Source organism: Canis lupus, chromosome 6 (genome assembly GCF_011100685.1).
Source record: "Canis lupus familiaris isolate Mischka breed German Shepherd chromosome 6, alternate assembly UU_Cfam_GSD_1.0, whole genome shotgun sequence".
Taxonomy (NCBI): Eukaryota; Metazoa; Chordata; class Mammalia; order Carnivora; family Canidae; genus Canis; species Canis lupus.
The window spans coordinates 39,966,761-40,101,097 of NC_049227.1; the positions used below are offsets into that span (position 1 = coordinate 39,966,761).

At 67.8% G+C, this 134,337-nt stretch overlaps 5 protein-coding genes, 3 long non-coding RNA genes and 2 other non-coding genes across 13 annotated transcripts; 5 read left to right on the forward strand and 5 right to left on the reverse strand.

Moving 5' to 3' along the window:
- Nucleotides 1–547: 547 nt before the first annotated feature.
- On the forward strand, nucleotides 548–2,983 carry LOC119876333. Its single transcript, XR_005360388.1, has 3 exons — nucleotides 548–786; nucleotides 1,369–2,036; nucleotides 2,240–2,983. It is a non-coding gene; the product is annotated as an uncharacterized LOC119876333 (long non-coding RNA).
- A 166-nt stretch (nucleotides 2,984–3,149) lies between these two features.
- LOC119872223 lies at nucleotides 3,150–7,477 on the reverse strand. Its single transcript, XR_005360985.1, has 3 exons — nucleotides 6,947–7,477; nucleotides 3,475–5,895; nucleotides 3,150–3,213 (listed from the first exon to the last, which is right to left on the reverse strand). It is a non-coding gene; the product is annotated as an uncharacterized LOC119872223 (long non-coding RNA).
- LOC119872343 lies at nucleotides 4,361–7,150 on the forward strand. Of its 2 annotated transcripts, XR_005360987.1 has the most exons (4): nucleotides 4,361–4,554; nucleotides 4,850–5,125; nucleotides 5,399–5,544; nucleotides 6,518–7,150. It is a non-coding gene; the product is annotated as a transmembrane protease serine 9-like (transcript). The 2 variants fall into 2 exon arrangements; XR_005360986.1 differs by having other exon boundaries at nucleotides 4,361–5,125.
- Nucleotides 7,478–11,728: 4,251 nt separating the features above from the next.
- Nucleotides 11,729–13,156, forward strand: LOC100049001 (tryptase). Its single transcript, NM_001097555.2, has 5 exons — nucleotides 11,729–11,791; nucleotides 11,936–12,107; nucleotides 12,223–12,488; nucleotides 12,601–12,764; nucleotides 12,834–13,156. Exons 1-5 carry the CDS (start codon nucleotides 11,731–11,733, stop codon nucleotides 12,996–12,998), a joined length of 828 nt encoding a protein of 275 aa, NP_001091024.1. The 5' UTR covers nucleotides 11,729–11,730; the 3' UTR covers nucleotides 12,999–13,156.
- Nucleotides 13,157–16,371: 3,215 nt separating this feature from the next.
- CACNA1H (calcium voltage-gated channel subunit alpha1 H) lies at nucleotides 16,372–65,788 on the reverse strand. Its single transcript, XM_038540857.1, is given in 35 exon segments — nucleotides 16,372–18,171; nucleotides 18,364–18,527; nucleotides 18,629–19,046; nucleotides 19,191–19,312; nucleotides 20,261–20,339; nucleotides 21,198–21,268; nucleotides 21,401–21,534; nucleotides 21,698–21,807; nucleotides 22,466–22,617; nucleotides 23,906–23,923; nucleotides 24,470–24,662; nucleotides 24,891–24,980; nucleotides 25,178–25,303; nucleotides 25,460–25,586; nucleotides 25,750–25,934; nucleotides 26,041–26,109; nucleotides 26,189–26,312; nucleotides 26,456–26,556; nucleotides 26,973–27,383; nucleotides 28,377–28,585; nucleotides 28,724–28,814; nucleotides 29,023–29,178; nucleotides 29,399–29,516; nucleotides 30,018–30,203; nucleotides 30,857–31,008; nucleotides 32,477–32,539; nucleotides 32,541–32,920; nucleotides 33,735–34,527; nucleotides 35,523–35,615; nucleotides 35,735–36,050; nucleotides 36,686–36,845; nucleotides 38,531–38,628; nucleotides 38,941–39,074; nucleotides 39,161–39,272; nucleotides 65,508–65,788. Coding segments are annotated over 35 exon segments (7,044 nt in total). The 3' UTR covers nucleotides 16,372–17,163.
- Nucleotides 65,789–75,952: 10,164 nt separating this feature from the next.
- On the forward strand, nucleotides 75,953–83,263 carry LOC106558921. 2 transcript variants are annotated; one of them, XM_038540859.1, is made up of 4 exons: nucleotides 75,953–78,046; nucleotides 78,206–81,103; nucleotides 81,742–82,236; nucleotides 82,673–83,263. In XM_038540859.1, exons 2-4 carry the CDS (start codon nucleotides 81,020–81,022, stop codon nucleotides 83,108–83,110), a joined length of 1,017 nt encoding a protein of 338 aa, XP_038396787.1. In that variant the 5' UTR covers nucleotides 75,953–78,046; nucleotides 78,206–81,019; the 3' UTR covers nucleotides 83,111–83,263. The 2 variants fall into 2 exon arrangements, with proteins under 2 accessions (XP_038396787.1, XP_038396786.1); XM_038540858.1 differs by having other exon boundaries at nucleotides 75,953–81,103.
- Nucleotides 83,264–87,523: 4,260 nt separating this feature from the next.
- Nucleotides 87,524–97,199, reverse strand: LOC111096332. Of its 2 annotated transcripts, XR_005360989.1 has the most exons (5): nucleotides 96,202–97,199; nucleotides 95,844–95,941; nucleotides 93,259–95,239; nucleotides 91,231–92,890; nucleotides 87,524–89,438 (listed from the first exon to the last, which is right to left on the reverse strand). It is a non-coding gene; the product is annotated as a zinc finger protein ZIC 5-like (transcript). The 2 variants fall into 2 exon arrangements; XR_005360988.1 differs by having other exon boundaries at nucleotides 87,525–89,438; nucleotides 95,844–97,199.
- Nucleotides 96,570–102,328, forward strand: TEKT4 (tektin 4). Its single transcript, XM_038540860.1, has 6 exons — nucleotides 96,570–97,223; nucleotides 98,931–99,001; nucleotides 99,378–99,521; nucleotides 99,959–100,181; nucleotides 101,023–101,177; nucleotides 102,014–102,328. The coding sequence occupies exons 1-6, from the start codon at nucleotides 96,690–96,692 to the stop codon at nucleotides 102,228–102,230; spliced, it is 1,344 nt and encodes a 447-aa protein (XP_038396788.1). The 5' UTR covers nucleotides 96,570–96,689; the 3' UTR covers nucleotides 102,231–102,328.
- Nucleotides 102,329–109,878: 7,550 nt separating this feature from the next.
- On the reverse strand, nucleotides 109,879–113,404 carry LOC119872344. The gene is made up of 2 exons (XR_005360389.1): nucleotides 113,359–113,404; nucleotides 109,879–110,624 (listed from the first exon to the last, which is right to left on the reverse strand). It is a non-coding gene; the product is annotated as an uncharacterized LOC119872344 (long non-coding RNA).
- Nucleotides 113,405–114,471: 1,067 nt separating this feature from the next.
- On the reverse strand, nucleotides 114,472–115,797 carry SSTR5 (somatostatin receptor 5). The gene has a single exon (NM_001286852.1). The coding sequence runs from the start codon at nucleotides 115,789–115,791 to the stop codon at nucleotides 114,694–114,696; it is 1,098 nt and encodes a 365-aa protein (NP_001273781.1). The 5' UTR covers nucleotides 115,792–115,797; the 3' UTR covers nucleotides 114,472–114,693.
- Nucleotides 115,798–134,337: the final 18,540 nt, after the last annotated feature.

Below are 134,337 nucleotides of genomic sequence, written 5' to 3' on the forward strand. Positions count from 1 at the left end.
CTCTTCCTCCCTACAGGGGGGTGTCTGCTTGTCTGGGTACCACTCAGGTGACAGCCTTCGCTGACCCTCCCAGGTACCTTCCCTGGCTGGGCTGAGTTCCAGATGCCAGGCACGGCCAGGCAGAAACGCCCATAGGCAGCTGAGTGTGGGGCTGGAGGCAGAGCAAGGGGTCAGGAATCAGGCTCAGTAGAGCTGCGGCACGGGGCCCCGAGAGCGGAGGGGCAAGAGGAGGCCAAAATGTGGGTGTGCTTTCCCGGACTGCCCCACAGCGGGCACCACAGCCACGATGGGGGAGCCTCGGGGCACCCACCCTCCCTGGCCTGCGCCCCCTGGGGCCTCTGTCCTGGGCATCTGTTCATGGTTCTTGGATCCAGCAGAGCTAGAAAGATTGCCCACACGGATGAGGGAACAAGTGAACTATGATAAAGTCCCCGGGTGGAAATGGAACAGCTGGATTGCTCCCTCGGTGGGCGGGGGGGGGGGGGGGGGCGGGGCGTGGGGGCAGATGTGCTCCGGGGACCCCGAGAGAGATGGCACTGGGGTCTGGGTGGCGAGAGGAGGCGGAGAGCCACAGCCCCAGGCGGGAACAGCTGTCAGCGTGTGGGGCTCCCGGGGGACCCGAGCCCCTGGACGTGGGTCCTGTGGATCTGCCAGGATGCAGATGCAGGGGCTCAGCACAGCCCATGACATCAGAGTCCACGGCCCTGGCGGGCAGCCCTGGGGCGCTTTTACTGCTTCCCCGGGACTTTCCAAACGTCTGCACCTTCTGTTGTGGAGCACATGTGGGTAAGCAGAAAGGAAAAAGTTACTATTTTTATCATGAAGACAAGGGGACATTTCCTGGTTGGGTTTTTAAACCATGGAAGAGGGAACTTGTGCCACCTCAGGAAGCCCCCGCCCCCCGCCATCACCCTGTGCCAAGGCCCCGGGCTGGGGACGGGACGGCTGCGTGGCCGCGGTGGGCCCGTGGGGCCCGCTTCCTGGGGGACAGAACCTGGGGCTCAAAGGCCAGCAGGTGGATGGGACCGTGAAGGGATCAAGGGCTCTGAACTGTTTCAGGGGTGGAATTTGTGTCATGGGTGTGTTACCATGGTAACACCAAGTCCCAGCATCGTTCCCTGCATGTCAGGGGTGGTACAGCGAGGCCAGGCCGGCGGAGGGCCCCCCACCCTGCAGGGCTGCCCCCGCGGCCCCTGCCTCAGCCAGGCCCTGCCGTCCCCATGCCTGCCGAGGCCCACCCGGCCTCTCCTCCTCTGTGGCCCCTGCGGGAGGGATGGTGGTCACGGGAAGCCAAGGCCCATGGGGCTGGGGTGGGCCTGGGAGGGAGTACCCGAGATAAGAGGGCTCCGGTGTCCCCGGCCCCCCCAGGATCAACAGGGTCGGCTCCACGGGGAGGCGGCTCCCGTAACCTGCCAGGCCTTCCTGCTCCGTGTTTGTTCTGCACCTGGTCCAGGCAGATGCTTCGGGTCACCACGCCCCAGGCTCTCCCCTCAGCGCCCGCCCGGTCCCTGAAGCCTGCTCCCCAACCCACCCGCGACCGCAGGCTGGCCTCCCTGGGGCGGCTGCAACCGAGCTGCGTGCTCAGCACACGGGTGCACCGCGGGGAGGGAGCCGCTCTCGTCGGCAGGAGACCCCTGCCCGGCCCAGGCCACACAGGGCACTCAGCCCACGGTGGTGCCCACACGGCAGGGGATGCTGGCCCTTCCTACCTGCAGCCTGGCCGGGCAGCAAGGGAGCCAAGAGCTCTCCCAGCACATCCGGAGTGAACTGGTCACCTCGTCCGGCTGCCAGCCCTGGGGGGACCCCGGATCCCTGTGCCCCTGTGCAGCCCCCACCCCAGGGCTTCCTTCCCTGCTCCGTGCTTCTGGGACCTCGGAGGGACAGGGAAGAGGGTGGGAGGCCAAGGGGAAGGGGTTGGGTGTCGTTCCCAGCCAAAGTGACACAATGCCAGAGGCAGGTGCCATCGGAGTCAGGTGCCACCGAGGTGCAGGGAGAACCACGAGTCCCCACCAGGCCCTGGGTGGACGCCTCTCCAGGTAAGGAGGGGGTCCCTGGAGAGCAGGAGGGGCAGGCTCGCCCTGTGGTCCTTCCTGGGCTGGGGTGGTGCGGACCCCACGAGGCCAGGGTCACAGGGGCCCCTGTGTGTTTGCGGCGGGGAGTCCTGTGGGAGGCTCTGAGGGCTGCGGCGGGTGGGGGGGGGGGTCAGGCGGCAACACCCCCACCCTGCCGGTGCCCGCAGATGCTGCTCTTGCTGGTGCTCCTGTTGTTCGTCCTGGGAGACGGGGGTGAGTCCCCAGATCACAGTGTCCGGCTGCCAGCGACCCCGACCTCCAACCCTGGGGGCCCAGGCCACGACTCCTGGTGGGCTCCTTGCCTCGCGGCTCTGCCCCGGGGACGGGGCAGGTGGGGTGGGTGTGGGGGTCACACTCCACCCAAGCTGTCCTCGGAGCTCCACAGCCCGGGCCCCCTGGTCTGTGTGAGAACTGTTGCGCTCACGTGCCCTTCTGTGACCTTCAACGCTCTGAGGGCTCTCCTGGCAGCAGCTCCCCCGCGGGACAGAGGAGGATGTTGGGAGGCACAGGATGGAAACTGAGGCTTCTTGGTGCCCCCTCGTGCCCCAACCTGCCAGAACCACATGCAGGGCCTCCCCTGCTTCCAAATAACAGCCGTGGGAACGTCCACCTCCTTCTCCACCCGGGCCCCCAGCCACTCTCGGGGCCCCTGACGTCCAGATGCCCTGAAATTAAGGGGAAAACTCAGCTCCCATGGCCAGGGCACACTTCACGTGGCCAGGCCCCGATCCCACTGGACGGCAGAGAGGGTGCACGCCGACCACTGTGGGGCGTCCCGGGCAGTGCCGTGGGCTGTGCCGTCTGAGCGGGGGTGGGAGGGGACCCCACCTCTGCAGCCCGACCTGGGCCCCGATCGCCCAGGGGGAGGCCGGCCCGGTGACCCCCTTTCCCTCCGGCAGCGAGAGGCTTCACCCCGGAGGCCCGCATCGTGGGGGGCGCGGCGGCGGTGCCCCGGCAGTGGCCCTGGCAGGTCAGCCTCTGAGTCGGGGGCCAGCACGTGTGCAGAGGCAGCCTGGGCGCTGGGTGCTGACCGCCGCGCACTGCGTCTCTGGGTGAGTCCCGCCCGCCCGCCCACGGCTCCTGGTCAGCCGCAGGCTCCCCGCTTCGCACCTATGCCTCGATGCCGGCCATTTCCTTCAAACTAGGAAAGAAAACATATTTTGATGATCTGATGCTCCTTGGAAGTAGGAACTTTTTTTCCACTTTTGGAATCACGGTTAAATGCACAACATGCAATTGGCCGTCTCGATCCTCTCTCAGCGCGCGGTTCCGGGCAGTAGCTCCGTCCACACTGTCCAGGGACCACCCCACTGCCCAGCCAGGACCCCCCACTTCCCAAACCGAAGCTCAGTCCCCGTGAGCCCTCACCCTTACCCCCACTTCCCGGCTCCACAGTTCTCACCTCGTGGAAGTGGATCCTATGACGCCGGCTTCCCAGTTTGGCTTGTTTCACCGAACGGGAGGTCTTTGAGGGTCATCCATGCTATCACGGCAGGTGTCAGAAGTTCCCTCTGTTTTAAGGCTGGAGACTATCCCCCTGCGGGGACGGGACGGGCTTTGTGGGTTCAGCTGCCGCAGGACACTTGGCGGCTCCGCGCCCCAGCCACCGTGCACGAGGCCGCGGGGAGCACGGGCGGACGAGAAAGTAGCAAATTTTTCAAGAGCAAGACCCCTCCTGACAATACTTGCCAACCAAACGCAAAACAAAACAGTCACGAAGCAACCCACAGTCAAGGCTGGCCCCTCCTGAAGCCCAACTATGCTGTCGCGCGACCTTCCCAGAGGGGATGATTAAAATATAAGCAGCTGTCCCAAGTGTTATTTTGGGGGTATATAAGCCTTTTGCAATTCTTTTTTTTTTCTTTTAAGATTTTATTTATTCATGAGAGACACAGAGAGAGAGGCAGAGACACAGGCAGGGGGAGAAGCAGGCTCCCTGCAGGGAGCCCGATGCGGGACTCGATCCCAGGACCCTGGGGTCACACCCGGGGCGAAGACCCTCCACCACTGAGCCCCCACCGGAGCCCCGCCTTCTGTAATCCTGCGGGTACAGGGCCCTTTCCGGAACATCCTGGGCAGACGTTAAGTCCTGATACGTGCCCAGCGGTTACTGGGGGCTTCCTGCCCCCATGTGCTGACACCGGCGCACCATGCAGCATATTTTCCGCTCATGACAGCCTCCCCAAGAAGCTCCCCCGTGCTTTCCAATGGGTCCTCTCCGCGGGAGACACCCTTCCTGCGGCCCCTCCCAGGCCACTGCCCCCCCCCCCCCCCGCTGCCCTCGGAGGCCTCAGCAGCCCCAGGGTGCACCCCTGCCTTCGCTTATGGGGCCCTGGCCCCAGCCTCCGCCGAGACCGTCATCTCCCATACCCTGCTCCAGCGCAGCCCCGACCTAGTCCCCTGGCCCCCGGGTGTCTTGGTGCCGCCTCCCCGATGGCTGTCCATCTGGCCCCAGGCAGAACGGGGCCACTTTGTCCTCCCAGTACGGGCCCTGCTGCATGGGGGGCTCTGCACTCGAAGCCTGCACCACCCGCTCTCGCGGAGCTGGATTCCTCCCTAGAGCCTCTCCTGGCCCGACGGGTTTCTCGGGGACAAGGATGTCCCCGGCGTTCCTTATGCCTCGCTCCGACCTGTGGGCCAGGGTGGAGCAGAGGGTCCTTCGGGGAGGAAGGAGGTCCCGGGCGCAATGCCCTCTCCCCGGCAGAGCTGGGTGGGCGGAGTGGGGGCCGCCATGCCGCCATCCTCAGAGCCCACCGTGTCCTCTGCCCCTTGCCCAGCGTCGTGACTCTGCAGGACCTGAGCGTCCAGCTGGGAGAGTCTGTCCTGTACACGCATCCCCGGGACTCCGTCTCCGCGGCGGTCATCAGAGTCATCCAGCACCCCTCCTTCAACGGGGATGCACTCCAGGGTGGCAACGTGGCCCTGGTGAAGCTGGCGCGCCCCGTGGCCTTCTCCCGCACCACCAGACCCATCCCTCTGGCTCCACCGGGCTCCTACTTCCCCGCAGGCACCCTCTGCTGGGTGACCGGCTGGGGGGGACTTCAGGCAGAATGGTGGGTGAGGGACAGGGGTCTGGGGCAGAGGGAGGCACCGCAAAGGGGACTCCCCTCGGCCCCTCACCTCACCTTAGGGGCCGGCCTGGGCCACATCCTGCACCTGCTCAGCCGGCTTTGCTCAGGCATCTGCCCCCCGTGACACGTGCGCCGGCCACGGGGGAGGACCCGCGGAGCTGCTGCCCTTGGCTCCTCCAGAGCGCAGGCTGGGGGCCTGGCGGGTCACCGCCAGGTGGGCCCTGAGGCCCCCAGCCACAGTCCCGTGTCCCGCAGAGGCCCTGCTGGAGCCCCACAGGCTGCAGGAGGTGGATGTGCGCACCGTGGGTCTGGAGAGCTGCCGCAGGCTCTACTACCCAGAGCCCATCGCCGCCGACATGCTCTACGCCGGCTCCTCCCGGGGCCAGAAGGGATTCTGCGAGGTCAGTCCCCCGCCACTGGTGCTCCTGCCCCTGACCCCCTGCAGCATCTGGGAGAGCTGGGGACACCTGTAGGCCTCAGTTCACCCTTAGGTGCGGTGGGAGCGAGGCAGCGGCCCCCTTCACAGGGAATCTGATGCACCTGCTCTGTGCTTAGCAAATAGCTGTCCCGGGTCACCTCCCTCGTCCTCAGTGACCCCGTGAAGCAGGCCGGATCCTGGGCCTGGGGCAGGGGAGGCATCCAGAGATCCAGCTCCGGGAGGCCGGGGGCTTTTCTCACCCAACGCAGCACAGTGTCTGGCTTGGAGCTGGAACCTGACAAATAATTCTCGTAAGAATGAGATCAGATCCATCCTGACAATAAAAAGCAGAGAGTGTCGGCTCCGGCTGTCACAGGGCTGTGAGCAGGTGCCACAGGGCGCAGAGGGATGGGGTCCAGGCCCAGAGACACCACATGACTGGTAAGGGGGGCAGTACGCATTGGAAGAAGCAGGCAGGCTTGGCAATAATAATAAGTATTAATGCAATTATTAAATAATTATATCATTATATTATATGTAAATTATAAATATGTAAATTAATTAAAATATAAATTAATTAAATTAATTATATTACTACAATAATTATATTAAATAATAATAATAATAATAATAATAATAGATTGCATCTTAGCTCTGCTTTTACTAGCTAGGTGACCTAGAACAAGTTGCTTGACCTCTCTGAATCTTAGAGTCCTCAACTGTCCAAAAGAAAAAAGAGGCAGCTAGAGCCGGTTTGCAGGCTGCAGGGAGGCACAGCCCAAAGATGGAAACCGAACCCTACCAGGCCTGTGCCTGCAGCCCCAGGGGCTTTCCCTTGGGCGCCCTCCCGGCCTCTAGCACCGGGCCCCTGGGATGGCAGCCTCGCCCGAGAGCGCCCACCCTGCTGCATAGACCTGAGTCCCATGGGACCCATTTGTTATTCCTGCTTCTTCCAGGGCGACTCTGGGGGCCCGCTGGTCTGCCAGCTGTGGGGCAGGCGCTGGGTGCAGGCAGCGGTGGTGAGCTTCAGCCGCGGGTGTGCCGAGCCCGGATTCCCGGGGGTCTACGTCAGGGTCTCTGCCTACTGGACCTGGATCCAGCGCCACCTGCTCCCGCGGGGGAGCCAGAATCGGGGGAATCGCAGGGGCTGACCCCTGCCCTCGCCCTCTGCCCTGCTGACCTCGCTCCTCCACTCCCCCACCGCCCACCCCACTCTGTGCCTCCTGCCCCCACCCCCATGGGGCCAGAGGCACCCTGGAGCCCAAGTCCCGGCTTCTGTGGAGAGAACAGGAAGGAAGGCTGGCACTCGGCCTTGTGCCGCTTAAAGAGCTGGGGCAGGGTGGAAGCACACGTGGGGGGGGAAGCCAGGGGCTGCCAGCACCCACCTGCAAGGAATAAATGCTCCGTAAGCTGCTCTTCTGGCAGGTTCTTTCCAACCGTTGCTGGGGGGTTGGGGGGAGGAGCAGGACCCACATCTACCCCAGGCACAGGCCCCAGGAGTGCACTGCGTGTTGGCGGTCCTCTGGGGGTAGGTGTGTTGGCGGTCCTCTGGGGGTAGGTGTGTGCAGGAGTGTGCAAGTGTGGGCAGGTGAGGGCAGGTGGGTGCAGGTGGGGGCAGATGGGGACAGGTGAGGGCAGGTGGAGGCAGGTGGAGGCAGGTGTGGGCAGGTGGGGGCAGGTGGGGGCAGATGTAGGAGAGGCCTAGGGCTCTGCTAGATTGTCCCCGCTGCCAATATCTAAGCACTTTTTGAAACATAGAAAACAATTTTTTTCCCGCTCTTCTGGAGACTCTCTTCGAGTTTTCTGTTTGCTGTTTAACGTCTGACTCTCGGGCTCGGGGACCCCCACAGAGTGAGCACAGACCCCAGGGGCGCGGGGCGGGTGGCCTCGGCCTGGGAGGGCGGGGGCCAGGTCTCCTCTCGCGGCGCCGCCCGCCCCGCCCCCTCCGTGACCCCGCCCCTCACCACAGCCCCGCCCCATTGGCCCCGCCCCTCAGCGATCCCGCCCCTCCCCGCAGTCCCCCCGCGGCCCCGCCCCTAACAACAGCCCCGCCCCCTCCGCAGCCCCTCCCCTCGATGGCCCCGCCCCCCGCCCGCGGCCCCGCCCCTCGATGTGCCCCGTGCCCCCAGCCCTGGGATCCCTCAGCCCGGGGCACAGGCCGCTCCGGCTGGCCTGCAGGGTGCATATCCCGCCCTCCCATGGGCAGCTGGAGGGGAGGGCGGCCTCTATTGGCTGCCGCCTTGCTTTCCTTCTCTCTCAAATGAATAAATAAAACCTTAAAAATGTTTTTCAAGTGTCCAAATCCATTTGAGTTGGACAAATATATGCAATCAAGTAACCGCCACCATAATCGGTTTAGACCACGTCCCCTGTCTCCTGAGCGTCCCCTCCTGTCCAGGGGCAGCCAGCACCCTCCACACCCCTGGGGGGGAAGGGGCAGGAAAGGCCCCCAAGGGAGGGGGGAGGAGGGGCTGAGGACCGGCTCCGCGGGCGTGGCCTCCCCCTGCACCCCCGTGAATGCTGCCACCTGGCAGTACAGACCCAAGGTGACCTGTGGACAAACCCACGTTGTTTTCGCCTCCCTCAGGCAGGGGGGTGGGGATCCGTGCCCCCTCTTCCAGGAAGCCCTCCCCGGGTTCCTGCCCTCACCACACATCAGATGGGCGCAGCTCCCAGCTGCCCCGCTCAGGGCCGCCCCTTCCTAACGGTCCTCCGCGTGGCCAGGGCCTCATGACCCAGATGATTAGGGGTCCTGGGAGGGGCTGACCTTGCCTGCACCCGCCTCACCACCCCCACCCCGCAGAAACTCCAAACTTCACCGGCTCTGCGGGCTCTGTGACACCGAGCTGCTCTGTCCCCTTTGATGGAGAGCAAACTGCAGCATGGGGAGTGCTGTTCTGGCCCGCATGCTGCCTCCCCTGCCCTGGGGATGCCCTGCTGGCCGGGTGGCATCTCCTGGCACCCAGTGCATGTGGGTCAGGTGGGCCTAAGTGGTGGCCCCCTGGGGGAGCCCTCCCCCGCGCCCCCATCCTCACACTAGCTGCTCCTTTGGCCCTGACCGCTCCTGGTCCGAGCTGGGCTCACCTGCATCTGGGAACAGGAGCAGGGCAGGGTGGGTGTGGTTGTCAGGGACTTGGGGCCACCTCTGCTCACCCCCGCCCTGCTGCCCTCCCTGGCCCCAGGCCTCTGGAGTCTGCAGCTCTGCGCTGGACCCTCCCCAGCCCCGTCCCCGCTGAGCCTTTCTTCCTGAAATGCCCCTCCCCCACTTCATCCAGCCCTAGGCCCATACAGGCTGAGGAAAGTTCTGCAGGTCATCACCCCAACAAGGGACCGTGATTACCCTGGGTGGGAGGGAAAAGGAGGAAGGAAGATGGATTTCTTGTGTTTTTGCCTTAAGGTGTCTGTATCCGTCTAGAGCGGGAACGTGCTCCCCTTGTAATTGGAAATAACTTCCGGGGCCGCCAGGGCTCAGCGGTGGAGCGTCTGCCTTCAGCTCAGGGCGTGACCCCGGTCCGGGGATGGAGTCCCCGCATGGAGCCTGCTTCTCCCTCTGCCTGTGTCTCTGCCTCTCTCTGTGTGTCTCTCAGGAATAAATAAATAAAATCTTTAAAAAAAAAAAAGAACTGGGATCCCTGGGTGGCGCAGCGGTTTGGCGCCTGCCTTTGGCCTAGGGCGCGATCCTGGAGATCCGAGATCGAATCCCACGTCGGGCTCCTGGTGCATGGAGCCTGCTTCTCCCTCTGCCTATGTCTCTGCCTCTCTCTCTCTCTCTCCCTGTGTGACTATCATAAATAAATAAAAATTAAAAAAAAAAAAAAGAACTTCTGGATTAAGAGGGAAAAGGAGCAGCCTGTTCAGTGGGCAGGCTCGGAGCGCGGGATGGTACAGAGCCGGGGCAGGTCTCCCTCACTGGGCTGCGGAGGCTGAGGAACAGCCTGGAGGGGCAAAGGAGGAGCTCCCACCTCAGGGGCCTAGAGCCTCACCCAACATGGAGCTGGGTTCTAGAAGGATTCGAGTTGAGGCCTATGTGTCCACATGGATGAATAATCATTAAATCTCTGTCCAGAAACACAAAGACCTCCAACTTTAAAAAGAGGACAAAACAGCTTTCAGCCACTGTGAAAAAAAATAAAGTGTACGTGCATTTATTTAGATGAAAATCTCCAAATGATGAAGGGAAGCCAGGAACTCTAGTCGACAGAGGAGGCCGGCACTGCCCGAGGAGACAAGCCGCTGACTGCGGGCGCCTCCCCCAAGGCCACCCACCAGGAATCTTTGCTCCACCAAAACTCCGCCCGGGCCCAGTGTGGCAGGAGTCACTGCTCTGAGGACACTGAGGACAATTCTTCACTCCCCTGCCCCCCGGTGCTGAAGGTCATGCAAGAGCCCCCAAGGGAGGTCCACCCAGAAGCCCCCACGTGTCTCCTCTGAGTGGGTTCCCATTCAGAGCCCCCCCCCCCCCACCGCGTTGGCTACAAGTCCCTCCTTGTCTCTGCTTCATCAGAAAGGAGCCCCGTCCCACACCGGCCTCTCCGCTCCCCTGTCGCCCCCGTCCTGAGGCAAGGCGCTCTCAGCTCTTGACCTCTGAATCCCACAATGGATGCAGACGTGGGAGGCGATGTGTCACAAGCCAAGTGTAGTCGTGATGCGGGATACATAGCATAGAATACGTGAGGGGGATGTGGTGCAAGAGATGTATTATTCGATACATTATGGGGGGAAAAGCACAAAAGAGACTCAATGTTCAATGTATTTTTTAATTTTAAATTTTTAAAAAATTTTAAGTACGCTTCACACCCAATGACATGGGGCTTGAACTCACAACCCTGAAATTAAGAGCGGCACACTCCGCCCACGGCGCCAGCCAGGTGCCCCCAGACGCTCCACTGTTGAAGTCCTTGTAACAGCATCCTTCTGCTGCTCCAGTTTGAAGGTTGGGCTCATCTCATTTCTGGGGGAGCTGAAAGCGTTGTGGTGTTGGTCAGTGGTGTGAGGGGGGGGTGCAAGGCCCCAGGGGGCGTCCGTCAAGGTGAGCGTGAGGCCAAACGCCCCACCTTCCACGTGGGTGCGCGGTGTCAGCGGGGAGGAGGGCAAGGGGAAGAGCGGCGGTGCCCCATCTCAGCCCCATCACCGTGCCTGGGCCACCCTACAAACACCTTCTCAATGATAAGAGAACTGACGTCCCGGGACAGACAACTAACCCCAGATCTGGAGAGGATGAGGACTGAACGTGGACCACCTGGGACAGATGCTGCAGGGGCCACCCAGAGCCAGGCTGGTGTCCAGGCAGGGTGGGGCACAGCAAGGCTCCCTAGAGGAAGGGGCAACTCCATGGCAGGGGGAGTGCAGGGGGCCCAGGGTCCGTGAGGGAGGACGTGGGCTGGAGGCCCGGTGACCAGGAGGCCCAGGGGAGAGGGAGGAGGTGGGTGGAGGCACGGGTGGGGTGGGGGGCCCAGCCCTGGCCACGGAGCCCAGTGGGGGCAGCGTCCAGGGGGCCAGCACCGGCCTTTCGTGTTATCTCATTGTCACGTGCATCCGCCCCTCCCTCTGCTGAGAGCCCTCAGACTGCGCGTCCCTCACAAGGCGCAGATGCAATCGGGGGCACTGCTCAGTAGCACCCAGGGGTGGGCATTGTGGGGTCCCCAAGGAATCGGGCCTGCCATGTTGACCCCCTGGGAGGAGGGTGCGGAGAAGTGGGCAGTGTGAGCATTGGCAGGGGGTGCTGTCCCTGAGGGCCCCCCTGCCCTCGCAGTGTGCCCCCCCCCGCCCCCATAAACTTCTCCGAGGGAGACAGCGCAGGGAGGCATCTTAGCCATCCAGAGCCCGAGGCCATGCCCGCCCTCCTCGGGGGTGGCGGGTCCTCTGCTTGGCCAGAAGCCCACCCTTGGGGTCCGGGTGGTGGGGACGCAGGTCACGGGAGCGCCTTCATGTGAATCATCCTGTTCCTCCAGTCTGGATTGGAGACCGGCAGGCTCCTCCCCGCCCCCTCCAGCGGCCTGGCAGGATAAGTGGGCGGGGGAGAGCAGCTGGGCTCAGACAGCAGTGGTCTCGGCCAAGGTGAGCCCTCTGCCCAGAGCCCCGATCCAGGGCACTGACCCCTGACCTCAGGGGACCCACTCCATCTGCAGACCCCAGCCTGGCCCCGCTGCTCCCCCACTGCTCCTTTCAGATGCCCAGTCCGCTGGTGCTGGCGCTGGCCCTCCTGGGGAGCCTGGTCCCCGTGTCCCCTGGTGAGTCCTGGCCATGGGCTGCCCTGCCCCTGCCCCCTCTTCCCACACGCCCAGCGATGATTGGGGGGGTTGGGTTTGGGGAAGCACAGGGGGCGGCCGAGCCCGGGCCAGGCTGTGTCCGTCCTAATGGCGCTTCACCCTCAGCTCCCGGCCAGGCGCTGCAGCGAGTGGGCATCGTAGGGGGGCGGGAGGCCCCTGGGAGCAAGTGGCCCTGGCAGGTGAGCCTGAGACTCAAAGGCCAGTACTGGAGGCACATCTGCGGGGGCTCCCTCATCCACCCGCAGTGGGTGCTGACTGCTGCCCACTGTGTGGGACCGTGAGTGGCCGGGCGGGGGCTGGGTGAGGGTGCTGTGGGGCGGGCGGGGGCTCCAGCCCTTCCCCCGGGGTCCAGTGGCCTGCTCAGCCCCCTGAGTGGGCGCCTCTCTCTCCAGGAACGTCGTGTGTCCTGAAGAAATCAGGGTTCAGCTCAGGGAGCAGCACCTCTACTACCAGGACCACCTGCTGCCCGTCAACCGGATCGTCATGCACCCCAACTACTACACACCCGAGAATGGGGCGGACATTGCCCTGCTGGAGCTCGAGGACCCTGTGAACGTCTCTGCCCATGTCCAGCCGGTCACCCTGCCACCCGCCTTGCAGACCTTCCCCACGGGGACGCCGTGCTGGGTGACGGGCTGGGGTGACGTGCACAGTGGAAGTGAGTGCGAGAGGCGGCCGGAGGGCGGGGTGAGCCGACCCCCTCCGGGAGCCCCTGGACAGCCAGGCCAGGCCGGCTCCCCTCCTGATGCGCCACCCGCCTCTCCCCGCAGCGCCCCTGCCGCCGCCCTTCCCCCTGAAGCAGGTCAAGGTCCCCATCGTGGAGAACAGCATGTGTGACGTGCAATACCACCTGGGCCTCAGCACGGGGGACGGCGTACGGATCGTCCGCGAGGACATGCTGTGCGCTGGCAACAGCAAGAGCGACTCCTGCCAGGTGGGCACCCCCGCCCTGCCCTGGCCCCCGCCGCCCGGCCCCGGCCGCCCTGACCCTCCCGCTCCCCAGGGCGACTCTGGAGGGCCGCTGGTCTGCAGGGTGAGGGGCGTCTGGCTGCAGGCGGGTGTGGTCAGCTGGGGAGAAGGCTGCGCTCAGCCCAACAGGCCTGGCATCTACACCCGCGTCGCCTACTACCTGGACTGGATCCACCAGTACGTCCCCAAGGAGCCCTGAGCCCAGCCCCCGGGCCGCCCGGGTTGGTGGGGAAGCCGGCCTCCACGGCGCCTCACCCCTGCCCCCCGGCCCGGGGGCCGCCCTTTTCCCCCTGTCCCCGTGGCCTGTCCCCGGAGCCCGCCGTGGGCGCCCACCCTCATTAAAGTGCATGGAAGCAGACGTGGTTGTCGCCTGGCTCTGGCTGTGCGGGTCACGGGGCAGAGGGGAGGGGTCCAGGCACCGTCACGGGGGCCCCAGGCCCCGAGCACGGGGTGGGTGGTGTTGCTTAGGCGCCCCCTGCCCAGCCCCTGGGACTGGGGCCAGTTCTCGGCTCATGGCTTGTGTCTCTTGAGTGACAAGCGTTTGGGACAGAGGCAGCAACGGTGATGGTGATGGGGTTCAGATGGGGCATGACCCCTATGCCCCCACCCCCTCCACGCTGACACTGTGCACCCATGCGGGTGCGTTTGGCCTCAGGCTCACCCTGGCTGAGTGTAATCAGGTGTGGTCCCCCTGGAGCCTTGCTCCCCCCACCCCCGCCCATGGCAGTGTGTGTCACGGTCACGCTGCTCCTGCCTGAGCCTGTCGTCCTGCGGCCACGGGGCCCCCCCGGGCTGCCTGCCTTCAGGGCCTCAGGACCAGGTGGCCGCGGCCGTTCCTGTGTCCGCGGCGTGTGCTGGGGGCACTGCTGAGGTCCGGGGTGCACACGTCCTCCACTGTGCAGGCGAGGCCGTGCACAGGGCTGCCCGCAGCTGCCCGCGGTGGGGAGAGCGCCCCTTCTACCCCGCCCCGCAGTCCTCGTGCTGACAGGCAATGGGCGGTGGCGCCTCAGCAAGTGTTCGGTTTCTGAGGTTTGAGGAGAGGAGCCCCCTGCGGAGCTGTTGCACTTCGGGGCCCTTGTCCACACGAGCTCAGGCTCCTGGCGGCCAGGCGGCCCTTCTCTTGGAGCCGGGGCTTCTGCCCCACGTGGACCCCCCCCCCCCGGGCCACCCTGCCCTCCAGGCCCCGGGGGTGAGGGTCTCTGGGTGCAAAGCGTCCCCAGCAGCAGAGTCTCCGTTCATCCGCGGGTCCTTCTGTAAAGCAGGGTGCTAACCTTGGTCACTGGAAGGGCGTCCTGCTGGGCCCCCTGCTCTGTGCACATGGTCGCTTGCATGAACCTACCGACAACCAGAGCAACACCGTCTTAGGGGGAGTTTCTGGGCTCTTCAGGCCAGGAAGAGCTTTCTAGATCCATCTTCCCCTCTCCCCTCCCAGTCGTCAGACGCGAAGATCCACATTTAATCTACCGAGGCTCTGGGAACCATCTCTGTCCTTAGCAGGGAAGCCCCTGGAATGATCCATCAGGGTCCTCCTCCAGCGCTGACTGTTCCCGCAGCAGCTCGGGGGGTGTGGGGGGGCGGGGACGGAGGGGGGCCAGGAGCCATCCCGGTCACAAGCAGGCCGTGGGGCCCGGGCCGCTTGGTCTGATGCCCGCAGAGCCCTCACTCCGGTGGAGCAGCAGGGACAGAAGTGCCCACCCTCCTCTTTTTCCCATTTCAGCTTCCATTTATTGAACTACAGCCGTGATACCTGCGCAACCTAAGCCCGTGAAGGAAACCGGGCACCTCCCTCCTTCCTCCCATCTCGCCCCCTTGGGGTCAGGCCGCCGCCCACGGGGCCACCTCCCTCTATCCCCAGCCTCACGGACGTACACTTACAGGATTTTTAAAAAACATTTATTTATGTATTTGAGAGAGAGCGAGCGAGCATGAGCGGGGGGGGGGGGGGGGGAGGGAGAGAGACTCCCCACTGAGCGCAGAGCCCGACGCGGGACTCGATCTCACTCCATCTCACGACCCTGAGATCACCATCGGAGCCAGAACCAAGAGGGGGCGCCCAGCTGAACGCGCCCCCAGGCACCCTGACACTTAGGCCTTCTTACCAGCTGGTTGTGTGGGGACCGGCCAAGGGAGGAGATCCCGAAGGGAAGCCCCAGGTTCCCCGAGGGGGGAGGCAGACCCCCCGCTGCCCCTTGATGCCCCAGGAGCCAAGGAACGCAGCCCAGCTTGGCCAGCGGCAGGTGAGGACAGTGGGCACAGCCTCCTATCGGGGAGCTCAGGCCCCTCTGGGGGGAACGGGCTGACCAGAGGGGCCCTGGGGTCAAGGCCTCCAGCAGGCTGGCCGGGTCCTCTGGAGAGGCCACCACGTTGTCCGGGTGACGGGTCAGCCCCCGGGAGCTGAGTGCGGGTGCCCGGGCGGGGAGAAGGGTCCCCACAGGTGGAGTATGGAGCCAGGTGGGCGAGGGCCTGAAGTCCCGGCTGTGGGGACACGGGGCGGCACGGGACTCCTCCCTTGCCCTGCCCCCCGGGGTGGGCAACATCAGGCACCCGGGCTCCAGGAGAGGCGGCCTGGGCGGAACTCTGCTGCCCCCCAAGCCGTGCGGCCAGCGTGGGCTCAGCGCAGGCCCAGAGCCGGTGCCGCTTCCACCGTCCTCCAGCAGGACAGTTACCGGCCACGCTCCACACAGGTCCTGGGGTGGGGGTGTCTGAGCCCCGAGAAGCCACATCCTGCTGGATTGCCAGGCAGCCACCCGGGCCTTGGTTTCCCCACATCTAAGGGGGGGACCCCTCCCACATGGCCTGTGATTTGGAGCCGGACAGGGAGCCACGGGGTCAAGTGCAGGCAAGGCCGGCCCCTCCCAGGGCCCCTAATCAGCTGGGTCACGAGGCCCTGGTCACACGGAGGACGGTTAGGAAGGGGCAGCCCTGAGCCGGGCAGCTGGGAGCGGCGCCCATCTGATGTGTGGTGAGGGCTACGGGAACCTGGGGAGGGCTTCCTGGAAGAGGGGGCACCGTCCCTGCCCCCCACCGGAGAACCACAGGTTTCCTTGGGTCTGCAGTGTCAGTTGGCAGCAAGCATGGGGGGCAGGGGGAGGTGACACCCGCACAGCCTGACCCTCAGCCCCTCCTCCCCGCCCCTCCTGCACAGCAGCGTATGGGCCACCTCAGGCCGTGGCCTCGCAGGGCGCAGGGCAGCCCCCCAGCTCCGCAGGGCACACGTCACGTACCCAGTGAGGGGCTGGGGTCACTTTCCCTGCCATTCGTGCAGCCAGAGCCCCTCATGGACAGCCCGGCCCGGTCCCAAGGGCGCTGTGGGCCCAGAGGGAGTAGGGGGAGGCTGGGGCTGAGATGAGGGGCTCCGAGGCCCCTGCCAGGGTCAGAGCAGAGGCACGGGGACGGGGGGCACCCCCCAGAGCCCCAGGTGGACGGTCCCGCCTTAGCAGCTGTCCCCGTGGGCCCCCGCTCTGCTCCCCTGCACCACCCCTCCGGGAGTCCCGGCGAACACTGGCCCAGCCCCGCTCTCGGGCCACCACGCGGGGTCCCACCGCCCTGCCGCCACTCATCCAATGCATTTCTTAAATAAGTTAACATTTATTCCATTTTGCTTTGCCCCCCACCCCTGCTTCCCCCTCCCTTAAGAAGCCGGATTTCCCGTTATCAGATTATTGCAACGTTTAACCTGAATTAATAAAAGAAACATACATGGAACACAGGAGCGTCAGCAGACACTGCTCACCCGGCCCGCGAGGGGCCGCCGGCAGCGGCGGCGGCTTATTGCATGGACCCCACTCCCCCGCGGCGCGGTTGTTTCTGGAATACCGAGGGCAGAACAGTGGGGTTGGGCCCGCAGGGGGCCAAGACAGTGACGAAGAGTGTGGGGGGGGCAGACAGGTGAGGAGTGAGTGACATGAGCGTGGCGGTGGCAGCCTTGGGGTGAAGCCGCCACCCGGGAGGGCACAGGTGGCCCCAAGCACGTGTTCCTTAGAAAAGCGGGTGTGAGAATGGGGCTCTGCTGGGCAGCCTTGGACTTCCTCCTTCTGGTCTTCCTGGTCTTTGTGGCAGGGACGCAGCTGCTGTCGGGGGACCGCTGACCAGATGTGGGCATGGCTGCAGACCATGGTGGCGAAACTTGGAAAAACCCAAACCTGAATCCACCGGACGTAGGCTAGACATAGGCTCGCAGGCCGAGGGGCGTGTCCCCACTCTGCTTCGCCCAGACCCCATGTCTGCCTCCCTCCCCGGGCGGCTCCCCGCTTCTCCTCCGCGCCGGGCCCAGAGCTGGGGTCCATGCGCAGCCCTGCCCGGGCCGTCACCCCGCTGGGTGCACCCCAGCTCCGCTGCTGAAACCTGCGGCACTGCGCCCTGAGCTACACTGGCCTGTCCACGCGGTCACCTGAGGCGGGGCTGGCTGGGGGAGACCCTGCTTTCTTTGGGGGGCTCTGGAGGACTCTGAGGTGCAGCCCCCGTCCTTTCTCTGTGGGGTCACTGGAGAGCACGAGAGGCTCCATTTTATGGGGTTCAGGAGGCGCCGTGGCCCCCGAAAAGGAAGCTCTGGGTTCTGGGGCCACACCATGGCCACTGTCCAAAAACAGGTCTCCGCCAGGGCCCCCCTTGTCCGGCGGCTCAAAGGCGAAGTTGGGGACGGTCAGGTGTTCCGCGCGGCAAGGGGCCTGGGCCCGCCGGTCGCCCTTGGTGGCAGGGTCCACCCCGGCCCCCTCCATGGGCTCGAGGGAGTCCCTGTGCGGCAGGGCCTCGCAGGACGGGGTTCGCCGCCGCAGAGTGGTGGTGCTGCCCTCTGCCGCCGGGGGCCGGGCCGCACCCTCGTCCTCCCCGGGGGGCTCAATGGAGATGCAGGGGGGGCTCATCTTCTTCTTCCTGCGTGCCCCCAAGGCTGGCTCGGCCTCTAGGGCGCGGCCCTTTACCTCCCTGGTCTCCGCGTGGCCGTCCCCTCCCCCCGGTTCCCCGGAGGGCCGCCTCTGCTCCTCGGCCTGGCCTGGCGGGTCCAGGAAGCCCTGAGCATCCACGCCGTAGAACCTGCACAGGTCGGGGTCGCCGGCCCCCAGGCCTCGGGAGGCGGGCGAGGCGGAGGGGCTTCGGGCCGAGCTGGTGATGTGGCTGACCTCCTCGTCGGCAGGATCCGGGGTCTCGGCCTCCTCCCCGCCGGGGGCTGGGGCCCTGCTGGAGACGCAGCGCTGCCCGCAGGTGTGCTTGCGGGTGCGGACGCTGGCGGGCCGCGGGGAGTGGGGCGGGGACCGTAGGGAGGCCCTCAGGGATGCCTGCCTCATCGGGGTCTTCCCGCCAGGCTCCCCCCAGCCTGGGCCGCCGTCCCTGGGGCCGTCCGTGTGCCCTTCCAGCGAGTCGGCAAGCGTGGGCTCCTGCAGGGATGACCCGGGATCCGATGAGGAAGACGGCCGGGAAGCCCCTCCCCAGGTAGGCCGCGGAGCAGGCTGAGACGTGGCTGGGAGCCACTGGTGGGGACTCTGCCCCAGCCCCATCCGGGGGGCAGGTGCTCAGGAAGCCCCAGGGGGCCCCCAGGCCTGGGCTGCAGGGCGGGGCGCTTCTCCTACCTGTCTGCAGAGCAGCCGGCCGAGGATGGGGGAGCGGGCTGCGCCCCGAGGGGACAGGGCGCGGAGGCTGTCGCTGTCCCTGGTTGGGGAGAGCGTGGCCGCCGAGGGGACCTGGAGAGACGTGCAGGACTCCACGGGCGGGGAATGCGCAGAGGTCACCGGGCCTGGGCAGGAAAGCAAGCGCCCTGCAGCTCCCATCCCCCCACCCGAGGCCTGCCTGCCCCCCGCCCCCCCCCAACAGCCCCAGCCCCCTCAGGACCTGTACCGGAGGCGGCTGTGCCTGAGCACGTCTCTGCGTCCACTTCCCGCAGTGGGCAGGGGTGTGGGGCCGAGGCGGGCGCCACGGGCCGGAACATGTAGCTGTCGTTGGGCAGGGACAGCATCCTGGACACGGACACCTTGCGTACAACCAGGAGGCCAGGGGTGTCTGGGCTCGGCGGGGCCTCAGGCCTGGGGCAGGCGGGGGGGCCCTGCGCCACCTCCAGTTCCAGCTCGGCGTCCAGCTCGGCGTCCTCGCGGGCCTCCTTGTTGCTCTCCTCCAGGTGCTTCATGAGCACGGCCACCACCACGTTGACCAGGACGAACTGGGCCACCAGCACGAAGGTGACGAAGTAGATGGGGGAGATGGCAGGCAGGTAGCTGAGGCAGTGCTTGTCCTCCCGGGCACATTCCCGCAGCGTGTCCTGGGGGGGGGGGGGCGGCTAGAGCGCGGTGCTGGGGCGCCTCTCCCCCCTCACTCCCCCCATACAGGGCACCCTGCCCCCTCCCTCCACCCTATACTAGGTGCCCCCCTCCGCCCGGGTGGTGCCCCCTCCCGGGGCCGCTACCTTCATGATCCCGTTCCAGTTGTCCCCCGTGGACACGCGGAACAGCGTGAGGAAGGCCATGCCAAAGTTGGAGAAGGTGGCGTGCCGGCTGAGGCCCTCGCAGGGGTTGTCCTCACTGCACTCTGCCGGGGAGACCCTCGCCCCGTCAGCCCGCACGTGGGGACCCTGCTGACCCACACGGGCGCTGCACTCCCGGGGAGGAGATGGTGTTGTGTTGGGTAGTTTGGGGGCCTGGCTGCTACGGGGACGTGTCCTTTCAGGATGGGGTGGGGGCGGGGGCAGGACTGCTCCTCTCCGGCTGTGGAGGCTGCCTCTGGGCACAGCCCAGAGCCCGGACCTCAGCCCTGGGACTGAGGTGGACACGGCTCCATGGGCGTACCGGCCAAGCCCCATCAGATGGCTCCCACGTGGCCCAGGCCTGCCTGTGGGTCCACACGCCCTCGGGCTCAGCGGCAGGTCAGGGCTGCCCTGGAGCGGGAGGCACCCTGCACCCTGGCCCTGGGGCCAGGACTCGTCAGGCCTGGGGTCACGGGCACCTGCTGCTGAGTCCCAGGAGGCCCTCGGGGTGGACCTGAGCTGGGACGCCCCCTCCCGGACAGGCCCACACTGGGGACTCCTGAAGCCACCCCAGTTCTCTCCAGTGCTCAGGGGAGCCCACCGGGACTGGGCTGTCACAGGAAGTCCCCACCTGCTCCTGCGCACGTGGGTCAGAGCCTCGGGCCTGAGGGACGAGGGAGACGGTGACAAGAAGGGATGTGTGGCAGTTAGGGTGCCCGGGGGCCTCACGAGCTCAGGGACACACGTGTGCTTGTGTGTGTTCTTCCCGTGCTCACGTGTGGCTGTCCCCCCAGCTGGCCTGAGCCCGTGTGTGTGTGCCCGCGTGTCCGTCAGGCATCGTGCTTCTGGCCGCCGTGCGTGTCCACGCTATGTGCTGGGCAGGGCTGTCGGGGCCGGGTGATGCCGAGGCCCGAGGTGTGCAGCCCGTCTGCCTGGCCAGGGCCCAGTGTCCCCCAGGGACCCAAGAGCCTCATGCGTGTGGGCGAGGCGTGGGCGAGGCTGTGCACACTCACCGAGCCTCCCGAACAGCTCCACCCCCAAGGCAGCATAGATAAAAAACAGGAGCATGAAAAGTAGGCCGAGGTTCCCTACCTACACGGGAGAAGAAGCAGAGCGAGGTCAGGGGCCGCCACTTCCCCCCCTCACCCCCCGCCGGCCAGGCTCCCGGAGGCTGCCCTCGGGCCTGTCCCTGACCCACCGCTCCCGGCCCTGGAGCTCTGGGTCCTCCAGGGGCTCCCGTCCCACTGGACAGATGCCCAAGCCCCTCATCAGCCTCTGACCCCCGCCCCGCCCCCTGGACCCAGGTCCCCAGCCTCAGGGACCCCCGCCCACCCCCCGCTCGTGGGCAGCACATCCTGCCAGCACTGCCCAGGCCACCCTGGCTTCTCAGGCTTCCCAGCACCTGTCTACTCACCCCCGTCACCCCAACACGAGCTACAGGGGCTGCTGGGGCGGGGATGAGCGAGCCCCTGGACAGGAATGTGCTGGGCTAGGAGCGCTGGGTGTACAGACAGGTGGACACGGGATTGGGGGGATGGACGGATGGCAAGGGGGGTGTTGGCAGAGGGACCGGGCACAGCACAGGGGGACCGTGAGTCTCCTTTAGCTGAAGAGGACACAGAGGGTTGGGGTCGGGGCCATAAGCACGGGGAGGCAGACACGGGGCCTGCGGCCACATGGGATGCCCGGCGGTGGGCCCCTGAACTCACACAACCCCTGTGGGCGGCCTCCTCTGCCCACTGCCTCCGGAACTGGACTGGGGGCGGGGCACTGGTTCCAGCCCTCCCCGGGCACCCGGCCCTACTCTCCGTGGCACAGCCGAGGGACTCCCCGCACGCGCAGACCGATTACCGTGGTTTTGGCAAGACGGTGGGGTACGTGAGCAAGTGGGTGACCAAGTGCTCCGGGGGCATCTGCGGCGGCCCCCTTGGCCCTGGGGTGCTGACCTACCTGCGGCAGGGCTTGAACCACCGTGTCCAGCAGGGCCCGCATGCCTGTGGCCATCTTGAGCAGCTTCAGAACTAAGGCCAGAAGCTGAGCGTCAGCAGGGGCCGCCTGACCCTCTCGCTCCCGTCCCCGCACGGTCCCCCGGTGGACGCCGCGGGGGGAGCCGAGGAAGGACGGGGCCCGGGGAAGCACAGGCGGGCGCCTACCTCGGGCGATGCGGAGCACGCGCATGATGCGGATGATGGTGGGATTGATGGGCAGAGCCGCGTTCATCTCGATCTCCTCCAGTGTGATGCCCATGATGGACAGCAGCACGATGGCCAGGTCCAGCTGGTTCCACCTGCGGCGGGCGGGCGGTGGGCTCAGCGCCTCCTCACACCCCCGGCACATCCCACACGGCGACCCAGCGGCGACCCCCCATCTCAGGCCTCAGGCGGGGCCGGAGGCTGGCGGGGGAGACCCCGCCTGAGGGTCCTCCAGGCTCCGGGGCCCGCCCCACACACCTGTCCTTGAAGAACCTCCGGAACCCAAAAGCCACGAGCTTCAGCACAGCCTCAAACACGAAGACGATGGTGAACACGTAGTTGCAGTACTTGAGAGCCTCATCCAGCGACTGCGAGCAGAGCATCAGGCTGCGGACGCTCCCAGCCCGCCCGCCTCTCCCCTATGCGCCCCGGTTCGGCGGGACAGGACTCCTGCTAGACGCAGGGCTGTGCCAGGTCGCCAGACGGGGCCCGGAGGCACCCTCGGGTGGGGGGCGTCTGCCCCGCCCAGACCCCCGGCCCGGCTGAGCAGCTCAGGTCTGAAGGCTGTTACCCTGAGACACTCCCTTCCACTGCGGGAGAGAAGGGGCGCCCCTTCGTCAAAAACTGACGGAGACACAGGCATAACGGGACAAATAAAAAGCTGACCACCTTCCCCCTGGCCGTCTCCTGCCCTGCGCGCTCCTGGGCAGCCAGACCCACGGACGTTCCCACAGCCTGTGTTTCCATGCTGAACCGCTGTGTGTGTGTATGGGGGGGGCCCTCCGGGGCGGGCGGCCCTGGGAGTTTCAACCAGTTTTAAAAAAAGGACTCGCTGCTCAAACCACATCTCCACACCCTGCAAACCCCAGCGAGGGCTCGGATAGGCTGCAGACCCGGGAGCCCCCAGCTCTGATCCAGGCCACCCGGCTGAGTGCCAGACCCCACCTATGGCCCTCCTGAGGCTTGTGTCCCCGCCACCCGTCCTGGAGGCAGGGAGGGCGGGCATCTACAGGCACCGAGCCCCACCTTGGGTTGGTTGTAGTGTTCCATGGACATGGTGATGACGTTGACGCCGATGATAAAGGTGATGAAGAGATCAAGGTAGTGGCTGGTGCACAGCGAGTGGATGGAGCGGCGGGTGGGTGAGTAGTCGGCGTAGTAGGGCCGGCGCTGGGCCTCTGCAGGGAGAGGGTGACCGTGAGCTGGTGCGGGGCGCTGCCAGCACCCTTGTGGCACTGGGACGTCCCTGGTGGTCTGCCAAGGGGCTGCAGCGTAGGGACCGTGGGGGGAGGGCCCTGGGCTCAGGCACAGGGCGTTTGCATGAGCCTGAAGGAAAGAATTTCTCCCAGGAAGGAAGGGAGGTAAGAAGTGGCTCCCTGGGTCTCTGGCCCCTGCGGGAGTCCGGGGCAGGAGGGGGTCTCAGGAGCAGGTCTCCATCGGGTCTTCTGGGGACCCTGAGCCCGGGGCAGGCCCTAGGAGTATGCCTGGTGGCTGAGACCCCCCCTCACTCCGGGCCCTGCTTGGTCCCCACCCTGCAGGGAGCTCCTAGGCTGGCCCCTGTGGTCTGCTCTCCTGAGCTCATGTCAAGGTGTTAGGTGAAGACTAAGCAGATGGAGGCCTTCCTGGTGGCAGGGCCAGTCCTGTCCCCCGCTCAGCTGTCGCAGGGCAGAGTGGCCCGCCCCCTGCTCCATCTCGGTCTACACACGAGCTGCCCCCGGTCACCAGGCCTGGAGTATCTCCCCTCCTTGTCCGCCGAGGGGCCAGTGGCCACCGCCTGTTGTCTGGGCCCTGCTGGGCCTCTGGCCCATCTGAGGTTGATGACCGTGTCCTGGGAGGTCCTGCATCCCCCAGGACCTCTGCCTGCACTACATGTTCTATCTGCAGTAACCCTTTATGGCTCGTCAACGTCCAGCAGGTGAGGGCACGACCGCCATCACAAACATGGGAACGCACCCGGGCCCCAGAGCCCCATGTAGGCAGTGGCTGTCCCGGCTGGCTGCCTGAGGCCTGGGAGAGCAGGGGCTGATGGGAACCGAGCCCTCCCTGGGGCCCTCATGCCCCCTGGGCCGGCGTGCAGTCACTAAACAGCCTGGCTCAGCTCGCAAAGCCCAAGGCTGGCAGCCAGTCAGCTCAGGCCAGTGCCGAGGATGCGGAGCAGCTACAAACCGGCAGGCGTCCCAGGATGCAGCAGAGCAGCAGCCATGCATGCAGCCCTGACAGGGGGACGTCCCCAAGCTTGACAGCAGCGGCGCACACACCTGGCAGGTGAGCCAACAAGTCCTCTCCCCTCCCACCGACGCCTGGCGCCCACCCCATGCCCACCCGCAGGCCTGGCAGCGGCCTGCCATGTCCACCCCTCCCTTCGGCAGCCATGGAGGAACTGAGGCCGGGCCAGCCCACAGCCCCATGCACTGGCTGGCGGAAGCAGGGGCGCTAAGGCATGCAGGGCAGGGGGTGGGCAGATACCTGGGCTGGGGAAAGTGCCTGGAAAGACAAGGAGATGGTCTGAGCTGGCCTCGGTGGGGTGGGGCGAGAACACTCCACACGGGGCGGGGTGGGTGGGGATACTGAGCAGGCCCCCTGCTCGCCCCCAAGCTGGCTGGGACATCCCTAAGACCCTGTCTGACTCTGACGGCTCTGCTTGCTCTTCCCATGGTCTGAGAACTCACAGGCTGAAGCTGTCCTACAGCGACGGGTGGTGAAAATCAGGGGTCTCATTGACGGCCTGTGGCGCTTGGAAGGGGACCCCCACCTCCTGCCACGCTGCCTCCCCCGCTCCGGCCCCTCCTCGGGAGGCCCCCAGCCCCTGGGCAGGCCCGGGCACAACGGGCAGCACGCAGGGCCACCTGGGAGGGGCCGGGAGGCAGAGGTCCTGCCCGGGCGCCCGCCACCCTGGCGTGGGAGGGAGACCAGGGCCGGGAGGCCGCCTCTCGGCTGGACCCGACCCCACAGGCACGGGGCTCGCGCGGGTGAAGCAGCCGCTCACGCGCTGGTACCGACCGGCCACCGCCGCCACTGGGAGCGCCTTACTCCTGCGTTTTCTCTCCAGGCGCCGCTGCCGCTTCTCCTCCCGCCGCCGCGCCTCCTCCGCCTCCTGGTGCTGCCGGCACTTGTGGAAGTTCTCCACCACGACGCCCACAAACATGTTGAGGACAAAGAAGCTGACGATGAGCAGGAAGGAGATGAAGTAGAGCAGCATCCAGGGGTTGTGGTTGGGCACAGGCTGCGGCACACAAGGGGCACATGGGTCCTCGTCCTCCTGACGGCTCCTCCTCCCAAGGACAGCACATGCGCTCCAGGCTCAGCGGAGGGGCCAGACGCTGCCCAGCGCATCATCCCCCAAGATGCCTGGAAACGCTGAGGCCAAAAACAGCCCCTGGGGAGAGGCTCCGAGACCACCCAGAGGGCAGTGGGCTCCACCTGGGAGGCCGGGGCTGCCCGCGCCCCATACCTGCTGGTCTATGCCCACGGCGTCCAGCCCGTCGTACATGATGTTCACCCAGCCGTCCTTGGATGACAGCACGAACAGTGACATCAGAGCCTACAGGGCCAGATCCAGGACAGTCACCGCAGCCCTGCCCCAGCCCAGGCACCCAGGGGTCCCCACACCCCACCACCCATGCACTCCAGCTCCAGGTCTGACCAGCGCAGCCATGCTGGGCCAGGAGGAACCGAGGCTAGGGGGGCACCTGCCACCCCCTCCCCGCTCCTGCCTCCCTGATCGCCCACCCCGCCCACCTGGCCCAGGTTGTCGAAGTTGTACTTGCGCCGCACCCAGCGGTAGTGCGCCGCCCGGCACTCGGCCTTGGTGGAGATGTTCCTGGTGTCGGCGCCTTCGCAGTAATAAAACTTCCCCTTGAAGAGCTGACCAGGGCGCGGAGGTCACCCTGCGGGGCCGGTTCTGTGCCCCCCGTCCCCAGACCCGTCCCTGCACGACCCTCTCCAGGCTGCAGCGGCACCGACTGCTGACTACAGACCACTGGCCACAGCCCGGCCCCCGCGGGCAAGCAGGGCGCGCACCTGTACCCCCAGGATGCCGAAGATGATGAAGAAGGCGCAGCAGATGAGGACGATGTTCCCGATGGGCCTCAGCGACGATATCAGAGTCTCCACCACCAGCTTGAGGCCCGGAGCGCGGCTGATGACCCTGCACGTGGGGCCCGACCCTGATCCGGCCGCCAGGCCCCCTGCCCTCCCTTCTGTCTCCTGACTGCAGCCCGCATCCGGCCCCGCCCTGCCGCCCATCGGCCCCGCCCACACCAGCGTAGCCCCGCCCACCTGGCCCCACCCTAACCGATGGCCCCGCCCACCTTAGGGGCCGGAGCGTCCGCAGCAAGCGCAGCACACGCAGGATGCCCAGGATCTTGGCGCCCCCGGCCGAAGCCATGGCCACGATAATGTCGACCAGGGACACCAGCACCAGCAGCCCGTCCAGCACGTTCCAGCTGCTCTGCAGGTAGGCGTGGTCGCCAGAGACCAGGCCCAGGGCCACCACCTGGGAGCGCAGAGGAGGAGCCCAGGTGGGGGGGCAGCACAGCCCGGTATGGGGGTGGGTGGGGAAGCTGCTGGGCGGGATGGCGTCCTCCCAGGCCTGCAGGTACCTTCACCATCATCTCTGCCACGAAGATCGCCGTGAAGATGTAGTTGGACACGCTGAGGAAGACGCGCTCCTGCAAGCACAGGCGGTGGGCGGCTGGCTGCGCCCCTCAACCCCGCACCCCCACCCCCTGGCTGGGAAGGGCGCCTCACGGTGCTGCCCGGGTCGATGTCCGGCCTCTCGAGGGCGATGGTGATGCAGTTGAGGAAGATGAAGACCAGGACCACGTGATCGAACATCTTGTGAGCGATGATCTTCTGGCAGGAGACCCGGAACCTGGACGGTGTGGGGGGAGGCACTGTGAGATGGGGGGCGGCCCCCTGGGGATGCTCACCACGTGGTAGGGGGCACAAGGATCGGGGTGGGGGCGCTGAGGTCCGGGTCGGCTCCAAGGCCCCCCTACCTGGTGAGCCCCTCACCTGTTCTGCGGAGAGAAGAGGTACAGGGCCCAGGGCTCGCGGCTGCGGCACCACGCGGGCTTGTAGGGCTCCAGGACCTTGTGCAGACGCAGGCAGCAACTCTAGGGAGGGAGGGGGCAGGTCCACAGGGCCCCTCCTGGCCAGGCCAGCCCCTGGGCTCCCAGGCCTCATCCTCCGCACCCCAGCACCGAGAGCCCCTCACTGGGAGCCCACGCCCCTGCAGCTGACCCCCACCCTTCAGAACTGCTCTGGTCTCAGTGGGTGCCTCTGCCTCACCCTCCTGCTCCTGAGGGTCTCCCTGCTGGCGGCTCAGAACCACCCCTCAGCTGGAGGCCAGGTGGCCCCTGGGGAGAATCTGCTCCCGGGCTCCCTGTGCACAAGTGAAGGCCAGGCTACTGTGTCAGGTGCTGCTCAGCCTCCCCTCCCCCGTGGGGCGCAGAGCCCCCCACCAGTCAGGTGCCCCGAGTCCCTGCCTCAGGGTCGGCTTTGGGGAGGCATGGGTTGGGCCCCCACTCACGTCCTCCACGTCATCGTCAAAGTCAGCCGGATCCTCCTTGTGGCTGTCGATGCGCAGGAAGAACTCCGTGGGCAGGGCCAGGACCTGCCCGTTGCACTCCTGAAACTTGGCGGGTGCCAGCGCGGCCGGGCGGGGAGGCCGCAGGTCCAGCGTGCTGCGGGGGTCCAGGGACTCGGCGCGCCGCAGCGGGACGGGGCGTGTCCCGGGGGAGGCCCCCGCTCCGGGCCTGCTGTCCTCGGCCTCCTCGTCCGTGCTACCCTTGCCCTCCCCGGACAGCAGAGACTCACGCTCCCCGCACTGGCTCCGGCGCTTGAGGCTGGGGGCGCGGCCCAGGCTGTTCCAGCTTGAGCGCCGGCTGCTCCAGGCACTGCTGGGGCCCCACTGGGCACAGGGTGAGCTTCGGAGGCTGGACTGTGGGAGGGGGAGGAGTGAGCAGGGCCAGCCCCCCAAGTCCCCCCAAACATCCGGGCCCTGGGCACCCGGCCATGGGCCCTTCCTGACCGGTGGCATTACTATTAGCGCCGTGGGTGGCGTCTGCACGTGAGCCTCCTCCTTTACCAGGCAGTGACCCCACTGGGCAGCGGCCAGCGACACCGCATTTCCGCCGCATGCCTGTGGCACAGAGCCCACCCACAAGGAGCGAGCGTGTCTGGAGGGCAGGTGCAGGTGCTTGTGCACCGGCCAGGGGCCAGCAGGCCAGGTGCCCTCACACCCCTGCCCAGAGCAGCTCCTTGGTGGCAGCCTCTGGGACACACGCAGCTGTGTCTCAGGAGGGACAGAGGGACGGGGATTCACCTCCAGGCGCCCCCTTCCCTGCTCACTCTCACTCCCCCTCCCGGGGCCAGAGGGCTGCATGCATCTGGGTGCTACGCTGCCCAGCTGTGCAGCTTCTCTGGTACGGATGCGCGTCTGTCCCCACGCTCCGCCTGGACTCTGCTGTGTCCGTACCCGCCCCCCCCCCAGCTCCCCCCGCCTGCCGCAGTCCAGAAGCAGCACTGGGCTGGCAGCTAGGGCGGTGTTTCCTGGGCGTGCACGGAAAGCCCCGTGGCTCCGGCTCCGGGGGACATCCGCCTGGCTTCTGTCGTGTGTCCCCTTTCTGCTGTCCCTTTTGTTTCTCCTTTGATGTACGCTCTGCTCTGCCAGCTTTTATCTTTTATTTCAATTCGGAAGATAAACTCCCTGCCTGACGCTCTACTGGAGAGGAGAGGGGTGCCCCGCATTCCCATGTCTGGTCAACTCATACTCCTTCCACGAGAGCAGCCGCTCCTAGCTCCGTTTATAGGAAGACAGAGCGCTTACCTCCGCTCGGGGACAGGGATTTGTGGGCTATGACTGGGGGGGTGTGCGGGACCCACGCTCGTCCTTGGGACAGGCCACAGGACCCGGGCAGGGAAGGGTGCCTACCAGCGACTTCTGGTCGCCCAGCTGGGGGTCCACAGAGCTGCTGCTGCCACGCCGCGAGTCCAGGAGGCCGGGGGCCGCATCCAGGTGTGGGGAGCTCTTTGGGGTGGGCATGGGCGTGGCCGCCGTGTGCATGATGAGGGGAGGGGGCAGGCTGCCTCGGCCCTCCAAGTGCCCGTTGGGGGTCACCGCCAGTGAGTACATCTTCATCTCTGGATGGACAAGCTGGTGGTGACCTGCGGGGCTTCCAGGAAGGGAATGTGCCCACCCAAGAGCCTGCCCACGGAGTCCCAGCTGTGCCAGGGCAGGGTGGGCAGTACCACCGCTGGCCCCACCGCCCAGATACTCACCTGTGGCCCGGAGATCTCGGAACTTGTCAAAATCTTCCTCCAAGTGGGTGGATGTCTTGTCTTCGTCTGTGTCGGATCTGTTGGCGTCACCCTGCACCCCGCAGAGCAGAAGGCACGTCTGAGACTCCCCTCAGGTGGGAGCCATCTGCGCCGGGCACCCGCACGTGGACTCCCCAGGGAGGGCTGGGCCGGCGCAGAGGCAGGTGTGACCACGAAGTCACGACCAGGGGCACAGGTGCAGCGGCTGGAGGATGGAGGAGGGGGACCGTGATGGTCTGGGCAGGAACCCCATCCCTCACCTCCGCCTGGAAGCCCTCCACCAGGATGGCCACCAGCAGGTTGAAGAGTACGTAGTTGCCAAAGGTCATCAGCGCCACGAAGTAGAGGGCGGCCCAGGAGGAGGTAGAGGCCATGCCATTGTAGAGGACGACATTCCAGTCCTCCTGGGTGAGGATCTGCGGAGGGGCCATGAGGCAGAGCATGCCCAGACCAGGAGAGAGGGGTGCCGGCCAGCCCGGGGTGGCAGGGGCTCTGCACAGCCTCCCCACCACCCTTCACAGCCCCTCCACTGCTCTGGCCTCACACAGGCCAGGGCCTGCTCCAGAGCTGCCTTGAGCAGGACGGCTGTTCTCCTGGGGACCATGACTCCCCCTGGGACGCTCACCCAGGCGTTACCTGGAACACGGTGACGATGGCCCACAGCAGGGAGTCGAAGTTCTTCCTGTCGGGGACCGTGTCTCCGGTGTCTGTCGTCAGACTGAACTTGCAGCCAAACAGGTGCATGCCCAGGATGCTGAAGGCAGGGCAGGAGTGAGTGAGTTTAGGGAGGGGTGCAGGGAGGCGGGCAGCAGGTGAAGCCCTGCGTGGTCACCCCTGCACCCAGGGACTGCTCTCCATCCTTCCCCACTGGCCCGGCCACCAGCCTTCCGGCGTACTGGGGCCTCCCTCCTGGTGCCCACGGCCCAGCGGTTTCCAAATCACAGGTGGGTAGACCGAGGCTGGGTGGGAGGTGCCTGGGGCGTCTGTCTCACTCAGCTGCTTGGGCTGCCCTCCCCGCCCCAGCCCATCCTTGAGGCTTGACCCCAGGCCAGGCCACCCGATGGCGGGCGCTGTGCACGTACCAGGCGAAGGCTATGGACCTGGGCCTGGCTGTCCCACCCCTTCTCTGCTCTCCTCTGGGCACAGTCCCTGATCCCCCCACCTGGAGGCTCCTGCCCCCCCCCCCAAGCCCCCAAGCCCAGAAGCATGGGGTGGCACCGCAGGGAGGCTGGTGTGCAGCAAGGCAGGCGGCCACCTGAAGATGAAGATGAAGAGCATGAGCAGCATGCAGAAGGTGGCCACGTTGTCCATGGTCTTCATGAGCACCACCAGCTGCCGCCGCAGCGCCGGCATGAAGCGCACCAGCTTCAGCACCCGCAGCAGCCGGAAGGTCCGCAGCACCGACAGGCCGCCGTCCGCCTGCCCGATGATCTCCCAGACGCTGTGGGCCGGGGCGGGGGTCAGCGGGGCCCATTCTCCGACCATGGGTCCCGCGGCCTTCCTTCACCCCGTGGCCGAGCAGAGGTGTGGCTGCATCCAGGCGCCCAGGGGGCTGGAGGGCCGTGGCGGTGTTGTCCAAGCCACCCACCTAACTGCCGTCCCCCAGAAGCTGCCGGAACTCGGGCTCTGGCCTGGTCAGCTTCTCTGCCCAGGGCCGGCCCTGTCCTGTGCCTTTCACACAGTGCCTCCCCACTCCCCGGGGGACCCCCGGACTCCTGAGGGCCCTGCCTCCTGGGGGAGGGTTACCCCAGACCCTCCCACTCCTTTCTGCATGGACTTGGCTGCAGCAGACGCCCCACAGGTGAGCTGGCCTTCCTCGCAGGGGTGAGGCCTAAGTGACCTCCAGCTGGGTGGCCAAGTGCCCACTCTGCTCCTGCAGGGCACAGCTGCACTACGTTCTAGAAACATCTGTGAGGTGCAGCAGACTGCATGGAGCTGACAGCGCCGGCGGGGAGGGACTTGGTCCCAGGGAGGGGACGCTGCCCATGACATCCTGTCAGAGCCTTCCTCTGACGGGGGCTCAGCTCTCGGGGGGTGGGGGGTGAGAGATGAGCTCCCAGGCCCCTGCGGCCCAGGCGGGGGACGGGGCACCACCTGATGACCACGATGATGCCATCGAAGATATTGTAGGGGTTGCGGATGTAGCCCAGTGGGCCGCAGGCCAGCAGCTTCAGCAGCATCTCCAGGGCGAACATGCTGGTGAACACGATGTTGCTAATCTCCAGGGCACTGGTCAGCTCGTCAGGCTGCAGGCGGCAGGGAGGCCGTCAGGGCGCCCCCGCGGCTCCCCCACCACCATGCCCCCCCAGAGTTCAAGAGCAGCTGAGTCCACCTCGAGGGAGCAGCTCAAAAATCCCCTAACTGGCCGCTGTCTGCAGGAGGACAAGGACCACAGCCTGCCTGGCCCATCCACCTGGCTGTCCCCAGCTCCCGGGGCCTGCTGGACGTTGCCACCAGTGCGACCGCTCACCAGAGCCAGGGCTGGCCACGGGAACAGGGCACAGAGCACCTGCCCCAGGGTTCTAGGGCAGGCATGGGGGAGCACGGGGTGCAGATCTGATGCACTTCCCTGGACCCTGGCAGCCTCACCCACCCCTTCTTGCTGGCGGAAGGCTCCAGAAGCCTTCTTCCTGGAGACGTGCTGACTCACCTGTGTGTGTGTATGCCTGCACATCTATGTCTGAGAGTACACCTGGGCTAGTGTAAACACTCCCACGTGTGCATGCCTGCACGTTTACCAACATGTGACCTTGTGTGCACACACGTGTGTGCCTGTCCATGTGTCCATGTGCACACCTGCACTAGTGTAAATACCCCGCACACACACACGTGCCTGTCCATGTGCATGCATGTCCACGTGCACACCTGCGCTAGTGTAAATAACCCTACGTGTGCACACACAAGTGCACGTCCATGCGCACACACCAGAGCATGTGCGCCTACATACAAGCTGTATGTGTAGTACGTGTGCTCCCACTTGCGTCGGTAAGCCTTGAATATGTGCACACGCATACTTGTGTGTATGTGCGCAGGGGCTCTTCTCTACGAGGGAATCCCTGCCCTGATGCCTAGATGCCCCTGCCTGAGCTGCCCTCCCTACCCCCAGTGCCTGCTGAAGGCCACCACTGCTTGGATTTTTCCCAAATTGTTCCACAATCAAATTCCTTACGTGGCCGGAAAAGCCCCAACAGTGGGGCACGAGGAACTCCCATTTGGTCACCATGGGTGACCCAGCCTGGTTCCTGGAGAGACCCCCTCTCCTGGCCTAACCTAGCTGCTGCCCTTTCCGCTCCAGGGCAGGGGCCAAGGACAGCCAGCGTGCACAGGCGACCACTTCTGCGGCGGCTGGGGGGCCAGACACGGCCCCACTGCTTCCTCCTGGGGGCCACCCCACACTCTGGCCCTTGGCGGCCACCAAGGAGCATCCCAGCAGGCACAGCCAGTGGTCCTGGCTCACGTCAGGGGAGCCCCCCCGCCCCGCGAGAGCTGAGCCCGGGGCGTCCCATCCTCAGCACAGCCACCGGCTGGCTGGCGGATGCCCTTGACCCTGCTGCCCCCGGGCCTGTGGTGGCCTCCTGGGACCCCAGAACCTCCACACGGGAACCACTTGGTACCCGACAGGGACCCAGCCCCGGCAGGAGACGGGAGCGTCTGAGCTCCAATGGCGTCCCTGGCCCCTCCGCGGCCCCACGGGAGGACCAGCCCCACACCCACCTGCTCGTGGTACTCCACACCCATGCTCAGCGTGTTGGTGAGGATGGCCACCATGATGCCGCGGATTGAAGTACTTGCTGTCCACGATGCAGCACAGCTTGGCGCTGAAGGTGGCCCACACGTGGCCCAGCCCGCCCTGCTGGCCCGGGGCCGCCCGCCGCTGTGCCCGCTGCCGCGTGCTGCCCTGGCCGGCCGTGTCCGTCACCGGGGCGGGCTGCATGGGGTCGCGGCGGTCCCCGTGCCGCACGTCCTGCGTGAACTCATAGACCGCGTTGCCTTCTGAGCCTCCGCTCTCGGAGTCGCTGAGCTCGAAGTCGGCGTCCTCCAGCGCGCTGGCACAATACGGGCAGTTCTTCAGCTCGCACGTCAGCGTGCCTGCCTGGGGGCTGGGCAGGGGGCAGGGCACGCTCAGGCCCGACAGGCGGCTGGGAGCCCGGCCCAGTCCTGCAGGGACAGGGGCACAGGCAGGGTCAGGCCGCGAGCGCGGGGCCCCGCCGGGGGCAGCGCAGCGCACACGCCCACCCGGGAGCCACCCTACGCGGCTTCCTCGCGCGAGACTCCAGAGCCCAAGCTGTGTCTCACACCAACGGCAACGCCGTGGCTCCGGGGCCACACAGAGCAGGCCGCGCCACGGCCCGCTGCCCACCCGCTCCTGGGGGTGGCGTGGGACGGTGCACGTGCAGGCCCTGCATGCTCCAATGCGCCCTGGCCGCACACCCGCACACACCCACCCCCCCGGAGGCCTCCTGTCTGCAAGAGACCCAGTGTCCCTCCGAGGTGGGGAGAGCTGGGCCCCAGGTGGGAGAGGCGGAGTGTCTCGGGTGACCCCCGGCCCCTCTCCCCGGCCCCTCTCCCTGACCCTCAGGGGCTCTGTGACCTGTTTCACCTTCCCCACCCCCACCTCCTCTAAAGCGGCCAGAGGCAGGGCTGTGGGTTCCCTGGGGACCAGGTGGGGCGAGGCAAAGGCGTGTGGCCTTGATGGACTTTGTCAGCCTTTGTTGGCAAATGCTCGGGCCTCACTTGCCCTGGGGCCGCTTGGGCTTGGTCTGGGGCAGAGTGAGGCCAGGCGCCCTCCCCCCAGGCCCTTGCCCCCTTCTTCCAGGGCTCAATAGGAAAAAGGGGAACGCGGGGCTCGCCAAGGTACCCAGGGCCTCCCCGGAGAGCGCACAGGCAGAGGACGTCCCAAGAGGCCTGTCTCCTTGAGGCTCACCCAACCCCGGTCCCACCTCCTCCCCACAGCGTGGGGCTGGGTCCTTACCTTGTTCCCCGACCAGATGCTGGATCTTCTCATAGGGGTCGGGGCCCCTCAGGCTCAGGGGGCTCTGCTCGCTGGTGCCCAGAGGCCCTCCGGCCCGCTTGCCCTTGGGCCCCGGGCTGGCGCCCCCTTTGCTGCCCCCGGCAGGCGAGGGCAGGATGGTGGGGTAGTTCATGGCACCCAGCCCTGTGGCCAGCTTGAGGCTGGCAGCAGCAGCGGCCGCGGCGTGGGCCACTCGGGCCCTCTCCTGCGGCCCCTCCACGTGGCAGTCTGCGTGGTACACGCTGTGCACGGACTCGGCGTCCGGTGGCCCACGGCCTGGCGAGGGCGGGGAGGGCAACGTTCCAGCCTGCACCAGCCTGGTGTCCCCGGGGCCGGGCTCGGGGCCGGGCCGGCGTGGGCTGCTGTGGCTGAAGTGGTAGTGGTGGTGGTGGTGGTGGTGGTGGTGGTAGACCAGGTGGTGGACGGAGGCCATGTGCCTCCCCGCCCGCCTCGGCCGGTGCCCGGGGCCCTGGCCGTGCAGGGCGCTGCTGGGGTCCACCTTCTTGCGCCAGCGGCTCTGCCAGCGAGCATAGAGACGCAGGCTGCGCCTCTTCACCTTGCGGCAGATGTGGCCCACGTACTTGAGCAGCTCCTCATAGCAGCTGCCCGGTTCTGAGAAGCTGGCTAGCGTGCTGTCATTGGACAGGTAGCGCGCACGCTGCTCTCGCATGAGCTGGTTCTCCCGCTGCTTGGTCTCCGAGAACTGCGTGGCGATCACCACCAGGCACAGGTTGATCATGAAGAAGGAGCCCACCTGCAGCAGGCGGGCAGCGGTGAGCCCCCGTGGCCAGCCCAGGGAGCTGGGGAAGAGTCCTGCGGGCTGTCAGGGGCGGGCGGGGCAGGCAGCGGGGACAGGAGCCGCTTCCACACAGCAGGAACCGAGTCCCAGGGGAAACGGTGAGCCCTGCTGCTCACTGCCTGTCCTCGGGGCCGGGGACACAGCCGTGAGCATGGCCGGCATGGGCGCCGAGAGGGGTGGGGTCCCCAATGATGTGGTGCCAAAACTCAGCACCTGCCATGGGCAGCTGAGTAAGGGCTCCTGGCCCATGTGTGCAGCCCACGTTTGGATGGGTGGGGCACAAGTGAGGGGTGGCGGGGAGACCTTTCCTTCCCATCATCTGTACGGCTTGTCCTCCCCCAGGAAGTCCCCCCCCAAAACCCTGGGCTTTATGTCCCCCACAGCAGGGTCACACTGCCACACTGTCCTCAGCTCCTGCTTGTGATCAAACACAAAAACATCTCCCCATCTCTATAGTGGGGTCCTTACAGACCCTGCCCCGGACACCCCTATGTCTGGAGACCCACATATACTATGGAGGACTGTGCCTGGCGGGGGCACCTACACCGGGGAGAGTCCTGCCTTTGGGGTACCTGTTCTTTGCAGGGCTGTGACCCCAAAATGTAGCCGGGCCTCTTCTGCAATCTCTGCATGGGACCCGACCATGAGAGGCCTGCTGGGGGTGGGCTTCCCCACAACCACCTCCCCCTGGGGGCTGAGTAGAAGCCCCCTGGTGCCCCACGGGCCGCCCCGGGCCTCTGTTGCCCACCCTGCAGCTCAGCTCATGCAAGGACGCCGAGAGTCAGCAGAGGCTGGGATTGCGCGACATTGGGGTCACGACGGCGCCCACTGACAGGACTTCAGGGATCTGAGGCCAGCTGTCACACCATGAGGGCATCTCCACCCACCAACACTGGTGGCCCCAAACAACCCGCCCGGCCCCCGGGACTCGCCCCGTCGCCCACACTCACGATGATGAGCAAAATGAAGTAGATGAAGTTGTAGAAGGAATGGGCATCCATGACGTAGTACATGATGTCCACCCAGCCCTCCAGCGTGATGACCTGCGGGGACAGGCAGCTGCACACACGGACGGCCCTGGGAGGGCCGCAGGGGCCCCTCGCCCCCGCCCCCGCTGATGGGGAAACAGGCCCAGGCCCTCAGCCGAGGAGCCGGGCCCCACCTGGAAGATGGCGATCCAGGCATAGCCGATGTTGTCGAAATTGATGGCGCCGTTGTGGGGGTTGGAGCCGCCCGAGCGGCACACGTTGTAGTACTGGTTCCAGTTGATGCAGGCGTTGCGGGCGGCTCCGGGAGCATCGGCCTGCGGCTGCCCGTACGCCTCCCAGCCCAGCGTGCACTCCACGCGCAGCTCCCGGCGGCTGGGGATGTGCGAGCACTTCTGCATGCCGTTGTCCCGGCGCGAGGAGCAGATGAAGGGGTTCTCCTCGCCCTCCTCCGTCTGGTAGTACGGCCGCAGGAAGGTGAGGTTGTTGTTTCTGCGGCCGGCGGGAGGTGCGGACCCGGACACGTGTAGAGGCAGAGACGCAGAGACGCACAGGTGCACGCAGAGATGCACAGGTGCACGCAGAGATGCGGACAGACGCAGAGAAACAAAGCGTGAGACACAAATGGGAGTCAGTGATAGCGACGGACAAGAGAACAGAAACAGCGAAACAGGTTCATAAAGAAAAAACACAAGAGAACACGTGAGATAGATTAGGAAACAAACACCCAAAAGACGGAACCGCAACTCCCGAGTAATGCAGGAAGACCGAGTCCATGGATTCAGGGCTGGAGGGGAGAAGCCTGCAGGGGCGGGGCGTGTGGGGGCGGGGCCGGAGGGGAGGAGCCTGCAGGGTGGGGCACAAGGGGACGGGGCTGGAGGGGAGGGGCCTGCAGGGGCGGGGCTGGAGAGTAGGAGCTTGTAGGGGTGGAGCTGGAGGGGGGAGGAGCCTGTGGGGCGGGTCTGGAGGGGAGGGGCCTGTGAGGCGGGGCACAAGGAGGTGTGGCTGGAGGGGAGGAGCCTGTAGGGGCGGGGCTAAAGAGGAGGAGCCTACAGGGGCAGGGCTGGAGGGGAGGAGCCTGAGGCCACCCCGCCCCCCCACCCCCCACGGGCCCTCAGGGGCCCCACCGGGCAAAGCCGCTGTCCAGGAAGCAGCGGTTGCGGAGCAGTCCGGCCCACAGCTGGACGCCCACGATGCCGAAGATGAAGAAGACGAAGAAGCAGAGCAGGAGGACGTTCCCGAGCATGGGCAGAGTGTCCAGCAGCAGCGTGACCAGGATCCGCATGCCTGTGGGGCGGGGAAACAAGTGAGCACAGTGGAGTCCTCCAAGGGCTCCCGCCAGCCCCCCACCCCTTCTGCCGTCCACACACGGGAACTCTGGGGGGACTCGCGCCAGGTCCCCACACACTCGGCCCTGAGAGCCAGTGACGCCCTACGCGGGGCAGAGAGAGGCTGTGGGCCTGGGTGATCTCGGGTCTGAATGACCCACCGCCAGGACCAGGCACATCTGGGGCCCCCGGGCACCTCAGGGACCCCAGTGGCTCCGTGCTGCCTCCAGGACTCAGGAGCCAGGGGTCTTGCCGTGGGTACGGGGTTCAGGAAGCACCTGTTCCCACGCCCTGCGTCAATCACACAGGAGCAGGGCCCGGCACTGGCGAGGGGACCCCAGGGCAGGAGCTGGGGCTGTACGAATGCAAATCAATCCAGCAGTGGGTTGGCCAAGCCCCCTGTGTCCCCCACTTACCTGGGCCTATCCCCTCCCAGACCTCAGAAGGGTGACTCCTTTCCCAAAACGAACAAGGGCAAGGCTGAGGCAGCAAACCATGGCCTGGGCCAGGGGGGCACCTGCCCTGGGCCCCCAGGGTCACTGACACGATCCAGGGCTCAGAGCGAACCCCAGGCAGCTATGGGACACAACCCTGAGCGTGACACCTGGGACTCATGATGAGGAACACCTGGGCTTGTCTAGGGCAGGCACTGTTTGGAACGGGGCAATGTCCCCAGAGGGAGACCAGGCTGCCAGTGGCCACAGGGGGGCCTCTCACAGGGGGGCCCAGGTGAGCAGACCGAGGGCGTGGGGGGTGTGGGGGGGCGCCAGGCACAGCCCAGAGCCTCACATGTCACCTCATCTCGCACAGCCTCTCCAGGGGACCCCTAGTGCCCTCCTGTTACAGGTGGGACAAGGGGAGGCTCAGAGAGGCTCAGGGACTTTCCCAGGCTCCCAGGGCATCTGAGCCCCATCTGAACCCTGAGGATATGGTCGGGTGGGCAGGTGGAAAAGAGACCCAGGGGATTGCACCACACGGCACAACTCCAGGATGCCTGCCCTCTGGTGGAGCTGACCGGCCCCGGGGAGGGAGTGCCTGTCCCCGAGGGTGTGTGATGTCCAGGGGGAGCTGTAGGACCAGCCCTGATGGCCTAGCCTGGGTGCTGAGGACACCAGGACTCAGGCCCAGCAGCTGGAGAGGCCGCGTGCACACCTACGTGGGCTCAACACCTGGAAGGTGCAGACCCACGCACATGCACCCCCCTTACACGGAGCCCTCCTGCCCAGGAGAAGTAACTGCTGGATTCAGACACAGCAGCGAATCCTCAGAGATGGAAAAATCCCAGACCACCCCCGCCCCCCGCCCGTGCGGGCAGATGACCAGCGTGAGGACAGGCGGCTTTCCAAACAAGCAGCCACGTGACTTCCCGGAAGCTTCTGGACGCTTCCCTCCAGCAGCCCCCAGCATGACCCCAGATGTTGTACAGACGAGGCCTCAGCTGGCATTACTGTGGGGAGACGGGACCCCACGCAGCCTGCCTGCCACCCCCAACCCGGTCCAGCCTCGGGGGGTGAGCGGCAGGCAGCTCGCCCCTGCTCTCCCACGGCCGGGGGTCCAGAGGCAAGCAACGTGCGCTTCCGGTCCCACGGCCCGGGGACCTTCGAGAGCCCTGGGGAGGGCTGTCCCAGGGGAGGGGCCACTCACTGGGCACACGGTTGATGGCGCGGAGGGGCCGCAACACACGCACTGTCCGGATGGCCGAGAGGCTCACGTTGTGTCCGTCCAGCGAATACTCCATCATGCTGGGGGGCAGAGGGACGGACTCTCGGGCAGGGCCTCAGAGCCTCCTGGGGCACCGCCGGGCGCCGTCCCACTCACAGCCATCTGTGTCTGTCCCGCCACCCTACTGCTGGCACCGGGAGCTCAGGATGCGTGTCGGGTCCCCTGGCAGAGGCCGCGCCGGCTCCCCACCCCTAGCCACCTCCCCTGGGCCCCTGCAGAGTGCACCCCCACCCCCGGGGCCTGAGCGGGGGACAGGCTGGGCCAGGTGCGGGTGCGACTGTGGGCGCGAGGGTCTCCCGGGCCCGCCCCGGCTCTGTGGGCGGGGTTTGTACCCCGCCATGACGATAAAGAAATCCAGCCTGTTCCACGTGTCCCCCAGATAGCACTTCTGCCCGAAGAGCCCCAGGGCAATCATCTTGATGATCATCTCCACCGCGAAGAAGGCAAAGATGAAGTCATCGAAGGCCTGGCGGGAGACAGGGCCTGAGAGCCAGTCCCCCCAGCCCGTCCCCAGGGGCTGGCTGTGGCCCGCGGGCCGCGCACGCTGCCCACCTCCAGGATGCTGCAGCGCTCCGACTGGCACTCGACGTCCTCGCAGGGCCGGAACATGCCCAGGGTCACGCAATTGAGCATGATGACCAGCATGCTGACGTGCTCGAACCATGTGGGGCGGGCGGCCGAGTTAAGGGTCAACGCTGAGGCTGGGACGCGGCCGAAGGGGAGCAGGGCCCCGGGACCCGCCCCCCCGCCCCCCGCCCCCTACCAGCCGGGCTTTGCGAGGTAGAGCCCTGCCCCCGGCCGTGTGCGCAGCACCAGCAACCCCCGTGGGACTGGGGACACTGCTGCCAAGCCCTCGGGTACAGAGGGCAAACCAAGGCACAGAGCGGGCCCCTGGGCAGGTGCCCCAAGCTGAGGTGGAGCCCTCGGTGAGCCATCTCGTCTCACGGGCTCAGCCAGCCCGGGTCCTGACGTGTGCTTCAGGTGCACATAGACTGCGAGGTGACCTGAGGGTGGCCCCCTGCTGACCACAGCTGCTGCAATGGGACAAGAGCTGCGGCTCAGCTCGGCAGCTGGGCCTGGGGGAGGTGCACCCTCCTGAGCCCCTGGACGGATGGGGACCAAGGAGAACACCCCCCCACCCCTCCCCAGCCACCCAGCCCCAGAGTGTGACCGGCCATGGCCAGGGGTCCTCTGCAAGGGGGGGTCCAGACAGGGCGGGGGCCTCGGGACCTGGGCCAGCAGGCAGTGCTGCGTCCCCACACGCTGGCACCAAGGCCACCCCGCAGGCTCCCAGGTTTGGGGCCCAGAGCCCAACTGTGACCTCCTAGACATTCCGCGGGCAGCCAGCCGCCAGGGGGCGCCGGGGCTCCACACAGACTGCACGGCCAGTGCGCAGGGTGGTGGGCTCCAGGGCTCTGGGAAGGGGTGCGTCCCACGCCCACATGCCGCCAGTTCTGGGGGGACTCCAGGGGGCCCTGTGGCAGGCCGCCTGTGCACCCCACACGCCGTCCCTGCGGCAAGAAGCCCGGCACCCGCACCCACCTCCACAGTGGGCTTTCTGTGGGGCCGCTGGGGCAGGAGGGTGGGGGCCCCAGAGCCTGGGGCTGTGGTCAGGGCAGGGACGAGGCCTGGGAGGGGAACGGGCTCAGGGACATGGGGCGTGAGGAAGCCGGGGCCCGGGCACCCACCCTTTGCCGGAGCTGGAGGCGGCGCGCCCCCTCCCGTCTCCCCAGCCTCCCCCCAGCCTCCCGGGGAGGGCGGGGGCGGCAGTGCAAGTGCAGTGCGGGGTGCGGTGTGGGGCGGGCCACCGCTGTCATTTCTGTCATTTGGGTCCTGCCGAGAACGCGGTAATTACTGCTAATGGCTTCGGCGGTAGCAAGTGCCTGTGCGGCCGTCTGGCTGCGGGGACGGAGAGATCAGCTTCCGGCTACAGCCGCACAGCCTCTGGGCCCACACAGGTGCCCAGGTACTGGGCTGGAAGGACGGGCGGGGGCGCGGCGTCCCGTCGGGCCAGGGGTGGGGGTCAGGCTGGGTTGTGGGGCGCTCAGGCTGTAGCGCTCTCCTGGCTCCTGACCCCTCTCTGTCCCTAACCTGCTGCAATAATCCCCCTCAGGAGGGGGGTCGTGCACGGGTGGGACACTGTGTGTCACCGCGAGAGCTGAAACACCCCCTAGGGCCCCAGCAGGCACAGCGGCGGAGCAGGTGGCTCTGGGGGGGCCAATGGTCGGACGATGGGGGGTGCATCCCACCCCCTGCAGGAAGGTAGTGCACACCCGCCTGCCCCTCCCCGGTGTGTGCGCCCACCTGCGGGGGGGTGCTGTGCACCCTGAGGAGCCGGGCACCCTCCCTGCCCAGCACTCCGAGCTCTCCCTGGACCCTAAATGTTTTGGGGCTGGGCTGGCTCCCCCCTCCCGCTGCCGCACACGCCCTGCCCCCTAGGCCTCCCTGTCCACCAGCATCATTCACCCCCACCTGGGACCCTCGTCTTCAGCCCGTGCCCGACCTCTCCGCACGCTCACTGCGATGGCCCTGGAGACCCTCCTGCAGGAACGCCCACACCAGGGAGAGGGTCCTGACTCGGTGTCCTCTACCCTCCCTGCACCTGCCCGCAGGAAGCCCACCAGCTGCCCTCGCGGCCCTGACCATCGCCGCCACCCCCACCCCGCATCCTGCTTCAAGACGTAGCCAAGCTGGGGTGCGGCCCCTGTTCTGGACCCGGAGCAAAGGGAAGGGGCAGGTCAGCGCGGACGACCTCCACCCTCAAGCCTGAGTCCAGGGCTGGCTCCTTGTGGCCCGGATCCATGAGACTCCAGGTCAGGGGCTGGGAGGGGCCCTCTCTCCCCCGGACCAGCTGTAGGCACGCCCTCAGCTACATGAAAAGAGCCCTGCTTGAGGTCCCCGAGCTGGGATCCCACCTCTACATCTTCCCAAACCACAAGCAAAGCCCCCACCAGCCCCCCAACCTTGATGTGTCCTGACCGTGCTGGCCCTACTGGCCTGTCCCACCCATGAGGCACACCTGCAGGCCCAGGACCCCCTGGGGCAGAGATCTGGGTGCCCAGCCGCGAGGGCACTGGTGCAGGCTCATCCAAGAGGCGGGGACAGTACTGGGGTGGCCGGGATAACCAAACTGGTCAGCGTGACCCCGGCCCCTAGAGAGTTCTCCATCTGCCCCCGAGAGCCCTTGCCCTTCTGGGGTGACTACCCTAAGATACAGCCGCCCTGCCTCCCCCATACCCCACCCGCACACACCAGGAGAAGAATCCTCGGGTCCTGCACCCAGGCCCCAGACCTCACCCCGGTCTGTGTAAATGGGCGCACGTACGTGGTTCTCACCCAGGGCTGCAGACAGGGTCCTGCAGAAGCCGGGAGGCTCCCCAGGGATGCGGGCAGCCAGCCTGGGGGTCAGGGGCTGGGTCGGGCCCTGCAGGAGCAAGGCCACCCCCGCCACCATCACAGCCGTCCCCTGGCCACACCTTAGCGGGCAGCTGAGGACAGGCAGTGCCAACCGGCGCCTCGTCCTGAGCCCGGTGACTTTCAGAGACTTAATTACACAGATGGATTTTCTGGGTTTTAATTAAAAATCCTTTAGGTTTTTGGACCAACTTCTACAAATTGGAGTCAATTTCCACTACAGGTCCAAGGAAGCCCGGCTCGTTTGCAGCTGGGAGGCGGTGGCCGCAGCAGCACGGGGGGGTGGGGGGGTGGCGAGTGCAGAGCTGAGAGACATGCTCTATGCCGCAGGACCCAGGCCTGAGAGGCTTTCTGGCCGCGGCCGCCTGACCCACCTTCTCTGACCCCCCGGCTGGGCTGACCGCACCCCCAGGCAGGCTGGCAGGGGGCCGGGGGGCTCACAAACGAGACCCAGGGTCCCAGAGCCTCTGTCGGCACTGGGGCAACAGGGGGGCCTCTGTATGCTGGGGGGACGTCTCAGGCCCCGCGCCCACCCTGTGAGCCCTGCACTTCCAGTGTGTTCCACCCGCCTGGCCTGTCGCCAGCCCTTCCCACAGCCCTTCCCCCCCCCCCCTTCCCGGGCTGGGGGGCCGGCAGGTACCAAGACGTCACGGCACCGCCTTCCCACCATGGCAGCGGTGCCCCCGGCCGGGCCTCCCCCAGCAGTGGCGCAGGGGGCCGGTCCCGAGGCTCTGGCATCAGCGTCACGGATGCGCAGACGGGGCTCTGAGGGGCCGCGTGGACGCCCTACCGCCAGGCCCCGGGGACACGGAGTCCAGGGGCTGCTGTCCGTGGTGCTGAAGCGGTCCTGTGGGTGCTGGGGGGCGGGGGGCTCGGGGCAGGGGCACCGCTGAGCGGCCTGGGGTCTGCCGGCCGCGGCCGAGGCGCTACTGGAGGTCGCCATTGACCTGCCCTCCCTCGTTCCCGGGCTCCCCGCGGGCCCAGCCAGGCTTCCAGGACGGACGGGGCGGGGACGGCCTGGCAGTGGGGGTGACCCGGGGGGCCGCTGGGCAGCCCCGGCCACCGCCGCACGGAGATGCCATCAGTCCTAGAAGCCAGAAGGGCTCAGGCCCCTCGGTCCACGTCTTGGGGCTGTCGCCCCTCACAGCAGCTGTGCCAACAGGGGACCCTGACGCCATGGGACACTGGTTCGAGAAGCCTGGAAGGCGGTGGGGGTCCCCACAGAGGCCAGCGTGGCACAGGACAGTGTGACCCAATGGTGGGCCTGGACTCCTGAGCCAGATCTTCAAGGTCACACGCAGGCCCCCAAGGCCACCCAGGGCTGCTGGTTCGGGGCCCCCAGAGCCGTGCCGACCATTTCTCCCCTTTGCGCCCAGCTCTGAGCCCGGGGACGAGCACCTACCCCTCACACTGAGCCTCAGTTTCTCCACTCGTGGGATGGGAGCAACGCAGTTAGCCCTCAGGTGCTGAGGATGCATCCCGCAGGCTCCACGTGCCCCATCCCCCTTGTGCTCCCCTGGCTGGTCGCCAACACTGGGGGGGGGGGTGCATCGTGTCTTCTCTAGGGGAGCCGCAGGCCAGCAGGGAACAAGGGGGCTGGAAGGCTGCAAGGATGGGGCCCTGACCCCACAGGCTGGGCCCCCTGGGGGGTGGCAGTGAGATCACACACATAGAGCTGCAGAGCCCTGTCTCTGGAGGCCGAGTGCCCTGCCTGCCACCCCCCAGAGCAATCTGCTCGCCGGCTAAGCTCCATTAGGCCAAATCCACAACAGCTTGGCGCGAGCATCCCTGTGCCCAGGAAGGCGGCGGGCACGGGCAGCAGGGAGGACAGAGTGCAGGGTGGGGTGGCCCAGAGACTCCAAACTCAGGCCTCCCAGGCCGACCCCACCACCAGGATGTCCCACTTGGGACACCGCCCCTTGGGGACTCATTCCGATCTGCTGTGCATCGGGAACGCCAAGTGCAGACCCCACTCCAGGCCCTCAGGGACCAGCCCACATGCGCACGCACCTGCCGCGCCCCCCAGTCCCCTGTTCTCTTGTGTGTTTGTTCAGTCTTCCAACTTGCAGAAGAAAGGCATATGTTTACTCCTGGGGCAGAAAGCCCACCCTGCAGGACAAAAATCCCCGGCTGCTGAAGGGGGGACATCCCCTGTGCCCCAGCAGCTCTGCCACAGACCAGACCCGGGGCCCAGAACCAGGCCGCCTCTCAGCGCACAGGTGGCCTCCCCAGCCCCGGCCCCTCCCAGCCCCTCCATCGGCACGACCGTGGAGAACCGGGGCAGGTCCAGGGAGCCAGGGAGGCCGCCAGAGGTCCACGCGGCCAGGAAGCACGGCTTGTGACCGCCGAGGGCTGAACGCCACCACGTCTGCACGGACGGGGGGGAGGCCGCGATGGTGGCACCGAGATCAGAGCAGAAACCCCTCCCGGGTGGACGGAGGAGAACAAGGCAGCGGCGGGACACCGTGCACAAGCAAAGCCACAGTGCAGAGGCTGGCTTCGCTAGGACACGTTGTGTGGAAGTGTCCAAAGGGGCACGGGAAAGTCCCGGGAGAAGCCCTCATGGGGGAGCCATGGCTCAGCATGGGGCACGGGGTGGGGCCCGGGCTGGAGGCCGCCTCTGTGGCCCCCCTGGCTGGGCCCTCGGGGCCTCCGCACGGCGTGTGCGCCTGCGCCACGGCGTCTCCAGGCCTGGGGGTCCACTGTCCGCGCGGGGGAGGCCCGGGGAAGGGCCCACCCACCTGGACACATACCTGGCCCCTCACCCCCGGTGGTGGGTGGTGGGAGCCCCCAGGCCTCCTGCCCCGCACCCAGCTGGCCAGCCCCTCCCGGGAGATGCTGCAGCCACACGCCGGGGCAGCCTCCTCCCTGCCCGGCACCTGAACAGGAAGCCACGTGCTTTTGTGCACGGCTGCTGGTGGGGGGACCCGCCCGGGCGCAGCACCTGCTCCCCGTGCCATGCGGACCCCTCCAGGGAGCCCTCGAGGGGGCGGGAGGCACCAAGACGGAGCACGGCAGGCCGGGCACAGCGGGGCTCCACGCACGCCCAGCTCCCAGGGGAGCACAGGCCCCAGCCCGCTCCGGAAGCCCCTCAGACGGCCGCCTGGCCATTCCCCATGGATCACGGGGCCGCCCCGACCCCAGAACGGGTCCTCCGACCTGCGTGTCCAGCAGCGGGGCCCTGAGAGCCAGAGCGCAGCAAACACGGCGCGTCCACTAACGCACAAGCAGAATGTGGCCCATCCATGCGGTGTTGCTCGGCTGTAACGGGGTGGTGCACGGACACCCGCTACCACACGGGTGATCCCTGGGGACGGGCTGCTGGGGGGAGGCGGCAGGCGGGCGAGCGAGGGTATGTGGGACTCTGTCTACGAGGCGTGCAGGCCACGGACCCATGAGCGGCGGGGGTGGAGGACACAGCTTCCCAGGAGGGACGGAAGGTTCTGGAACGTGGCGAGCTGGAGCACGCACCAGTCACTGCACTACACTCCCCAGAACGGCTACACCTCAAGACGGCGAACCTTCCGGGAAGGGGGTGCAACCTCAGCGTCCGTCACAAGCTGCGTCTTTGGGGCTTTTGTCTGCAATGGCTCCATGTTGCCAGGGTCCCAAACCATCACAGCTGTCGCTCCGCCCCGCAGGGCGGAGACTGGGCGCAGTGTCCACGTGGACGTGGCGGGCCTCCTCCCGGCCCCCTGGGGCACAGCCACCCCACCGTGACACCAGGCACACGGGACCCCTGCTGTAGTACCCTCATCGGCCGCAGTTGCCCAGAGCCCCCGGGGGCCGGGTGACGGGGTCGAGGTTTAAGCGGCAGCCCAGGCCCCATGGCACAGCCTTCAAAGGCCCCTGGGCTGTGAGTGGGCTAACCGCCACGACCCCCAAGGCAGGCGGGGCCCCATGGGGCAGCCCCCCGTCCTGGCAGGGTCAGGGCTCCAGCCCCACAGCACAGGCCGCGGCAGGTCCACACCGGCGCGTCTGCCAACGATGCCCCATGCCTACGGGAGCCAGGGCCCCGCTGGAGCCTCAGGCAGGGGTCTCTGCACCCCGGCAGGGACCCCGTCCTTGAGCTCCGGACCAAGTGAGCTCCCTGGGACGGCCACCGTGCCAGAGAGCCTCCTGACGGCCGTGGGGAGACGGTGCCCATGGAGCTCCTGCAGCAGGGCCTTGGCACCAGCATCCCGGTGCAAGGAGGGGGAGGCGGCCACCCCGGGGCGTGAGGGAGGGTGGTTCCCCTCCTTCCCGAGGTCGCTGCCAGGATGACAAGCTGCTGAAATGGCGAGGAGGGGACTGTGGGAGGGGATCCCCACCTCACCCCCTCCAGGAGCCCCAGAGCTCAGCCGCGACCCCGGGGGCTCTAACTGGGGAAGGGGTGCAGCCCAGATCCTGCTGGTGTCTGGGAAGACGGGGAGGAGGGGGCTGAGGGCCGGGCCGTGGGCGGCTGCAGGCACACCACGCGACGTTAGCAGCAGAGCGGCCCCTGCACGGGGCAGGGCCTCGGCCTCCTGCGGCCAGCTCCCACTCACGCCCACCTGTGGGGACCCAGGGCCACGGCCCCCGGCGGCCACCGGAGCCCCGGGACCCCCAGGCCCGCCCGCCCGCAGGAGGCCGCAGCCACCGGGGTGCAGGACCGTGTCCACTCTGTCCTGCCGCCTCTTCTACACCGTGCCCTCTGCTCCGAGCCTCCACAATGCTGTCCCCGTCCCTGTCCCCCCACCCACAGTCTAGGCCTGCGTGACTCATGCTCACTCGCTCCGGCCGGGATTGCTGGCCAAACATGGAGCTGTTTGTTCTCGGCCAGCGGCTCAGGGTCACACGGGGGGGGCCGGGCCGTTCCTGGGAGAGCACCTCCCCCGGGAGGCTGGGGCACCGCGAAGCCCACTCCCCACTGGAGCCGCCGCCCCAGTGGACGCCCCCCGCTGCCCCAGGAGTCTCCCTTCGTCCTGAGAGCTGCTCCGGGTGCCGGCGGCCGTGGGGACCCCCAGAGCTGTGCCCGGGGGATCCCCGGAAGCCAGCCCGAGCCCCCTCCCCAAGCCCCGGCCCCCAGGGTCGCGGCCTCCCTCCAGCCAGCAGAGCCCGGCGCCCGGAGACCCTGCCACCCGCAGCTCTGGCGCACATGCCCCCCAGCCTGCGTCATTTCCCAGCTACTCCGGGGGCCGCCTTGTCCTTGGCCCGGTGGCATCCACGCCTATCTGCCCCGGGGGGGCGTGGGCATGGAGGGTGGGCAGCCCCCCGCCCCCACCCAGACCCCGGCAACAGCGCGAGCCTGTGGCACGTCCACAGCGAGTGCGACGTCTGGGCGCCCGTGCCCACGCGTGAGTACTACTCCACTCCGCGCACGCCCCACGCACGCCCGTGAGCAGAGCTGGCGCCCACGCTCACGCCCACGGTCACACGCACACTTGCGCGCACTCAGACGTCAGGGCCGAGCGCGGCCCCAGCTCCCTCTAATTGTGCACATTTCCGAGCCCGTGCTAATTAGGAGAAGCGCTAATGTCTCTGCTTGGCTCTTAATAAAGAGCTTGACGCAAGATTTTTTTTTTCCAAGGCATAATTGAGTGGAAAAGCACCCCACGTCCACCTCCAATCAGCGCACCTGCAGGAAGCCCGGCCGTGCGGCCACGGACCCTCGCGGGGCCCTGCCAGCCACTTGGTGGCAGCACGTGGAAGTGCCTCGGGCCTGCCGCCCCCCAGCCCCAGGGTGGGGGGGGTTTCCTGTCTGAAGCTGCAGCTAGCCCCCAGCCCTGCTCCTTTCCCACATCTTGAGCTCCCCTGACGACGCCAGGTCACCGCGCTGGCGGGGCTCCTGCCCAAGCAGCTGAGGCCTCGGCTCCTCGGACCTGGCCGCCCCCCCAGGCTGCTCGGTCCCGGGCGCAGAGGGCAGGAGGGAGGCCCTGCAGGTGAAGCCTCCTTTAGGCGCCGTGCCCGGCCGGCTGGCATCCCCGAGGGGGCTGTGCGTGGCCCCCAGCCCGGGAAGGGACAGGCGTGGGCAGGGGCACAGTGCCAGGAGGGCCCCCGGGGAGCCGACGGGCCGCCCGTGGGACAGGCCTTCGGGGCCGCTCCGGGCAGGAATTCTCTGGGCCAGAAATAGCTGCCTCAGCGCCGCCGCACAGCTGCCCGAGGCCTGAATTAGCGACCCCGGGGGACTGGACGCTCCCTGCATGGGAACTCGGCCTGGAGCACGCCAGCCGCCCCCACTGCCACGGCCCCGGGGCCCGGGAAGCTGAAGGAGGCCCCCTCCTGTGGGGGACCCGGTGCCCGAGCCCATGGGGGGGCCTGGGTCCCTCACAGTCTCGCACACAGCGCACGTGAGCCTGCCTCACCCCCGGGTAGCCCAGGGGCCCCGCAGCCTCACCCCATACCGCCGGCCCCTCCCTGCAGATCCCCTGGGTAGCCCAGGGGCCCCGCAGCCTCACCCCATACCGCCGGCCCCTCCCTGCAGATCCCAGCCTCCCCACCAGCGTCGCCGGGCAACGGGCACTAGCACAGGCCTGGGGGCAGCCCCGGCCGTCCCTCCCACGGCGCACGGGGCACCGTGGCCCACGGTGTGGGAGGTGGGACCCTGACCTCGGGGACCCATGAGTTCACACACGGGCTCACTGCTCATGGGGCACTGCCTCCCCAGCCCCCCCGCCTGCCCTGGACCCCACAGACCCTCCAGCCTCACCCCCACCCCCACCCCATCCCTTCAACAGCAGGGACGCTTGAAAACGATGGCCTGGAGCCCCAGACCTCGGGCTCGGACTGAGACCAGCCAGACCTGAGCTCAGTACCCGGTGCCACCGCCTGTCCAGGGCACCCAGGGCCAACCCCTGGCACTGACATTTGCACATGGTCACCGCCGCCAGCGGCCTTGGGGAGCCCGCCCAAAGCTCAGGGCTAGTGTCCCTCTGAGGGCAGTGGACCGCCCTGGCGTGGCTCCCTTCTGGCCGTGGCTCAGGGTCACCCCGTTCATCTCAAGGACGACAGTCCTATTCCGGCCCCGGCTGAAGCGGGTGCAGGATGTGCTCATGTGGGGCCTCCCAGGGTCATGGCCACCAGCGATGGGCCACCCCTCCCATCCCTCCCAGGGCAGACCCCCTGCCAGGGGCCGCGCCGCATCTCCCCAAGTTGCCGTGTAGAAGCCCTAACCCCTGGGGCCTCAGAACAAGGTCGCATCTGGAAAGGAAGCATCTTAAAGACGTCGTCGAGATACAAGGGGAGGAACCGGCACACGTTGTCTGGGCCACGCAACCGTGGCGTTCGTCAGGGGAGCCCCGAGCACACAAATGCAGCCCTAAGCGCCATCGCACCCCCCAGGCTGGGGTGGCCCTGACGCCCCATCCCCACCACGCTCCGGGGGGCGAAGAAGCTCTGGGAGCAGCGAGGGGGTCCTGCCGCCCAGAGGGACGGACAGCGGGCTGTGCACGCTTCCCCGACACGCAGGCCTGGCCTGTCCGTCCCACTGCAGGATGACCTGCGGCGAGGCGGTGCTCGCAGGTCCAGACCCCCGGGACCTGAGTCCCCCGCGACCTGAGTCCCCCGCCAGGCGGGCCGTGCGCACAGTAGGGCCTCCCCAAAGATGCGCCTGAGCCCTGCTGCCCGGGCCCCAGGAGCCTCGCCGCCCCACAGTGTGTGCTGGGCCCACCTGGCTCCCCTCCAGCCACCGGAGCCTGCGCTGATCCCCTAATAACTCGATCCATTATGTCGGAGCGCGGTCCCTGGAAACCGGCAGGAAAGGAGAGGCCTGTGTGCATCATCTCAGCCATTCTTCCCTCCACCAACAACAGGGCGGCTCTGTCCTCTCCAGGGCAGCGGGCCATCCATGCTCGAGGCAGGGGCCTCACACAGCTGGGTGTCTCCCCTTCCAGAGCCCTCGGCCCCGTCCCTGCCCCCAGCCCCGAGGTCAGCGGAAGAAACGCCACGGGAAGGCATGACGGGCTGACAGGCTACTGACCACCCTCATTGCTCGCCGCCCGAGGATGCCTAGATCCGTCGGCTTTAAATCCTAAGAAGGTGAGCGGTGAGATGACCTCCTGGGGCCCGTCCCCGTGCAGACCCCACCGGTCATCCCAGGCCAGCAGCTCCCGTGTGTGGAAGGACATCTCCGACCACCCAGGGGACACCCCCCCAACGGCGCCCACCTCTGCACCACCCCCACCACACCACCCACGTCCACAGGACACGGGCGCCTCCGGGCCCATCCGGCCACACGGTGAACACGCGTGCACGCCCCCGACCCAGCATGGGTCTGCTCTCCGCCATCCTCCCGCCCAGACTCACCTCCTGCGTCTGCCCAGGGCCTGAGCAGGCACCCAGGGCTGGGCCTGAGGGTCCCACACGGGCTCCCACCCCACGAGCCCCTGGCTGGGGTGCCTCGGGTGGGAATGCGGCCCCCTTCCCACGGCGGGCCCCAAAGCAACCCCTCTCCGGGCAGGCGCCCGCAGCCCCCTCCCCCGGCGCTGGCTGCCGGCAGTTTGTCTCCGCGGCTGTAGGAAGCCGGCACGGAGGAAGCTGGCGCTTTCATAATAAATCCTGTAATTAGGGAATCCCCGAGCTCTGAGGAGCGCGGGCATGTGGTCGCCTGCTGTGCCCACGTCCCCGGGTTCCCTCCGCCACGTGCGCAGCGTGCTGCCCGGGGAGGTGGGCCAGGCCCTGTGGGTGGGAGCGGGTGCGGAGGGCGGGTGCCGGCCGGACCCCGAGCAAACCCGAGGACTGTTCGCGCTCGGACACAGAACGCACATTTCCAAAGCGGCTCCGACCTCCCAACCCCCTTGCATGTTTCTGGAAGCTTCCACAAAGCAGATGTTCGGGAGTACGAGGCTCCACGTGGGGTAGAAGCTCCAGCAGGCTGGACCTGGGGACGGTGGCCTGCGGGTGGGCCGAGGGCAGGGCATCTGGGAAGGTGGCCCCACACACAGTGGGGCCTTCCCAGGGACGGCGCATCACCAACTCCCCATCCTGGTGACCCCTGACCTGCAGGGCCTCCAACCCCGAGGAGCAGGGCTGCCCAGGAGGCATCCATGAGGAAGGGGCCGCCGGGCACCCCGAGAGCACTGTGGGAGCACGGTGTGTGCAGGGGTGCGTGCAGGGGTGTGGGTGGATGGCTCCAGTGACACAGGCCCTGGGAGGGACCAGACAGGGCAGCCCGAGTGGCTGAGGGGGGTGGGGGGCGGAGCTGGCCTTGGGGACACAGCCTGGGGGCCAGCCTCCCCATCCCCAGCTGCGGCTTCCCTGCCCGGAAGGACTCCACGCTGCGCTGCCCGTGGCTGTGACTTACGGCAGGAACACGAGGGGCAGCCCACACAGGATGGCAGGGTGTCCACCTGGCCCCGCTGCGGGGGCCCCCACCGAGCACCCCTTCGGAGCGCGTACAGGGAGGGGACACCAGAGCGGTGCAGACCCAGTTGGCGTGGCAACCAGGAAGCCAGCCGAGATTGCCAGGTGCCAGGAGAAGCGCGTCCTTCCCAAAGTCGGAGACGACGCGGATCCTAGGGTGGCCGTGGTGACGCGGGAGCATGACGCAGCCGTGCGGTTAGGTGGTTAACGACCCGGTCCCCACTCCCGCCCCACCCCTGACGTCATTTTTACATTAAACTCCTGAGCCGACCGGAGGCCACTGCACTCCAGAGTCCACGGGCCTCGGGGCCCAGCCCTCTCGGGGGCAGGCGGTGCTCGCTGACCACACAGACACGCGTGGGGGACGCAGGAGGATCCGGAGGCCAGGGCCCCCTCCCCGTGCCCACCCGGAGCATGCTGGAGGCAGTAGGCGCCCTCGGAGGCGTGGCGGGGGGGCACCGTCTCTTCCCGCCTGGCCTCCAGAGCCCTGCAGATAAACAGTCTAAATTAGGAATTAAAACATCCCCTGTTCCCACCAGCCGCCAGCCCGTATTTCAAACGTACAGCAAACACGCCTGCTGCTGCCACGGCCCCAAACTCCCCGGCGAGATTTCGCAAGGTCTCTGGAGCAGTGGGGACGGGGCCTGGCCGCGGCACGACCTGCCCACCCGGGGTCCCGCCACCCCCCCAGACCTCCCAGACGAGCGGGGGGGGCGGCACGAGGCCCCAAGGCTGGGCTGCCCCTGGAGGGGTCCGGGGACCACGCAGCCGGCGTGGGGAGCCCCGCGGCCATCAGGGCCTGAAAATAAGCATCCCCCTGCCTGCCCCAGCCCCCCGCCCGAGTCCCAGCCTCAGGCACCCCCTAGGCCCGTGGGGGGCAGGCTGCGGGAGCCCCCTCCTGCCAGAGCTCCAGGGGGACCTGACCCCGGCTTGCCGCCCGCCCGGATCCCAGGAGGACCTGCAGGAGTCATGCCCGGGACAGGGCACTCTGCCGCGGTGGATTCCAGGCAGACGGCAGCCTGGCCCAGCGCCGGGGGTCAGCGGGGGGCTGGGGGGCAGGCGAGGGCCGTGGGGACATCCAGGGGCCGCCACCTTCACAGGGTGGTCGTGAGAGGGCTCGGGGCCCAAGGACAGGTGGGAGGGGCGGCCTGTGAGGAGCGGGGGATGGAGGCGGGTCCCTCTCAGAGCCCCCCCACATCACCAGCCTCCGAGTCTACACGGGGCAGGCAGGAGGAACTGCTTTCTGGGGTGTCTGCTCCGTCTCCTCCCCAGCACCCCATGCAGGGACAAGCCAGGCATGGGGCCCTGGGGCCTCTGTCCCCCTTGGGCCGCCCCCCACTCCCATAAATCGCAGGCACGACCAGCAGCACACACAAGCCTCGGCGCGGCGACCATGGGAGGGACCCGGGCTGACTCGGAGCGGGCACCAGGGTGGCGGCTTGGGCTGGGAGGGCCACAGAGCCCCGGGAGTCAGCCCGTCCCCATGGCCACTCGCCCAGTATCTGCTTGGACGCCCACCCGGCAGCAGGGGAGCCGCCGCTGCAGCCCCCTCCACCACTGACGGATGCCCCGGTGACCGAGCTGCAGCCCCCACCCCCCGAAGGAGCCCAGTCGGTGCCAAGAAATCGGTGCAGGTGCCTCTGGGGCCTGTGGCTGTGTGCACACAGGGGGCCCCAGTCCTGGCTTGATGCGGGTCCCCAAGACCCCAGGCACGAAACCGTCGGGCCCGGCAACTACAGCACGTGGGCAGGAGCAGATGGCCAGGAGGGGCCCCGTGTGGCGAGTCCAGGGTGGCCCCAGGACCAGTCTCCCGCTCACACTGCCCCTCAGCCCACAATGTCAGCCCAGGGGTGAGACGCACCACAGGCAGGGCTGGGGTGCCGCAAAGCTGCAGGGCCGCCCTGCCTGCACCTGCCCACCTCCCGCCCGGAGCCGTTCCCAGACCCCCTCATCCGGCTGGGGCTCCTGGTCGGCCCGGCCCTGGACACCCAGACACAACGACAGCGACGTGGGGAGCGGAGACCTCGGCCCTGGGGACCACCGCCCAGCCGCCCACCTTCCCTCTCTGGTCCTCACTCCCCCGACATCAGCTCACCCTGCCATCTAGAATCATCTAGAATCTTCCCCACATCCTCCCTGCTGCCCTGGGCCACTAGCCTCAGGCCCCGGGCAGCAGCATCCCCAGAAGCGGGGTGGGGGGCCTCTCCGGGACCTGAGACCCCAGCCCAGGCTCACCTCCCCGTGCTGCCCGCTGGGCAGGAGCAGCTGCAGGGCCGCCTCCGCCCCCGCCCCAGGTCAGCAGGACCCCACGAGGAACGCAGTCCATAGAAGGAAGCCCCAGACGAGGCCCGCGGAGGCCCTGCGTCCACTGCCAGAAGCCGTGACAGCAGCTGCCCCAGGGGCCAGCTTTGGGCCTGGGGCTCAGGTGCTCATCAGCCAGGGTATTTTGGAGAGGGTGTTCCCGGGGACCTGGGGGCAGTGCAAAAGAAGCAGCAGAAGCTGGACCCACAGACGGAGCCCGGGGGCCGGGAACCCTGCCCAGGACTCCAGGGGGAAGGCCGGAGAGCCCCAACTCCGAAAGCAGGATCCGGCTGGGACCCCCGGGCAGATGCAGACATGCGCACAGATCCATGCCGGGCTCCCAGACGTACGTGCAGGGGAACCCCACCCCTGCAGTTTGAGCGCCCGGGCCAGGCTCCTTTGTCCCAGCAGCCCGAGCCCACTGTCGCAGGAGACGGGGGCCCCACTAAGGGCGTTAGGACATGGAGCCCCCGGCAGCCCCCGGGGCAGGACCTGAGGGGCCCAGAACACACGCTGGGTACCCCCGTGACCGGAACCGCCACCCCTACAGAGCCGTGTGTGACCGCGTCCTCCAGGAAGCCTATCGCACCGTCACATCTGCCAAGCAGCACAGCCTGCCTCCCCCCAGCACCCGCCCAGGCCGCCGCAGGGTGTCCCACACTGACCGGGGTCCCTTGGGGTGGCACCTGCAGCCTCCCAGTGGGCCCCGAGCTAGGGGGGTGGGGGGTGGGGACGACCAGCTCCCAAGAGCAGGGTCCACCCGTGCACACACATGAGGGCGGGACCCGAGGGGCTCGATGACCCCAGCACCACCGCCCGCTGCACGGAGCCCCCGGCGTCGCACTGGCATCACAGCAGGCTGCCCTCTGGGCTCCTGGGGGCGAGCGTGATCCTGGACGGTCCCTGTGGGCGTCCACCCGGCCTCCTGCCCATCAGGACGGGCGAGTCCACCCTTGCCTTGGAGGTGCAGGTATCCGCAGCCCTTCTAGAACGTTCTCCACCGCCAGGCCTAAGGCACACACGGGGCAGAGGTTAGCTCCCACAGCCCCACCGGCTGCACTGCTGCCCTGGCTCAGCATTTACTAAGTGCCCACTGTATGCCAGCCATCCACGCGCAGGACGCGTGGTGGGCCCAGCAAAGGACTCTGCAGTTCCTCTTTCCAGCAAACACCACACACCACGGGCTCTGGGTGCCTCTGCTTCCCGTGGTGGAGGGACCATGCGTGTGGCCCTGGGGCGGGGGGAAGGCCGGGTGGTCATGGAGACAGGTGTCGGGGCCAAGGGGTCTCGGACCCAGGAGCGGCCCTGCGCTCACGAAACTGCTTTATGTAAGTGGGGCCAGGCCAGGAAGCCAGGAGCGTGGCTGGGGATTAGTGACAGGCGTTGCCACGGCAACCTGATTAGTGGGAAACATGTCGTCTTTGGGAGAGCAGCTCCGCTCCACAAAGGTAAAAGGAACCCCAGAGATTCATTAGCAACAGGTTCCCATGGCAACCGCTCCAAGCTCATTAATAATTTTTTTTTCCCCTCGTTCCAAGCGTGGGTGTTGAAATTCTCCAGAGGGCCGAGGAAGGGATGGATGCTGGACGGATGGACACGCACGCACACACCCGGCCGTGCCTCCCACCTGCTGCCGGCCCAGCACGCGCCTCGCCCCACCTGCGTGCCCATCTGGCGCCAGGACACCACACCTGGCGGGCCGCGTGCTTCCCGTGGCCCAGCCCCGCCAGAGGGTCCCCCCAAGGGAGGTCCGGACCCAAGGGCCCCGCTCTCCCCCGGGGGGCTGCCAGGACCACCCCCGAGGGGACACCCTGACCTGTCGGCAGGAAGCGTCAGGCGGGGCGTGGTGCCCAAGGCTCACAGGCGGCCTCCTGTGCGACCACCCCCAAGGCCCCCGCAGAGCCCCTGGGGGACCCCAACCTGCTGGGGCTGGGGGTTAACAAGCAGATAGCGCCTCGGAAAGCACCCTAGCCAGTCCTCTGTCCGCGTGGCTCTCCTATGACCTGGTATGCGCCCAAGAGCCCCAAAAATGGGTTCAAACAAAACTTGCCAACGGCTGCACAGCGGCCCCGCTCCAGCACCCCAAAGGGACACACAGCCCGAGCGCGCACGGATGCTCGCATGGACACGCCGCGGCCCCGCCACACGACAGGAGTGATGCCCGGTCACAGGCCACCGCATGGACCTGCCCGGGGCACGGGCCGGAGACAGGAGCCACACGGTGAGCGACGCCGTTTTCATGAAACGCCCAGCAGAGGCAGAGCCGGGGTCAGACAGCAGACCTGGGGTCGCCAGGGAAGGGTCGGGTCTCTCTGGTGGGGGGATGAGAAAAGCGTGCTTTCTGCGTGAGCCGGCGAGGTACAGGTGACCCCTGCACGTGTCTGTGAAAGCAGCGGCTGCGCTCACCCAGAGGCCACGTGGCGACCTGCCCTGAGCTGCGGCTTCCCATCGGGACGCAGACCTTGGGTGCTGAGTGCCCCCCAGGGTGGACGCCAAGGCGGGGCTCCCCATGGTCAGACGCACCCCCAACCTGCAGGGCGTGCCAACCTGCCACTGGCAGCACCGGGACCCCAAGCCCGGCCACAGCCTCCCTCGACGGCGCAGCCCCCACTGCATCGGCCCAGTCCCGGCGCTGCCTGGGGAACCGTGAACCCACAGGACATCCCTGCGGCTACGTGGTGGCTGCTGGGACTGAACCTGCACACGGGACACTCGTGCCACCCGTCGGGAAACGGCCACACCGCGAGTGCGGGGCTCGCCGTCAGAGGGCACTGGGCCCCCCACCCGCCCACGTTACCCCGGCAGGAGCCACAGACCCAGGGCTGCACAGTCACCAAGAGGCCGGCAGCCGGCGGCCTGTCCAGCCCCTGAGGGCGACAGATGGACGCCGCAAGGTGGGAGGCCGGCAAATCGCTGGAATCTGGACACTAGGGCTGCGGGGTGCAGGGTGGGGGGCCCCGCCCGGGGGTGCTTGGGGTCAGCCTGGGCCATCCTGACCCCCCCGCCGCCCCACTGGGCCTGCACCACACAGGTGCAGGAAGGACCTGCCCCCTTCCCGGGTCCCTGCCTCTGCCCACGGGTGCCCCAGTCTGTGTCCCCCTCCAAGCAAGTGACCCACGTTTTGTGATAGACTAAAAAAATTTTAAAAAGCTCCAGACCAGTCCGGAGACCAGGACAGCCCGGTGCTCTGTGGTTTGGGGTGCGTGAGCCTCTGAGCCCCCTGTGTCCTGCCCCCCTTGGTGCTCCCCACACCCCACACCCCACCTGCCGGCACCTTCTCGTGTCCCCACAGCTCCCCTGTCCACCTCCTGACGGCCAGGCCGTGTGCCCCAGGGAGGCGTCCTCCATGTCCCAGACACCTGAACCCCGTATCCATGGGACACGGCTTCAGGGCACTCCCACTCCCCCAGGACCTCGGGAGGGGACCCGCCGTGCCTGAGGGCACAGCACCCACGGGCCAGACCCAGCCCGCGTCCACGAGGCGCTAATGCAGGCTGACTCATCAGACTGTGGCCAGCCGGCGACCGGTGCAAAGACAAAGGGACGCAGCGGGCACCGCAAGCCGCGTGGCCCCCACCTGGCCAGGGACGCCCTCTGTGCTTCCAGGCTGGGGCGCCATCTCTGGGGGGCTGGGCCTTGGAGCAGCAGTGGGCACAGGCCAGCGGCTCAGCGGACGCTCCGGGTGCCACAGATGCCAGGGGCCCCTTCCAGCAGCTCACCGAGACGGCGCCGGACCTGCCCCCTGCCCACGGCCACCCCTGCCACCTGGGAGCGCAGCCTGGCCCCAGGGGACCGTCTGGGGCCGCACCTCATGGCCAAACCCCACAGGGACACCCCAAGAACAGAGGGACTGGGGTCAGAGGGCGATCCTCGGGGACCCCCCCTGGGCCTAAGAACGAGCCAGGCCTCCCAGGCTCTGCTGACACGATGGGGGGTCCCCAGCTGGGCCTCCAGCCCCGTCAGCCCTGCCCTCTGCCCATGCAGGAGGCCGTGCACTGGCCGCAGCTCGTGGTGGGCTCACCTGCGGCTCTGTCTGCCGCGTGGAGCCCCCATGCACCTCCCGGGGGCCTCGGGCGGCCCCGCTGCCTGTGGCTTCAGGGCCACACCCTCCATCCACCCTGAACGGCCCAGCACGGCTAATGTCACGGTTGGTCTCCCTCTGCCCCGGGGGCTCCTCGCCGGAGAGCCTGACACAGTGCAGCTGAGCGTGATTCAGCCTATAAAGGGCTCCCTCCCGTGACGGCGCCCAGCGCCTCATCTCCCTCCCCGTGGGGGGCGGACAGCAGCGCCCGGGGTGTGCGAGCTGGGGCAGGGGCCCTGACACGGACCCCACGGCCCAGGGGAGGTCAGGCTGGAGGCCAATGTCCACGCCAAGGGGTCGGCACAGCCGCTTCCCTCGTGCCTCCAGGTGCTGGAGGCTGCAGGAGAGGCCGGGCAGCCCGGGGCAGGGGCCACGTCACCCCGCCACCCACCACCACCGTCACGGGGCTCGACACATGCCCTGGGCCCGTCTTTCCTCCCTCCTGAGGACGCGGCCACTGCCCCAAGGGCCCCCCGCTCCAGGCCGACCCTGTCTTGACGTGATTACATCCACAAAAACCCGACTTCCAGGAAGATCCGCATTCTGAGGGTCCCAGTAGACGCGGACCGGGGGGTGCCGCGCTGCTCCCAACCCAGGCCGCCCAGGGATGCCCAGGGGTGGAGCCCAGCACCGCCGCCTTTGCGCCTCTGTGGCTCCTCGCCCCTCTGTGGGCTCCCGGGGTCCCTGAGGACCCCTCCCCAGGACTAAGGGCACAGCCCAGAGCACGCACGTGGCGCCTGGAGCCTGAGGAACGTGGAGTCGCCACGCAGCCACCTCACCTACCTGCCGTCGCCACGACCAAGTCCAAGAAGGTCACCCGAAGGTCGCACAGCTGGGGCACAGCTGGCTGCGGACCAGCCGGGCTGCCCGGGAGGCAGGAGGGGTTCAAAGGTTGCCCCTGGGGCGCCGGGCGGGCAGTCGGGCCACGGCCTCAGGCCTCATACTGGTAACACCCGCCCGAGAACCTCGGGGGCTTGCACACAGGCCATCGGGGAGCACGGTCTGTGTCTGGGGGAGCAGAGGAAGCCCCCCCATCAGGAAACGCCCCCAGGACATGTCCTCATCCACCACGGCCATCAGCTCCTGGGTGGTGGTGACCCCAGCACCTCAGCCTCTGACCCCGTGATGGGGTCTGGAATAGAAGGGCCCCCACTGCCTCGGATTTCAGAGATACACATCCCGTCCTTCCCCAAAGCTCTGCTCTCTGCAGCTCCCCCGCCCCTGGCTAACGGGTCCGGGACCATGCACCCCACACGCGTCCTGGGTGCTCCCAGAGCCGGGTTGGGACAGACAACAAGGCCAGTGGCTTCCAAAGCCTCTCGCCGGCCAGCCGTGCACTGGACTGCACCCTCATCCCGACCCAGGGCCCCCGGAAACCCCATCCCAGCAGCGACCAGAAAGGACAATCGGGGCCACGTGAGGGACCCGATGCAGGCGAGGCAGGCGCCAGCAGCACACAAGGAACCCCGGAAACTGCAGGGCCTTCGTGGGGCGAGGGGGTGCTGACGCGGGCCAGCAAAGGGCTGGAACAGACGGCGCGGCTGGAGACCACGGAGCGCCCTCCACACCGACGTCCACACTGACGTCCATGGCGGCGTCCACACCATCTAGAGTGCTAACCTCCCTGGACGGGGAGTGGGGGGGGGGCAGGAGAACCCAGGCAGTGACCGTGACTGTGAGCAAGGAGGCCCGCCGCTGGCCAGGCCCTCTCCACTCGGCCGCACCTAGACAGGGGCTGCGCCACCCAGGAGCTCCTGCCCGTCTCCCGCCCTGCACTCCCGCGGCCACCAACCCCCCTCCGCCTGAGCAGGGGCCTCCCATGCGAGCAAGACGGCAGGTGGGACCACAGGACCGGGGCTGGGGGTGGCCGGGGGCCACGGGTGTCACCCTGGGCAGTCCCCAGACTTCAGGGCCCTGGGAGGGGGCTGCTGAGGTCGTCTCTTTGCCTACCTCACCCCGACAAGCCTGGTCCACCGCAGAGGCTCAGGCTGCAGTCGGGGATGGGCAGCGGGGCGCCCCTGGACACAGTCCTCACGTGTGTCACCCAGAACGAGAGGCTGCTCCTGGAACCCCCGAGATCCCCCCGCGGCAGGAGCCGCCCACATCACAGGGCTCCCTGCTGCATCCAGCAGGGAGAGGGCGGCGTCCCCGTCCCGTGCCCATCAACCGCGGGTGACAGCTCCTGGCTCTGATGCTCCCCCCTCAGCACAGGGGCGAGGGCCCGGCGGGTCCTGGGTATGCGCAGCCCGGCCTCCCCCGCAAGGCGTGCGTCCGCTCCGTGGGGCCCCTTGAGCAGAACAGGGAGCTGCTACTCACTCGGCGAAGATGGCACGGCCCCCATCTGTCACCCACGGACCCGCCGCCAACTCGCAAGGGCCATGCCGTCCCCGCCTGCACCCGTGCCATCTGCGAGGCCAAGCCCACGTCGCCGTGGGGCCGACGCCTGACTCCACGGCCCCTTGCCAGCAATCCAACCCGTGACTCGGGTCGTTCCCAGGCAATTAACGACCAAGGAGGGATCGCCGGGTCCTCCGCGCCCCTGATTTACGCGCCCGCTCACGGGGAGGGAAAGCAGGAGCGTTCCCGACTGGGCCTCTGGGTGGACGGGTGGGCCGCGAGCACAGAGGACATCTCGGGCCTGACCCTGGCTGCCTGGGGTCGAGGCCCGGTCCCCGAGCGTCCGGTGCGGGCTCCGGCGCGGGCTGAGTGGGGCTGCCGAGCGTGCAGCTCCAGGACGTCCCCCCCGGCCCTCCACCTCCTGACCCCACGGGGAGCCCCGCCAGCCCTCTGCTCCGGGAGGTGGCCGTGTAGCCTGCCGCGGCACAGGCCGTGCTAGGGAGGGCGCCCAAGGCTGCCCTGGGTCAGGACGGATGTGGGTGGTCCGGATGTGACGCCCACAGAGCTCAGAGCTGCCCCTGAAGGCCCGGCTGTAGCCCTGCCCTCGGCTCGGGCCTCGCGGGCATCCGAGGAGGCACCAGCACCCTCTGTGTCCCGGCCTCTGCCCTGCGGCGCCCACCAGCTGCTCGCCTCTCCCTATCGCTCCTCCCTCATCCCCCAAGCCTGGTGTCCACACCGACCCTCCCAGGAGTGACCCTGACCCCACCACCCCGCCCACCGTGCTGGCTGCCTCAGCTCACCTTCACCTCGCAGCAAACCCCTGACCCCTCCAGCCTCATGGATACATCCCACCTGCCTCAGGACCTTTCCTTGTGCCATGCCCCTGCGGAGGACCCCCTGCTCTACATCCTCCTACCACCACCGGTGTCTGCGTCCATTCAGCTGCTGGAACCTCCCTGGCCTCCAGGCCCCAACAGTCTCCATCTGGGGCACCCAGCCCGGTGCCTCCACCAGGCTCAGGCCAGCCGCCCAGGATGGCCAATGGCCAATGGCTGGACAGGCTGGGCCTGTGGCGGAGCTCGGCGAGTCCTGGGGCAGCCTGCAGGGCGAGGCACTGCGGGCCCAGTGTGGGGGGCGGCACGGAGCTCCGGCCAGGACAGGTCTGCTAAGTGGAGGCGCCTCGCGGCTGGTGTGCCCAGGAGCCCCACCTGGCTCTGACCGCCCCCCTGCGTCCCCTGGTCCTGCTGGGCTGCAGATGCAGGGATGGGGGCTGCGCTGGGGCTCAGCACGGCCCCCGGGGCTGGAGTCAGGCTCCCTGGCCTCTGCCAGCTAATCTGTCAGCTCGACCTATACCAACTGTTTGCCCAACTCGGGGCTGGAGATGCCAGGGGGTGGGGGGGGGTGTAGGGCAGGGGCAGCCTCGAAGGCCCGGCCCCTGTGGGGAAAGCGAGGTCCAGGCCAGGTCCCCCCAGCCCTCAGAGCTCACCGCACACTCACTGTCCTTCCACGGCCTGCTTGATGCCAGGGCCACGTGGGCACCGACTTGGACCTTTGATCAGAGCAGGATCCTGTGGTCACAGCCTCCCCGTCTGCATGGGCCGCGGAAGCCCTGGCGAGACCCATAAACGCCCTCCGGGCCGCAGTTCCTGCTGTGCACACAGCCCGGCTCAACCTCGCTTCCTCCAGGAAGCCCTCCTTAGCTGCCCCAGAACCCAGCTGGGTTGTTGGACGCCTCACAGCCCAGCTCCCGCTCAGGGACCGAGGGGAGGTGAGGCCCGTCCAGAAGCACCCAGCACACCCCCAGCAGCACCCACACTAAGGAAAGGCCTCCCCCAGCCTGAGACCTGCCGCCCGCAATGCCCTCTGCAGGTCCGGGGGCACAGCCCATCCCCGTGAAGCCCCCGCCCCCACACCAGGTGCCTGAACCTCTGCTCCCCGCCCCCCATGGCGCAAGCCCCAGGGAGCAGCAACGGGCCATCCCCGGCCAGGCCTCGGTCAGGGCTCAGCGACCCCACTGGGCCTCAGCACCACAGGGAACAGCAGCGGACTCGACACACGTGCACCCCGGGCCACTCTGCCTTCGCTCGGAGAACGCAGGAAGATGGGGGACCCTGCCTGCAGGGTGCTGAGCGCATGGTGCTAAGTGCAGGGTGCTGAGCGCAAGGTGCGTGCACACCTGGCCAACCCACAGCCAAGACCCTGCCCCAGCCACACCGCTCCAGCTGTCGCCCACCGAAGGCCCGGCCAAGAACCCCTCGAGGACCTCCCCCGAGGGGCCGGCCGGGGGCTCCCAGTCCAGCGTAACAGACATGTTGGCACCGGGAGGACAGGGGCCCGGGTCCAGGAACGAGGTGCCGGGACGAGGAGGGGCTGGGAAGGGGGGCACCCCGGGCCCACGTCCCCGGAGCACACACAGGAGCCCAGTGCGTGGGGCAAAGCGCTCAGGGGGTCGCAGCCCCGAGGTCAGGAAGGCAAGGACAGTTCGTTGCCGGCCTGTTTGCATCGGTCTGTGGGGCCAGAGCGGGCCGCAGGGCGGAGGGAGGGCTGGCCCCTTCACTGTGGATGCCCCCAGCGTCCCCACAAGGACCCCCGCACCACCATGAGCCCCGCGTACCGGCGGCAGCCGGACAGCCTGAGGCATCGACGTGTACCAGACGCTCTTAAGAGGCTGGACAGGTCCAGCCTCGCGCTCCTGCTGGACACGGGACCTGAGTGTCACACCGGGCTCACTGAGCTCTGCCCTCCGGGAGCTGCGTGACCTTGGTGCGTCCTTCGGCTTCCCTGGGGGGGGGGCTGCACTGAGGCGCGCTGGGTACCCAGCCCCCGGGGGCACCTCCTGCAGGTGCACGCCACCCCTGAGCCCCGGGGGGGGGGCACCTCCTGGTTCCTCGCTGGGCTGCGGGCCGTCTCTCCGGGCATCCCCCCTTCCCAACACTGAGTGTCCCCAGAGGCCCTGCCTGGCCCAGGTGCTAGGACGCAGGCGAGAGCGGAGTCAGGAGCCCCCGGGGAGCCCGGGCAAGAGGTAACCCAGCCACGAAGGCGACAACACAGATCCCACCCACCTTCCTCTATAAATAAACCCATGTAGGAGAAGCAGCACTCGCCCTAAACTTCCAGCACGGTAGTGTTTTCAACGTGCCGAGGGAATCGATAAGGACATGGGCTGCCCTTGCCGGCTGCTCCACCCCGCCTCAGAGCCCCCTCAGAGCCGAGGCGGCCCACGCGCGTCTGCCCAGCTGGGGTCGTCCCGTGGGTGCTCCCGAGAGCTCAGGGCTTAGGGAAGGCCCCTTCCTGCATTCCGATCGCCGGCGTGGGGCCCGGCTCCGAGGCTCCGAGACGTCAGCTGGGATGCCGCCAGCCTCCGGGGAGTGAGGAGCCGCTCCACGGAGTGTGGGTTCCCAGAGCAGACCCAACGATCCCGTCCCCCCCGCCCCCGACTCTGCCCTCTGGAGGCTCCAGGACAGGGCGCGCCAGGGGCTGGAGATGCAGAGGCAGCCTCGGGCTGCAGGACACCCCCCTGTCCGCCCTGGGCCAGCCTGCTGACCCCCAGGAACGTGGAGAGCTCTGGAAGGCTGTGCTGAGGTCCCCCAGGCTCCCCGGGGGGGGGCAATCCCCACCTGTCCAGGAGCGCCAGCTTATTTTAGGTTCTCCCCAGAGCCGACACACACCCCCACAGCGCGGCCTGGCATCTGCTGGAGGTCAGCAGCCGTCTCCGCCAGGCTGGAGACCGGGACGTGCCCACCCTGCCTGACAGATGCAGGATTTCCACAGAACACCAGTAAGCTGATCCGGGGAGCTGAGCCCCTCAACCCCCCTCCACTCCCAGCCTGCTTGCCCAGGGCCACGGAGCATCCTCCTCCTTGGGTCACGAGCAAGCATGGAGACGAGGAGAACAGCACACAGCCCTGCCGAACCCCCTGGGCTTCACTCCTGCCCCCCTCCTCCACCGAGTAATGCAAACACCCCCGTCAGACGTCCTCAGAGACACAGCCGGCCTGAAGCGCCTGGAACACCCAGCACCCCTGGGTCAGGCTCCAGAGAACACAGCAGCCAGACACGGGGACTGTCAGAGGAGACAAAGCCCAGGCCCCACTCGGCCCTCTCCCTATCTGGTCTCTGCACACGCTTGAAAATGCCGAACACGCAGACAAAGCCAGCCGCCAGCCCTGTCCTGACCCGGGGCCCTCAAACACCACCCTGTCACCCAGCACCACACCCAGCCATGCCACCTTCCTGCCAAAATGAGGCGGCCGGGCCGTCTCCAGGCCACAGTTCCAGACAGAGGACAAACCTACAGGCACCCTGCAGGCCAAGCCCCGATACCTGGGCCCCCGGGGATGCCCCCCCGCCGAAGGGCTGCCAAGGCTGCAAGACAGAGGGGCCGGCCCTGGGGCTGCGACCACGACCACCTTCTTCACAACCGGGAAGTGTCCTGGACTCAGCCAATGTTTGGATTTAAAGGAAAGAAAAAAAAAAAAGCCATGCATTTCATTACTTTTTTTGGTACAGATTCCTCTTTTACATTTAATATTTATACAGTCAGACACACAAGGTAGATAAAGTACACAGACGTCGCTCATTTTGTCTCTGTCTCTACTCAAAGAAAGAGAGCATACAAGGAGGTCCCCTCTTGGGTCAACCTCCTGGACGTGGCCACATACCCCCACCCCGCCTCCCCACCTGTCCAGGGGCCCGGCCACCTGAAGACCGGCTCCCACCAGCTGCAAGAACCAGCAGGGTGGGATGCAGGGGGCAGAGACAGCGCCAAAGACCACCTGCTGGGGGACCCCCACACCTGCCGTCTGCATCCCTCTGGGGACCCCCTGGTCCGACCCAAACCCCTCTGGAGCCTTCTCTGCAGGTCTGTGCCACTCTAGCCAAGAGCAGAAAGCCCAGGAGGGGCCCCGGGAGCAGGGACTCCGCAGACAGAGCCAGCTGCTGCGTCCCTGCCCCCCACCCCCAGCTGCGCATGACTTAGATCAGCCCCAGCCCCGAGTTCAGCCTGGAGCGGCGAGTTCACAGCCAACGTCAGGGCACCGCTCCCTGCCTGGAAGGGGGGTCCCCCTCCCCGCAAATGTGCCCGGCCTCCCCCCCCCCCCCCCCCCCCCCGCCCCAGCCCAGAGCTCAGGCTGCAAACTTGGGTCCCCTCGCTCCACTTCCTTCGGGCCTCCCCCTCCCCAGCCAGGGTCCAGCCAGGGTCCCCGCAGCCCGGGGGCAGCGCCCCATCCTGACCGCCACCCGAGCGGGCGCAGGGGGTCCGCCCTCGGCCCCGCCGGTCCCTCTACCCCCAAGCCCGCCACGCTCCATCCCCAGGCGGTCCAGGGGGACACCCCATGCGGGAGGAAGCGGAGCCCGCGCGCCCCGCCCCGCCCGCTCCCACGGGTCGCTCCCGCGGGGGCACGGGGGGGGGTCCCCGCGTCGCCGCAGCCGGGCGGCCCAGAAGGATATGGGTTACAGACCAGCCGGAGACACCAGCTACGCGGCCGCGTGGTCTGCCCGAGGCAGAAGAAGACGGTGGCCGCCAGCGCCGGGTACGGGACGGGCCGCTCCTCGTCGGCGCCCAGCTCCGCGCCGCGCTCGGCCGCCGGGCTCCCGGGGGGGGACGCGCCGGGCCCCGACCCCGCCTCCGCCTCCCGCGCCGCCGCCCCGGGGCTCGCCGGGGCCACGCCCGGGGCCGGGGCGCCCAGGGGCACTCGGACCTCGCCGGCCGCCTGCGCGCGCTCGCTCATGGTGGCAGCGGGAGGCACCTGCGGGGGCACAAGCGCTGGCCCGGGCCCGGGGCGACCGCGCTCGGCGCCGCAGGAGCCGCCTTTGTCTCCTCTTATTAGACACGAGCGCGCCCCCCGCCCCCCGCCCCCGCCCCCCGCGGAGGGCTGCGCCGCCCCTCCCGCCGCCGGCGCGCGGACCCCGGACCCCGCACCCCGGAGCGCGACCGCTCCGCTAAGTTGCCGAGGGTCCCGTCGCGTCTTACCTCGCTCCGGCGGCCGGCGGCGTCCCCGCGGGCATCCCCGCTCGGCGCTCGGCCCCGGCTGGAGCGCGCCGGCCCCCGCCCCCCGCCCGGCCCCGGCCCCGGCCCCGGCCCGCGCCCCCGGCCCGGCCCCGGCCTCGGCTCCCGCTCCGGAGGGCCCCGCGGCGACGGCAGCGGCCCCGCGCGCAGGGGGCCGCGGAGCGCACAGGCCGGGCGCGGGGGACGGGGGGGCGCGGGGCGGGGGGCGGGGGGCGGGGGCCGGGCCGGCGAGAACCCGGAGCGTGTCCGCGCGCCGCGCAGGAAACTTCGGAGTGAGCGGCGGAGGGCGGGGGCGGGGCCGCGCGGGGCGGGGCCGGGCGGGGGCGGGGAGGGGCCGCCTCCCCCTCCCCCTCCCCTTCCCGCCCCCTCCCCCTCCCGGGTGCGCGGGGCGCCAGGGGGCGCGCGCGGGGCGGCTGGCGGGGGCGGGGAGCGGCGCCAACGTGCTCCCGCCCCCAGCTGCGGGGGCGGCCCGGGCCGCGGAGGCGGGCCCTCCCCTCCCCCGCCCCCCCCTCCCGCCGCCGAGCGCCCAGCCCCAAACCCCGGCGGACGCGGGGCCGGGGTCGCCGAGGGGGCGGGGGCGCGGGGGCGGGGGCGGCGGTGCTGCGGGCTGCGCGCGCCCCTCCCCCCGCGCGTGTTTTGGGTGTGCCCGTGCCCGTGTGATGCGCTGCCGTGTCCGTGGGTGGGATCCGGGGTGCGCCTGCATCCGCAGCTCCCCCGGCACCGGCGCGCGCGCGCACAGCCATCCGGCCGTTTCTGCGAACTTGTGCGGCGCCCGGCCCTCTGGGTGGGTTCCCAAGAGGCCCCGGGGCGGGGAGCCCTCCCGCAAGGCCTCCGCTGGCGCACGGGGCGCGCACAACGGGTCCCCGAGTTCCTGTGTGCCAGGCGCCCCTCAGCGGAGGAGTCCGCGTGGGGCCCCCTCCGCCCGTGGGGCCGTCGGTACCTGAGCCCGGGCCGGGCCAGGCCGCCCCCAGCAGGCCCGCGGGGGGATCTGCACCCCGGGGGTCAGCAGAGAGGGGGGTGCCCGCGCCTTGGCCCCAGGGGAGGCTCCTAGTGTCCCCGGGACCACCAGGCACCGCGGGACGGCTGGTCTGTGCCACCTTCCCCACACCCCGGGCGGCCCTGGAGGGGCGGCTCCCTGGCTCCCTCCAAGCCCATCCTCAGTGCAGACAGAGCCACCTGCTCTGGCGAAGGGCGGCAGCCGGTCCTCACCTGCAGGTCCAGGAGCCGTGGTTGAGCCTAAGCAGCTGCGGGGTGGGCATGGAGTGAGGCCCACCTGGACCCCCCTCCCCCCCACACCTGGAGAGGCTCTGAGCTCCCGCACCTGCAGGGCAGCAAACCGTGGCCTGAAGCAGAAGGAGGTGCTGTGCCGGCAGGGGGCGAGGCCCCCGGAGGCAGCTGTGGCCTGGGGAGGGCGGCCACTCTGTGGGGTGGACCAAGGTGTGACCGCCGCCGCCTGGGTGCCGGTCCCAGGGCACCAGCTGCGCCACTCAGGAGCACTTCCTCTTGTATATGTGAACTTTTCAAGAAAAGGAAAACATTTACGCTATTGAATGCTACTACTTAGTGTTGGAGGGCCGCGGCCAGTAATTAAGGTCCTGCTCAAGCGGCAATTAGGGCTCTGCCAACTGACCGAGGAGTGCAGGGGCCTGCCGCTCAGCCCTGCAGGGAGCCAGTTCCCCGGCCGGAGCCCCTGGCCTCCCTGATCTTCTACACACTGGTTAAAATTTGGGGTGAAGTTGAAGATTTGGTTTTAGCTGGAGGCTCTTGGGGATTTGCTGGACAGAAATCGGTGGGAGGTCAACAGCATGCCAGGTCCTGGGCAGAACCCGGGATGCAGTGACAGGGACCAGCACAGGCCCTGTCCCTGTGCCCTGGAGCGTCATTCCGGGAAGCCAGTAGTGCATCCCTGGGTGCGGCATGAAAACATTTACAAACCGCGCTAAGTGCCACAGAGAGCAGAGAAAGGGAGCCGCAGACCTACTGAGCACGAGAAAGCAGCCAGAAGATGAGCAGGGGGTTATGACCAGCAGTGAAAGCAGCCTGTGCAAAGGCCCGGTGGCACCCGGGAGAGAGCCTGGCGGCCCCTGTGTGGTGAGCCAAACGTGAGGTGGGGTGCCGGGGTAATGGGAAGGCGGGACGGGGTTTCTGCAGGATCTCGTGGCCCCCGGAGCCACGTGTCATTGTAAATGAGACAGGCTGTCATCCCCTTGTGTCACGCTCCATCTTCGTTGTGTTGTCTGCAGGACAGACAAGGCCACGGATTTTTTTAAATAGACATTATTTTTTAAAGACCGTCTATGGCCTGACAAAGCCTCCGGCCTGCAGAAATCCCATGGCCCGTTTACAGACAGGGGGGTGGGCGGAGGGGGCTGTGCAGACACCCAGGGGTCACCGCGCACCTCCTGCCATCTTCTGCTCCGTCTCCCCAGCCGAGGACCCGCCTGGCATGCCCCAGGGGCCCGTGTCCCCTGCACCAGTGCCCCTGATACAGCATCCACGGGGTCAGGTGGGAGTGACCCGACAATCCCCGGTCATGCACAGGGGCCTCCCTCGGGCCCGCAGGGGTCCAGCCAGCCAGCAGCAGGAGGTGGGGAGTCTGCTGCACGGGCCGACAGCCTCGGCCCAGACGAAAAATGAAAAGCAGACCGTAAGTTGATACGAGGGAAAGACACGGAAAACAAGGAAACAGTAATACATCCACATGCTGGGAAGGAATGTTCGAGCGAGATGAGGCATAGGACAATTTGGAAATTGGCATTAAAATTGTTTAATTAAACTGTACAGAGTGTTCAGATGCATTGTCTTTTAAATCCTCCAGGCCTCTGGAAAATTTGGTTCTGCTTTTTGCTATTTACTCTCTTTTTTTTCTTTTTTAAGGGCAAAGCTTTTCCTTGACAAAGATCTGGTGTGTGCATGGGGAGGGGGGGCAAGTTCAGGCAGTGGAAGGTGGGAAGGAGACCCCGCCCCCCAGAGAAGGATCCAGGCCCTGGAGGTGCGCGGTGGTGGGGGCAGCGGAGACCACTCAGGCCCTTGGGGCCCCTCCACCTCTGCAGGCCCCACTGTGGGGGGACGGGGGGCAGCGTGGCCGCCTCCAGGACCCGTCCCCACCAGCCATGGCATGCTCGGTCCTGGGCACCCCGGCTCCGTGTGGGGCACCCTGTCCCCCGGGGGGCTGGCCAGAGCCCCCAAGGCCACTCGCCAGCGTCCATCCCTCACCTGCCCTCTCCGGGCATCCTCTTGCCTCCCCACACATCCCTCTTCTCTCCAGGAGCCCTCACGGTCCCAGGCTCTAGATAGAGGCTCCTCGAGCCAGTAGGAAGATCCCCTTCTGGGCCCTGTCCCTTCAGATCGCAGACCCGCCAGCCCAGCCGCCCCTCCAGGCGGCCAGCCTCGGCCCTGCGGTGCCCGCCGCAGGGATGCCCCTGCTCGCCCTGTGTCGTGCCAGCCACGCCCAGCCTTGGGTCTCGGAAGCCAGCCCCGCAGCCCTCGCCTTGCCGTCTGCTGGTCCTTGTCTGCTTTCTGGCCACACCGTGGTGTCCCATGATGCTCGGCACGTGCTTGTCCCTGGGGGAGATCATTAGAAGCAGTAACCTGAGCCACGGCCGGGGCAGGGGAGACCAGGGTCACCCGGCAGGTGAGCGTGCCAGGCCGTGGTCCTAACGGGGCAGCCACGCAGCACATGGGGCAGGAGTGGACGCCGAGTGGCGCTGTGCCCTCAGGGTACTGAAGGGTCAGGCCTCCAGGCAGGGGCCTGGGCCGCAGGTGGTCAAACCGCCAGGGCTCCCCCCAGCCCCTTCAAGCCCACATCGCCTCTGGACCAGGCCAGTGTCACCGAGAAGCTGGGCCCAGCCCCATGCCGCCTGCTCACCGTGGGTGGGGGTTGGGCAGGCAGCCTGGACCCTTGCCCGGCCGGGTTGCCCCCAACGACGGGTGCCTTCCAGTCACACGCCTGCCTGGTGTCACCAGGGCCGCTCTACCCTAGAGTTTCCTGTGCCCGGCCTGGACAGCAGTGCCCAACAGGGGTGCCCCTTCTGTGCCATTCCACCCCAGGACAAAGCAGCAGCTAAAGGAGGGGCTTCTGCGAACGCACGTTAAACTGGCCGTCCGGTCAGGATGGTGTCGGTGCTCGCGGCTCCCTCAGGGTGCCAGTGGCTCCGGTTGCCTTCTGTGCCTGCCCCGCTCCCTCCCAGACAGGCCACTCTGCTCTGCAGCCCCCGCCCCAGCTTGGTCCCGACTCCTCTGCCCGCTGGGCCCCCCGAGGGCAGTGTGGGCTCAGGGACAAGCAGGGGACAGTCCCCTGGCTGTGGAACGGACCCTCCGCCCTGTGCACGGAAGCCTCAGGCTGGGCCTCACAAAGCAGGTCAGAACACAGGCTGCCCAGTTCACTTTGGGTTTGTTCTGAGAGAGAGCGAGGGGCAGGGGCAGGGGCGGGGGCGGGCACAGAGAGTCCCAAGCAGGCCCCACGCCCCGCACGGATCCCACGACCCCGATGAGCTTGTGACCTGAGGAGGAACCAAGAGTCCGACGCTCCCCGATTGCACCCCCGGGCGCCCCTGCAGTTAACGCTAAGCTGCAAACGATGATTAATTGGGGGGCGAATAAATCTCACGTAGCATTTGGGACACGCTTTTACATCTGAGATCCTGATTTAACTGGACTCTCTCTGTTCCCCAGCGACCTTCCTCCCCGCAGCACGGGGAGACGCGTGGCAGGTCTGGGAGCGGCGCGAGGGGAGCAGGGGCCAGGCCCCACCTGCTCGCCAGGTGCCTTCTGCAGGGCCCTGCGGTGCTCACCCCGGCCTGGACTCAGCGGAAGCTGAAATAGCACCCCAGGGAGGGGCACCCTGAGCGCCTGTCCTGAGCGGCCGCACCGGGCAGGCCGGCCCCTGCCCATCTGCTCACCCACGGCAGACTCAGAGCCCCCGGCCTGCCAGCGCAGGTCACCTGGGGTCACTGCGGGGGCAATGGAGGCCTTGGGGGTGGCTTCAGCACTGACCCTCTGAGCCCCCCGGGCTCCAAAAGCAGGTAGCTCTGAGGTGTGAGTGGAAGCCTCTAGACGTTTTTCTGCAGCTGCACAAGTCCACAGGGGTGGAGACCACAGGCCAGGGAGCAGGGGGCGGGGGCTCCACTGCAGGGTGCCTGGCCTGCAGCCAGAGCAAGGGGATGTGTGCTGCCTGCGTGGCCGGGGGGGCCCGGGTAGCCCCGAGGGGCCCCGGGCCGGGGATCCCACCACCCGGGGCGAGCGTCCCAGCGGCTGGCTGACTGCCGAGCACCCCGCCCTGCACTTGCAGGGAGGCTCAGGGGGCCCCGGGGTTTCAGATGTTCTCTGGAGTCTCAACCCAGCAACAGGGATTTTTTTAAAGTTTTGATATTAGATGATCAATCGGGAACAGGGCTGAGTGCGGAACCGTTCCGTTTGACGACCGCTGGGTGGCAAGGCACAGGCTGTGGGCGCCCAGAGCTTCCTGCCGTCGCTGCACGTGGGGCTTGTCCTGTCCTGCCCGCGCCGCCGCACACGGAGCTCAGGAAGGGCGGAGAGACGGCGGGGAGCATGGCTCCGAGGCTGAGGACGTGGTGCGGGAGGGGACTAAGCCAGGTGGGGTCAGCTCATGGGGGGGGGTGGTCCCCGGGCCGCCTGTGCTGGGGGTGGGGGGGCGGCTCAGGCCTCGGGCCCCCCGGGGAAATCACGTGGGGGGAAGGGCTGCGTGGGAGAGGGCCCCTGACTGTTCCTAGGTTCCCCACACTTGAAACAACCGGAGTGACCCGCGGGCACATGGCGACACAGACGTGGGCAGTCCCGCGACGGAGCGTTATTCAGCAGTGAACGGGAGCGGTCACCGCGCTGCTGGGACGAGGTGGCGCGGGGACCTGAGGCTCCGAGGCGGGAGCGGACACAGGGGCCGCATGCAGGCGGTTCTGCCTCCGGAAGCATCTGGAAGAGGCACGGCCACAAGTCAAGGGGGATGGATCGCTGGGGCCCAGGGAGGGGGCGGAGGTGAGCGTCCTCCCGAGTGACGGAAATGTTCTAAAAATGGGCAGAGGTGATGGTGGCGCGGCCCCGTGATGTGCTGGAAGCTGTGCGTTCCCCGTGGTGTGAGGATCACGCTCAGTGACGCCGAGGGGCCCCGGAGGGGAGAGCTGTGCAGCTGCAGGGGTGCCCGCCGCGGGGCCGGCCGGGGTCGGGGAATGGAGCCCCTGGCCTCCCAGCGCCTGGCGTCCCTTGGGATCCTCATGGCTCTGGAGCCACATCTGGGCGAGCCGGGGCAGCAGTAGACTCATGGGAAGGTAGCATCTGGGCCGCCTCTGGCTGGCGTGGGGGCCTCCTCTGAGGGGGTGCTCAGCCGGGGGTGCGGGGGAGCCGGGTACAGGGCCCCCCAGGATCACAGCCCGGGGGAGGGGCGAGGGCTGACCTGGGTGAGCAGATGGGGGTGAGCCCTGGCCGGGGTGCTTCCAGGACTTGGATGGGGCCGTGGGAAAGCGAGCAGCCGGAGGCAGATGTCAGGCCTCCGTCCCGCCCCGAGTCCTCCCGGGCCGCCAGCTCCACCAGCCCCTCTGCCTGCAGGAAGGCCCGGCCCAGAGAGATGCCCTGGGTCGCTACCGGCCCCACGCCCCGGCCTCGGCAGCCTGACCCTCCCCAGGAACCCCGGGACAACTCACACCCTCGGGGCACCGAGAACCCCGAGATGCGTCCCCAGATCCCTCACTGCGCCCACCCCCGGGGACCAAGTGCTGGAGCTCACAGCCTCGCCAGGAGGAGACCCTCAGACCCAGGGGACTCGGGGCCACCCCAGGACCTGGCGACACCTGCAGGACGAGCTGGGCAGCCCCGGACGTGCAGACAGGTGATGCACTGCCCGCCCCCCCCCCCTGCGCTCTGTAGCCCTGTGGGCCGTGCACCTGAGCTCAGCCATGGGGTGGGTGGGGGCGGGACGCGGGGCTGCAGAGTGGGGGGGCCCTGCCCGGAGGCCAGCGTCTGATTCCCGCTCCCCTTCCGCATGCGCCCCAGGGCACATGTTCTATCTTTACGGATCAGGGGCCATTTGCACCACCCTCAGCTGTGGCAGAGGTAGGGAGCCCGCCCGCCCCTGCACCCTCAGGAGGGGCCTGGGGCAGTGGGTGAGGTGCCCGCACACCCCAGCCACCACCCGGCAGGCAGAGCCGGGACCCCAACGGTGTTTCCATGATTTACTGTGAGGCGGGCCCGCTTGCTTACCGTTCCCTTAGGTCCACCTAATGCCGGCTTCCCTGCCCTGCTGCTCGGCGGTTCGGGGATGGGGGGGCTGCCACACCAGGCCCACCAGCCCGCCCAGCGGGGGGATGCCTGCCGCCCTGGCAGGAATTTCCCGTGGTCGCTGACTCGGCCTCGGAGGGCTAACCCTGGCGAGCGGGCGGCCCTTGAAGGAGATGCTGCGGGACGCGGGACCTGGCCCCGAGGAGAGCTGGGCCCTGGAAGCCGCGGCCCATGCATGGGCAGCAGGGGGACTCCAGCCTAAAGTGGGGGCTTCCAGAACCCTCCTGCGTCCTCAGTGGGCAAGCACTAGTCCTGGCTAAGTCCCGGGTGGAGTCTATGGGCTCCCGTCCCCCCCACGCGCTGCCCCCACCTGGGGACGGCCCCGTGGGACCAGCCAGGGGCACGGAGTTGGGAGGTGGGATGGAGGCTGGCCAGGGGAGGCCTCATAGCAGCTGTGGTGGGGAGAGGGGGGTGTCAGACTAGCGCCCCCGGGGTTCCCGGCTGCTGGATGGACCCTGCGTTCAGTCAGCGCACCAGCCCCTCCGGGACCGTCCCTCAAAAGCCGTACTGTGGCCGCCGTGCAGCATGTAGGGGCAGCCCTGCTTCCCCAGCCTCAGGAAGGGAGCCCACGGGAACCACAGCCAGGGCTAGGGTGCAGGACGCGCATTGTCTTGAAAATGCAGGCGGCCCGGAGCCAAGGCCCCAGAGAGTGACCACTGGGCCACTCGGGCAGATTGGTGCCCAGGGAGCAGGGCCTGTCGGCAGAGCGCAGCCCAGGCCCACGGAGGGGGGGGACAGAAACTCCCCCAGCCCCGGGGAAGACCCGCCTTAGCTTAGAGGCAGAGTCAGCTGCAGGTGCGCAGATCCTGCGCCAGGCTGGACCCAGGGAACCGAGGACGTGGGGCATGGGCCACACGCTGCGTCCAACTAGGGGCGTGAGCAAGGTGCTCCGGACGTGGGGGTCCTGGGGCACCTCATGAAGTAATGCGGGGGCTCCCTGGCTCCCAGCGCGGTCCACGGCCTGGGCACCCGCACACCTGGGCTCGTAGGCGGGCGCCACGTCCCCACTGAGTCAGGGGCTGGCGCCGGGAGCTCAGCCCCTCAGGGTCCCTCTTTGGTCCTGGGTGTCCCCGGGCAAGGCCTCCCTGCTGTGCAAGCCTACCAGGACAGGGCCCTGGACACACGTAGGCCCGTGGGCAGCCGAGGGGCGGGGGAGCATGTCCTCTCCGGGAGCCTCTCCTAGCTCCGGCCCCCTCCCCCGGCCGAGAGCAGCTGTAGGACGTGCTGATTCCGATCAGCAGATGCCCATGCTTTAATTTTCCTGGATTTATGGCCTCTTCTGTGGTTTCATTACTGAGATAAGGAGGGAGCCCGTCACTGTCAGGCGGCGCTGGGGATGTGCAGCCGATAAACACCGATGTGGCTTGGTCCCGCGGGGGGCAGAAGAGCAGGGAAGCCCCCCACCTCACTCAAGGCGCCTATGAAAGCCCCACAGTGAGCCTCCCGCTCGATGGGAGAGACTGAAGCTTGGCCCCTAAGATCAGAAACAAAGCAAGGGGACGCCTGGGGGTTCAGCGGTTGAACATCTGCCTTGGGCTCAGGTCGTGACCCTGGGGTCCTGGAATCGAGTCCTGCGTCAGGCTCCTCGCTCAGTGGGGTGTCTGCTTGGGATTCTCTCTCCACCCCCCCAAATAAATAAAGTCTTAAGACATGTAAAAATTCAGGAGCACCCGAGGAGCCCAGTCACTTGAGCACCTGCCTCTGGCTCAGGTCGGGGTCCTGGGGTCGAGCCCCGCATCAGGCTCCTTGCCCCATGGGGAGTCTGCTTCTCCCTCTCCCTCTGCCCCTCCCCCTGCTTGCTTGTGCACGTGTGCTCTCTCTCTCTCTCTGTCTCTTTCTGTGTCTCTCAAATAAATAGAAAAGTCCTTTAAAAATATAAGACCACTTCTAAAAAAAAATAAAATATGTAAAAATCCATTTAACGAGAGACGTGCAAGGCCTCAGGAATGAACCAAATCGCTGAAGCCCTGAGGGGAGTCAGAGCTCTGGGACCGAGTGCGCGGTGTCCGTTGGGTCGGCAGGTACGGCAGTGAGGCCACCGCGGCCCCCCAGGTTGCTCCGTGACCTCGTGAAATACCCCCCAGGGGCTGCTCATAGGATGGAAGCAGCCAAACGAAAGGGACACACAGACGTGCTGCGAGCCTGAAGCAGCCAGCGTCGCCTCGAGGGGGAGGCGGGGCCAGCACAGCTGCTCCACAGGCCCAGTGCCAAGGGGTCAGCGCCACGGGGTCAGGCCCAGGGCCATCAGAGGGCCCTGCCCTGAAGGCTCAGCTGGGAAACTCTGGGAGGAAGGGGCGTGTCCTCAGCAAATGGAGTGGGAGGCGTGGCCCAGGCGGGTGGGCAGTGACCTTGCACCCCTACCTCACACTGCATGCAAGGTCATCTGCAGAGAATCCGGGAGCTGGGGGGGTTATGAGAGGAGCCCCCCCCCCCAAGACTTCGATGTGGACGGACATTTCCCAGGGAAAACGCAGAAAGCGGAAAGGAAACAGGTCCTCTGCCTTAATCAAAGTAGAACCTTCTGCACCGAGAGTAAGTGGTGGGCCGGTCTGGGGGCGGAGGTGGGGGTGGGGGCTGGTCTGGGGAGGACGGTCTGGGTGCCTGGAGGGGGCGGGGCCGTTGTGGGCGCAGAGGGGCCTTGGGTCCCGGAAGGTGAGGAGCAACCCCATTTCAGAAATATCCAAACATTGGAAGCAATGTGTCCGCCGAGATGTGCAGCTGGCAAGCCCAGGAGCCTTGTCGGGGAGCCCCCCTCCCTGCGCCCCCTCCCGCCTGGACCCTGGTGGCTGGAGAGCAGCGGCCACGGGAGGTGGTGGTGGGGGGGAAGAATTAGGCCCTACACCTTGGGGGACCGAGACCTGTCTTTCTTGCTGGGGGGTCCCTCCCGGGTGGATGGAGGGACGACAGAAGCGTGTGTCTGTCAGAATGAAGGTCGGGGCCACGTCCCTGGGGAGAGTGCTCCCAGGTGCAGGCTGCTACAAGAGTCCTGGGTCCTGGGTACTTGTCACGGCCTACGACGCCTGACCACGGGGGGCAGAGTGGGCGGGCGGGGTCCCCAGGGAGGCCCACCCCATGGCCAGGGCTCCTCTGCCTCTCAGGGTCGGGGAAGGTGGAAGTGTGGTGCCTCCAGGAAGACCCGGCCCCACCCCACCCCGCGGCCCCTCTGCCCCCCTGGCCCAGCAGAGCCCTGCGTGTCCTCCCAGCACGCTGACTGGCCTCCAGCAGCCACACGCTCCGGCCACCTAAAGTCAGATGAGCAGCACCCCCAGGGGCTGCGGGGACCTGGGGGGACCTGGGGGGATCTGGGGGCAGGGAGCACTGGCGGGGGCTGAGCCCTGCGTGTGGAGGGAGCTGGGACAGCAGGCCCACGTCTCTGCTCCCGCCAGTCCCCAGGGCCGCAGGACCAGGGCAAGGCGCTGACCGCTGGGAGCCCTGGTTGCCCCTCTGCACGAGGGGGTGCCAGCCCCTCCGTCCCTGCCAACCCCGCGGCGCTACTCTCCAGCCCGCCCCCTGGGCAGGTGACCCGAAGCAGCAGCATTAGGTCTGCAGCGACCCCCTGGGGCCACCAGCCCTTCAGGACCCAGGAGCTGCGACCAACAGCAATACTCCTCCCGGATGTGGAGGCTGAAGTGCGGAGGGGCCAGCAGGGCGGCGACTCCCTGCCGCCCCCGGGGCAGCCGCCTCCTGCTCCTGCTGTCTCCGTGGCCGCAGCACCGCACACGCCCTCCACCCGGCGTGTCCCCTTCTCTCCCAAGGACCCTGTGGTCGGGTCTCGGGACCATCTGATTAGTCCAGGATGATCGCATCGCACGGTCGTCCACTCGTTACGTCTGCAGCCCTGTTCCCCAACAAGGACCTGGTTGGGGGTCATGGACATTAGCACGAGGACATGTTTTTGGGGGGGCTTCTGTTTGAGCCATCTCAGCCCCAGGACTCCTCCCGGGGTCCCAGCCGCCCGGCCCCTGCCCGTCCAGCCCCCCCGCCCCTGCACCCAGACCCCAGCCTGGGGACCCCATGGAGGAGCCGGGCGGGCGGCCTGGGCGAGGGCCAGGCAGCTGGGGGGCCCCGGCGGACGCCACCTGCTGCCGGGCGGATCTTCTCAACAGCCTCCTTGCGGCTTATGGGGCGGCCACCCGGCCAGGGACCCCCCCGCATTGCCGGGGCTGGTGCCTCCTCGCTCGCTTACTTCTCCTCAGTGGGACCGTAGACGCTTTATGTTTGATGCACTCATCGGGTGAGAAACAAATGTGCCCTGGGTCCCCAGGGTCCCCATCTCCGGGGGCGTCCAGATGCCGCCGAGGGGCCCAGACCAGGGCGGGGGGGGGACACTTGGGGTGCACGCGGGACGACCCAGGGCAGTGGCCCCTGAAAATCCCAACCAGTGACTTCCAGAAATGCCGGTGACCAGACATAAGGGCCAGCCCACAGCGAACCCGGGGAGCGGACCCCCTTTCCCCACTCACACGAGAGGCGAGTAGGCGGCCCCCAAACCCAGGATATTTCTGATTGCGGCCTCGCGAGGAGCCTGGGAGGACAGCGCGTGTTTGCAACGGGCGGCAGTGGCTGCGCAGTTGGCAAAGCGCGGGGAGCCCCACGCTCAGGAGCGAAGCAAATCCCAAACACACGTTTTTGTAAATCCCCCTGGGCTCGGCCTGGGGACCCCAAGCAACGAGAGGTTGCGGGGTGACAGGTAGAGAATCTGAGGGTTCTGAGGGCTGGCAGGTGCCGGGGCACAGACTCAGCCCCGGGTGGGCGGGCGCCGGGGAGATAGGAAGCTGCCCAGAGGAGCTCCCGCGGGGGGTGGGGGGACACGGGGACGGGACAAAAGAATAAAAGTGTCGTTATTCAGGGCACAGAGGAAGATCTGAGGAGTCGGGAGCTCTGATCCGCGGGTGGAGGACTCAGGGGGCCACGAGGGAAACCCGCCGAGATGAACTGCAGGACCCCAACGCCATTTCCATTGGGAGCCCCGCGGACCAGCGGGTCTTGACCAGTGGACCCCCAGCCTGGGTGCCCGGATGGGGGCCGGGAGTGGCCACACCCTGTGCAGAGGGGGCGACGGAGGACCCCTCACCTGGATGTGGGGCCTCCCCGCCACCTGCCGTCCTTGGGGCACCTGTGGTGGGCAAGCGGGAGCGGGCGCCGTGCCCCCGGGGGTCTGGCTGGAGCCGCCTCGTGCAGCCCCGTGGACCAGGGTGACATGGGCTGGGGGTCAGGTCAGGCCCGGCCCCGGCGGGAAATGAACCGGTGTGGACTCTGTCAAGGGCAAGCGTGTCGTCTGTGCTGATTGACCGGCGGCACCCCTGGGGGGTCCAGCTCGGCGGCCTCGGGTGGGCCCTGGTGCGGGAGCAGGGGCGCCCCGGGACCCGTCCGGCCATGAGGGAGGTACTGCAGGGTGTGTCATGTGTTTTATCGCTCTTTGCAAACTGTGTGCTGTGTGTGTTTGTCTCCATTACATTGACGGTGAAGTGGCTGCGCGTCCGTACCCGCGGACCGTTGTGAGTTGCGGGGTGACCCTCGCACGGAGGGGGAAACGGGGACTTGCAGGGGATGCACGGAGCAGGCCGCGGACACACAGCACCGACCGCCCGGCGCTCACGGGGCTCCCAGCTCCCAGGAGGCCTCGGTGGCCGCGGCCACTCTCCGTGCCTCTCCGAGGGATGTCTGGAACGTCGCGTGATTTGAAAGTGGCGTCAGACCGAGGCGCCCCCTCCCCCGTGTGGCAGGACCTGCCCTCCCCCCCTCCGTGGGAAGGCCCCAGGGCTGTGCCCAGATGTGTGCGCTGTGTCCCCGGCCCGCAGTCCCTGCCAGCCTCCCACAGGGCCCTGAGCGCGGTGGCGGGGGGGGGGGGGCAAGTCAGCACCCAGGGCAAGAGCAGCCCCCCCACCCCCTCCCCCATGCTCCAGCCCTGCTGCTAAGCCACAGCCCAGAATCGATCCCATTGTAATTGGGACTTGGAAGAGGTTTAATATTTAACTGGATTAAATATTTAAACAGGAGGAGATGACAGGTGCACGGCAGCCCCCGGGAGAGGACGGCAGCCCCCGGGAGAGGACGGCAGCTTCTACAGTTGGGGGGCAGCCCCCGCCCCGGGGAGGGCGCGCCTCCGATACCTGCCTTCCGGAGATCAGGGCAGGCCAGGGGTTTCCTGCTCTCCACCGGCTGGGCGGACCGAGGGCCTCTCCGGTGCCCTATTTATTGAGTGCCAACTGTATGCCCTGCAGGGCCGGGGGGATGAGCCTGCCCTGCAAACACCCCCGGGAGGCCTGGAGGGGCTGCCTCCTTCGGGAAGCCTGCCTGGACTGGGCCAGCTCCCCATTACTCATGCCATCCCCCCCAGCACGTCCCCTGCACCAGCGTCATTTGTAAGGATGTCTGTTAGGCCCAGTTTGGCTCCAGAGGACGGGACGCCGTAGGGACAACTGCACGGCTGTCTTCATGGGGCGTGCAGTCAGCTGGACACCTGACCTTGACCCTGGGGCTCCCCACGCAGCACAGGTGGCCTGGCTGGGGGCGCGAGGCTGCGGGGGAGGCCCTGCTCCCCACTCTCCGGGGGCAGTCAGGGCACCGTGCCCTGGGAGGGCACAGGTCCGTGTCACCCCAGTCAGGAAGGCTGCCTGGGGGTCGCTCCCCATCCAGCTCCCCGTGGGGCTGTCCCTTGTCCTGAGGCCCCATCCCCTCGTCTGTGCCCCACAGTCATGGGGCTGCCTCCCCGCTGGTGTGAGTCTAAATCCCCTCCTCCTATGAGGACACCGGCCGGGCCGTGGGTGACAGCCGACCCCAACGACCTCATCCTAACCCCACTGTCTACAAAGACCCTGCTTCCAAGTAAGGTCCCCCTCGCAGGCACCGGGGAGTGAAGACGAGGACTATGTTGGGGGGACACATCCACATCCACCCCATTGCCAGGGGTCACCTCCGCGAGGATGAGGGGCTCAGACAGGTGGGCAGCAGGCAGCCCCAGCCCCTCAAGAGCCCCCGCTCGCCAGTCCCTGACTCCAAGCTGACAGACGACACTGAGGTGGGGGGCAGGTGGGACATGGGAACGCGCTGGGCAGCAGAGGCCCCCCAGGTGGTCAGAGACGGTGGCCTGGGCCCCACCTGTCCTCAGGAGCCAAGAACAGGGACATCCTTGCTGACTCTCATTGTTCTTCCTTCCACACTTTGGAACATTTGCCCCGCTCCTGCCCCCCGAAAGCACCGGCGAAGCGGGTGGGGCTGTTCTAGAATGCCCAGGTGCTGACACCTCCCCGACTCCCGCGCGGGGAGGGCGTCCTGGGCTGGGCTCTGGGAGGGACAGGACGGCCAGGCAGGGTGCAGCCCCCGGCCACCTGGCCACCCACAGGGCTCACGGGGCCTCCGGCGGGGTCGGGAAAGCCAGCGCAGGGCCCGGGGGCCTCAGGCTGTGTCCTGGCGGGCGGTGGGGCGCAGGGAGGCCAGGCCAGGCCGTTTCCCACCCAGCACCCCCCCCGGGGCCTCGCTGCACCGCATCTGTGCAATGTCAGCTCCGTGCGGGAGGAAGTGAGCAGGGCGGCCGGGCCCTCGTGATGTCTTGCAGACCCCAGGAACCCAGAGAGACAGAGCCCAGGGTGACGACGGTGTTCCAGGTGGCCCCGGGCTTCCTGACGGAGCCTCGTCCTCGTGGGGGCGCTCCGGAGCAGGCATGCGCTCCCACCCGAGCCTCAGTTTCCCAGACTGTGATGCCAGCCAGGGGCACCGATGCCCGACTCTGGACTTCCTGCTGCAGGTGTGGCCCCGGGGGGAGCAGAGGAGGCGAGCGCTGGCCGCGGGAGTCTCCACGGCCCCCCGCCCCCCGCCCTGGATGCCCGGGAAACCGTGACCCCGATTGCCCGAAGCTGCTGGTGCCAGAGCAGGGCAGCAGTTTGCTCCCTTCTGCCCCGGGCGTCCGGCCACCCCGGGGTGCAAGCCGTTCCCGGAGCCTCGATCCTCATTCTGGGCTCTGACCAGCTCTGCGGGCCGCTGGCCCTGGGGTCGTGGGGGGCTCCGCGGAGGTGCAGGGTGGCAGGAGGCTGCTTGCCCCCCAGGCTGGGCATGCGGTGGATGGAGGCCAGGACAGGGCTGCCCCCCGCCCCACCCCCCACCCCACCCCCGCCGTGAGCCCTGCCCCACCTGTCCTGGGGTGAGCACTGCTGCCACAACCTGGCCAGGCCTACGGATGGGTCCTCTCCCAGCAGGAGCCCACCAGCCAGTCACCAGGAAGGGGCAAGTCCAAGGCAGCCTTGGGGTTCCACAGGTAGCCAGGGACCCTCCGAGGGAAGCTGAGGCACAGTGCATAGAGCCAACATGGTGGGCAGCGCGGGGGGGATTGTGGCCCACACGGCAAGCAGGTGTTCGTGGGGCGGAATCCCGACCCTCTCCCCCCAGAGGACGTGGCCCGGCTCCCTGTTCTGGTCTGCTGGGCTCGAGGGGGCCCCCAGCCACTGCTGCACAGGTGACCAGATGGATGGACAGATCCTGGCTCACCTGGGAAACCCTAGAACCGGTGCACTCACATATAAGGTCCCGTGGGACCCTCTGGCTGGGTTAAAGCCCAAACCTGGGGGCTTCCCCGGGGACCCTGGTGGGCCTAGTGTACCCTCAGGGGGCAGCTGCCTGCAGGGCCACGGGGGTCCCATGGGAGAGGCACGTGGGGGTGTTGTATGGGGGCCCCTGCTCTTCTGGGGGGGCTGGCCCCCTTCTTCTCCCTGGTGGACGGACGGAGGACACCAGGACAGCGTCCGGAGCAAGCTGCTGGCTAGGCATCTGTCACCAGGGCGCAAGCTCCAGCTCACCTACGTCAGAGTGTCCGCCCGGTCCCTGACCACCCAGCCCTGGCCTGGCTCTTCCCTGGGGCCAGTGGACCACTGGCCGCACCCCGCCGTGAGCCATCAGCCCTCAGGGCACCGGGTGGGGGTGGTCCCTGGGGTCGTCGCCCGCTGGGGAGGGGCTGGGGCTGGGTCTAGAGCACAGGGCTCGGGATGGGCCCGTCCTGGCCGGGCCCAGGCAAGGGCTGCAGGTCCCCAGGGAGCAGTCCCTCGAAGCAGGGCTCAAATCAATCCAAACCGTGGCTCTGGTCGCCGTCCAGGCACTCAGCCCGCGTTCCAGGGAGCTGGATCAATGCTGAGGTCCCTGGAGCCGGGGAAGAGCATGGCCAGGAGTGGCGGGTGGGGGGGGGGCTCCCCTTGCCCTCACCACTGTCTGCCGCCCCACGGGGATGTTGCAGGTGCTCACGGCTAGAGAGGGGCCCAGCCGGGGCAGAGGTGTGTGGGGCTCAGGGCCCGTCTGGACCAGTTGACCCCCGTCCCCTCCTCCACAGGACGCCTGTCTTGAGCCCCTCTGCCCCCCAGCCCTCTCGCCCTCTCTGGGACCCCAGCCTGTCTCCCCGCTCATGCTGGGGGAGTCCCCTCCATGCCCCAGGGGCCTGGATCCCCGCAGAAGCACAGGCCTGGGCGCGACAGGGAACTCACCAGAGGTGCTGAACAGGTGGTGCGCTCACCAGCTCAGGAACATGCAGTTGGCCCCGGGGGGCCCCGGCACGAGGGGGTGGTGGGGACGGCGGACCCAGACACCAGCCCCTCGCTGGCCGGCCTTCTGCCTCTGGACGGTCCCACCTGGCCACCTGGATGTGGACGTGGACAGAGAGGCCCGGGGGGGACGCGGAGCTCCAGACTCTGCCCGGGACCCAAGGGGCAGCCTGCCAGCAGGGAAGCAGGACCCCTGCCAGCTCTCGTTCATGGGGACCATCGGGCATTGATAGCCCCCCGAAGGTCAGAGGGCTACCATGAAGCTCAGGGTGGGCGCCCTCTGGCTCGGTCCTCACCCACCTCCTCCCCCAGATGGGTCCTGGGCGTCTGTGAGTCATGGCACATGTGGCCCAATCCCAAAATAAAATATTTGGATTCGAGGACTGATGGCCTTGAAATGCAAATATTGCTTCTCTGTTTCCAACGGTCGCATTCGGGCCTCCTGGAGCCCGGACAGCTCCTGGCTGAGATGCCCAGTGCCCATAGCCCCTGAGGGGAGCCAGGCGGGGCGGCTCTTTGCACCCCTGGGTTCATCCAGGGAGTGGGTGCGGGAGACGGAGGTTGATCGGGAGGCACCCCGAAGTCCGTACCCTAGGCTCTCGGGGGGTGCCCACCATGGCCGGGTCCCCGGGCATACTGGCCCACCTCTGCGAGGCCTGTTGGCCGGGCGGTCCTGCACCCCGAGGCCCCTCCCCACGGCTGTACAGGGGTGCTGGACGCGGTGGGCAGGCTGCGGGGACCCCAGGGCCTGGATGTGAGGGAGAGGCGGGAGGCAGGGACCCGAGGGCCCAGCAGCCCTCTTGAGGCTGCCAGGTGGCCTCCCGTTGCCGATTCTCTAAGGCCTTCCTGGGGAGCTGTGTGTTCTGCGGCCCGGTCCCCCGACCCTGGGGAGCAGGGGCTCAGTTGGTGAGGGCAGCCATTGTCACAGGAGGGCCGCCCGGAGCTGGGGTGCAGCTGGGATAGCCCTGGGCCGTGGGCTGCAGGGCCCTGAGGACACCCGGGCATGTGTCCCTGACACGGAGGGTGGGGGGTGCTCTCCAGGCTCACCTTCTCTGGAGGCGAGGGCGGGTGGGGCGCTCGGGCTGGGGGGCACGCAGGGCTCTGTGGCCAGCCTGCTTCCAGACAGGACCCCTGCGAAGAGCCCCCAGGCCCCACCAGAGTAGGGGTGGCAGGGAGGGAGGGCCAGACCCCAGGCTGGAGGGGGCCGGAGGGGGCTGGAGGGGGCGAGGCGCCCGGGCTGGGGGCACAGTGCAGGGGTGAACCAGGGCATGGGCAGCCCCCGTGGGCAGGCTGAGCTCTGCTGGGACAGGGAGGGGGCTCCGGAGCTGCGACTGCAGGGCCACCCTCGGCTCCGACGGCTCCGACGGCTCCAACGAAGTCTCTAGCGGGGACACGCACCCACCAGGTGAGCCCCAGGTCCCACGTCACGCGTGGGGGGCACGCCACCCTCTGGCCTACACTTGGGTTTCCGCCTCTCAGGGAGCAGATGCAGCCCCGGATCTGGGCCAGGCCGCTTGTGACCTCGGCCGCTCCGCCGTGGATTCGGCCTGAGGACGTTGGCGCCTGAGCCCCAGGGCCGAGGGTCTGGGGGCGCATTCCCTTCCTCCTTCTGGCCCGGGCATGGAGGGTGAGCGGGCTGAGGCCTCCAGCGGCCCCCCACCCGGCCGGGGCATCGGACACGCGGCGGGTCCTCGGCCGGGCGGGGCCCCAGGTGTGGAGGGAGGTGGCCGGCCCGTGTGCGCGGGGCTCGGACACAGGGGCGGGGTTGTCAGGCAACCGCCAGTGGGGCTGCGTCGGGGCTCATGGGGCGAGGAGCTCAGCCTCCCTGCTCACCCCTGGCCACTTGCTAAGGTGTGGTCACCGGACGGAGCCGGGACGGTGTCCCTCGGGCTGGGGTGGCCGGGGCCCTGGGGGGGAGGATACTGGTCCTGTGCCCCGAGTCCCGCCCTTGGACGCGGGCTGGTGAAGCTCGGGGCCCTGCCCAGCACCCCACCAGGCGAGCCGGATGCCTGCTCCTGCGCACTCAGGACCTGCCGGGTGCCCAGCCCTCGGCCTGAGTCTTGTAGGTCAGGGCCTCCCACACCAGGCCTGGGCTGCAGCCGGGGGTCCCTGCATCTCGGGACCCTCAGGTCTTGGCACTGGGGGGGCCCCCCAGTAGGGGTCAGGGCACTAGCTCACTCCGGGGTCCTGGAAGCACCGCCCCGGCCACATAAGGAGCGTGGCGCCCAGACATCCGGGCCCTGACCCCCCTCGAGGCCGCACCGAGCCCCCCCTTGTAGAGCCGGGGGTTCTCAACACCCCCAAGCTTGGGGTCGGAGCTCCGCAGGAGCAGATGGCCCTGGCGCTCCCCCAGATGGGAGGCGGAGCAGCCCAGGTGCACCCGAAGCTGAGGGGCTTCCCCTGCATGGAGCTCAAGGTGCTGGTGGAGGAGGACGAGCTCCTGTCTGGTCCAAGTGCGCGGCTGACGGGACCCTTCCCACCTGGGGGTGTCTGTACGCGGGAGGCCCCCCCAGCCCGGATGCCCCCCCCCAGCCGCCCAAGCCGCCTGCCAGGAGCACTGTGCACTGACGGAGAGCCCTCCCCGCTGCCTCGGTGGGGAGGTTCCGGCCTCAGCACCAGCCTTCTGCGTTAACTGCGGGTTCCGTGGGGTTTACTCCCCCCGTGATGTTCCGTGGGCATGTCCCGGGACTTTCTATGGCCCCGGGGCACAGTCTGGGCGCCAGAGACCGTGCACGGGGGGGCCGGGCCTTGTCAGGGCCTGGAAAGAGCCGGTAAGGGCGCCCAGGGGCTGAGAGGTGGGGAGCCCAGGCTCCTTCAGATCCGCCTGCTGGATGCTCGGCCTTTTGACCCGCAGCACCCCGGTGTCCTCCCAGGGGCAGGCATGGGGGTCCGCAACCCCTTTCCCCTGGCCCTGGGGTCTCTGCTCACACTGGCCTCTCTGGAAGCCCCCGAAGAACCCCCCCTGCAGAGCCTCCTAGCACCCGACTGCGCCTGACGGCCGGGACGGGGCCGCTGCCACCGAGGGCAGAGGATTCAGGGTCTGGGCCTGTGGGCTGAGGACCGGCCCTGCTCGGCCCGGGAATTGTGGGCATCGTGCTGCTCACAAGCCTGTGCTTCTGGACCCGAATGGAGGGATCGAGGAGCATCTCACCCCGGCTCTGGGGGTAAGCCAGGCGGTGCCAACCTTGGGGCCACCACCCCCCCCAGCGGGAGCCGGCCTGCGGAAGCCCCGGGGCCCTGGCTGCACAGGTGCCTGCACGCTGCCCTCTATGCCTGGTACCGAGCCGGGGACCCCGGGACCCCTCCTCCCGGGCTCCCCACTTGCCGCAGGCCCCTTGTGGGGAGGGCAGCCTTTCATGGGGGCTCTGAGGCCTTCGGTGCCTCCAGGGGAATCGGAGCGGGTGTGCAGACAGCCGGGCGGGGGCCGCAGGCCGGTGACGTCCAGCTCCCCCATCCTTGCGGGGCTCTGTGGTGCAGCCGCGCCCCCCCCCGCCCCGCCCCCAACTCTGTGCTTCCAGAAATGGTTTCCTGGGCCACTGGGTCTCCAGAACCTTCCAGAGCTAAACCTGACTCTCCCTATTGATCTGAGGACAATTACCCGACGGCAAACCCCATTAAGCCCTCACGCACCATTAAAGAGTTTAAAAATAACAATCGATCATCCACGCCACTGGAGGGCCAAAGTTCAGGGCGGGCAGCCTATGCCTAGGCGCAGAAAGGCACCTGCCACCTTTGATGCGGGGCAGGGGTGCTGCAGACCGGGCCCCCCAAGGTCGGGGAGGGGCAGACCCCAAAGCTGTGCCCAGGCCCATCCTGGCCCCGCCGGGTGTCCAGCACGCCGGGAAGCAGGGCGGGCCCAGGGCTAAGCCCCTGCCTCTTGCTCGGAGGTGAGGGCCCGCGTGGCCTCCACCCCCTCACCCCCCAGTCCCCAGGCCTGGTGAGCAATTCTCCAGCAAGAGCCGGAGACCGGTCGTCATAGAAACAGACCGCATTCCCAGAGTAAACCAGGGCCATCTGTGTCCCTCTCTGACCGGGGCTGGGAGTGGGAGGCCAGACGCGTGGCCTCCCCGCCCCAGATCTGCTGGTGGGACACGTAGGGTGAGGCCCCCACTTGCACGGGCACTGGTGCCAGCATCCCCTCGAGCAGGAGTCACATCCCACAGGCCCCCTGCACCACCTGGACCCCAGACCCGTTGTCCCCTGGCCCCCTAACGAAGCGCCGGGGCCCCCACTGGCCGGCAGGGACGCCGGGCCGGGCCCACGCCAGCATCAGGACCAGTGCTAGCCACCAGCCGAGGGACAGCGGGAGCCACGGGGAGCTGGACCAGGCAGGAAGGCAGGAAGGATCCCTCCCCGGGACCATGGCCCCGTGACACCTTGATTTAGAGCTCGTGGCCTCCAGACTGGGAAAATATAAATTTCAGTGTGAAGCCATCCCGTGTCTGCTCCTTTGTTATGACAGCCCTGCAAGCTCGCGCGTTTCCTTAAATAAAGGTTATCGTGGCGATCCCGAACGAGGACGCTTAACGCTTTATGTGGCGGGAACAAACGCGTCTTTAAGTCTTTTGCCGCATTTATTAATCTGTGATACACAAAGGGGACTCTGTGAGCTCAGGACAGCCCCACCCTCCGGCTGCCTGCTTCTGCCCGCAGGCCCTCCTGGCCGTCCCCCAGCCCCCGGCCTCAGTGCCAGCCCTAGGGGCGCCAGGCGACGCTTGAGGGCCTGTGGCCGGGGCTCCCTCTGTGCCCGTGAGCGGGCGGGTCCACCGGGCCTGGGGTGGCCGGGCTCTGCTAGCCCCGATGCGCCCACACCTGCTGGTGCCCCTGGCCGCTCCCTGACGGCGCGAGGTGGCCCCTCTGGGGCTCTGGCAACCGTCACCGTGTGCACAAGGGACAATGGCTCAGTCAGTGGGGGCCCAGCCCCTGCCCCCGTGAGTCTTGTAGGGCTCCCTGCTGCTCCCTGGGGACCTTCGTGCTCGCGGGGCCACTTGCTGTGGGGGACGGAGGTGCGGGCGGCCCTGGAGGCCCAGCTGGAGGGCGCAGGAGGATCTGAGGACAGCCCAGAGGGCTTCCTGGAGGAAGGGACCCCAGGGCTGAGCCCTGAGGATGGAGAGACACAGGAGGGAGAGCATCCTGCGCAGTGGCCTGGGCCGTCGGGCACCACGAGGCCAGCCTGCCCGGAGGAGGGTCCCAGGGGCTGTGGCAGGTGGCGAAGCAGGAGCTGGGGCGGAGCTCATCGGGCAGGAGCTTCCAGTAACTGTGGAGCACGTGACGTGTGTCGGGACGCGGCGCCCGCTCCCTCATGGAGGCAGGGTCCCCAGGGCGCCTCTCGCTCTCCTCCAGGAAAGCAGGACTTGCAGTAATGCACAGTGCATTAGCTGGGTGGAGGGCTGAGCCACCCCGGGGGCGGCCCTGACCACCGGGGGGAGTGGGGGAGGCTGCGAGGGCGGAGCTGCCCCCGTGCCCCCCACCAGGACCTGCCTGGGGCACAGACCCTTCCTCCTCGGCCAGACCACATCTGCATCTTGCCCCTACCCACAAAGACCCCGATCTTAGTGACCTGTGGGCCCTACGGGGTCCCGGGGGCAGATGTGAGCGGGTCCACGGCCCACCCGAGGAGCCCTGGCGGGCAGAAAGCAGGGCTGCAGTAGGCCTGGGGGGCCAGGGCCCATCTCGGTCCCACCACCTGGACTCTGGGGCCCAGGGAAGGGCTGGGGACACACTGGGGGCTCCGTGTCCTTCTAGAAACCGGGCCTGATGGCCGTCGTTGGCATCTGGGTCTGGCGACGGTCACCGAGCAGTGTGGGAGCTGCTCACCCGGTCATCGGTGGGGCAGGCATAGGACAGGGCCTCCCCCCTGCCCAGCGACGCCCCCGGGCCCCCCCGGCCCCTGCTCGGCCTCAGGGACGGTCCTGGCATCCAGAGGGCAGCAACTGAGCCCCTGCCTCTTGGTCCGTGTCCCTCTGGGGACCACGCTCGTGGCCCCACAGCTCCACGTGCCCACGTGGCCAGGCGGACGGGGTGACCGCTGACCCTGAGACCCAACCATAGGGGGCCCGCCTCACCGGGGGCCGCCTGCCTGCTAGGGGTGGGAGCAGCATCCACGCCCAGGAGCTAATTTGGCACCCGAGGCCACTTTAAGCTGCGACAGGCAGTTGGGGAGAGGGTGGGAACTCCTTGGGGGCTGCATCCCCCCCACCTCTAGGCTCCGACCCCAGGAGGGCCCTCGGCTGCCACCCCCCCCGCTGCCCCCGCCCCTGCTGCGTCTCCTGCTGGAGGCACCGAGACTCCTGACACCGAGCCCGGGTTCCTGCTAAGTGGCTCCGTCCTGCGCTCCCCGAGGACAGTGGGGCTTGGTTTCCCTGTCCCTCGGCATCTGTTTCCAGGGCCTCCTCGGGCTAAGTGCTGGGCGGAGCTGGCCCTGCGGAGGGGCTGGAGCGCGGGTCTGTGGGCGTCCTCTCCCGGGCCACCGATGCCCTTGGGATGCCCTTGGGCTGTGATTCTAGGGAGCGCCGGCTCTGCTTTGCTGCCGGCCCAGTGTTGTCTCAGATGGAACGTCTGCAAACAGAACACCCCCGTCCTGGACCTCGGGCAGGACAGAGCGGGGCGCCCCTTCCCAGGAGGGGCTCCCCAGGGACTCTGGCTGGGTGACCCCTCGAGTTAGGGCATTGGGCGCTGCAGATGGCTGGCAGCACCCAGCTCCCCACGCCCCTATGCGCCCCTACACGCCCCTGCCCCTGCGGCCGTGACAACCGAAATGCAGCTAAACATCCCCGGGGCGGGGGGGGGGGGGGGGGGGGAGTCCCCTCTGGTGGCGGCGGGCAGCCCTGCTGCAGGGGACAGTGAGGCCCTGACCCCGGCCCTGCTTAGGGACGGCCCTGCCACTGTGCCCCCACAGGTCCAACCCCTGCAGGCTGCGGGAGGGACGTGGGACTCCTCCATCCATCTCTGTCACGGGCCCCTGGGTCCCCAGAACGCCGTCAGTGGTGGGACAACAGGAAGCAGCAGGCCTGCTGTGACCCTGCAGCCACCAGGCCAAGTGGACACCCCTCCGTGGACACCTCATCAGGGGAGGGGACCGCGGCCCCCGATTTGCAGACAAGGCACAGAGAGGAGTTTCCCAGAAGTCACAGAGCACACGGGCAGGAGGTGGGGCCTCCAGGCAGCCTGGCCTCATGGCAGCGGCGTGCCCTTGACCGGACAGCTCTGCGGGGTAGGACGAGGGGGGGTGCCGGGCACAGGGAGCAGGAGACAGCCCGCCCTCCACCGTCCTCCGAGGCTGCCCTCCAAGTGATTCTCCAGCCTCTTATCTGGTGCCCACATGCCCCTAATCGGCTCGATTACCCACAAAAGCATCTGCAGATGATGTTTCTGGAGCCTCTTAGCATAGAAGTGGCTCAGAGCTCAGAGCGGGGCTGCTCCGCCCCGACGCCTGCGCGGGGGCGCCCACAGCCAGCGGGGGTGGGGTGCACAGCTCCCCTACCGGCTCCCCACGTGGGCGTCTGAGGACACGGTCAGTGTCAACCCGGGAGGCTCCCCAAGCCCTGGGTTCCGGGGTCCACCTGCACCTCCCTGGCTGCCCTCACCTGCCTGCCTGCTCCTCGGGCCAGGTCCCTGGGGTCGGAGAGCACTCTGCCCCCTCCCCTCCTGCGGTCTGAGGGCCAGGACCTGGGTGCCCTCGGCTGCAAACCAGCTGGGTGCTGGGGGCCAAGTGAAATCCTGTACTGCATGTGACGGGGTCAGGTGTGCACGCACCCCAGCCAGGGCACGGGGACCCTGGGGACACTGCCCCACCAAGCCCTGCCCACCCAGCATCCTCGCTCAGGCCGCTGAGCCCCCAGAGACCCGGCAGCTAGGACTGGGTGCCCCCTTGCCCCCCTGCAGCCCCGGGCACTGGCCCCCCTACGTCAGCAAGCTCCTGGCCCCGCTTGGGCAGATGCAAAATCTCTCCTAAATCCTGTATTTAATTTTGTTCTCTGGGAAATTGTAGGAGGTTTTGGAGATAAAGCTGAGCTGATAAATCAGGGATTTGGCTGTTCTTGCAGAAACGCTGGGACCTGGGGCGGGCAGCAGGGCCCCTGTAGGTCCCCCTGCCAGCAGGCTAGGGCGGCAGGCTCCCCAGGGCGGCAGGCGTGGGGCACACCGGGTGGCCATGACACGTGCAGGCCAGGCCACCCGGACAGCCCCGGTGCTGCTGGAAGCTGGGTCCGTGCCCTGCAAGAGCCTGGGGGCTGCGGACATTCTCGGCCACCCCAAACCCGCAGAGACCCTCCCCCGAGAGCGATAGGTGTCTGTCCCACCCTCCCCGACTATCTGCCTTGGGCATACGCCCTGCTTAGCCAACACCCACCTTCTGGAACATTCTCCTTCAGTCTCACAAGCACATTCCGGCCGGTGTGTGTGGGGTTATCACTTCCCTCCTCTGGGACACCGTCCCTCTTCTAATGGGACCCAGGTGGCATCTGGTTGGTCAGCCCTGAAACCCACTGGCTGATATCTCCCGGGGCGGGGGGTGTCTGGTTCCCTCGTGACCGTTGGGCTTGTCATATTCATACGAGACTGTGACGATGAACACGGGCAGGTGTGCAAACCCGAGACTGCGCTGCATCTGAGCACCTGACCAGCACAGCTTGGGGCCAGCTCTCTGTCATCCGTTCACACTCCTCAGGCTGCCCTCTTTCCTTAGCTTCTCCGAGTTCCTTTTATTTGCGTCAAAGCCTTGTCACTGCCAGGACGTGCAGTTGCGCCAGGTCCCTGAAGCCAGAGGAGGAGCCAGCCCAGGGACTGTGAGAAGCAAACAGGGCAGACTGCCTGGAGGAGAGGTGTACTCGCAGGAGGTGGGGCCGCGGGCATTCCGGGAAGGGGCAGGGAGCATGTGACCCTGCGGGGCAGGGGGTGAGGGACCCGGGATGTCCTGGGTCCTGGTTGGGCCTCATCCATCGGGACGGGCCGGGCTTCCTAGTGGTGACGGGGCTCTGGTCCTCGATGGCGTGTCCTATGGCAAAGGTTTCCTTCTTGTCTTGCTCTTTGTCTGCCCCGTGACACCCTGGTGCAGGGGGTGGAGGTCACAGGTTACCGGGCAGGGGTGGGGCAGATGGAGAGTCGGTCCAGCAGGGACCTGAGTCACCCGTCCCATCCCTTTGACCCGAGCGGAAAAACAGCCTCACGCAGCTTCAGAGGGACAGAGGATGCGGGGCCTCTTGGGGTCTGGCCCTCGGCTCCCTTCGCCCTCAGCTTGAGCAGCTGCAGCCCTGGAAAAGGTTCTGGAGTCTTCTAGTGCTCTGGTCCCTGTCGTGCAACACGGCGGTGACTGTTTCCTCATCTGTACTTGGGGACCCAGAAGCACCCCCAGAGCGAGCGTCCAACAGATGCCGGTAGGGGCCAGAGGAGCAGGGGCGGGGGCCAGTGGGCAAAGGCCGGTGGAGGCCACCGGCTCGACGACGAGCACCCCCCTCCACCCCCACCAACACGCTGGGGCCCGAGGATGGGAACCCTGGGAGGCCTCCGCAGAGGCTGTGGTGGAGTCGGGGACTCAGCCTGCCGCCCCAAGGCCCAGCACGGACCAGGCTGGGCCCAGAGCGCGGACGGGCTGCGAGCCCGCGGGCCCCGGGCCACTCCCTTCTGCGGCGCCTGCTCAGGTCTTTAAGCACAACGGGGCCGGTGTGCTACCCCGGGGGCTGGGCTCCTCCCACCAGCTGCGGGCACGAGCTTCACGGGAACGGGGAACACGTGTGCGTAGGGCGGGTGCAAGGACCCAAGTCCTGGGGGCCTGGGCGGGGAGACACCTGGCAGGGAGGGCGGCTGCCCGGTGAGGCCCCCCTGACGGAGATGGGGACCTGAGACCCGAGACCCGAGACTGGAGAGGGCCCTCCTTCCTCTGCCAGCCGTGCTGGGGGTGGGGAGCTCGAGTGCTGGGGGCATCGCGGACGGATGGCCTGTCCTGCTCCAGGTGTCCACCGCGTCCTCACCAGTGGCTGCCTGGACCCCTCCGAGGACGAGGAGCTCAGTCCCTGCGGGAAGCAGAGCCTTGTACCTGCCACCTGTAGTTAGGGCGCCAGGCACTCTGTCCGGGTCTTAGGGACATGGTTTCCTGTTCCCGTCTCAGGCGTCGTCCGTCTGAGTCCAGACCCCAGGTGCCCAGGGTCCGCAGAGCTGAGCCTTCCTGGCAGCTCCTCGCCCAAACCATCAGTTACGCGGCATCTTATAAACCCCACTGCTGCGTAGCTTGGTCACTAACATTTCCGTCTCCTTTGAGAAATGCCCCGTATTCACCATCCTGTCGTGGGGTGGGAGTGACGGGCCTGGGGTGGCCAGGCCGGGTGCTGGGCACCTTAGGTCTCTCACTGCCCCCCGACGAAACCTCTTCTAGGGAGCTCACCTGATGCACCAGGCCGCAGGACACACACGTGTGGCCTGTTCCGCAACCCCGCCATCCTGGGCGCGCGGTGCTGCTGTCCCCTGGGGGATGGGGCCAGGTGAGTCTCCAAGTGGTGTCTGGGCAGTGAAAACATGAATTGAAAACGATCCTTCAGATAAAAATGGGGTGGGCGCCCAGGACGAGGGGCCTGTTCCCCCCCAGATGACCACAGGCCATGCCCGCGAATGACCTCTTGGGACCTGATGCTGAGAACCTCCGGGTGGGAACGGGGTCAGAAATCAGGCCACCTCCTGCACGGGGGATGGCATGGGAACGGCCACCCCAGGACCTGCACGCACACTGTGTGGCTCCGTCCTCAAACACCCACGAGGGAGGGACCACTCTAACCCCCAGCCCACAGATGGGGAAACTGAGGCACAGCTCATGCAGCCTCGGGGGCTGTGGTCTAGACCTGGTGCCCACGCTGCAGACCTCAGAACCTCATGTGGCAGAGCCGGGCCACGGTGGTGGGGACGTCCTGGGCGACGAGGCCAGGCTCTGCGGGGGGACATGGCTGCCCAGAGTGGGAGGCACACGCAGGGTCCCCGATGGGTGTCCTCCCTGGGTGCAGGGTGGACAGGGATGCATCTGTGGCCCCGAGTCCCCACCTTCTACCCAGGGCCAGGTGGGGGGACAGGCCCGAGGGCTGAGCCGGGGTGGCCCCATCCTGCCAAGCACAGGTAGGTGGCACCGAGCCCCCAGACCGCCGCGCTCCCTCTGGCACATGTGCCCCCATGCACATCCTGTCCCTTCCTGCGGCAGCATCGGCCCCAGCGGCCTTGGAGGGGCCCCAGCAAGGCCTGGACGGTGCCCTCCGAGCCCCCAGGGGCGTCTCCCTCCCCTCTGAGCCCACGTCTGGTGCTGCTGGACCAGAAGCGGCCTGTCCTCTTCCTCCCCGTCCCCTGGTGGCACCCGCTGGCACTGGGGCCAGCCAGGCTCAGGGCTATCGGAGCAGCTTCAGTTCCTCCCGTCACTAAAATGTGGGCGGGCAAGGGGCACGAGGGGCGAGGGGGATGAAGACTTCTTGAGCTGGGGCTGCGGGTGGAGAGCAGAAGGCGCGCTGGGGCCTGAGGGTGGGCAGGCAGCTGAGTCTGGAACCCCCCGTCCTCCCAGCTGTGTGACCCCAGCCCCTTGGGGTGGCCACAGCCCGTGAAGCTGCGCAGAGCAGCAGGCTCCTGTCTCCCCATCTGGCCACTTCTGCCGCCCAGAGCAGGTGGGGGACACAGGGCGGGGGGCGGGTGGGCTGGACCCAGCATCCAGGGTGCCCTTCTGCAGAGCAGGGCTCAGGGGCTCTGCAGCCACCACCAGGCTGGTGGGGGCGGGGGGGCCAGGTGCCTGCAGGAGCCTGCTGAGCTCTAGGTGAGGGGCCAGGGTGGTTTCTGGCATCCTCTGTCCCACCGGTGCCCCCTGCTCCGTGAGGGGCTTCCCAGAGACGCCAGGGCCCGCAGCTTTTCCGTGTCCATCCTCTTGCTGGGGTCCTGGTGCTGAGGCTGAGCTGGCCCGTGATGTGGTGTCAGCGGGGTACAGGCCCCAGGGAATCGTTACCATTACCATGGCTCCTCCTGTCTCGGTTCCCTCCAGGCATCAGGGTCCAGGCTACAGGGGGCTAAGGACTCATGAGCGGGACCAACCCCAGAGGCAGGGGCACGACAGGCGGTGTCCTCCAGGGCCGCCCTGGGGGAGGAAGGAGCCCCGGCCCCAAGGTGTGCAAGCAGAGTCTGGAGGGGAGTGTCGGGGGGCCTCGGGGCCTCCCTGACCCCGGGGCAGGTCCCAAGCCACTGTCTGAACACGGCAGGGGGAGGGTGGCAGGCACGTACCTTGCCCCAGGAACCTCAGTGTGCCCGAGACTCAATTTTCTCGTCCCAAATGCAATTTGGACACAAATCCAATCAGCCTGCATAAGTCTCAGCCGCCGCTTCGAACCCCAACGCTGGCTCTCTGCCTGACTCAGGATTCAAGCCCAGAGACCCTGCTGGGGGACTGGGGGATTGGGGGGCTGGGGGGTTGGGGGGCTGGGGGGCCGGGGGGCGTGAGGGCCGGGTGGGGATGCCGATCAGACTCCAGCCCAGCCATCTTCACCTGTGCCCTGGACGGGGGCGGGGAGCAGGGGGCCTGCCACCATGGGGTGGGGGCCCAGCCCCAACGGGCACCCGGTTGGGTCCTGTGCAGCAGCCTTGCTGCGGGGTCAGATCATCCGGGAGCGCCTGCCCTGGGGCCCACGTCCTATCACACCCCCAGGGGCTCCTGGGCTTGGCCCCAGCCCCATGTGCAGCAAGCCCCCCGGGTCAGCGGGTCCTTGGGAGGCACGCCCCAGGCAGCTCCCCCGTGCTCTGGCCTTGGGGGAAGGATGCTAAGGGAAACTGGGGCCACTGGTCCCCACGTCGGCCCCATCCTGACTGGGCCCCATGTGTCCAATGCCGTCAGGAGAAGCAAAGCACAGAGAGGCCCCCCTGCCCTCCTGCCCTCCAGGACGGGCTCGGGTTCAGTCTTGGTTGGGGGAAGTCTGGGGCGACTGTCCCCAGGGCCCACATTTATGAAGCACCTACTGTGTGCCGGGGGTGGAGATGCTGGGCCCTGCAGAGGGAGGCTGGTGCCACAGGTCAGGGCTGGGCCGGGCCAGGGCTGCTGTATCCGAGGTGTGAGGCTGGCGAGGGCCAGGCAGGGAGGGACGGGGAGGGAGTGGGGGGCCAGGGCCACGAATGCGTTGGGAAGGGGCGCGCATGTCCTGCAGGTGGGCTGTTGAGGGCTCCCACGGGGCTGGGGGGCTCAGGGGGAAAGGCCAGGCAGCGGGCCACCCAGGGTCCAGGTCCTCCACCCACCCACTGCCGCTGGCCGCCACTCCAGGCGACATTTTGCGGCCAATGGTGCCCTCTGCTGGGCACACTGGACAGGGCCCCGGCTCACCAGGATGGAGCAGGGCTGAGGCGGGCCTGGGGACCAGGTGGCCTCAGCCATGAGCCTGGCCCGGGGTGGCCTGGGGGACACCTGTGTGGAGAAGACTTGCGTGTCCAGCTCCCAGGTTTCCACTGGAGGCTGAAATTGACTCCTCATCAAAGACAAGTCTCTGCCCGCACCCTCTCCCCGTGTCCAGGGGTCTCCCCACTGGGACAAGTGAGACAAGCAGGGGACAACTGGGCCTGGCTGCAGCCCAGTCCCAGGTGCAGTGCTGGGCAGGTGTGGGGCCTGGGCCAGGATGGGTGGGGGGCTGGGCCTGCCTGGCCCTTTAAGAGAGCCACGAGGGGATGGGACCTGTTGCCCAGCAACAGGAGGGCTTATGTGTACCTGTCGCTGGGAGACCAGAAGTGTCCTGCTGGGGACCAAGTGGCCCCAGCTGCCCTGGTTACCCAAAGGTCCTCTCTCCCTCACACAGGAGCAGGGGGGTGGGGGGCACCATGGCACAGACGGACGTGCTCCTGACCAAGGAGCCCACGCCCCAGGCGGTGCCGGCATGCGAGCTGCCCCAGAAAGTGTACGACGTGGCCCGGAACGTGGGCGCCTGCTCGTCCTCGGGCCTGGCCACTGCCGGCTTCCGCTCGGCCAAGTACCTGGCAGACGAGTGGTCCCAGAACTGCTACGCCCGCTACCACCAAGCCTTTGCGGACCGCAACCAGTCGGAGCGGCGGCGCCACGAGAGCCATCAGCTGGCGGCCAAGACCCAGGCGCTGGCCCGGTGCTCGCAGGAGGACGCCACCCGGAAGGCGGGCGCGCGGCTGCAGGACACGCACGGCTGGAAGTCGGAGCTGCAGCGCGAGGTTGGAGAACTGGGCACGGAGAGCGACCTGCTGCTGGCCCAGAAGCAGCGGCTGGCGCGCGCCCTGGATGCCACCTCCGTGCCCTTCTCCATCGCCACCGACAACCTGCAGTGCCGTGAGCGCCGCCAGCACCCCGACCTCGTGCGCGACTGCGTGGAAACGGAGCTGCTGAAGGTTCGTGGCCCCTTCCGCTCCCAGACACAGCATGCCCGCCGCCCGCCCCCTTCTCCGGGGAGCGTGACCTGCACAGGGCTGGGGTGGGCGGGCTCCCGGGGGCCTCGGTGCTCGTGCTCCAGGTGGGCGCACGCAGGCGCGTGGGCACACACCCAGGTCCACACGCGGGCACCGAGACGCTGTGTCTGTCTGTAGGCTGGGGACCTGGGGCAGGGGCAGGGCTCAGGCCATCCAGGAAGGAGGCACCATCCCCTACCCAGGAGGGTCCCATCTCCCCTTCAGAGCCTGGGCCCCACAGTGGACACTGGGTGAGGCTCGGCATCTTGGGAGGTGGGCCCCAGCTTGGATGTGCCGGGCTCAGGGCCCTGTGGCCTGGGTCAGGTCCCAGTGTGGGGGTTTGAGCACATATGGTGGCTGGAGCTGCACCCCACGCTGGCCCACCCCAATCCGATGTCCAGGGTCCCTGCAATGCCCCCTCCGTATTATGGCTTATACAAGGATGAAGGCAATAGAATTCACACCTGGATGTGTGTTGGGGACATTTGCCTGAGGATGGGACATTCAGAGGCCACTGAGGCAGGGAGGGCTCTGGCCGGGTCCATCCACAAGCCTGGATGCCCCTCTGCACACACGCCAAGAATGGGCAGCTGCCTGAGGTCTGGGCTACACGCAGGGCCAGCAAGTGAGGTCCTATTGGCACCTGCACCTGGGGGGGGCATTGGTCACCCTTGAGTCCTGCACCCGCTGGTCAGACCCTCAGGTCACCCTGGGTCATATGAGTTAAGCCTGACCCTGAACTCTGAAGGCCCGGTGCCCCATGGCTCCCCTACCCTGGTTCAGGTGTGGATAGGTGAGGGGGATTGGAGGTGACCTTCATGCCCCAAGGAGCCTTCCCTGCTTCACCCTCAGCGGGACCTGTCCTAGGGGCAGCCCCAAAGGATCAGGGAACTGCCCAGGCCGGTCCCCTGCTCCAGGCAGGGCAGCAGAGCCTGGGGGCCTCACCTGTGACCAGCCTTCCTGGGCGACGATGCAAGGCCAGCTGCTCAACAACCTCTTGGGGCTCTGGGTGCAACCTCTGCCCTGAGCACAGAAACCTCCCCCTGCTGCCATCCCCAGGCCTTGTCATCCCCCCACCCATATGAAAACAACAGCAGTGGTCCAGGGACAGGGAGACAGGCCCAGGGGACTGCCCCTCGACACGTGGGTTTAGATGGAGGTGAAAACTCAAATGGAGTGAACAGAGGCACGATAGCAGCAGAAAGACACTCTGGGTGCCCCCCCCCCCCCCCGCCGCCGTGAGCTCAGTGGAGGAGACAGGGCGGCTCTGAGCCCAGGCCCAGAGGGGCAGCCCAGGGAATGGGGGGCAGGAGGTTGTTGGCCTCCAGTGCCCCATGCAGGCTGCAGGGATGGCCTCTAGAGCCCAGAGGGTGCTGGGTGGATGCCAGGCGAGTGGCAGCAGCTGGTAGAGGCCCCCAGGGGGGAAACCCCGCACTCAGCTACACCAAACAGAACATTCAAGAGTCCAGGACAAAGCCAATGAGAAACAGCTGGGCTCACCCCTCATTTTCCAGGAAAGAGTCTGGGGGTTAACAAGCTGGCCATCTGGCCTCATGTTATGCAGCCAGGCCATTTCAGGGGCTGACCAGGGGCCCACACCAGCCTGGCCATCCTCAGATCCTCACTAGGGAGCGGGGTCTTCTCCCCCAGGAGGCCGAGCTCATCCGGAACATTCAGGAGCTCCTGAAAAGGACCATCATGCAGGCCGTGAACCAGATCCGGTGGGTGTCAGTGGTCCCTCACCCCTTGGGCTGGCTCTGGGCAGGAAGCTGGGGTGAGCAGGCCCCGAGTCTCAGAAGGTGGGGGCTCGTCCCAGGTCTCAGGCAGGGGGACAGGCCAGAGAGGGGAACCCGGCGCAGGTGGCAGGCTCCTGCACGGCCTGGGGCCTGGGTGTCCAGAGGCCAGGCCGGCTTTGCAGGGCAGGGAGCTGCTGCTCCTGGACATGTTGGCCGGGCAGAGCCTGGGTGGCCCGAGGACCCCGATACTGAGCAGATGAGGTGGCCTGGTTCTCGGTTGAGAACTGCAGGTGCACTTGCTCCTGGGAGTGGCCCTCGGGGCCCCCACGTCGCACACAAACGCAGACCCTGCCCGCCCCAGGCTGAACCGGGAGCAGAAGGAAACGTGCGAGATGGACTGGTCGGACAAGGTGGAGGCGTACAACATCGACCAGGCCTGCGCCCACTACCACAACCAGAGCACTGACGTGCAGTTCCACCCGTACTCCGCCAAGTTCGAGGAGAGGTGGGCCACCTCAGCCCCAGCCCTCCCAGGGACTGTCGTCTGAACACCTGCTCCCGTGGCTGGGGACCCTCGCACCACCCCCGGCCCCTGGGGCCCACACGGAGGGTCCTCTGTGCAGCTCTTCTGCACCCGGGGGGCACGGGCGCAGGACCCCTGCCTGAGGACCCAGCACCACACAGCCCAGCAGGGGGTTGGGGGCTGCGGCGGGGGCAGGACCCGGGGGGCTCACCCGCAGCTCCGCGGGCGGCTGGCGGGGGGCGCGCAGCCACCACCCAATGCAGCGCCACCTGGGAGGCGCGGGGCGCAGGGGGCGCAGGGGACCTTAGGGCACAGGGGGCCCGGGGACGCAGGGTCGGACGTGCGGGGCTCTCAGGGTGCGCGCCGGACCGTTGGCAGGGGCCCCACTGACCGGGGCGTCGCCCGCTGCCCGCCCGCAGCGCCTCCACGCCGGAGACCTGGGCCCGGTTCACCCAGGAAAACCTGTGCCGCGCAGAGCGCGAGCGCCGGGCCTCCGCCAACCTGCGGGTGCTCATCGACTGCATCCTGCGGGACGTGGCCGAGGACCTGCGGCTGCAGTGCGACGCCGTGAACCTGGCCTTCGGGCGCCGCTGTGAGGAGCTGGAGGACACGCGCCACAAGCTGCAGAACCACCTGCGCAAGGTGCGGCCCCGCCCCGCCCCCGCCGGGCCCCGCCCCCGCACAGACCCCGCCCCAGACCCGCCCGCTCGCGTCCAGGCCCCGCCCACCCTGTCCCGCCCGCCTCGCGCCTAGGCCCCGCCCCAGGCCCCTCCCGCTCGCGTCCAGGCCCCGCCCCCGTCGGGCCCAGCTCCGCCCCAGCCCACCCTGGCCCCGCCCTGCCCGGGACCCGCCCACCTGGGGCCCCGCCCCCTTTAGACCACGCCCCCCATCAGCTGGCTTCCAGGCCCCGCCCAGTCCCTGCCCAGGCCAGCCCCGAACCTGGGCATCTGTAACTACAGAGCGACAAGCTCCCTGTGGCCTGGCCCCGCCTCTGGCTTGGTCAGAGCCTGGCCTGGCCCCTGCCCTTCCTCTGTCCTGTCCCTCCTGAGGGACCCCAGGCTCAGGGCACCCACTCCTCCCTGGGCCCTCACTAAGCCAATAAGAAGCCAGGTGACACTGGGCATGGCTGTCAGGCATGAGCAGGAGGGACGGTGGCAGGAGGTGGCCAGGCCTAGTAGGGCTCTGACCCCAGGCTTCAGGGTGCCCTTTGCTGCCACCAAGTCTCTCCGGTTCTTCACCAGGGTTGGGGGCCTGGTGACCACCAGGGCGGGGGGCGCTCAGGGCACGGCTGCTGGACGACAGGCTTTGGGGTCCTGCCCCAGCCCTCTGGGTGCCCTTAGCAGAGCCGAGGAGGCCACACACGTCTTCCTGCCTGCATTGGTCCCCCAGAGCCAGTGGGCGGGGCTGCCCCGTGGAGCCAGCCCCAGGGCTGGGGAGGAGGCTGGGGTGGCTGGGGTCACGCTGGCACCCGTCCTGTGTGCAGACGCTGCGGGAGATCACCGAGCAGGAGCACAACGTTGCGGCGCTGAGGCAGGCCATCAAAGACAAGGAGGCGCCCCTGAAGGTGGCTCAGACCCGTCTGTACCAGCGCTCACACAGGCCCAACGTGGAGCTGTGCCGGGACGCTGCCCAGTTCAGGTGCCCGCCTTGGCTGTGCCCCAGGCAGCCCCGAGCGGGCCTGCTCACCACCCGCCATCCATGCCCGTCCCCCCCGGCCGGGCCTCCCCTGGCCTCTGGGCCCCCCACAGCCTGCAGGCCTGCAGTGGAGACACGGGCTTGCCCACATAGGTGTCCCCGCGCCCCACCCCCACCCGGCGTGGCTAGACACGGAGGTGCCTTTGGGGGCACTAGGTGTCGAGGCTCCTTACCCCGTGGTGCACAGTCTTCCTGGCAAGGAGTGTTGGGGTCTGAGGGGCTGAGCCCCCGGGGCCCCAGGATGCCCCACCCACCCTGCCTCGGGGACAGACACCGTCCATACCCCCGAAGGAATGTGCAGCCCCCAGCCCTGGCTCCAAGCCGAGGTGGAATCGTGTGTCTTGCGTTCACTTCTCCGGTACCAGTTGCTCTAGTCAGCAGAACACCTCTGCCCCGCACTCCTGCTTCCCTGCCCTGCACACACCCAGGTCATGCGGCCTTGCCAGCGCCAGGGGCCCATGAGGCCTGCCCCCAGGCCCCAGGAATAAGGGGGCCAGGAGCCTCAGGGCACCCCTGCCACGTGCACAGTCACTGAACACAGCCCTGCCCGCCTGGGCTTTCCCCTCCGGACGGCGGGGGCTGGGACGGCTAGGAGGAGTCCCAGCTCAGGCCCACGTGGTGGCCCTGCGGGGGCTGCGGTCTGAGGGCTACAGGTTTCCCTGTGGGACTTCTGGGTCACTGCATGGACCAGCAGCATGGCCTGGACCCCATGCCAGTGCTCCTGGCCTTGCCCAGCCCGGCCTGGAGGCCCCGCTCACACCTCCCTCCCGGGCCCGCAGGCTGATGAGCGAGGTGGAGGAGCTGAACATGTCCCTCACGGCCCTGAAGGAGAAGCTTCTAGAAGCAGAGCAGTCGCTGCGCAACCTGGAGGACACGCGCATGGATCTGGAGAAGGACCTGGCCGTCAAGGCCAACAGCCTCTTCATCGACCGCCAGAAGTGCATGACCCACCGCACCCACTACCCCACCATCCTCCAGCTGGCCGGCTACCAGTGACCAGGGCTGGCGCCACGGAGGGTGCCTCTGTGGCCTGGCCGGACATGCGGCGGGGACTGTCCCCCGGCCCTTCAGATAAAGAGCATGTTAGCTTTTGACGTGTCACTTGTCCATGTGGTTCAGGACAGCGTCCAGACAGGGGCCCTCTGCCCACCTGCGCCGCCTGCAGGTCCTGCAGAGGCAGCGTCGCCTCCTGCCGCGGTGGAAGCCACAACACTCACTGTCACCCCAGTGATGAGCAAAGCCCCACGCTTTTCCTTCCGTGTGTCCTGGATGCTGTCCCCGTGAGGCTGGCAGGCTGGCTCCACCCTGAGAGACTGGGCCCGGGGTGGCGAGCATCCCCGCAGTCCCAAAGCTCCTGCAGGGGGGCAGGCAGGGCCTGGGACAGGGCTGTCTCCCTGCCACCTCCACCTGGCACCGGGTGGGCACCCAGGGGCACAGATGCCTGGGGACCCTGAGCTGGGGGCCGTCCCCTCCCAGCCACCTCGGTCACCTTGAGTAGTCAGTTTCCTGGCCCGGCCTCTCCTCAACCAGGGAGTGAGGCAGGCTGGGCTCTGGTGGGTAGTGGGCTCCCACAGCCCCCTGGCTACGCGCCATCCCTTGCCCTGTGTCGGGGCTCCGTGTCAGGGCTGCGTACCACGAGGCCCCTCTCGCCATGCCCACCCTGCTCCGGTGACCATCCAGCCGCTGGGAGGTGTCAAGTCCCCGTGTGCAACGGGCCACTCAGCCCCATCATCGCCAGCATGGGAGACGGTGTCTCCTGTGCCCAACGCCTCTCGTCCACCCCCCCAGGCAGTGTGGCGGCCGTTGCGCCCCGGAGTGCGGGGGGGGTGGGGTGCTGCGCACAGCTCACTCTCTGTCCGTGGGCCAGTGGCCCCAGGCTGAGGGGCATGGCTGTGTCCTCCGGGGCTGCGGCGGGGCACTCGCTGTTGGCCTGCGAGCTGGAAATTTTGTGCAGACAGACACCCAGGCCCTGGAGTGAGGGACGGCTCCCCGGAGGCCCGACCCCCACCGCCTGGCCGGGCTCGTGGGAAAGGTAAGGCCCGGAGGCAGCTCACCCACCCTGGGCACATCTACCTGTGTCTGTCTGGGGAGAGGAGGCCAGGGAGCCCTGCGGCTCTCGGCCTGAGGGGTGCTGGGGCGGGGCCGGTGTAGCAGGGGGATCACCCCACCTGCAGGGTTACCCCGCACCGCTCCCCAGCCAGCCCCCTGAGGCCACAGGGCTGCCCCGGTGCAGCTGGCTTGGCCCTGGCTTCCTCCCAGATGCCTTGGGTGTACCTGCCTGGGGAGCCTTCCAGCCTCGTGGGGGAGCGACCCCAGCATGCCCGGTTTGGGACCCCCTGCGTGGCCCCCTGCGTGTGAAGTCTGCGGTGACAGGCACTCAGCCCGCTGCTGCGCCGGGGGTCATGGGGCCATCTGGTCCAGGCTCCGGGATGGCCTTCCTGGCTGCAGCGGGGGGAGGCGGGGAGGGAGCCCAGCCCCCTCCATGGGCCACTGACCCATGGGCCTTGACGCTCAGGCCCGCTCCCGTCGTCACGGAGATGTCAGGCGGCGTGTCTAAGGGAGGCTATTTCTGTCCAGGTCCTCCCGCCACCTGCTGAGTCACCCTCCGCCCTCGGGTGGGTGCCCTGCACTCAAGCCGATGCTCTGCAGCTGGGGGCCCACCCAGACCCCAGGGACCCCCGGGTCCCATCCCTGCCCCCTTGGGGAGGTGCCCCCATGTACACTCACTATGCCGCTCGTTCGGAAGTGCGTGACTGCCCACCTCTGGGTAGGGGGCAGCTGTGCCCGCTGGTGACAGGGGCGGTGCGGGGAGGGACCCTGGGGCCCTACAGCGTCGCCAGAGCCTGACCCCCAGTGGCTGTGCTCATCCTGCTTACGTCCACCTCAGGGGATGCCCCAGCCCCTTCTCGGCCCACGGATGTCCACGATACAGGTGGACACTGAGGCCCAGATGCAGGGAGCCGCAGAGCCCGGGGGTGGCCCAGGGGCCAGGCTGGTTCTGCCCGGGGGTGTCCCGAGGTACCCTGGCCTGCCGGCTCCCGCCAAGCTGCCCAGCGTCAGAGCCCAGCCCGCACGCAGCACGCGTGGAGTCAGGGCGCCTGTGTGGGCCACCTGCACACCATCCGTCCCCAAGGAGGCCGCCGTGCCCGCTCGGGGTGAGCCGTGGGCTCCAGTGGGTGTGGCCCCACCCGCGGCCCTCAGGCCTCAGGGCCTCGGCCTGGCAGAAGCCCCCACGGGCGGGCTGCTCCTGCCTCCGCCTCCCCCTCCTTGACCCTCCCTGGTCCTCCTGTCGCCCTGCCCCCCCCACCAGGGAAGCACACGTCCCTGCTCCGGAGGCCAAGGCGCCGGCCCCGCCCCTGGGCCCAGGGTCCATCTGTCCTGCGGTGGGCACAGCCCCTTCCTGCACGGCCTGGGGGCCTCACAGGGTCCCTCTTCTGAAAGGCTGGGTGAGGGCCAAGGACCCCCCCCCCCCGGGGTCACAGCATGTCTGCTCTGCTGGACACCATAACTGGGGACGGCACAGCGAGAGGTGGGCAGACACCGGGCACCTGGCCAGAGACGGGAGCGTGTCCCCGTCACGGGTGGGCCTGGCACAGGCACGGTGGCCCCAGTCTGTGCCCCCCGCACCCCCAGCTTGGCCTCCGGCCCCTCACAGGCTCCGCCCAGTCTCAGCTCTGCCTGTCCCCCCCGCCCCCCGCCGCGTCTCCGCACCCCAGAGGGGGACGACGGTCAGCCCACGGAGCCATCCCCCAACCCAGTGGTCCCAGGCCCCCTGACCCAGGCCGTGGATGGGGCGGCAGGAGGACCCGGGGGCCCACCCCGCAGACCCAGGGCCGATGGTGGGTGGCGAGGCGGTGCACGGTGCCACCCAGGAGCTCTGCGGCTGGCCCAAGGCATGTGGGTCTTGGATGGTGCAGGGGAAGCCTGGGCACGGGGCGGGGGGGTGGGGAGCCTGAAGGGCTCCTCCATGGTGACTCCAGAGGCAGCGCACCCGACTGCGGGATGGCCACGGGGAGCCGGGGGGGCAGGGGTCCTCACAGACACCGGTTGCTCCCCTCCAGGCCCCAGACTGTCTGTTGGTCAGGCCCGGGGGCACCACGGTGCCTGAGACGCCAGGCCCGGCCCTGCCTGTGGAGGGGGGATCCCTGGAGGGGCCTGTCGCGAGGAGGGTGGGTCAGGCTCTGCGGCTGAGTGGCCCTCAGCCCGGGCACAGGTCGCAGGCCCGCTGTGCGACAGCAACACACTGGTCCTGGGCTGCAGGCCCCAGGGGCTTCCTGGAGGAAGGTCCGGATCCTCTCTCCACAGGGCTGCACTTCAGGGGAGACTGAGGACCCGACCACACAAGCCTGCCCTCCCCTCTGCCCCGACTGAGCCTCCCGGGTGCCTGGTGCATGGGCGGCCCGGGGTCAGCCAGGTCTCCTGGGGCAGGGGACAGGGGAGGCTGAGGCAGGAGGCCCAGGCGGGGGGGCCTTGGTGACCATGGTCTCCACCCTCTGCCCACAGCTCCCGCCTGGTCTTTCCCCAAAGCAGCGCAGCCGCCGCTCCCCAGCGGCTGGGGGGGCCTGAGAGCTGAAGCGGAGCCTGCCCCCCAAGCCGCGGGGTCCCCAGGGTCAGGGGAACTGCTACGGCCCAGAGAGCCCCTGAAAGGTGGGGCTCTACGGGGGCCAGTGCCGGCTGACCCTGCATCTGCGTTGGGAGGATTCGGAGCCGCATCCGGGTCCAAGTGGACGTGCGCAGGGGGCTGAGCATCCAGGAGGCCACCCCGTCCCCCGTCGGTGCTCACCGAGGAGGCCCTGGAGGTCCCCCAACTGACCCTCCCCACACAGGCAGGGCCCTGGCCTTACCTGCCACCTCCCCCGGGCACAGGGGCACAGCCCTGCCAGCGGTGGGGCTCGGGGTACAGTAGGGGCCCCCCCGTTGCAGACACCGGCCCCTCCCGCCCCCACCAGCCTCTGGCACGGATAGCAGCCTCCGGCCCCCTGCTCCCCCTGGGGCCACCTGTGGGGCCTGATCTGGCCTGGGGCCGCTCGACAGCCAGGCGTGCGGTGCTGTCTACCCCCTTACACCCTGGCCCCCCCTTGGCCCTCAGCGCCTACGCCCACAGGAGCAGTGGGGAGCAGTGGGCGCCCCTGCCCTGCATGCGGCCCCCCATTGACATCTCAATCCTCAAAGGTGTCTGTGGAGAGGCGGCCCCCCTGCTCCCACGAGGACATCCTGCACGGAGGGGGCAGGGACGGGGCAGGAGAGCCCTGATACAGGCCCGGGGGGCACAGCACCTGCCTCTGGCTCCTGACAGCAGCGTAAAGGGGAAGCAAGGTGTCCTGGGGAGGGGGCTGCGGCGGAGGGGGGCCCAGGCTCCTCGATCCTGCCCACCCGCCCCCAGCGGACCCTGGGCCCAGCCTCTGGGGGGGCAGGACGGAGGAGCTGGGTCCCTGGGTCCCTGAGCAGCATGCCCCCTGGAAGACCAGCTGCAGGAGTACTGGCCCAGGGGCCAGGCAGTGTCCACACTTAGCCAGACCCGCCCACCCACATCCCAGCCCCCCCCCCCCCGTCTCTCCCAGCCCCTCCAGCAACGCCCCCACCCTCGCGGGCCAGGCTGCCAGGCCCCGGAACACACACCGTGGGGTGCAGTGTCTAGCCCGTGTGACCCCAAGCCTTGACGGATGGCTTCCCCTTGCCCCCCTGCAGGAGAGAAGGGCGAAACGGGGGTCAGAGAACCCCAGGGCAGGAGCGGGAATGAGGGCCCGCTGGGCTCCAGGTGCGGGCGCATCTACACACGGTGCCCACGACCTCCAGGCCGCACCCTTTGGCACGGAGCTGAACGGCGCGGGGCCCTCCACCTGTCCTCTGGCCGCTTCCCGTGTGGGGTGCCTGGCGTCTAGGCCCTGAGCCTCAGCGTGCACACCTGGAGTTACCAACCCAGCGAGCGCAGCGTCGTGCAGTCCCAAGGCCTGTGGCTGCCCTTGGCCGCTGGTGATGCCGTCTGGGCGCACGTTGCAGCGTGACCGGGACACCACCGTCTACACGAGCATGGCGACCTCTCCATTGCCTGCAGAGGCCAGCTGGTCTAGGGGCTCAGGCAGGGTCCCCCAGAAAGCCCAGCCTTCGACGGCACTCCTGCCCCCGACCCTGGCCAGCACGGCCTCACCTTGCAAGCTGACGAGCCACACCAGCAGCATTTGAGCACCGACTGTGTGCAGCAAGCGACCGCATCGGGTGCCGAGTGGAGCGCCAAGGACAGGGCTAGGGCAAGACAGACCCGGGCCTCCCCTGGAGGGGACGGACACACACCAGACGTCCACACCGAGAAGTTCGGGGGGAGGCCTGTGGCATTGGCACGTGGAGGGCGGGTGGGGTGGGGGTGGCCCTCGAGGCGGAGTGACCCTTGTGGTATAAACAGCTGGGCCGGGCGCAGCACAGAGGGGACATTTGCGAAGCACCTGCTGGCCGGACGCTGGGGGTCAGGGCCGGGGTGCGTGCGGTGCCCGGGCACAGGCGATTCTGGCCCGAGGCATGCTGGACCCCAGGGGGGCAGGAGGGCGGCCACGGCCCCGAGACAGCGTGGCGTTGGGCGCAAGGAGATAGTCTTGTCCTTGCGGTGAACACGGGCTGTGGAGCCTCCCAGCGTCCCCTCGTCTGTCTGGCTGGCAGGGGAGACAGCACCTCGATGGGCCCCTGTGCCTGGGGAGCCCACACGTCCCAGGGTCGCCACATACTTAGATGTGGCTGAAGTTGGGGCTGGCGGGGAGGGACAGCTGCACAGGTCGGGGTGCACCGGGCCAGGGTGGCTCCCCCGTGGGGCTCCCTCCACCTCACACCTGGAGCCACCAGGCTGCCCTCCTCCCCCGGGGCCACTCCGGGGCTGCTCCTTCTGTGCAGCTCCTTGTCGGGCCCCATCCCGGCCGCCCCCTCCCCGGGCCTCCCCGCGTCTCCCCTGCAGCGGCTCCCTCCTGAGCGACGGGGCCGTGAGGCCCGGGCCGTGTTCAGAGCCGTGTGTGGCATCAGCAGGGCCCCAGAGCTGACTGAGGCCCAATCTGTATGAGGAGGCTGGAGCTGCAGGCGGGCAGGAGAGGTGGGGCCCTGGCCAGGGCGCGGCAGGTGCACAGGTGGGGGCTGTGAGGCCAGGTGCAGGGTGTGAGGCCAGGTGCAGAGTGTGAGGCCAAGTGGGGGGTTCCCTCAGTCCTCATTCACCCTGGGACCCCAACAGAGCACCCAGCGAGGCAGGAGATAAATTCCCCATCCCCACCAGGTCCTTGCAAACCCCCGAGAAGGTGGTGCTGCGGCTACGGAAGGAGGGGTGAGGAATCAGCAGGGACCGTTGTCCCAGACACACAGACAGGGGCTGTCCCTGGATTGAGGGCCATGCCTTTGACAGGTGGAGAAACTGAGGCCCAGCAAGGGGGATAGAAGCCCCAGGTGTGCAAGGTGCAGGGAGCTGGCTGCCCCCAGCAGGTAGGGCCCGCACAGAGGAAGGGAGCCTCCCTGGGAGGGGTGTTGGGACCCCCTTCGGTGTCCACACGGGGCCTGTCCGGAGGTAGAGAGGCTCCCCGCCAGCAGCCTGCCCTGTGGCCTCGTCCCGAAGCCTCTAGAGCAGCGGGGGACCCCGTGGTGTCCCACAGTCCACATACAGGTCTTACCGCCTGTCACGGCCAGTTGGCTGCCCCGTGAGGAAGCTGAGACCCACGGGTGAGGGTGAGGGCTCCTGTCACTGCAAAGGCCAGCCCGGGCCCAGGCCAGGTCTCGGGTTCACACCACGCAGGGCCCTGACCTGGAGGTCCGTAGACCAGGAGGCCGGCACCGGCAGGGATCTGTACACTGAGACACATCGGGGAGTCAGGGGGGGGTCCGGCCCCCCCCAGGCCCTGCTGGCATACCCGCAAGGTGGCAGCAAGACTCGGGGGGCTCGTGACAGCCTCGGACATGGGGAGGGGGCCAGATGGGAGTCCCAGGCTGCTGAAGCCGTGGCCCCTCTCAGGCCAGGAGGGGGCCGGGAGGGCTGTGGGAAGCCAGAGGCCCTATGCCCTGCGGCCCCGACGCCAACCTGGGGACCCTCGGGCTGCATCCGTGCTGGGTGACAGTGGCAACAGCTGGAAACGCCCAGTGTGGCGGGAATGGGTGGGCGCAGCTGGGGCGGCCTCAGAGCGCAGAGTGTAGGGGTGGGGGGCGCCGGGAGCCCAGGGCCACGGAGCCTGTTCGGGGAGGCCTGGGGCGGGGCGGCAGGGCCTGGGGGGGTTGGGGGCACGCCTAAGGGCCCTCGGGGACAGCAGCTGGAGGGCGCTGCCAGTGGATCCAGGCAAGAGGACAGGGCCGGCACCCCTGCCCAACACACCCTCCAGGTCCACTTATTAAAAAAAACAAAAACACAGAACAACCCAGAGCCATGGAACAGTCGCCGTGTCCACAGTGACAAAGTGAGAGGTGCAGCCGAGGGCTGGGCAGAGCCACAGGGCGCCCCGGTTGGGGGACACTCGGGAAGTCGACAGGACATGAGCCCACGGGAACAGCAAGCGTGAGGCACCGGCCGCGGCGTGTGCACGCCGTGTGCACGCGGTGTGCCCGGGAGTGTGCGCAACGTGAGGTAAATCTGTTGGTTTCGTGGATTCTCATAAAAATACCCCTTTAAACAATTTAGGTAAAATGCATATAACATGAAATTCATCATTTTAAAGTGAATAACTCAGTGGCATTTTGCACATTTACAGTGCAGGGCAACCGCCCCCTCTACCTCGTTCCAGAACCTTCTCGTTACCCCCAGAGAGACCCCGACCCTTCCCCAGCCCCGGTGACCCCAGGTCTGCCCTCTGAGCCTGGGTCTGCCTCTGCCGGGCGTTTCATAGAAACAGAATCACACGGTGCCGTGTGGCTCCTGTCTCCGAGCGGCACATGCCCCGGGCAGGTCCACGCGGTGGGGCATGTCTGGGAGTCACTCCCGTCATGTGGCAGGACCTCAGCGTGTCCGTGCAAGGGTCTATGGGCTGTCACGGATAGTGCTGCTGTTTGTGCACCAAAACCACTGTTTCAGTTTGTAGAAGAGAAGTGTGAATGGACAGGGTTCTAAAGCATTCTGACCCCGCCTGTGAGACATCACAGCAGAGCCTACAGACATGGTGGTGAGCCCGGGGCGCCCGGATGGGGGGAGGGGGGACACGACACCCACGTGCCAGCGAGACGGGAGGCTACGACGCCTCCACGGTCCACGCATCCCGAGCTACGCACACTTCAAGGGGAAGAGAGCCGCAGCAGCACGGCCATCAAACATCCATGGGATGCGCCCCGATGCGGCGGCCAAGACGGGGAAGCTGCTCAGGTCATCTGTCCATGTCGGAGCGATGAACAAAACGTGGTCCATCCACATGACGCAGGGTCATCGAGACCCTCCAGCGCGGGCTCCTGCAGGTGGAGCGTGAGAGAGGATGTCGCGTTCAGGGAGATGAGATGTCGCAGGAAGACAACTGCGGCAGGTCCCCTTCTCCAGGCCCCCGGAGCTGTCAGGTCCCTGGAGACAGGGGCCCGGGGACGGGGTGGGGGGCAGAGCTCCAGGTCGGGACGGTGGGGGAGCCCTGTGGACCACGGCGGTCCCACTCCCACCCCAGTGGGATGGTGCTGATGCCCCTGAGCCGCGCACCCACACACGGGCAGGGGCAGACGTCCCCCCACGTGCCTTTCAGCACAATTAAAATACGTCGGGACGCCCGGGGGGGCTCCATGGGCTCAGGGCGTGATCCCGGGGTTCTGGGATCCAGTCCCACATCAGGCTCCTTGCGTGGAGCCTGCCTCTCTCTCTCTCCCTCATGAATAAATAAATAAAACCTTAAAAAGCCTACGTGAAAATATTTAGTGAACCTGTGGCTGGGGACCCCGGGGAGGAAGCACGTCCCAAGCAGCCGGGGGACAGGCTGGTCCTGGGAAAACAGCCGCGAAGCCCGGACGCGAGACAGCAGGACACGCGGTTGGCTGGCCACCTCCTCGGAGCGGGCAGGTGTGAGCAGGGCCTGGGCCGGGGCTGCTTCCCACCGTGGCATCTGCGCCCCAGGGGATCCAGGCGGCCCCTGGGGATCCAGGCGGCCCCAGGGGACACGGCGACAGGCCCTGTGTGCAGTGGCTGTCCCGTGACCCCGCCCCCACCTCCTGCACCTCCAGTCCCCGGACCACCCGGCCTGGCTGCAGGGACCCCGGGGACGCCTGCTGGGTGCTGAGTGGGCGCGGAGGGAGACCTCACAGCACTGAGGGTGCCCAGGGACGGGGCTCCGGAGGCTAACAGGTCCCTCCCCGCAGCACCTCCAACCCAGGCCAGCAGGTCCTGTCGTGCATGTGGGCGGGGGCTGGGCATCTCCCCCTGCCCCGCACCCCGTGTCCAGGCCCAGCTTCACCCTGACCCCTGCCTGGCCGGGGGAGTCCAGCGGGGTACAGGAAGCCCCGGAGGGAGGCTCAGCCCAGCTCTCCTGGCCGCTGGCCCCAGCGGGAACCCGTGGCCCCTGCGTCAGGTGGTAACGCCCCCACTGCCCTGGGCTCCAGGGCTCTCACCTCCCGCCACGGGCCACGTCCGGTCACTGAGCCTTCTCGACGACCCAGTGTGGGGGGCGCCTGTTGCCCATGGACAGGGTAGACCTGCCCGGGGACGTGGGGGCACAGTGGGGTGTCGAGCAGGGACCTCACGCCCGTCTCCCCTGCTCCATCAGTTTCCTCTAACCTGAGGAGCAGCCCGTGGAGCCCTGGCCAGGAGGACCTGGGGCCCCAGGCCGGCCAGCGGGCACAGCACAGGTATGGATGTGGGGGAGACGGGCCGACAGGGCCACGACCTGCACCCTGTGCTGGGACTGAGCGGGGCCCACGATGCCCAGGGACCACGCACAGTGGTCAGGGCCGCGGGGGGCACAGGGCGTGCCGGGGGAGCCAGGGCCCCGGGAGGGAGGGGCACAAGCATCGCCCCGCTGCCCGCCCGGCTGGGGGGGGCAGCCTGGTTTCCCTGGAGGGCTGCCTCTCCCGGCTGCCCCGCCCTGCCAGGCAAACAGAGCCGGTGCCTCCCCCTCCCTGGAGGCAGCCTCACCCTGCCCCTGCAGGCCGGATTTCCTGAGCAAGGTCACTCTGGGAGCCATTGGAGCCTGGCAGCCAATAAAAGGCATCGATGCGGACAGAGAGCCCATAAAGCGGGTCACCCCGCCACAGCGTGTTTGCTCTGTGCCACCTCACCCCCACCCAGGCCCGGGGACACGGCTTGCAAGCCGTGTGGTGCCCGCAGACATCCCCTGCCTGTGCTGCCCAAGGGAGGCCAGTGGCTCGTCCAGGCTGTGCCCCCAGGCCCCCGAGCCTGCCCACAGCTCCCATCCCCACCCGACAGGCGTTCGGGGGTGTCCGGGTCCTCCTGCCTCCTGCTCAGGGCCCCACCCAAGGTGTCAGGGACCGTCCACACTGGCCAAGCCCAGTTCCCAGCAAGCGGCCAGACCCGGGATCCGCAGGGACCCCCCATCAGGCCCCAGAAACACACATAAGACGCTCACCCCCGTGCTCGCCCACAGCCCACGGCAGCTGGCGCTCAGGGAGCTGCTGGCGCCTGTAGCACACGCGTGGGTGCACACGCTCACACACACACGCGCCCAGCGCTCTTGACCGGCACGGCCCTGGGGAGGAGCTCACAGAGTCAAATCAATTGGGAGAAATTGATTTGGGCCGAGATTTCCGAGCCATCTGCTCGCTCCCCAAAGTCGCTCTGAGTGGATGCAGTTCACATCCCAATCTCGGGGGAGGTGTACCCGGTAGCAGGTGAAGGAGCCTCAGTTTCCCCCCCGGGCACCCTCCCTCGCTGGGAGGGGGGCAGGAGGGCTCGATCACCAGCTCCAGCCGCCCCGCCCCGGGAACTGAGCCAGGGGCAGTAAGGACAGCCCGTCCCCACGCCAGAGCCAGGGGCCCCAGAGAGCCTCCCCCCACCCCCCCGCCCACGACCCTGGAAGGACCAGACGCCCCCCTGCAGCCTTCGAGGCCGCACATGACGCCAACTCCCAGAAAGCCCACCGGGCGGCCCACACTGGCCCCCCAGGCAATGCCTGGCTGCCCCTCAGACCCCCGCTGTCGCCTACGTGCCCCGGTTCCCAGGGCGGGCGGCTTGGCCACCCCAGCCCAGCCTCACCTGACCCACCAGCTCTGATTTGCAGCAGCTTCGATCGGCTCCAGGGACAATATTTGCTTTGGGAAAGAGTCAAACATTTATTCTCTAATTTATTCAGGAGATCGGGTTGTCAAACACAAGCGCCCTTGTTACGCCATCGTGTTTCCAGGCCTTGGCCTCTGTCCAGGGCCGTGCGAGGCCTGGGCCGTGCTGACCGTGGAGGCCCCTGGCGCCCCCCACCCCCTCTGGCCTCCTGCGGGCCGGAGGTCCTGCTCTGGGCAGACGCGGGGGTGTGAGCTGGGGCGACAGCAGGCACGCTGTCCAGACCGGCAGCGGGGTGGGTGCACGTGGGCCGAGCGAGCCCCCACATCCGGGTCCTCCTCCTTCCAGACCTGGAGAGAGCCCCAAGGCACAGGGAACCCCAGCAGGTGGGGTGGCGGGAGACACTGGGGCTCCCAGGGCGGGAGGCCGGGCCTGGCATTCGCTGGCGTTGAGTGCCCCGGACGGCGCTGCCTTCCCAGGGCTGCTATTGCATTGGGAGCCGCTCCCTCTGCTCTGTCTCCCACCCTCGCCAGGCCAGAGCCCCCGGCGGAAGCAGAAGAGGGGGCTGTAGGGGCCCGGCCCTCCCCAGGGCGGCCTCTCCGAGGCCCTAGGACCCTCTGCCAGGGCCCCCTGGACACCTGTGTCCCCCGGACCCCTGATTCAGCCACTTTGCCGGCGGCCCCCCCAACCCACGCCCACCAGGGAGCCCTCGGCGTCCGGCCCACCCCTCGTTGCCCCCTCAGCCCTGACTGTGGGGTCTCCATGGTAACGGAGCTCTGCAGCCCCAGACGTCTGCCCTGGGATCCCCGCCCGCCCACAGCCTTGCCCCTTCACACCAGCCAGCTCCCGCCATCGGCTCCAGGTCCCAGGAGCGCTGGGGGCAAGGCCAGAGCCCCGTGCGGTCAGCTGTCGTCACGGACTCACACTGGACTGGGCCATGCAGGGCGGATGTGAGGAGGCACCGGGACAGGAGGGCAGAGTCAGGGCAGGCGGCACCAGCTCACACCAGTGGTCACTCCCCGGCCTGGCCAGCTAGCACAGGCTGGGGGCAGGGTAGCAGGCCACCAACGCCCTGAGCCCCGCCTGGGACACCCGTCCTCTCCCGCCCACTCCCTCCATCCCTGAAGCCGGCCTCTGCGGCGAGAACAGGCAGGTGGCAGAGACAGCCTGTCACTGCAGGGCCACCCACGGTCTCGACCCAGACAACTGGTCCTCACACTCCATGGAGCAGCCAGGCTGCGGCAGGGGGGCACCTCGGCGGGCAATCCGGACCGAGCCGGGCAGGGGCCACCCGGGGCCAGGCGCCCGCGGCCCTCACAGCCGGCTGGTCTGCATGAGCCCGTTGGCCTCGGAGCCGCGTGCGGGCAGCATGGCCTCCTGCAGCCGGCTGCTCTTGTCGGGCTGTGGCTCTGTGGCCTCTGCGTCCTCGGCGCCGTAGCCCTTGCGGAGGCACAGAACCTTCCGGAAGCTTTGGCGGAAGTTGTCAGAGAGGAAGCCATAGAGCACAGGGTTGGCGCAGCTGTTGGCGTAGGACAGGATGACCACGAAGAAGTAGGCGCCGGCAGAGGCGGGCTCCTCGGGCAGGACGAAGGCCAGGTTGACGATGTTGACGATGAAGAAGGGCAGCCAGCAGCCCACAAACACCACCACCACCACCACCACCATGCGGGTCACCTTGCGCTCCGAGCGCCGCCGCGTGGCGCCCACGCGCACGCCGGACGCCTTCACCTTGACCACGATGAGCAGGTAACAGAGGCAGATGACCAGCAGCGGCCCGAAGAAGCCCAGCACGGACGTGTAGATGATGAACACGGCGCCCCACAGGCCCACGGGCTCGGGCCAGCTGAGGTTGCAGGTGTTCCAGCCCTCCTGGATGTCCGCGAAGACCACCAGCGGCAGGGACATGAGCAGCGAGAAGGCCCAGACGGCGGCACTGGCCAGCTTGGCCACCCTGGGGCGGCGCCAGCGGGTGGAGCGGATGGGGTGGACCACGGCCAGGTAGCGGTCCACGCTCATGACCGTCAGGCAGAAGATGCTGGTGAACTGGTTGATGCCGTCCAGCGTCATGACCAGGCGGCACAGGACGGGGCCGAAGGGCCAGTAGGAGACGGCGTTCTGTGTGGCCAGGAAGGGCAGCCCCAGCATGAGCAGCACGTCGGCCACGGCCAGGTTGAGGATGTAGATGTTGGTGACCGTCTTCATCTTGGCGTGCCGCAGCACCACGTAGATGACCAGCGCGTTGCCACCCAGCCCCGCCGCACACACCAGCAGGTACAGCACCGGCACCACCACCGCTCGGGCCCCTGGCGAGGGCGCCAACCCCGCCTGCGTCCCGTTGTCGCCGCCGCCTCCGGGGGCCGCCGAGGAGGCGTTCCAGCCGGCCAGCGTGGGCGCCGGGAACAGGGGCTCCATCGCGGCCGCTGCGGGCCGGGCAGGGCGGGCGCAGGCGCGGCGCGTCCTCTCTGCAGAGAAAAGGGAGGACGGGAGCGGTTAACGGGCCAGGGTGCTTCCTCCCCGCGGCCCCGCCCGCCCCAGGAAGGCACGGGATCGCCCCACGGCGGGTAAACACGATTACTCATGTCCAGCTCGGCCGGGAGTCACATTAAGCAAATTGTTTGGAAAACAAGCGCAGAGAGGAAGGAGCAGAGGGACAGCGCCGTATCCTCCGTGGGTCCCCCGACGGCGTCCCTACGGCCCTGGCTGCTCCAGCACGGCCCCCGCCCAGCCTCCACCTGCCTCGGCCACCAGGGTCTCCTCTGGGGGCCTCGGGGTGTCATCGCCAGGACGGGTGGGGAAGGAGGGGGTGGTGATAGGAAGTAAGGACGGCGGCCCACCCGCCAAGCCCCCCCTCACCCCCCTGGACGCGCAGGTACACCTGCCGAGCCCCACTGTCCTGGGGGCCTCCTGGAGCCCGGGTAGCGCGCCAGGCCTTCCGCACGGCTGAGGAGCCACACTCAGGCTGCCCGGGCCCTGCCAGCGTCCACCAGGCTCTCAGGAGCGCCATCCCCAGAGAGCCCCGCAGAGCCCGCAGATGCCCGGGGGACTTGCTTACCGGCCCCCAGAGCAGCCGCTACAGGCGATGTCCCCAGCCCAGGACACAACGTGGGAAACAGCTCGGGGTCCCACCACCACACCCGCAAGGGCCTGCTCCCACCCGTCACCTCCGCAGCCCAGGCAGACGGCGGTCCTCCACACAAGCCGTAAGCCAGCATCGGACACACAGGACACATGGAATGACGCCCGGGCCGCAAGTCGGGAGGAAATGCGTGTGGGGGCGGGGGGCTGGCTACCGGGAAGGGGCGTGTGCGGGGTTTCATGGAGAAAGAGCAGAGAACGTTAACCTCCTCAGGTCAAGGTCATGGGCACACATGTCCCCTTACGCAGCATCAGTACTTCTCCGCGTGTCTGAGAAGGTTCACGCAAGTGATGATGCTCAGGAGAAGACAAGCATCTCGGAAGCCGAGAGGGAGAGGACGGGGATGGAGCCTCGGTGGGCACGCAGCACAGGGGACCCCTGAGCCCCGCCTGGCTGGCCCCCCGGGCACGTCGGAGCGGAGCGCACCCCCAGTGGCTACTGGTCAGGACCCAGGAGATGAGCGGGGGCGGGGGGGGAGGGGACTCAGAATAAGGTCAGTGCCCTCGGCTCCTCTGGGCGGACACTCTCCGACCGCTCAGGTCACTCGGTGATGGGACACTAGGAGATGCGACCCAGGGCACCAGCGATGGGGAGGTGGGTCAGTGGCTATAGCTCGTTCCTACTTGTAATAGGAATCGACAAGTATGTTTAAGATCTATTTAAATAAATATGTTTAAAAATAAATAAATATGTTTAGGATCCTCAATAAGGCACGAATAAAAATATCATGATATAAATTTGGCTGCCTAAGAAGTAAAATGAACAAGTGTGTATTTTTGAAAGTTACAACTCTTGGGTGTGAAAAATCCTTTGGACTTAAAAAAAAAAATCCAAAAAAATCAGAATCGACTTGGGTCTGGATACAGCTGAAGAGAGAATCGGGGAATGGGAGCGGGGCTGAGGCGCCCCCGGAGCGCGGCACGCTGAGGACAGGGCACAAGCATGGGGGGCGCTGGTCCGGCAGCCGCTGAGCAGCTCCGGGGGCGAGTCCACGTGACCGCGTCAGGGTCCCCGTTGAGAACATCTAGGGTGAGGAGAAAACCCTCCAGGATGGCAGCGGGGGACAAGACGGAAACCCAGGCTGACCCTGGACCAGGACGGCAGGAGCCCGTGTGTCTGGACGCCAGACAGTGGGGACAAAGGCCAGCAGGCTGGGGCCACAGGTGGGGGGATGAGGGAGACACACCCCGCAGTGCGGGGCATTTGCTGCCCCCGTGCCCAGCGCCCCTGTGTTACCTGGTGACCCGAGGCCAGGTGAGTGCTGGGGATCCAGCAGGGCACGGCATGACCTCTGGGGACCACGGCATTTGCAGACAAACCAAGGATTGGAATCCTCGTGGGCTGGGGTCCACCGGCCGGAGGGGAGGGCCTTCTGGGGCCGCAAGCTTGCTCCACAGGCGGGGATCCGCGTGCTCGGCTCTGTGCCCAGGCCCCTGCTCACGCGTGCAGGGAAAGCATGCACGAAGGGGCTCTCAGCTCCCTCTGCTGGGACCCCAGGGTGCTGGGTGGGGAAGAGGCAGCAGCAGCAGCCCCCCCCGAGGTGGGAGTGCACCAGGGAGGACAGGCTGTCAGCTCAGATGCATCCCCTGGGTCCCCGGCATGGGCAGCTAAAAGGGAGTTTGACCCTAAGAAGGCTGCTCCGGGCTCCTGAGTCCAGCTCCCAGGCACCCTGCAACCTCCCAAACACCCCAATTCCTCCGACTGCACAGCAGTAAAGAAAATTAGGCTGCTCTGGTTCCACCTGCCTCTGGGAACATAATTCTACAGGAGCCATTATTCAGAAGCGGCAATCTTCTTAGTCACAGAAATTACACTCGTGAAAATTGTCCCTGGGGCCCTTTCTCCCGCGGTGGGGGGTTTAGCGGGTGGTGGTGGGGTTGTGGAAAGGGCCGCTGGCCACCCAGAGCTCCCCACCGGGCAGGGCCGTCCGCCCACTGACGCTGTGCAGGGAGCGACCCCCGCCCGCCCCAGCCCCGGGCCCTCGTCTGAGCCCCCGCAAATGCTAAGTCGATGATCACGCGAAATAAGCTCAGGTACACGCCGAGGCATGCGGGGCCTGCCAGACGCCGGCCCCAAACAGCCAGATCTCCTCCCTGGTGTCAGAAAGGGTGCCTGCCCCGGGCCCCAAGGGGGAGGGGGCCAGAGGCTTCCCAGGGGCTTGGGGTCGGGGAGGGCCTCAGCACCCCGTACTGCCCAGCCTCTCCCAGATTGGCCCCTCTGGAGGGCCTGCGTCCTCCATGGGGCAGCGGTGGCTCCGAGTGGCTCGGTGCTCCCCAGGTCCACACCTCACCTGGGACTCCCTTCCACCTGTATGGGGCAGGGGCAAATGCCTGCGGTCAGGCCCCAGGGCTCCAATGCCCTCAGATCCAGGCCTGCCTCCCCCTCCCCCGGGAGAGGGCCTGGCTCCCCAGTCAATGGCGACCTCTCACCCCTCCCCCAAACATGCCCCAGGGCCCTATTGCTACGGTCAGGGAGGTGTCCCTCCTCCACCAGAGTAGGGGGTGTGGGTGGCCCACAGGAGGCTGGGACAGGAGCCCCCTCTTCAGGGTCCCTGCAGGGGCTCCACGCCCTGCAAGACGTTTCCAAGGCTGTATCCCGCCACCAGCAGAACTTTCTGGGAAATCTGGGTCATTTTACCAGGAACCTACCCGCGGGAGGTCACTGTCATTGATGCTATCAACCGCCTTCCCCTTGAGGCTCCCCAGTCCTCCCTCCAAGGGGCAACCGCCCCCAGGAACCTGTTCTCTTCAGAAGAGGGTCAGCAGCAGCCAGAACTGCCTCAAACTTTGGCGTGCTGGGGTTCCCAGTGCCCTTGGTCAGGACCCCAGGTCAGCCTGCAGGCCTGGGACACGGTGCTGGGCAGGTGGGCGGCTGAGGGAGCCACCGGCGCAGCAGGTGAACTCTGCGGCCGGCCTCCCTTCTGGGGAGCGACCTCGGGGCTCCCCGCGCGGCTGGCCGGCCTGCACATGGGGGGCTCCGTTCCCAGGACCCCAGGGACTTCCACCTGGCCACGGGCACTCGCCCCCAGCCTGGGCAGCCCCTGCCTCGCCTGCTCCCGCCCGCCCGCGCTCCCCCCGGCCACGGTCTCCGAGAACCCACCCCGGGTGCCGTGCACCCTGCGCCAGCCTCAGGGGGGCCTGGGCGCCCAGCGCGGGGAGGTCGGGCGGGGGACGCAGGGCGCAGCTTCGGCGGACCCTGGCGCCCCGGGCCCTGCAGGGGTGGGGGAAGCCGGGGCGCGGGAGGATGGGCGCCCAGGGCGGCGGCAGGGAGCCCTCAGGGACGCGCGGACCCTTGGCGCAGGGTGGGGAGGCCCCGCTCGCGCCCGCGGAGACCCGGGATCGCGGCCCCCAGCGCAGGGCAGGGGCGGGCGGGCGTGGCACTCACCGGGACGGCGGCGGGGAGCGGGCCCGCGCTGTGCTGCTCCCGGCTCCGCGCTCGGGGCTCGGGGCGCCGGGGAGGCGGGGCGAGCGCGGGGGCGGGGCGGGGCGGGCGCTCGGGCTGTTCCCGGCCTTCCCGCCCCCAGGGCCGCGGGCCCCCATCCTGGCCTGGCTGCGAGCTCGAGCTCGGTAGGGGCCCAGCAGGGGCGGAGGGGGGAGCGCCCTCCTGGAAGCCTCCCTGGGATGGGGCCGCGGTGCAGGCGCGCTGGCCCAGGGCTCTGGGCATCCCCGGTGCGGCCTGCACGCCGACCCCTTAGCAGGGATCAGAACAGGTGCCAGGAGGTCCCACTCCAGGGTCCTGGCCTGGCGGCCGCGGGCCTTAGATCCACAGGCCCCGCACGTTCGGGGTACCTGCTGCTGCTGCTGGTCCGCTTGGCCTCACCGAGGTACTGACTAACTGGAAGTGTGGGCACCTGCGCCCTGCGAGGGGGGTCCCGACACTCCCCACACTGGGAAGCGGCCCCAGCACCCCGAACCTGACCCCATCTCGGGGAGGTGGATCCCGCAAGAAGCCAGGGCCCCTGCAGCCCGGCTCCCCACCCAGGACGCCTGCCGGCCTCTCACGGCAGCTGCCCTCCAGCCTGCCCAGGGAAGGCTGCTTTGTCCCGTGTGCTGCAGGGAACCACAGCCGCAGGAGGCCAGGGGTCCTGGCCACCCGGACCCGCTCAACGCCTGCCCGAAGTGGAGGCCCCGGGGTCCGCCTGGGCCGGTTCGGGGGCCCCGTGGGGGAGACATGGTGGCGAGCTAGGGCCAGGTTGCATGCCCTCCTGGGCTTGCCAGCCGGGGAGGTAGACCACGGAACACAGGCGTGTGGCCCATTGCAAATGCGCAGCTTCACGAAAACCCTCTGAGTTGCTTAGGTCCCACCCCCCCAAGCCATCCCCACTCCCCCAACCCCCCACCCCCGGCTGCCCAGCCTGCAGAGGACGCCGATGGCGCTGCCAGCCAAACGCCGGGGCCTGGCCCATGAGCTCCGACAGAGGCAGAGAGGTGGTCGTGCGAGTGCTCTTAAATCATAGTACCGTGTGGAAAGAAGCAGGGTGCGAGGAGGAGACAGTAGTGGGGACAGGAAGGCTGGGGACAACCTCTGTGAGGAGCGGCCCGACTCGGGGGAGGAACAGCCTCAGACGCAGGGAACGGCAGATGCAGAGGCCCCACGGCAGGAGCCAATGTGGCACACTCGTGTGGCCGGACAGGTGAGCAATGGGGCCGTGGTGGGGAAGAGGCCAAAGTGTCAGGGCCAGGCCACAGCAAGGGGTGTGATCCGATGCCGAGAGGGACAGGAAGGGCCTTGGGGATCTGAGCGTGGTGGGTTTGTGCCCAGAGGACATGTGCAGGGGCACTGCAGCCCGGATGGCCAGCTCCGTCCTCCATGTGCACAGAGCTCAGGGCATGTCTGGGTCACGGCCCATGGAGGGCAGTGGCAGTGCCCCAGGTAAGGTTGGGGTCTCCTTGTGGTCACCTGTGAGCCATGTCCTGCGAGCTCTGGCTCCTCAAGCTCACGCCATCTTGCCCCAGCAGGTCCTATTCCCTGCACCTTCCCTGGGCTCTGCTCTGCACGCCCCCCTGCTCCTGCTCTGTGCACCCCCACGCTGCTCTGTGCACCCCCCCACTCCTGCCCAGACCCGGGCCAGGCCCAGGCGCCCGGTGGGTGCAGGCGTTGGAGGCCGGGTGCCAGGGCCCCTCCCAGAACCTGCCTTCCCACCTTCTCTGGAGATACCTGGGCTCACCTGCCCAGCTTGCCACCGCCACTTCTCCAGGCAGGTCCCATGAGAACCCCTCCCGCCCGCCCCCACCTGCCTGCCCCCCTTCACCCCTTCCCACTCTCCTCACGGTTCTCATCTCAGCCGAGGGCTGTTGCCAGCTCCTGCCACAACCAGACCCTAAGCTCAAGGGGCCCCCAAAAGTTCTGGGGCTCCCCAGGCAGCTTCCTGGATCTCAGGGGGTGCAGAGTCCCATGCGGGAGTCCGGGCCTGGTGCATGACGAGGACCTGCCCTGTGGGTGGGTGGGTGGGTGCTTGGTCCAGTTTGGCCAGAATGGGGCTGGGACGCCTCGGACAGCCAGCACCCAGGTGGGCTCACCTGCGAGCTGCTGGGGAAGGAATGAAGGTGTCCAGACTGGGGACCGTCCACCCTCCCGCTCCTGTTGCCCCGTCTCCTGGCACAAGGCCCCGGGAGGAGCAGGTGAGGGGACATCTGGGTACACTGTGCAGAGGTCATACCAGCACTGGGAGAAGGCCGAGGATTAGTGGCAGCTCGGAGCCATGGCAACAGGACAGCGGCCCCAAGGTCTCCCCAGGGACCGTCCCCAACCCCTCCAGCGGGACCCCCATCCTAGCTGGAGCTCCACCGTGGCCCATGACCCCCACATCCCTGTCCAGAGGCCAAGGCCTGTGGCTACGGGACACTAAGTCCACGTCTCCTCCCCTGGCAGCCACGCTGGCCCCTGCCTGTGCCACGGGTACGGAGGCTCCGTGTGATTATTCACCAGCCCCGGAGACTGGCTGGTTCACCTGGAGACACCCTGGAGGCCCCTGTGTGTGTCCCCAGGAGAGTCCCCGGGCTGGGGCGGGCCCTGGGGAGGCGGGCGGCGGGCGTCTCTGTCCTCTGGCCAGACGGGCCCTCGCTCGGCGTCTTGGAGGCCTCTGTCCCCCGTCTCCCTGCTCAGCCCCAGCTAATTAGCCCTTCTGCTCAGATGCCCCTTCCTCCAGGCAGCTCCCCTGGCTGCTCCATACAGGCTCTTGGTCGCTCTGCCACCCGCTGCTCCCAGACCTCTTCCCCCTCGGGGTGTCTGTCCTCATTGCAGACATTGTGGGTGTGGGAGGGAGCGAGTCTGCCCGCCACCGCCCCAGAGAAGCCTCTCAGGATGACTCAGCAGCCCCACTCTTGCCAAAGACTCCCCATAAGGAGGGGCTGCCTCCCCCGCTCCGGCTGCGCAGTGGCCGAGTGGCCGCGGGTCCCTGGGATGTGGGCTCAGCCTGGGCAGGGGGAGCAGCTAAGGCCGCCCCGCAGTGATGTGGCCATTCCCGGGCCGCCCTGCCCGCCTGCCCGACTGCGGGTCCCGGGTGGGGTGCTGGCACCAGGGGCGGCGGGCAGGGTCAGCTCTGGCTGCGCGCAGGGCGTGAAGACGGGTGGCAAGAGGGAAGACAAGGCTGTGAGCTGCCCACATGAGCCAGGGCAGGAAGTGGGGAGAGTCACCCCCTGGCTCACCCAAGGCGCCGCTGACCTGCCCTGAGCCCCGAGCTGCTCCGGGGGCTGGACTCCGGAGGGAGCAGAGACGGTGGCGCCTTCCTGGAGTGCACCAGCCCCGCCCGATGCCAGCACCATAGCCTTCCTCACTGCCGGCCAGGGCGGTGCAGGGATGTGGCGGTGACCTGAGGCTTGGAGCCCCAGTGACAAGGACAAGGATAGACCACACACCCCGACTGGGGAAGAGGTCAAGAGGCCGCATGGGTCCGGAACATCCCATGTGGCCAAGCACAACTGTGGGTCTCTGCATAGAGCAGTGGAGTTGGGTGGACCTTGGGGCCCCAAGTGGGTTGGTGGGTCTGGACGGGCGTCCACCAGGGGTCAGGGACAGGAAACACTGAAGGAGATGGGCAGGGGGAGCAGCTGGCCGGCGGGACCCTGCTTCCGCGGGCCTGGGGGTGACCTGCTGGGGACGAGAGTGGACACCGGATGCTCAGTCACACTGCTCTGATCCGCAGCGTGCCCAAGGCAGCCCAAGCACGCCCCTGCGCAGGCTGGTGCGGTCGGCCACCGCGGCTACCTGGCGCCGTCCCTCCTCTGCCAACCCTGTGCTCCCCAGCCCCGTGACCTGGGGTCGGTGCCCCAGCCTTCACCACAACTCACCTGCACAGGGTGAGCCGAGGGTGTTGGGAGTAGAAGGTTGTAGCAGAGACAGGTGGCTTGTAGCACGCCGCACGTGGCCCCCTAATCCCCCAGGACCCTATGCTTGGGCGGATCCACATCTGCTTCATCATTTATCTTCGAACCGGCATTTTCTGAGTGACCTCGGGGAGCAGTGCCCGGGGGCTGGGGGGACGCAGGCGGCAGGCGTGTCCACCTGGCCCCGTGTGTGTGTCACCTTCATGATGCCCCTGAGTGTACAGGGTGGACCAGTCCAGCAGGAGCTCGAGAGACCCAGAGCTGGCATTGGGCCTCCCCCTGCAGCCGCCGTCACCAGGAGCCCCCGACAGGAGGCTTTGCACAGGCAAGAATGTGCCCTCTTGTGACCGGAGACCAGAAGAGTGAAATCCGGGGGTCAGCTTGTGCGGCTGGGGCGATCCTGGGCGTCCCCGTGTCTGTCTGCACCCCCTCCTCTTTGGGTCGCCAGCCTGGGTGCAGGCCCACCTCAACCTGGGGTCATTTCACCCAAAGATCCCTAATTACATCCACACAGGTCATGATGTGAGGTTCCAGGTGGATGTAAATGTGGGGGCTACTTCTCCCCACGCAAGGTGAGCGTGCGAGGTGCGCGAGTGGGCGAGCGCAGAGGGCGGCCGACAGCCAGCTGTGGCCAGAGGCGTGCAGGACATGGGGAGAGGGCAGCGGTGCTCGGAGGCACACATGTGGCCGGGACTCCATGGTGCCCCTTCTTCCTCAGGTGACTTCGTGCGAGCCAGCCTCAGGGACGTGGTGACGCAGCAGAGGGACACAGCGCCCGCAGCCTCCCCACCCGACCGCAGACTGGAGCAGGTGCGTGGGCCACGGGGTCAGCACAGAACGCAGGGGTGCACGGGGCGAGCCAGGTGATGTCCCCGAGCAGGGGGAGGCTCTCGCAGCTGTGCTGGCAGGTGACCCCACGCGGTAGACACGTGAACACTGAAATTCATGCCAACAATTTACGTCTTTAATTTCTCCTTAGTTAGATCAACATCAAGTGACCGGATGGAAACACGGCGGCAGGACGGCAGCTCTCTGTGCGACATCCCTCCTTGCCCTTGAGGACACCGCAGAGCCGCCTGGGGGCGCTTCTGAGCTGGTGGTGGCCTCTGTGGCCTCAGGCGGTCAGGAGGCAGCCTGGGTGACGCGGTGGCACTTGGCAGGTGGTGACGAGGTGTCCATTATGGGTCTAGGGCTGGGGTGACAGGTGTCCTTGGCCCCGGGGGAGGCAGGGCCTGCAGGGGACAGGTGCTGGGGCAGGGCCCCCACAGACACCTGCGTGGCCAGCCGCAGTGGTTGGGGTCACGGGAACGGGGCAGACGGCGCCGTGGGCCCCTACGCCTCCCCCGCATGCACACACGTGCTCTTCGTGCGGATGTCTCGCCTTCTCGTGCTAACGTCCGCCGTCCCTGACTCATGATGGCGGGTGACACGTCATGTTATTATTCATGGAAGCCCGGAGTCTCCACCGGGGTGTGTGCCTGGTGCCGGGCGTGCTGCGGCCTGGACGGTCGTGCGATGACACGTATCTGCCACCATCGCATCGGCTAAGTAGGGTCACCGTCCTGCACACCCTGTGCTTGGCCTGCTCACCCCCCCACCCCACCCCAGGCAACTGCATTTGTCTTCACCCCCCACCTTCGCTTTTGCCTTTTCCGGAATGTTCTGTGGTTAGAATCATACAGCGTGTGCCTTTTCTCAGTGGCTTCCTTCACGTGGTAGCAGAAGTTCCCTCCATGTCTACGCGCGGCTTCTGGGTGGTTCGTGAGCGCAGGTGGCGCTCCGTGGTGCAGACGGACTCCGTTCCTTCGTGTGCTCGCCTGTCCCGACCACGTGTAAAGGTGGGTGACGTGCACACATGTGCTCTCCCTGCGGCCCGGGGCCGCCCCGCTCGCACAGGTCTCGGGCCACCCCTCCGAGCAAGGATGTCTCAGGGCCTGGCCCCTCTCACCCAGGCCTGGAGCGGGGCGGGCACACGCCACGGTCGCATCTGGTGTCAGGTGGTCAGAGGGGTCTCGCCCGACGGATGCCGGTCCCCGAACCCAAAGGACAAATATGTCAACGCTCTGGGCCGTAGGGCCCTGCCGCCTCCTCCAGGAAGCCCCCCTCCTCAGAGTTCTGCGGCCATTAGGGGCTCTCCGATGTCCCAGGGCCTGGCGAAGTTGTCCCGCCCTGGAATTCACGTCCACGCAGACCCACAGAGGGTGCCACATTTGTGAATGGGGCCTCTGTGTTTGCAGCTGGTGAAGCAGCCGGAGGGGAAGCCATGCTGGCTGATAACTGCACCAAAGGCAATGACAAGCGTCCTTAGCAGAGACCCAGACACACGAGGGGAGGCCGGTGGGGACAGAGGCGGAGACCTCAGGGATGAAGGGCCAGAAGCCCGGGTGGTCTGGAGCCGCCCCGGGGCGGGTGGAGGCAGGAGGGGGCGTCCCCAGGTCGCCAGAGCCCGGATTTCTGCTGCTGGAGCCGCTAGTTTGTGACAATGTGATACGGTGGCCCCAGGGCAGGACCACAGGCTTCGTCCCTACGGCGCCCGCCTGCCCTGGGCCCTGGGGCCCCTCACCCCCTGCTGACCCCACGCGCCTGCCCCGGGCCCTGGCCTCCCCGCTGAGACCTTGCAGGTGGTGACCCACAGCCGAGGCCTGCCTGCCACCCCCCGCAGCGCCAGCTCCTGGCATGGACAGTGGACGGTGGATGGGAGGGCCGCCCCCGCCCCTGCTTCCAGGCAGGGAGAGGCGCCCCCCCCATACCAGGCGCATTGCCCCTTTCCGTGGTACCGGGTCTTGATGTGGACACGTGCGAAGCCCCTTTGACTCGCTTGGTGTGCCACTCAGAGGCAAGCCTTCGATTTATTCACATCAGTCAACTCTGACATCGATGAAAAAAGTTCATTTTGCGCATCGGATGCCAATGGGAATGCCGTGTTTTCTAACGTGTTAGAACTCGGTGACTCACAGACCTGCTCCACCGCATTTACATCTGAAAGCCCAGCAGCACTTGGAGTGGTCCCCACAGAGGAGTCGCTAATCCGTCAGCAGGAAGCAGGGCTGGGGGGTGGGGGGGTTGGCTGAGGGCCAGGTCGCAGGGCCTGACCCGCTGTGGGCGCTCCTGTGGGCAGCTGAGGCTTCCTGAAGGAATTCCCTCCTCAAGGCAGCCCCGCATACAAGGCCAGCCACGGGGATGCGGCTGTGGGGACTCGGGCTCACGTCAGAGCCTCGGGACCCCCAGGAGGCCAGGAGCCTGTCCTCTCAGCTCCCACCTCCAGGCCCCGCGAGGGGTGCCCGGGGTCTGGAGCCCGGAGGGGGCGCCAGGGAGTCCGCACGGAGCCTGCAGCCCCTCACAGGCCAGACGCGGGAGGCCCCGGCCCCGGGGCGACGGGGGCCACAGGTGGGAGCGGGGCCAGCAGCTCCTCCCGAGAGACGCCGCGGTCGGGGGTCTCAGCCAAGGTGGGCTACAGGGGCTTGGCTGTGCTCCACTCCTGTGGCTGCTTGTAACACAGGACGACAGACCCTGGAAATTTATTGTCTCGGTTCTGGGGAGCTTAAGTCGAAATCAAGGTGTGGGCCGGCTGTCCCCCTCCGGGGGCCCCTCCCCTGCTCCTGGCTCCCTGTGGATGCGCTCCCGTGATTTCTGTCTCTGTTACTACAGTGCCCTCTCCCTGCAAGTCTCTGCCCGGGGCATCCTCTTCCCACAAGAGCATCAGTCCCTGGGCCAGGGCCCTGATCCAAGGAGACCCACTTACCTGATAGCACCTGCAAAGGCCTTGCATGCCCTCCAGCTCAAGGGAGGGGACCACACGCATCTTTTAGGGCACACACTTCAACCCCCTACCAGCTTCTGAGCACCTGAGCCTCCGGCTGCAGTGACTGCCCGGCTGCTCATTGGCAGGCTCCTCCCTGGGGCTCAGGGCTGCTCCCGCCGCCCCCCTCTGTTAAGGGATTGCCTGGAACCCCGGGGTCAGGTGGGGGGCCATCCATCCCCCATTGGGCACAAGGCTCCAGGGGAGGGGCTGCGCCCATCCACCCCCACCTGCCAGGCTGCTGGGCTCCCCAGGGAACTGCTTGAGGGTGTCCCCAAGAGCAGGGGGCACCCCTGAGATGTCCCCTCTCCAAGTGCCAAGCCAGCATTGTTACCCACTCTGCAAGAGCCAAGCACCGGGCTGGCAGCCGAGAGTGACCGGGTACGGCTCCAGGCCTCGGCGGGGCACTGGGAAGGCTCCTCGGGGAGGCCAGGTGGCGTCCCCAGAGGCTGATGGACAGTGTGTTTGCACATTAGCTCCGTGGGCCTCCCAGTGGCTTCCTGCAGGCACATAGGGACGCAGTCTCTAACTTCATTAGGAACGTAGACCAGAGGTGGCCTGAGCTCTGAGTCTGGCTGCCCGCTGGCCTCCGCGCTGTGCCCACCCCACCGCCACCTGCCCTGGCCTGGGACCTCTCCCATTTTGGACACTCAGGCTGCAGAGGGGGTCTCGTCCATTGAGGAGCGGTCACCAGTGTCTGCAGGCAAGGGTCACCCCACAGTGCTGGGCATGCTTGTCTGAGGCCTGTCTCCCTCAGCTCTGCCCTGGGGTCTCACCTGCAAGGTATGGGGGCAGGAGAGGCTGCTGGAACCAATGACCAGCTGCAAGAAGACCCAGGGCGTCCTGGGGTCCGGGGTCCGGAGCTCTGCACCGAACCCTTTATGTCCATATCCTGTTTGTTCCTTTTGCCGCCCATGACGGAGGGGCCTGGTATGGCCCTGGGCGGACAGGAGGAGACAGGGGCTTAGAGGTGTGCAGGCACTGCCCACTGGCCCACAGGTAAGGCACAGGGCTGCAGTGCCACTGGGACCCTGGGGTCGCTGCCTTGGGGCACCCCTGCGAGTCAGCACGGTGGGGGGGACAGGGCACATAGGGTCTGTTCCAGGACATGGAGACCACCCAGGTGCCAGCAAAGGCAGATGTGTCCCCCCTCCCCCCAGAAGAAATCATCCCTGGCAAAGGTGGGCTCACACCTGGGGGCACCTCAAGAGCCAAAAATAATAACAGCAGAACAATCAGAAGAGATGGTAGAAGCAGCATCATAAGATGATTGATGAGGTCAACACAGAAATCAAATCCAATGTCATAGCAAGAAAAAAGACCCAGCGGACGCGAGAAACAACTGCTAGGAACCTTCAAGGTGGGAAGGGCGGTCATGGTTTACATGGCGGCTTAGATGTGGGAGTAAGGGGATCCCTGGGTGGCTCAGCGGCTTGGCACCTGCCTTCGGCCCAGGGCGTGATCCTGGAGTCCCGGGATCGAGTCCCACGTCGGGCTCCCTTCATGGAGCCTGCTTCTCCTTCTCCCTCTGCCTGTGTCCCTGCCTCTCTCTCTCTCTCTCTGTCTCTGTGTCTCTCATGAATAAATGAATAAACTCTTAAAAAAAATATATATGTGGGAGTAAACTGAGGAAGGCGGCTGGGAGACAGGCCCAAGGAAGTCACCCAGACAACACCTACCCCCACCCCACTCCCCAAAAAGCGGGTGAGAGGCAGAGGATGAGGTGCAGATGGAGAGTTTTTGTGCCAGAGATACAGAATAAGCCCCAGCAGAGTGGAGCAGCGATGAACTGAGACTTAAACCCAAACAGGAGAGTGAGTGGTACCAGGAAGCACGTGTGGGGGGCTCCTGAAGCCCCCAGACTGAGTGCCCACTTCTGTGACCCCTGGGAGAGCCGCAGACATAAGGCCGCCAGCCCAGCGCGGTCCCTCCCCATGGCACCCTGATGGATGCGGGTGGGCAATCAGGTCTGTGACCCGGCCTCCGGGGTCTGCTGGACAGGGCAGGCGGAAAGGGGCATCCAGGGTCTTTGACCCCTTCACACCAGGCTCTGGCGGGGAGGCTGTGGGCTGGAGGCAGGGGGGCTTGTGCAGGTGTCCTAGGAAACGTTCAGAGCCTGAATACCTCCCCCGCCCGCCTGTGGAGCGTCAGTCCAGCCAATGTGATATTTGACCGAGGGGCAAACTGAGGCACCAGCCAAGGACAAATCAGAAGCTCTGGACACGGCTGGGGGCAGCGGAGGGGAGGGGAGGGGAGGGGAGGGGGCATGCCAGTTTCAGTAGGTTGGGGGGACGTTCACAGCCCTTTGCCCCCCCCCCCCACCGTTCCCCTGTGAGGGTCCTCCCTCCAGGTCCTCTGCTGCACATCCGCCATCTGTCCTGGACCCCAGGGGGTGGGCGACACTCCAGCTCTCCCCTTCCTCCCGACACTTCCCTCCCTGCCAGGACCCCGGCTGGGCAGCAACGGAGACAGAGGGACACAGGGACCCATCTCCCCTCTCCTGGGGCCTCTGGGAGGCAGCGGACCCCCTCTACCCTCCCGGAGAGGACTGACTACCCTGAGGGCAGCCTGGGGGTGCCAGAGCCAGGGTCTGATGCTCGCACCCGTGGGTCCCAGCCAGGGGCTGCCCCTTAACTGCCCCCTAGCTCCTCTGCCCTTGGCCGCATCCCCCTACCTGACCCTGGGGGACACCTGGGGGGCTGGCACTCTCGGCAGCGCCCCCAGCCCCCCTCCCTCTTGGCGGCAGACAAGGCCCAGGCATCGGCCGGCCTCTGGCACCATCTGCTGGTCACTGCGGGAGGCGGGCCTGCGAGCAGCGGAGGAACCGGGCCGCCCCCAGCCGCAGCGGCCCCCAACGCGGGCGGGGCGGGACCTGCTGAGCGCGAGTTAGGGTCCCAGGGCCCCGCCCACCGCCTCCATCCCGCCCGCAGCCCCGCCCAGGCCCCCGCCCACGGCCACACCCGCCACCTCGGGCCGCGCCCCCCGCCTCAACCCCGCCCGCGGCCACACCCACCACATCCGACCACGCCCGCCCCCGCCCACGGGCGGGCAGCACCCTCGCGGCTCCGTGTGGCCTCCGGGGAGCGCGCCGTCTCTGGGCTTCAGGGCCCTCGGCCACGTCGGGTCCCAATCACGGCTCTTCGTGTCCACTCCGCCCTGAGTTTCCGGGACAGCCCTGCCCTGACTCTGCCCTAGGCCCGAATCTGTCCCTCCCCAGACACCCAGGGGCGGGGCGCGGTGTCCAGGGGCCACGCCCCTCCCGGAATCAACGCCCCGGGCATGGGGGGCGCTGTGCGCCTCTGCCCAGGCCCCAGGACCCGCCTGGCTCTGCGTGCACCGGTCACAGCCGGGCCGCCCTGCGCGGGGGACGCTGCGGCCCTGCCCGGGGCTGCCGGCGCACCTGGCCGCAGGGGGGCTGCTGAGGCCTCGCCCCGCCCGGGCTTGCTCCCTGGCCCTGACCCCCTTCCCTGGGGACAGGTCTGGGGACCCAACGGGAGGCAGCCTCCCCCCCCTCCGCCGACCTGCCCGCACCAGGCCCCGCTGTGCCTGGGACTCTTGGTAACGACCCTAAGTGCCCCGGCGGGCACCGCGTGCCCCATGGTTCTGTGCTCCGGGGTCCCCATCCGCGGAACCGCCCCGGGCAGAGCCAGCACTTGCCACCGGAGGGCGCGAGCAGTTCACAGACGCTCCTATCCCGGCCTCCGAGACCTGAAGATTGGGGAGGGGACGGCCCTCCCCATCTCTGGTCAGGAGTTCCCGGGTCGTCCACATCAAGAACCTGGGGTTTCAGGCCCACCCCCCCCCCCCAGCCCAGAGGAGCTGGGTGGCCGTCCTGCTCCGTTGGGGACCTCGGATGTGAGGCCGTCCTGCGCCCCCTGCCCTGCGCACCCTCTGCTGGCTGCCCCGCACCCTCCAGCAGCTGGCTGGCGACCCTCCCGGTGGCTGGTGGACTCTGCTCAGCCGGGCTGGCCACACCTGCCACAGCAGCTGGTTCAAAATCCCCAAATCCCAAAAACCGGCGGTTTGGTCCCATTTGGCCCGGCCAGGGAGTCCTTGGCCCTGACCATCAGCCTGCCCCTCACTGAACTGGCCATTGGGCACTGTGGCCCGGTGGGCAGGGGGACAGCGCCCCGGAAGCCCAAGATGCCAGGGGCTGCTGGCAGGCCAAGGTTGAGCAGACCCCCGCTCTCGGGGGCATGAGCCCCCAGCACTGGAGTGAATCTGGAGGGTCTGCAGACTCACTCTGCAGCAGAAACCAACAGAGATGTTCGTGCCAGAGTCTGACCCCCAACTGCTTCGGTGGGGAAGGGGAGTCTGCGCTACTCACCTTTTGAGGTCAGGGGGCCCCTGGGGCGGGAACCCCCACGCTCAGACTGCAGGAAGCAAGACGAGAGTAAGTTTATGAGGCCGCAGTGTGGGTGATGCTCACCTCTGCTGTGAGCACCTGCTGAGCACCTGGTGGGAGTCCCTGCCTCCTCCTGGCCCCCCCGCTGCCTAGGCCCTGGTAGCAACTGTGAGACTCCCCCACTTTGCCTGGGCACCCCCTCCCTGCAGTGTCCCTCGCTGAGGCTGCTGGGTCTCTGCCCCCTGCCCAGGACACAGGTCAGCACGTGTCAGCCTTGGGAAGGGGAAGGGGGTCGGGAGCAGCTCGGGGGGTGACAGGCACAGCTGAGGGGAGGGGTTTGTCTGGCACCAGGAATGGGGTCAGCCGGGGGCTCTGAGCAGAGGCTGGGGCCCAGACAGGGGGTGGGAACTGTGCCTGTGGCCTCGCACCCAGGGGCATGCTGGTGTCAGCGTGGGGCACGGTGGGGCTCTGCCCCGTGCCCTCCCCCTGCTGGCCCTCCCCCAGCTCCCTGTGCACCCCCTCAGCCCTCGCCCCCGAGCATCTGCAGCCCCTGTAACTGATCCCCCAGGCGGGGCGGCCTGGCCTGGGGCTCCAGCCCAGCTGTTGCCGGGGAGGCCGTGTCTGTCCTGGGAGCCAACAGCTGCAGCCCCGGAAGCCCCCACCGACCGACCCCGGAGCAGGTGTGCCCTCTGTGGCCCAGCCCCGTCTGCCAAGGGCCCGTCCCGGGGGTCCAGGGGCCCCTTGCCCTTCTCTGCTAGGCCTTGGGGACCCTGGGAGGGGATGGCGTGCAGGGCCCTCGGGCCTGTGGGCAAGATGGGTCCAGCACTCACTGGACAGAGCCAGGAAGGGCCTCCCCCAACCCTTTAAGGGCAGAGTGCCTGGTTCAAGTTCCCCAGGGTGGCGGGTGCAGAGGGCAGCTTCCTCCAAGGGACACTGGACAAGTGGACAGCCACCTGGGGAGCTGCCCCCACCAGATGGCTGGGGCCCTACCCCACACGGCTCCCCTCCCTGCAGGCCTGGTACCCAGGGTCCTCCCTGGCCAGGAGCCTGTCTCACTGTCCACCCTGTTTTCCCCAAACCCCCGCAGGAGGGGGTCACTATGCTGGCCGGCCACTGCGAGCACCTATCAAGGGTGTCCCCTCCTTGGGGTGCCTCTGACGGGTGCTGGACTGTCAGAGAATAAACTCATGTTGCTTTCAAGCCCCCCCCCCCCCCCCCCCGCCGTGAGCACTGGTTGCACTGGCCTCAGGACCCTGGCATGTGCCCCGGCAGTCTCTGAGTGCAGCAGGAAACTGCTCCATGGCTTCCTGGCCCTCGGGGACCCAGTGCCCAGGAGGCGTCCAGAAGGCCGGCCTCTGAGCTCTCCACCGGCCCTCCTGTGCCCCCGACGTTGGCACGTGGTGACCTCAGCCTCGACCTCGCCCCCAGGCCTGCTGACCCAGCCCAGAGGACCTCCGTGGCCCTTGCTCGTGGGCAGCATCACTGGGCGGGGCTGGTGCTTCTCTCGGGGCTTGTGCGCCGGGTTCAAACCGACACTGTCGGCCTGGGAGCAGAGACCCCGGCTCGGGGCGGCCCCAGCACGGACAGCTGGGGCTCCCAGGGCAGATCCTCCCCACATCCATCTCCGTGGAGGACATGGGGGGGGGTCTCGGGACGTGGGGCACAGGCCGCGGAACCGGGAGACAGCACGACAGGGTTGCGGGCCACGAAGACCATGGGCTCAGGGTGGGCTGAACACCCGACAGAAGGCGCTCCGGGGACATGGGACGGGGGCTGGGCTGCATGGGGTGAGCCCTGGTCGCCTTCGCTCATCCCACGGGCTGGTGGGCTTCTGGGAGCAGGGAGGGCAGCGGGGCCTGAGGTGGACACAGGGTCGGAGCGGGGCTTCTGGGGGCCGGCACAGGCAGGGGGGCAGCAGCTCAGGCCGCAGCACCCGCGTGCCCTCGGGCCGCCTGGACAGATGTGCTGCAATGAGTCCTGAGGCTGGCTCTGCGTGCGGGCTTGACTGGTGATGTCTGCCCCATGCTGTGGCGCGCGTGTCCTGGGCGCTGTCGGCCATCTGAGAGGCAGTGGGGCGAACCTCTGAAGGTGACCCCAAACAGCGCCCGGCCTGGGGGTGCCCGGGCCTCACAACAAGGCTCTGGCCGCTCCCGGGAGCACTTTCCTCCAGGTCAACTTCAGCCGTCCGGCTGGCACTGGGCCACCCGCAGCCGGGCTCTAGGCCCTCGGGTCCCCAGCAGAGTCCAGCTGCCCCAGCCCCGTCCCCCCGATCCCCACGACAGGAGGGCCTGGGCCGGAGGCCACGGAGAGACGGGGTCGTGCCCCTGGGCCCCTGGCATGCGCAGCTCAGTGG

What these genes read in the sequence shown, in the direction of transcription:
- SSTR5 (NM_001286852.1), bottom strand. Translation starts at nt 115,791, where the DNA reads ATGGAGCCCCTGTTCCCGGCGCCCACGCTGGCCGGCTGGAACGCCTCC.
- LOC100049001 (NM_001097555.2), top strand. Translation starts at nt 11,731, where the DNA reads ATGCCCAGTCCGCTGGTGCTGGCGCTGGCCCTCCTGGGGAGCCTGGTC. An exon ending in CCTGGTCCCCGTGTCCCCTG is followed by an intron (nt 11,792 to 11,935) that starts GTGAGTCCTGGC and finishes CTTCACCCTCAG; the next exon opens with CTCCCGGCCAGGCGCTGCAG. An exon ending in GCTGCCCACTGTGTGGGACC is followed by an intron (nt 12,108 to 12,222) that starts GTGAGTGGCCGG and finishes CTCTCTCTCCAG; the next exon opens with GAACGTCGTGTGTCCTGAAG.
- TEKT4 (XM_038540860.1), top strand. Translation starts at nt 96,690, where the DNA reads ATGGCACAGACGGACGTGCTCCTGACCAAGGAGCCCACGCCCCAGGCG. An exon ending in TGGAAACGGAGCTGCTGAAG is followed by an intron (nt 97,224 to 98,930) that starts GTTCGTGGCCCC and finishes CTTCTCCCCCAG; the next exon opens with GAGGCCGAGCTCATCCGGAA. An exon ending in CGGGACGCTGCCCAGTTCAG is followed by an intron (nt 101,178 to 102,013) that starts GTGCCCGCCTTG and finishes CCGGGCCCGCAG; the next exon opens with GCTGATGAGCGAGGTGGAGG.
- LOC106558921 (XM_038540858.1), top strand. Translation starts at nt 81,020, where the DNA reads ATGCGCTCCCACCCGAGCCTCAGTTTCCCAGACTGTGATGCCAGCCAG. An exon ending in CTCTGGACTTCCTGCTGCAG is followed by an intron (nt 81,104 to 81,741) that starts GTGTGGCCCCGG and finishes CTCTCCCCCCAG; the next exon opens with AGGACGTGGCCCGGCTCCCT. An exon ending in ACCACTGGCCGCACCCCGCC is followed by an intron (nt 82,237 to 82,672) that starts GTGAGCCATCAG and finishes CCTCCTCCACAG; the next exon opens with GACGCCTGTCTTGAGCCCCT.